This window comes from Myxocyprinus asiaticus, chromosome 22, assembly GCF_019703515.2.
Source record: "Myxocyprinus asiaticus isolate MX2 ecotype Aquarium Trade chromosome 22, UBuf_Myxa_2, whole genome shotgun sequence".
In the NCBI taxonomy this organism is placed as follows: domain Eukaryota; kingdom Metazoa; phylum Chordata; class Actinopteri; order Cypriniformes; family Catostomidae; genus Myxocyprinus; species Myxocyprinus asiaticus.
Window position 1 is genome coordinate 2,471,219 of NC_059365.1, and position 121,896 is coordinate 2,593,114.

At 38.6% G+C, this 121,896-nt stretch overlaps 4 protein-coding genes across 4 annotated transcripts in view; all 4 read left to right on the forward strand.

Annotated features, from left to right (window-relative positions):
• Positions 1–4,346, forward strand: part of LOC127413159 (protocadherin gamma-A11-like) — a 6,423-nt gene extending 2,077 nt beyond the window's left edge. The window contains exons 1-2 of the mRNA XM_051650041.1: positions 1–262; positions 4,307–4,346. The exon at positions 1–262 is cut by the window's left edge and continues 2,077 nt beyond it. Coding sequence (XP_051506001.1) covers positions 1–262; positions 4,307–4,346 — 302 coding nt within the window. The remainder of the gene's footprint in view (positions 263–4,306) is intronic.
• A 33,840-nt stretch (positions 4,347–38,186) lies between these two features.
• On the forward strand, positions 38,187–120,027 carry LOC127413161 (protein dachsous-like). The gene is made up of 10 exons (XM_051650042.1): positions 38,187–40,755; positions 41,714–44,112; positions 45,552–47,936; positions 48,673–48,685; positions 49,023–51,451; positions 52,189–52,201; positions 52,539–54,967; positions 94,148–94,206; positions 102,793–102,878; positions 116,496–120,027. Exons 1-10 carry the CDS (start codon positions 38,316–38,318, stop codon positions 116,789–116,791), a joined length of 12,549 nt encoding a protein of 4,182 aa, XP_051506002.1. The 5' UTR covers positions 38,187–38,315; the 3' UTR covers positions 116,792–120,027.
• Positions 62,474–64,937, forward strand: LOC127413204 (protocadherin alpha-8-like). The gene has a single exon (XM_051650130.1). The coding sequence runs from the start codon at positions 62,541–62,543 to the stop codon at positions 64,935–64,937; it is 2,397 nt and encodes a 798-aa protein (XP_051506090.1). The 5' UTR covers positions 62,474–62,540.
• LOC127413205 (protocadherin alpha-3-like) lies at positions 68,842–71,226 on the forward strand. Its single transcript, XM_051650132.1, has one exon. The coding sequence runs from the start codon at positions 68,842–68,844 to the stop codon at positions 71,224–71,226; it is 2,385 nt and encodes a 794-aa protein (XP_051506092.1).
• Positions 120,028–121,896: the final 1,869 nt, after the last annotated feature.

The following is a 121,896-nucleotide window of genomic DNA, read 5'->3' on the forward strand; positions in this document are numbered from 1 at the left end:
TTTATTTGATCATCACTTTGGGCTCGGTTTCAGTGCTTTTTGTCATCAGTATCATCGTGTTGATTGTAATGCAGTGCTCCAAATCTACAGACTATTCATCCAAGTATTTACAAGAGGCAAATTACGACGGGACTCTGTGTCACAGCATCCAGTACAGATCTGGAGACAAACGTTACATGTTAGTTGGACCCAGAATGAGTATTGGATCTACTATAGCACCAGGCAGTAATAGAAATACTCTAGTGATACCAGATCGCAGGAGGAGAGATTCTCAAGAGGTAGAATTCTGATTAACTCAAAAGTTGTCATCTGTTGTGTTCTGTGTATGGCCGTCATGCTATTTTCTCAGCACTCTCAGACACTATCTGATGTATGTAGATGCATTTCGTTCTAGAAAGAGATGCTAATCTCTAATATAGGTGTGTAACAGGCAGTAGGCCTTTGCTGAATGACCCCTGAGGTCGAATGATGACATTATGAGAGTGACTGAATGTGTGCATTAGCAGTGATTGTGTTAGCAGTGTGAAGTGTTTACATGTTTCCATTGATCATAGTACAAAAATGAGGGGGGGCTGTGCTTGCTTGCTTGGGTGTACATTCTATCCCCCCAGAATCTACTCCCCTGGCTGTTTCTTTACTAAGAGACCAGAGTTTTGATTTTTGCCTGGCAGACAATAAATAAGACAATAAACTAATTCCTTGGACTTACATTGATGGAGCAACCCGACTATCATAGAGAGTTCGGTGTGGCATCATAGCAGCACCTCTCACATTTTCTTTGGAAAATGTTCAAATCTAAAATATTTCTAGCACACTGAACACTCTGATAATCCCATTCATGTTCTGTCTGGTATCCATGGCAACATACTCCTCCTCATTTTTACTCATAGCAAAGAAGAATAAACTGAACTGGGAAATATGAAGAGATAGATTGTGTGAATGGGAAACCGACAGATAGAGATAAATGGAAGATATTGTTGAGGTTTAAGAGAAATGGGTTTGTGTTTATCAAACCAAATAGATTGAGATGGAGAAGTTGATGCTGTAGTTTAGTCAGCAGATGGTGTCAACAGATTCAATCCCCTGCGAACAGGACACAGAAAGGTGTGTATGCGTGAGATTGTGGGAGGCAGTCATAGTCTCTGTAGTGTGTTTTCTCTGTGTGCAGTGGGTTGTGTTGTGCATGTCTGTGATTTGTCTAATTGTCTGATCATTGTTTATTTCTGTGTAAATGAACATTGCATTAATGAGGTTGCTTTTATGAATGTAGATGACTTTCTGTGTGTGTATTTGTTAGGGATGCACCGATACCACTTTTTCTCTTCCGATTCCGATATCGGAAATCTCAGTATCGGCCGATACCGATCCCAAGCCGATACCAGTGTTGTTTGTTTTGCATAATCAGTTTAGAATATCTTTACATTATTGTGTGGCACTAATTGGGAGTACTCTTTAATATGTAAAGAAACACAAACCTCTAATGTATAGCTTATTAAGAAACACTTTATTATTAACTAGTATACTGGATAATGTAGTAGCAAAATTAACAGTAATTCCAGTCTTCAAGTCTTCAGTAGAGTTTTCTTTTTTTTTTTTTATGTTTCAAATTGTGGTGGCGGCATAGTGGACTAAAGCACATAACTGGTAATCAGAAGGTTGCCGGTTTGATCCCCACAGCCACCACCATTGTGTCCTTGAGCAAGGCACTTAACTCCAGGTTGCTCCAGGGGGATTGTCCCTGTAATAAGTACATTGTAAGTCACTTTGGATCAAAGCATCTGCCAAATGCATAAATGTAAATGTAAATTGCATCTGGACTTTAAAGGATTCAGATCTCTTTTTTTGTTGTAAGACATCAGTTCACTTTTCACACAGTTATTTTTTGGAACCCATTCAACTTAAATATTGTTATAAACTGTAAACTAATACTAATGATGATAATAATAATAAATTGTTATTAATATGATTATTATTGACTTAATTTTAATAATTTTAAATACAACAGTAATATATTTAAATTGTGCACTTTTTAAACCCTCAGGCTTTTATTTTGACATTCTGAACTCTCCAGGAATCCTGTATGTGTCTGTTTGTAGGCAGGTTCACAGTAGTTTAATTCGCTTCTTATTCAAATTCTGGTAAAATGCACCTCCGGTGCCGTTCTAAATGCATATTATAAGTGAACAGAACTATTGAGCATCTACATCTGAGATGCTGTTCTTGAGTAGTGCTCAAATATTGCGCACCACTGTGAAGGCTAAAAATAGCAATGAGTGCATCACCAGCCTGTGCTTGAGTTTGTGTCAACAGAGCAGCACCATTTACTAACACGCTGGCACTGCGCATACTATATATTTACTTATTAAACACAGCCTTTTGTGATTCACAGAGCTATCGCACGTCTTCATGTGTCTTTGAATAAAATGCACGAGTCATATGAACTGCTTTAATGGTGTTTTAATGGTTCTTTTATGTCATTTTTGGAGCTTGACAGTAACGAACATGACTAACACACAGTATTGGATTTGGATCGGGCTCGTCGGACGGATACCCAATCCGTCTAAAAGCTTCAGTATCGGAGCCGATACCTATCCAGGTATTGGATCGATGCCATCCCTAGTATTTATCTTGATATGCTGAGCACCTCGGGCAGTTACTCAGGCATATTTTAGTCCATCAGGCAGACAGGATTGGCCTTATTCTACATTACTGAACACTCACCTCCCCCAGCCCCAGTACTTTCATACATGTGTCTTTCGTTGCTCTTCTGTTTTCTGTTATTTAAAATTGGCATGCGACAAAATACATGTCTGTTTTGCTGCTTTTTTCTGTTCATCCCTTCTATCTAAACAATAATAATATGTAATGGAGGGTAGGGATAGCACTTTTTGTTTTTTACTCATTTATTTAGAAAATATTCAGCTTAAAGCTTTGAAATTGTACCTGAAACATCTTTGACATGTCAGCAGTCGATATCTGTGTTGATTTGATTTATAACACAATCAAATCAGAAGCTATTAAAATACAAGTGCATGATTGTTGATGTATAGTCTTTGAAAAAGCTCCGTAATGTACACACAAATATCCTCTAACAGTTTATTATTCAATCCCAAACCAATGTAAAACATGCTTTATTTTTGTACAGTTTATAGTCTTTGTTCTACACGAAACATGCTTTTTGTCAGTGTCAGTCTGTAAAGATCAACTGCATAAGTGCATTTGTGTGCTTCTTTGTTTACTCACAGTTCTGCACCAGTGGGCCACATTTAACTAATGGGTTTTCTCCAGAGCCTTTAAACAACCAAATCTTTGATCGTTATTATAGGCAAACACACACACACACACACACACACACACATGCATATTACATACATACATCCATAATGGTGTCTTTCCATTGCTAGTTTAGTAATTATCTGAAGCACCACTCAATATTAGCTGTCATGATAGAGGAGCTGATATCTCTGCGAATTCACTAGATCTATTTGGAGTTGACCTACAGAATTTAATATAATTTGTTGTTGCTGTTTTTTTCATTTTCTGATTCTAGGATGTAGACATGCAGAAATTGCTTGAAATGAATGGAAGATCATTAATCAAGCATGACTTAAATAATAATGTTAGCCTTTTTGATACTGCACCTGCTCATATTGCTGTGTCAGAATTTCCTCTTTTTGTTTTTTCTTTTTGTCTTGAAACTCTGTGAGACTCTGGTTTTTAATTGCTGTCTGTAAGGATGATGAAATCCACAGTCGTGCCAACCATATCTCACGAAAAGTCGTATATAATTTCCAAGTTGGCTATTTTGTATGGTCTCACATGATGCTGTTTGCATAAACTCGTGCGACTTCACGTGCAAATTCCTGGATGTCTTATGCAGAAGTGCGAGTTCCGCACACGAGGCGTTAAGGACATACTTATTAATATTATGCACTTACCCAAACCCCTTATCTAAACTTAACCAATCAGTAGAGTGTGTAAACATGATAGGAAGCTGTTGTGTGACGGAAGCAAGTAAACCATAAACCACATTTATAGCATAATACCCTTGAAATTACCAGTTTGTAACCTAAAAAAAAAGTCCTCGTAAACCACTTAAACCTGTAAAAAACAACTGTAGTTGAGGACACTATTTAAATCACTCTAATTTAAATCACTTTAAGTATTTGCCATGATTTATCAATGCTTTGGCACAGAGCTGTACAATATAACCATAGAATTAACATTTTTTATTAATTCTTTTACATTTCATAATAGAATCACTTTCAGCTATTCTGGCCTTTTTACCCATCCCAGTTGCTATAGTAACAGCAGATATAGAACACTGTTACCAGTTGCTTTGGTAACAGGATTCTTTGTGCAGACATTAGAAAGTGATTGATTTTCACACTTTAAGGTGAACAGTTGTATTTTGTATTGTTTGTTTATTTGTCGGTTTGCTTTGCATTGCATTTACAGTGGTTTAGTTGGATATAATGTGATTTGGATCTGGGGTTTTGAATCATGGACTCTGCTCCAGTTAATGTTCAAACTGGAGATCATTTTGAAAGATTATTGCTTTAAGAGAATATACTTAATGAGTGAGTGTTAATTTTGGAAGTCCATCGGCCCTCTGTTCTGCAGTGGTTGTCACTGATTTGATGTTGTTGTTGTTGTTGTTTTTTTTTTAACATGGCATTTCCTTAAATGTCTCTTCAATATATAGTTTAGAATTTCTTTTTGTTATTTTTTTTTTATTATTATTAAACAGAATGTTAGTTTTCCTTAGAAATATTTATGTACATAATATTTGGGCGTTTTGTTTCTTTGTAAACAAGACTTCAGAACCTTCATTGTACCTTCATTCATATATGACCATACAGTATATGAGCATATACGTGATGTATGCACATATATCCAGATCTATTTGTTTGAGACATATGCTAAGCCTATATAGGCTATGTTTTAAGCCTATATCCATGAGATGTTAAATGTTTATAAAATCGCAATATTTGTCAAAATAATCACAATATGTTTTTTGGACCAAATCTTGCACACATTCCATAATTCTGTATGTGAGTTGGTTGAATGAATAAAAGTGGTGTTGTTGAAATGAATCAATTTGATCAGAAATGTCCAGGGTTTTTTTGTTTTTGTTTTACTTATGACTTTTGTTAAGACATTTCTACCAAGACATTAACATGGTAGTTGCTCAGTACTTGCTTAGCTATCTCTGAAGCTCACTTGAATTTGTTTGAGATCATTGGAAGGCTGTCTGAAACCAGTGTCCTCAGGAAGTATCTTGAAACGTAACACTGCCTGTAAAATCATTGACTGGTCAGCAAAGCAGCAGGACTCTGCTGGCTTTTAGCAGTTCCCCAGCAGGTGACGTCAGTTGGCAGGTTATTCACTGCAGGTGAAGAACAGGCAATACAAATGATCATGCACAAGGCCTGCAGGAAAACAATAACAGTAGGCAACAAAGGTATTACAGTGTGTGTAGGCCAGCCAGACCTGCACGTGTGTGTGTGTGTGTGTGTGTGTGTGTGTGTGTGTATGTGTGTGTGTGTGTGTGAGCGGATTAGGTCCATTCTGCAGTGGTTCAGTACTTTAGTGGGTCACATTATTCTGCTTGTACTTCATGTGTTATAATAGCTCAATCCTCTATTTCTCAGTCTGCAGTCCGCAGATCTCTCTCTCTCTCTCTCTCTCTCTCTCTCTCTCTCTCTCTCTCTCTCTCTCTCTCTCTCTATCCTTTTATATAATCTTTTACTTTAATATGTCCATATTAATCTCTTGAACTCTCTCTTTAAGGTCATCTATAACGTTTCCACTTCAGAACCCAGGGTTTACAACACAACACTACCAACATTGTTTATCATTAAAGTAAATACAGAATTAAACAATATTGTCCTTAAAATCAAATATTGAAATTCATTAATATTACAATCAACTGTATAAGGCCAGAACTTGCATTCTTTATAGCACTAAATTACTACTAACGGCACTATAGCACTAAAAGTCAAAAGAGTGTTTATGATATTCTGGTCATTATATAGCTCAGGACTCTCTTTAAGTGTAACTATATAGAATTGTGTTCACCTGTTTTATGAAAATTGTAAGTCTGATCACTTGGAAACGTAGGGTACAACGGGACTAAAGGAACACATTAAGGAAAATTTGCTTGGGCACAAAATGTGATGTAGTGATGTTGTGTAGATATAGCGGCAAAAGTTATAGTGCAAAATTTGTCAGCTAATGCAAACAATTTTGTATAACTCATCTCAAGTATTCTTTAAACAAATTAATCTTCATTGTGATTGTTCTGAAAATGTTCTAAGTGGGCTCACATTGATAGGGGTTTAATAGGGGACTTTAGCCCCTGAAACAGGGGTCTTTTTACCCCAAATACTCTCCTTTCACTTGTTGGACAGTTATTAAAAAAACTTTTGATTTAATGACCTTGAACAATACTGAAAATGATATTTCTCAAAATAAATGCAATAATTTCAGGGATTTTCATTGGCTACATACATAAATTTGCAACATTTAAAAATGATGAAAAATTTGATCAGATTGCCTCAAAATCAACCTTTAGACACCACACACAAAGATCTCATGGATCAGGAAAATGTTGCAGTGCATAGAAACAAATAGGTGTTTAGGAATGTGCTGTGGTAGTTTTTGTTGCTTTTTAGTGTTTTGGAGAAAATCAAATCAAAGGAGCCTATTACTCTGCCGAGCCTTCAGCCCCATTGTACCCTGCGGTTAAATTGGGATTTCGGAGGTGGGGGAACCCTAAAATCCAAGTATGTATAGCTGCAGGCCGTAGACCTCCAAATGGGTGCAGAATCTCCAAAAGAGGGCAGGATTACTCCGAAAGTGGGCGGGGATACTCCAAAAGGGTTTTGCAGCAACTCCAAAAGGGGGCGTCACTTCCACTCATGGTTAAGTTTAGGAAACGTGTTGGGTAAGGGGCTTCCTATATCTTCAGTGGTGGTTTGGAACGACCACCCCTTTTTGGAGCAATGCCTGCAGCAATACCCTTCTCCTAAAATCAGGCAATGTCGCAACCCCCATGAAAAACATTTAAATAAGAAAGTTTTTAGTAAAATACATGGGTATCTAAATATGGATTTATTAATATGCCTGTATGGTATGTCATTCATAGTTGTTGTTTTTTTGTTTTTCCTTTCAGATAATTTTTTTTACTGGGATAAAGAGTTGTCTGTCAATATTTATGCATGTCATTATTCAACTTAATTGTGAAAATACATAATTACATGGAATATTTAGTTTTGTGTTTTACATTAGAGGGAAAAAAAAAAGAATGCCATCAAATGTATTTTATACATTTTATAAAAATCGGATGACAGCTGGGACAAGTTACCTTCAGGTTGCATATAACATGCTAAACTTAAATCTAATTATGTTACAGTTTAAAAGTAAATGCACATTGTTCTTAATGGGGGAAACGAACACCTTCTACACAATTACCTTTTACTCGTTGTAATGAAAACATTTGCATTAATTTATAAGCGTTTAAAATTCTTCACTGTGGTGTGAAGCATTTTCATTAGTGAATCCCACTGTACATTTGCTAAATGTTTTTCCAAAAAAAAAAAAAAAACACACAAAATCAATGGAGTACACACATAAAAATAACTTAAATACCAGTGAAACCGTTTACAGTGTTTTGGTCGAGTGGTCTTTTGATCTCAAGTTGTATGATATATTGATCAATGTTAATTTTGCTTTGGATGCGAGTGAATTCGGATTCAAAACCCTTTCGTGGATAATTTTTAACAACTAAGCAAAATCGTTACTGCATATCAGTGTATCTAAAAAACGGATGATCAGTTGATGCCATGCTTTGAAACAGAGATCGCATCTATATGCGGGGGTGCGCAGTCTTGTGCTGCTCTCGGATATGCTGCCTCTACAAGCCCACTACTGACTACAGCGAGGCATAATGAACTTGAAACATTTGTTAACAAGTACACTCGTTAAATAGAGATGGAATGTGTCAAATGAATCGAACAAAAACCACATCAGAGAATACAAAAAATGGGATGGATTGACAAACAAGCATTTCCACCGGTCCGGACAGTACGGGCCCAATTTAACCCCTGGTTGTACCCTAATAGCATCCCTCCTCAACAAGCTGCATTTGAGGAGTCATTGATGTCATTAGTATAAACTGTGTGGGTGTGTGAGTTGTGCACCAAAGTTTAATACTTGGGGTTCGGAGTTTGTTCAAATCCCTAACAATCCGTATGACTAATAGCAATAGTTATGTTTGCTTTAACAAGTACTCTTAAATTATTTTACACAATGTTTACCATGAAGATCATTAAAAAATGTAAAACATTTCTAATAATAAACGTTTAAATATTATGCTACATTGTTGTCACATGACCTCAATATGTGCATGTTTAATTCTGTAAGTGGCTTTCAGTTTTCAACACAGAAATGAAAAAAAAAAAGAAAAAGAAAATTGTAATTTATTGTATTTTTTTAGTATGCATTTTTACATTTTTGTTTAAATTTGCAGTCCAATCAAATAATGAGTTAAAAATCACAGATGATATCATGTCTGGTTCCAGTTCTGGCTCCTGCTCTGTTGTATACTGCACATTTTTGGCAAATGTAGTTGGTCATCTAAACATTCCATGCATACTATGCACAATATACATACTATATACTGTGGAAATTGAAGGAGTAGTATGGCCGCATGCTATTCTGAACATAACCTAAAGTGATTGTGTTCTGACACAGTTTTAGCGCTGTGGTCTGTGATTGCTGGAGCGCTATAAAGCCCATGAGGAATCTCGTTTAGGCTGAAGGCAAAGCTGTGTGCTGGATGTGGGCGGAGTTAGGGATATGAGCTCTATTATTAGAAGTCTGTGCTGCTGCAGCTTGACTTACATTCCAGACATTTAATGTCGGATTTTGATTTACTTATGATATAATGTTTAAATCCCAGCTTAAACACAATCAGAATGAGCTTTATTGCCAATTATGCTTCCACATACAAGGAATTTTTCTTGGTGACAGGAGCTTCCAGTGCACAAACAATAGAACAAGATAGAACAACAATTAAAAATAAATAAATAGAATAAAAATAAAGAGTGAATAGAAATATAAGCATATATAGAATTACACAATAAGACAAAAATATACATATATTATGTACAAATACAAATCTGTTATATACAGTGCAAAGGAATGTAATGCAGAAGAGTTAGGACATGTTAAATAATATAATTGACTAGGCTGTGTATTGCACGTAATTATAGTATAGTTTTAACTGTTCATGAGATGGATAGCCTGAGATGGATACCAGCCCTTTTCCTCACTCTGGAAGTGTATAGATCTTGAAGGGAGGGCAGGGGGCAACCAATAATCCGCTCAGCAGTCCGAACTGTCCTTTGAAATCTTCTGATGTCTGATTTCATAGTTGAACCAAACCAGACAGTTAATGAAGTGCAGAGGACAGACTCAATGACTGCTGGGTAGAACTATATCAGCAGCGCCTGTGGCAGGTTGAACTTCCTCAACTGGCGAAGGAAGTACAACCTCTGCTGGGCCTTTTTCACAGTGGAGTCAATGTGGGTCTCCCACTTCAGGTCCTGTGAGATGGTAGCGCCAAGGAACCTGAATGACTCCACTGCTGCTACAGTGCTGTTGAGAATGGTGAGCTGGGACAGTGTTGGGGTGTTCCTCCTAAAGTCCACAATCATCTCCACTGTTTTGAGCGTGTTCAGCTCCAGGTTGTTATGAGTGCACCAGTGAGCCAGCCGTTCAACCTCCCGTCTGTATGCAGACTCATCGTCATTTTGGATGAGGTTGATGACAGTAGAGTCATCTGCAACTTCAGGAGCTTGACAGAGGGGTCCTTGGCAGTGCAGTCGTTGGTATACAGGGATGAGAGTAGTGGGGAGAGCATACATCCCTGGGGGGCACCAGTGCTGAACGTACATGTGCTGGAAGTGAACTTCCCCAGTCTCACTAGCTGCTGCCTGTCCGTCAGAAAGCTGGTGATCCACTGACAGACAGACCTGGGAACAGAAAGCTGGGTTAATTTATTCCATAGGAGAACTGGGATGATGATGTTGAAAGCCGAACTGAAGTCCACAAAAAGGATCTTTGCATAACAATAGCAGAGGATGCGGCAAGGAGTGCTGTATATCTGATGGCATCGATGTTTCTAGGCATATTTATAGACTGCCTCTTGGGTCCTCAGCTGTTATGTCACATCTCCCCTGTGGCCCCTGCCCTGCTTGAAATTTTTGGTAATATTTTATCATGTAAGAAGTCAATTAATTTGCATGTCAGCAGTTTACGAGAGATCATGCTTCTACTGAAAACATGCATGTACACACAGAGGCTCATGTTCTAAAGTGAGGTGCCTACATTGGTAGTATTTTAAGGCATCATAGGGCTGAAGCACAGGCTATTCCAAATGATACCCCATTTTAGCCACGTTCTGTTACATATCTGTTGTTAATGTGATTCATCCAAGAGAAATGGGGATCAAACGTTTAATTTATTCAGTACTATTCAGTATTGATAACTTAAATCTGTTCTACTGTTATTTTTTAGGCTATTTTACTAATATTGCATTGCTAGTGTTACGTCCTGTCTAGGGGTAAGGACGCAACATAAACGTTACACCACAACCAGAATAATCATGAAGCTGAATTTATTTAAAATATATATTGAAAAAGGATGCGAAAGCTTCGGAGATGAGAATGGCCAAAACAATAAACAAAAGAGTTTCTAACTCCCCCAAATAAGATATACATTTCCTAATCAAGAAACAAAAACAAAACAAAATACAGACAACTTCCTTATCTCCTCAACTAAGTATAAACAAGAGAAAATCATAACAGGAATAAAGAAAAGAGCCCTACAGCTTCCTATTTAAGATTAACTAGACTCACACAATGAGTCTGGTAAAGAGCTATGGCTCACTAGCCATCACAATTGTCAATCAAATTTAACACACACTTTAACTCTAGAACACATTAGCTCACACCAGAACAACAATAAACTCAAAATGGGTTTTAAACTCTATCTACAGCACCACTACACACAGAGGGAAAATCAGGACAGATAGCTATGACGATCCGGGCTACACCCCGGCCTCGGGAGCAGTCTCCTTCTGAGCGGCACATTCCATTTAAATAGCCCAGTCTCTCCGACACACACCAATCCCAGGGAGTAGCTGATTCCAACATGGCCCAATCCTGCGAAAGGGGAGGAGAGTAATAGAGGGAGAGAGAAAACACAAAGAGGGAGAGACAACAACAACAAAGCAGCATATGCTGCACAACATGTTTGAGGACGTAACTCTAGCTTATGCCAAACACTTATCAGTTGTGAGTTGAGTCTCCCACATAGGATTTGCTGCCTATGTAGAGCATTCTAAATGAGGTTCCATTTCAGTTAGGATGCTGCCTTGGAAGACTGCTGCTTATAGGCAGTAGACAACAAAGTCGGCTTACTAGGTTTTGGGACAAAGTCGGAGAAACACAATTACAGATACATTGAAATGTTTGAAGACAAACCTGCACTTTGGCTGCATATCTTCAGTAGTATCAGTTTACTTTTCATGGTAAACAAGAAAGACAAAATACTTATGTTAATGATATATTTAGTTCAACTCAATTGAGGAGGATGGAGATCAAGAGAGAGATCGAGATTTGATGTAGGGCACGGAGGAGGAAGAACAATGACTCATCCCACTAGTGTACATATGCGTGTGTGCGTTTTAAGAGCAGGTTAATATGTGAGGCAGCAGCCTTTTTTTTTTTTGTCTTTTTTTTTTTTTTTTGTCGTCAAAGAACAATCACCTCCAAAATCAGATCTGATTCACCATATAATGTGATTTAGTGAGGATGATAATGTGAGGGTAATGTATTGCATGGCCATACATAATGCTTCTTACTGGCCATGTAACTGCATGAAATAAATTAAATAAATAAACAGCATTATTTCATTAAAATATACAGGATATATGTTGTTGTTCCTGTGATAAAGGAAACATTTGTCTGTTTTTCCTCCTCCTTAGCTGTTGACATAGCTTCTGTCACAGAAATGTTGAAGTCCTGCATGATTTTGTTCCTTTAAATGTTCATTTTGGTGGTTTAACAACAGAGATGTGTTGCTGCTTGGGCGAGGGTCAGACTATCCTTCTCATATTGCATTCCTAATAAAGTAACCAGAGAATTGGTTGATTGATGCGCTCAATTAAGCTACTTGCCGAAGCCAGTTTGTACTCTGATTTGATGCTTTTAGTGTTATTTTGGATGCTATGTGCAGTGTGGTCATCTAGCTGACTAGACTGGTCTCACAGTGAAATCGAAAAACAGTAGGTTGAATTTTCTTTACTTAAAATCGATCTGTGCTTACCAAAATGTGAAACACTGTCCCCAGTGGCCAAAGCAATAACTGTTGTTGGCCGTATGGGCATGTTTGAGCTCCATTTTCCAGGTGTAATGTCCATGGAGGGACGCCAAAAGTGATTTGTGTACTGTACCCCCCCCCGACCCAAACCCCAAACTTAATCCTAACCATCAGTGGGGTAAAAATTTTATGTTAGAGGGAAAAATGCAACATCCGAATTGCGCTCGTCACTGATTATGCGACCGTGCTTACTTCCTAGTTTCAATATATATCCGATACCCGGGTCTCCCACGCTGCTGACGCAACGCACTTCCAGTCACGCCACATGGGAGGATAAACATGCTAGAGCTGAGGCAAAAATTTAGCTAACATGCATGTTAGTGTATGTTTTGAAAGGCAAAGACAGTAGGACAGTGAGTCACCCTTGCATGCCAGACTCAGGCCTGTGTGTGTATACAGTTCGTGTGAGTGATTTGACACGTAGAGACATCAGGACAGTGTGTCATCCATGTGTCTGTGCACACATAGGTCATCGTATGCATCTCATGCATATGTGTGTGTTACAAACACATTCATTTCTTCCTACTGTGGAACACAAAAGGAGATCTTAGGCTGAATGTTAGCCTCAGTCACCATTCACTTTCATTTCAGGGGGAAAAAATGCAATGAAAGTGAATTTTTTTTTTTTTTTAGCTTTTATTCTGTAACAGTGCGAATCTTCCAGTGAGGTTTGTCCTTTTGGGACGGTCATAGTACAGACCAAGGACGCTTTTAATGTCGCTGTGAATTCAAGAGCGTGTTTGAGACCGAACAGCATCCACATATTCCTTACACATGAAAACACACACACACACATGTGTTTGCCTCGAAGATGTAGGGCAGCTTGATGTGAATAATTTAGTCTGTTCACTGACTGCACCTTAAATATGGCCGAATCTCCCCTCTCTCTCGCTCGCTCCTTTTTTTTAAAAGAGGTTTTGTGTGGGTAACTTTACAAGATGCAGGCATCTCTTTATTTATTTAGCAACCTTTATTTTGCATTGTTTTTGTTGCTGTTTTCATTAGTTATTTGTTCATACTTTATAACTCTTTTACTGCTCAGAAATAAAGGGCTTTAAGTACATATTCATGAGTCTCATTCTAATGTGATGATGATTTATTTTAGTTACTGTCTGATCTCATGAAAATTAAGGGATTGTGGCAACATTTATGCAAAATTACATTATGTGGTTCATTACGCGTATCACGGCATTTCTGATGTGAAATGTCCACTGTGTGGCACTAAAAGCGAGTTAAATGTTCTCCCAGACAGATGAAGTTTCTATATTTTTTCTCTATCAAGTTTGAAATCAACAACCTACCTCCCTACCCTAAAACTTAAACCTAAACCAATACTAATAGTGTCATAAAAAGCAAATGTGAGATGAAGAATGCAACCATGTCATTGTATGGCACTTCTACGACACTTTCGGCTCACGTGTTTTTTTGCATCGCAAGTGCAACGCTCTATCGGTTGATCTGCAACTGTCATAAGATAGCGCTGTGTGAGGAACAGGGCGACAGGTTAGTGTTTATGAACAGATAACCTGCCATATTACTCGTGATTTGTGCGAAAGTGAATAAAAGTCGTTGTTGTAGCACCCCTAGTCTTCATTTCACCAAGAAACTTCCGCAATATGAACAACGAGCCACATAAACTTAATTATGTATACATGATTCTATGAAACCAGGTTGTTTAAATAAGTTGCATTTATTTACTGTTTCTGCAGTTGGTCAAGTATAGATTATGGTTAAAAATATAAATGGTTTTAGTACTGAGTCAGTCTGCTTTTAATTGGGTTATATGCAGGTGCAAATACTTTTTTTCTTTTTTTGTTACATATGTTTAATGTGCATTTTTTTCTGGCGAGAAATCTGTGAAATCTGTGTTCATTCAGAGCTAAGATTACCACAGTCTTGGTAGCTGAAACTGTCATCAAATTAGCCATAATATTCAATAAATGGAAATGCTAGTGGTGGATGATGTGCACAATATAGTAAATGTCTGGCATTTGTATTCTGCATTGATTTTTCTGTTTAGCTCTGTTCATGTGGGCTTGGTTATACGTTATATTCCATCATTACGGCACAGTGATTTGCTGGTCATGTTTCTAGTTTGAGAATGATGTTGGTTGGCATGCAGGTGCAGATAATTAACATGGTTTTTGTGTGTGTCTGTTGCTCTCTAGACATTTTGTGTGTGTGTGTGTGTGTGTGTGTGTGTGTGTGTGTGCTCATTCATTAGACCTGAGTGATTCTAGCCACATCCTTCTGCAGCTGCTCCCTTTCAATGAGAGCTCTGTGTATTTATGTGTGTGTGTGTGTGTGTGTGTGTGTGTGTGTGTGTGTGTGTGTGTGTGTGTGTGTGTCAGCTGTATATTCAGATTAGTTCAGGTTCTGAATCATGTTGTCACATATAAAACATTTTTTTATCTCTCTTCTCATTTTCTTGCTCTATCACTTTCATCTCTGTGCAGTTCCTCTTTGTGTCTTCCCTGGGTCACTTCAAATCTCACTCGCATAGTCAGTATGTTGTTCTCAATGTATGTTTAATTTTATAATATTCAAAACTGTCTCTGCTGTGAGTATTTGTAAAATGTATAGTTGAAGGTACAAAATCTGACTAGATGAGGTAAGGAGTGTTCTTAAGCATTAAACAAAAGACACAAGTGTTTATTAAACAGTTAAATTCATTAATAATATGAATAATTCTTCCACAAAGTAGTACAATTAATTAGCTTATATGTAGGTTGTTTATGTTTGCCAAGCGATGTCTCAACTTGACGCATTTTATAATAGCCAATAAACTGAACTAGTTTTAATTAAGTTACCGTTACTCTCTAAACCCTAATGTTGTCATTAATAAAAACATTTAAGTGGTCCTAATTAAACAGTACTTGAAATGTCACATTTTGGAATCATAACTCGAATATACTGTATATGTTCTTTAAACTTTGGCTTCAAGTACTACGAACTCAAAATTATCAAGTACAAAATTGCGGCAGTGTGGAATACTCATAAGCCTTGTGCTTAAATTATGTTTTTTGTCAAAACAAGGTACTTATGTAGAAAAATAATAATTGTTATTTAAAAATGTATATTCTTTTGACTTGTTGTTGTTTTGTTGTAGCAAGTTGATGGTTGTGATTTGCGTGAGGTCACCACGAGGGTGATAATGTTACCTCTGGTGAACTAAGAGGCTGATCAATTTAAGCAATTCCTCTTTACTCAGTTGTACTTTACAAAAGTGCAAATTTATGTGCTCTAAGAAGTACTGAGGAGAATCCAATGTGCCATATGTCTAACTGAGATTCCAGTCATAATTTCCCTTATACTGTATAAGATGCAGTGCCATTAGAACCCAGCCTTTTCACCATGGTAAAGGGGTCTGATTTGCCTTTGTGAAAATAATTGACATCTCCTGGCTCGTTGTTTTATTTTTCATATTTATTTTGAATATTGCATGTGAGACCATGTCACATGAAATGTTGGGAGTGCACTGTGAATTGTTCCAAAACAACACAAAATCATGTGGTTTTCCAGTTTAAAGTTAAACAAAATTAAACTGTATTAAACTTTGTAACAATATTATCTTAGTCACTGGCAAGTACTGTAGATAGAAATGCGTTTAATTCATCCTGACACGTTAAATAATGTAAACTGCCATGACAAAACCGTTTTTAGAACTTGAGCTGTCATTAGGGGAAACGAAAGTTAGCCGTGACCATCCGTCCTTCAGAATCACTCTGTGTTTGTCAGTGCTGTGACTCTGGATATTTTCATAATCGTTTGAAGAGCGCCTCTCATTTTGGCTGTGTCTGATTCATGCATTGTGTAGCTCAGGTGTTTTGAAGTTAATCTGGTCCAACACGCTTGCCGTAGTCCCTGGGGTGTTGATGTGTGCTGTGGTGTTGGATTAGGACTGTCAGCATAATTTGGGAGATGGTAATCCAACTACAAGCTTTCTAATGGGATTATTGAGGAAAGTCATCAGCTTTACAGCAGTCTAGAGGGGAGTAGAACTTTACCGAGCATGCAATGGACCTGCAATACACACACACACACACGCACACACACACACACACTTTTGAGGATCACTTTGGGAACCAATAAAAACGTTATCAAATAATGCTGTTTTTTCTCTTCTTCCATCCACTTACTCTGTTCCCACACAATTATTATTATTATTTTTTTGTGTGCATAATTTGGTTCCTTTGTCTTGATTCATTCTCTCTCTTCTCGCTCTTTTAATCCATGTTTAATTTCCCTTTATCATTTGTTAACTCACCCCCTTACTAACCCCATTCTTTCATGCTGCTGTTCTCTATATTTTTCTCCTCCCTCTTGTGACTGTGGTCCCCTCACTGTATTTCTTTTCCAGTCTTTTCCACGCACCATTGTCCATCCTTTCTTCACTTTTCGTGCCAAACTTTTCAATTTTTCCTTACGTTGTTCTGTCACTCGCATCTCTCGGTCTTTATCTCCCTGCCTTCATCCTCCATGATGTTCTGGTACCTTTATATTCATAGTTTACCTCTGAGAGACACAATCATTGATATTGAGGATATATGATGGTACTGATGAAGCTGCTGGTTGTAAAGATCAGTGTGTATGCATATTTTGTTTTGGGGTGAATTTTGAATTTTTTTAGTACACAAACACATATGCTTGGACATTCTTGAGTAGCCTTCCCAGTGAGATATGAGGCTGAGTTTTGGATATATTCATTTCAGAGCAGCCCTCTCAAGTTTCATAATGCTGGAATATTCATACTCATCACATCCAAATGTTGCGTATTCCTCAAAATGAAAATTAAGAGGCCTGCAGTGCAGTGGCTCTAACCTTTATAAAGAGCCTTCAGTATTTTTATGGGCCCTATTTACAGACTGTGATGCATTTCCAACATAATGTAGCACCATACATCTAGCAATTATATTTTTTTAAGGCAGAGGCTATTTGTGTTGCTATAACTGTAAATAGCAACAAAAAGCATCTTCTTTGCACTAAGTGCAAATAGTGTTAGATGCTATTTGCACCCTGCTAATATTAGTGGCAGATACTATTTCCAATCCTAATTAAATGCTAACATTGCATTCAAATAATGACTTCAGCCAAAAACATAACTAAAACATGGTTACTACAATATCACTATAGTAAAACAATTATTAATTTCAGCTCCCTGACATTTACTGTGACCAAATCACTGCGAGGAAAACAATCTTTATATACATTTGTATTTATTATTATAGGTTGTATTAAAAAAAAATATATATATATATATTAATAGTGGAGACAGGACAAAAGGTGAAATTGAACCCGGGTTGTCAGCATGAGAAAAGCACATCCCCACACCGTTGTTTCACCCCATGCCACTGCAGCGACACTCTTAGGCACAGTTTGTCTTCAGTTTCTGTTGTTTTGATAGACTGTTATAGTGCAAGTAGCTGCGCTTGGCGGCAGGTGCTATTTACACCTAGTTTTTTTTTTTTAATTGGCATTAATTTGGCATCTTTCTCTTTTCTGGTCTGACTGTCGAACTCAATCTCTCTCTATTTTTTTCATTTTTTGAAAAGTTGTGGAAGATTTACTCCTTACAATTATATAGTACTTTTCTTGGTAACACCCGGTAATTCAAAAATAATATTTGAAGTGGTCTCCCATTTATCTCCATAAAAATGTACCCTGCTTCAGTTTACATCCACATTCCAAACCCGGAGATGTGAAAAGGCTCCATTTCAGTATGTTCATCAAGCTTATAAAGTTTAGATTAGGCTACGTAGAAAATCATTAGAATATTTATGATAATATCTATGATTTACTGAAATGATGTACTGTTATGTGAGTAATATTAAAAGTAGTTGACCATTAAGGACCAATGTTGCATTTGAACAACATTTAAAAAGCAGTCTAATATATATATATATATTTGGAAATGTTGTCATATTTCTGTCTACAAACATTTTGTGAATTGAAAGAAAATATTACAGGTCAACTTGAAAGATTTCTTTTGTTTATTCAAATTGTGGTAAATGGTCTGCACTTATATAGTGCCATTTTTTTAGCCTTAGTGGTTCCAAAGCACTTTACACTGTGACTTGTTCACCCATTCACACACCAATGACAGCAGAGCTGCCATGCAAGCTGCTAGCCTGCCACTGGGAGCAACTTGGGGTTCAGTGTTTTGCCCAAGGACACTTCAGCATGTGGAGTCATGTGGGCTGGGAATTGAACCGCTAACCCTGCAATTAGTGGCCAACCCACTCTACCACCTGAGCCACAGCCACCCCAATATTTTAACATTGACATGACGTCAATATATTGTGAAATCGGGTGGTGTGGTGCAGTAGTTTAAACTCAGGGTTGATAACTGGAAGGTTGCTGGTTCGATGTCAGCAATCCATGATCTATCAACATTGTTTCCATCCATGTTCAAATTTTGATATCTTATCTCTTATGTTACTCTCTCCATGTCATATATTTCCATAATTTATTTTCTCCATCTTTGAATTCATTGGGGCTCTCTTTTAAACCACGTCTTTGTAATCTGCTTCAAATCTGCTATTCTAATTACTCTAAAAATATATTGATTCATTTTATATTATTCTTTCTTTCTTTAATTGAGAACTCCCTCATTAGGCAGTAGCTTGCCTTGACTAGATGGCTGTGAGATGTTTGTTTTGTTCAGAGATTGGGGTTGTGTAAGTGATGTTCTCATTCAAATTCTTGTGCTTTGCATCTTGGAGTCTACTTGCTGAAGACACACCTCCTCTGGGAGCACTTAACTAACCTTATTTAAATGGGGGGGAAAGTCTTTTCTCCACTATTCTCCACTTAAACTTCTGTTCCAGCATTATACTTCAGTAGTGTAAGCACTGCTTATATTGTTTTCTCTGTTGTAGTCATTGTTTCTGCTTGTATTGTTCTTATTTGTGCTGGATAAAATCATCTGCTAAAGAAACAAAAAACAAAATGCTGTCCTTCAGTGAGCCACATACACACTGCAGTAAAATACGCTTGTCAGTTCATCTTTGAGTGCTTAATCCTGTTCTGTACACACACAGTTTGTAACTAAAAAAGTAACAGGAGTTGCAACCACATTCTACAACCAAATTAACTCCCAAAACTTTTTATCACTTGTCAATAATCACAATTGCGGGAGTAACTCCTGTATTCCCTACTCACATGGAATGAAAATTTAAGGGATTCACTGCCACATTTAATTGTGGTTGTCACTCCCAAAACTTTGTTGTGTGTACATGGCCTAAATATCCATCTGTGTGTCTGAGCTGTGTTGGGCCTCTGAACTACCTCACATTTGTTTGTGTGTGTTTTAAATTCAAGATGCAGAATTTGTGAAATGTAATACATTGCTTTATGGATTGAGAAACACTAACCACCTCTCTCTTTCTCTCTCTCTTTTTCTCCTTCCTCTTCCCGGTCTCACCCTGCATTTTCTGTGTCTCCAGAACACACTGAAGGTAAGACCATAACATTTTTTAAAAGTGGATATTAAGAAAGATATTAAAAGTTTTCACCCAAAACACCTTAGAGGATCAGAATGTGGAACTCTTGGTAATGCATGAGACCAAGTGAAATTAAGTTTTGATGATGAGAGTGAAAGATGATGTTCAGGAAGTGTGTGTGTGTGTGTGTGTGTGTGTGTGTGTGTGTGTAGAGAGAGAGAGAGAGAGAGAGAGAGAGAGAGAGAGAGAGATGAATATAGAAGAGAACTTTTGGAACATAAGCATTCTTGCTGATGTCATTCTGCAGTAACCCAACTCACACACACACACACACACACACACACTTGTGCCTGCGGCACTGCCCAATCTATCCGCACATACACACACACACATATGGATGAACATTTTACACACATTACCCCCTACAAACTTCCCAGCAATGTTCACAACAAAATCTCCACACAATCCATCTGTAGTCTCACACATTTGCACACATCTAAATGGAGATATACCATAGAATTTGTATTGTTATTAATATTATTTAAAGCTAACCCTTACTCACACCCTAACCCTACCCCAGAATAAAATTTTTTTTTTGCATTTTTTGAATAATATATATATATATATATATATATATATATATATATATATATATATATATATATATATATATATATATATATACATACGCTGGGGATAAAATCATGCCCAGAAGTGAGCAAAATCTGACTAAAAATGTGCAAAAATTTTCAATTTTACAATTATATATACAGCTAGGGTTTGAGATATATATCAAGAGTTAGCTAGTCTTCAGTGATTATCATTAACTTCATACAAAAACATTAGAAATCTATGGTATGTCTTCCTTAGCAAGGTAAACGTGTGTGTGCATGTGACTATAAATGGAGTGTGATATCTAAAGTCATTCTTAAATCCTGTACTGATTATGTTAGATACTGTACTAACACAATACTGTCGGCATTACTGTACAATACAATAGACATTAAAGCCTAGGTTTGTGTTGTGTGTTTTTTGTGTGAGTGTGTTATCAGATCTGTCTGCCGTTGTTGAATGGAGTTTCTCCTCACTTAACATTATGAGAGCTGCATTTTCATTTCCTCTGACATGACTTGTGAGAGAGTAGGTGTGTGTGTGTGTGTGTGTGTGTGTGTGTGTGTGTGTGTGTGTGACTGAGAGATCCTTGGTTTCTTTGTTTCACAACTGACTCGTGAAGAAAAATCTCCACCTGGTGGTTAATCAATGTATTTTGTTTTTGTCTTTTGGGTGTGTTTGTATGCATAAATGTGTGCACAAGCTGTTGTACACAAAACGTGGCCACCAGTTTTACACTTTGTCAATCAGTGTTTGTCAATAAGTGATTCATCGTTCTATCTTAATTTGTGTTAGTGTGTCAGAATTGATTTGGTTTAGTAAGTGATGACCCATTTAAAGCTGTGTGTGTGTAAGTGATTTATACGTCATCTGTCCTTGTGAAACACCCTCTGCTTATTGCTGGTTTCTCTAAAGGGTGTGGCGCATATATCTGTGAACAAAACTGCCTGAAATGTCTATCAATACACTTACCTCATCAGACGATTGTTCTCCTGAGAGTCTGATAGACATAAATCTGCTTAAATCATCACTCACACTGGCAGAGCTGCTCAGGGCAACACCCCAGCCAATCAGATCGCCATGAGCGTCTAACAGAGGTGTGCTTAACCAGTCAGATAATGAAATAGCTGTTGCCGTGTGTTTCAGGAGCCAATCAAATCACTTGGTCAGTGTAACAGGCCAGTGAACCGCTCTGCAGAGGCTTTTTCCTCACAAGCTGCTTTAGTCTTATTACTTAAAAAGCCTATTTATGAGATTGAAACGGATTTAATACTCTCATGCACGTAATACCTTCTCATTCTGCACAAACAAACACACACACACACTCCCCGTTTCATTTTTACCCGTGTTTTTTTTTTTTTTTTTTTTTATTGTTGTGGAGCTGGTTCGTTTTCTTCCGATTGAGGTTCAAAAGGCGGTTGCATACTGGACGAGAAGTGCACAGGTATCAAACACAGGGCATGTCGATGAGGTTCATGTGGCAGACAGTACACGCACAAGCTAACAAGGTTTTTCCCTTCTTAAAGAATGAACAAGGCTACAGTAAATAACATATGTCCATTGATAATGATTTGGGTAGAATTTAATGGAAAATATTCAAGTTGCGCTCCGTGGCACGGCAGATATTTGAGCAGCCTCCGGAGTTGTAGGTGGGCGCTGCCAACAGTTGCCGAGTTGTTGTGGCGGCGTGCGTACATTCGTAGATACAGTTGTTTCGAATTTTAGAACACACCATGTTGTCCACCAGACACGTCCGGTGTGCAACCCCCTAAATATGGCTGTATTTGAGGGGCTGCACGATGATATCCAGTCATATCAGTTGAAGTTTTAAGGAGGGGCTTAGGCCAAAACCAAGCGTTTCAGACAGAGTGCCAGAGACAGAGTGGAAAATGAGCATATATTACAAAGTTATGACTGTTTTGGTGCAAAAAAAAAAAAAAAAAAACTCTACTAACATTATAAATGGACCTCAGGGAAGATATATATATATACTGGCGGCCAATAATGTACAGATTTTGCTGTTTCGGAAGGAAATTGGTACTTTTTAATTCACCGAAGTGGCATTCAACTGATCACAAAGTATAGTCAGGACATTACTGATGTAAACAACAGCACCATCACTATTTGAAAAAAGTCATTTTTGATCAAATCTAGACAGCAGCCATCACTCCAACACCTTATCCTTGAGTATTCATGCTAAATTGATCATTCGGTACTAGAAAATCACTTGCCATTATATCAAACACAGCTGAAAGATATTTGGTTCATTAAATGAAGCTTAACATTGTCTTTGTGTTTGTTTTTGAGTTGCAACAGTATGCAATAGACTTAAGGTCTTAAGGTCAATATTAGGTCAAAAATGGCAAAAAAGAAACAGCTTTCTCTAGAAACTCGTCAGTCAATCATTGTTTTGAGGAATGAAGGCTATACAATGCTTGAAATTGACAAAAAACTGAAGATTTCATACAAAGGTGTACACTACAGTCTTCAAAGACAAAGGACAACTGGCTCTAACAAGGACAGAAAGAGATGTGGAAGGCCAGATGTACGACTAAACAAGAGGATAAGTACATCAGAGTCTCTAGTTTGAGAAATAGACACCTCACATGTCCTCAGCTGACAGCTTCATTGAATTCTACCCGCTCAACACCAGTTTCATGTACAACAGTAAAGAAGACTCAGGGGTGCAGGCCTTATGGGAAGAATTACAAAGAAAAAGCCACTTTTGAAACAGAAAAACTAAAATAAAAGGTTAGAGTGGGCAAAGAAACACAGACATTGGACAACAGATAATTGGAAAAGAGTGTTATGGATCTTAACCCCATTGAGCTTTTGTGGGATCAGCTAGACTGTAAGGTGCGTGAGAAGTGCCCGACAAGACAGACACATCTATGGCAAGTGCTACAGGAAGTGTGGGGTGAAATGTCACCTGAGTATCTGGACAAACTGACAGCTAGAATAACAAGGATCTGCAAAGCTGTCATTGCTGCACGTGGAGGATTTTTTTATAAGAACTCTTTGAAGTAGTTTAAGTGTCAAATTGTAATAGTAATTTTTCACATTATTAATGTCTTGACTATACATTGTGATCAGTTGAATGCCACTTTGCTGAATAAAAGTACCAATTTCTTTCCATAAGAGCAAAATCTTTACATTATTCCAAACTTGTGGCTGCCAGTGTGTCTGTGTGTGTGTGTGTGTGTGTGTGATATATATATATATATATATATATATATATATATATATATATATATATATATATATATATATATATATATAAAGCATTTCATAACCCCTTTAAGAATCAGTAATTGAAAAGCACATATTGGTTGACGACTAATGTCTGGTCTAATGATGGTTACAACCCTGGTCTGTTTAACACATTCCTGCCAGGATGCTTTGGGATTTTGAGGGGAAAGTGTATAAGAGATGATTGAATTCTGGTGCAGCTGCCTGACGTCACCTCCGATCCAAATCCAAATGAGAGTTTGAGAGACATTCAGACTTCAGCTCAGTGTCCTGGGACAGAATGCTGGAACGTCCATGTGGTTTTGCGGAGCAGTTTATATTTTCTGTGGTGTGCCACTCTTCATTTCAATGAGGATTAGTATTTTTACATGGATAAAAGTATTTGTAGGCCCTCATAAAATGTATCAGTTCGGGTAGTTTGTGTCTACCCTGGTTTCTATCGTTCTGATTAGTTGTTACACCCCTGTCCCATTTCTGCCTGAGCACATATTTGGAAATAAATGATTAAACTCTAGTTGGATTTGATGTTGTTTGATATTATCCACTCACTTAATATTAACACAGGGTGGAATTCATTTTCGTTTGATTAAAAATGCATTACAAAACATAGAATTTAATCTAAAACGCCTTGGTTTCTTTTCATTTGCAATAAGAATATGTGAAAGATGGACAGAACGAAGACTGACAAATGGATTGGCAGAATAAGTGTGTGGGTTTAGTGTAAGGGATGGATTTTTAGAAAACCGATATTAATTATTACTTTAAATACTTAATATTTGAATGGTTACTCTAAATGTTAGTCATAATTAGGCCCAGATGGAATCTGTGGACTTTTTTTGTGCATTTTCTGGACTGATTTTGGGGGGAAATCTGCAGAATTTTTCTGATGATGGATTTAAATATTGTATAATGTGTTAAATGGAGAGGAGAGTGGTACACTCGCATACAATTAGCTTAAATATTGAATAAGCAAACACTGAAGGAGAAGGAGATGTGTAAAAAAAAATGTAAGTGGGCCTGGTCATGATATTGTTCGGCATGTGTCCTTATAATTTTTTTCCAGATAGAAAATAAGATTAATTAGAGTAAGCCAGGGCTAGAGAAGATTTTTGGGATAGTTGAATATGATATTTAGATTAAGTTAGTTGTATCAGTCTGTTTTTAAGGCCCTGTAGTTTTAAAAGGCCTGCAATCATACTTGGTATTTTAGTGCCAGTGTTTTAAGAAAGATTAGATCCTCTTAGAGGAGAATGTAACATTGAAGTAGTTTTAGTTTATTAATTTCCAGTGGAGCAATTAGTTCATGCATGGTTCTGTGTGTGTGTGTGTGTGTGTGTGTGTGTTGTGTAGAAACAGAGCTATGCTATAATCAAAACAAGAACTAGTCTGTAGTTTTGGAAACTTATTAAAGTACCACAGACATTCATTTCTATTTGTCCCTGATGTACGAATGGGAAACACATTTACAGTTATATTGTTACAATGGAAGCCTTGCAGGTTGACCGCAGCATGAATAAACGCTTGATATGTGCTACTGTCACACATTTCATAACTAAGTATTAACATTAATGCACCATGAGGGACAAGTCGGAATAAATGTCTCTGGTAATTGATAGCATATCAAAGAAGTAGTCCATCGACAAGCTTATGTATTTGAGAGATTAATCAAAATGAAGGGAGAGGGTTATTTTATGTAGGGTCCATGGCAGAATCATGATGGTGATCAGTAAGACTCACATAGGATGTTTAAGATTAGTTTCAACACTTGTTTTGGTTTTCATGAATCTTGAAGACTGGGGCTAGTTGTCACATGGGGATATTACCACAAAGGTGACTTAGTTGTGAGACAAAAGTCCTTAAACAAATGCATATTTCAAAAATATCCTTAAGGAAAATTCTGGATTCATAACAGTTTAAGCAAGTTTTCTTAACAGAAAATGCAAAAATGGAAGTTACAGTGTGGCACTTACGATGGAAGTGAATGGGGCCTATATTTGGAGGGTTTACAGGCAGAAATGTGAAGCTTGTAATTTTACAAAAGCACTTGCATTAACTCTTCTGTCTGAACTTTTATTTTATTTGAGCTGTTTAAATTGTTGTTTATGGTCATTTTAGGGTTTATGGTGTTATGTTGTCATGGCAGAAAAGTTGTAAAATTTGATATAACTTTACACAAAAAAGGTTAGAAAGTGATTTTATCACACTAAAATCATTTTAACACACATTGTTTACGTCTTGTGGCTATAGGCTACTTTTAAAACAATGAGTATTTTAACGTTTACGGATTTGGCCCCATTCACTTCCACTGTAAGTGCCTCACTGTTGCTGGTAAGTCTATAATAAGCTATTTAGTGGCAGGTTCTAATTGTGACAACTTACCCCATATTATGAGACAACATGCCCCGCTGTATTAAGTCAACGTGTTAAATTAACTGTATCTTTATTATTGAGCAATAGCAGTGGAAATTTTCAATAGCTTTTTGGCGTCAAACTTCAAGTTATGTGTCTATACACCTATATCCCCTATTTCAGTCCTGTGTTTTTATATCACAAATGCATCGTCAAGGGTGTAATACTGTAAACTGTTGATTATTTAATGTGCTGTAGGGTGTGTTTGCAGCATTTGTTGGCTCACAGAAGTGTTTGTGGGGGAGGTGACAGATATCAGCAGGACTGTGTCTCAATGCTGCCACAGAACTGCGTCGCTACTGCATGAGCTGACCTGCTCTCCAGAATGTGTGTGTGTGTGTGTGTGTGTGTGTCTGTCTGTGAAAGAAAGAGAGAGAGAGAGAGAGAGAGAGAGAGAGAGAGAGAGAGACTTATTATAATGCTTAATTTTTCTGTCATGTTAATGGTTCCCTCTTAATGTTAATATTAATAATCTAGTGATGAAACATACACTATGATTTATAATTTGTGAGATGGATTATTCTTAGAATGGTCTCACTATCTCTTTAAGCAAAGTGGGGTCTTGGAAAAAGACCCCTCCTGCTGTAAAACGGTTACCGTGGCAACAGGCATCCTCTGTGGAGGGGGTTCTTCTGCTGCCTGACAACATCACCCCTCCCCCCACCGCTCTTTCTCACACATGTCTCTCTCTCTTTCTCAAGCACCTACATAGACTTGTGCTTCTACATGTCTTGTTTTTTCTCACAATCCTGTTAATGTTAAATAAATGTGCTGGTTTACACATCCATCAGATTACACTTCATCATATATAGACCCTCCCTCACACATACATCTCCACACAGCCCCACCCTTGATGATATCACACATGCCATCCAACCGCCCCCTCTGGTGTTCACAATACATTCATGCACCCTCAGGCACATTCTTAGATACATTTTGGTATCCTACATACACAAATATGCACAAAAAGGTCACAATTTTAAATCTTTTTGTATTAGATGCAGAACTGATCTTAGGCTCATTCTTGTAGCAAATGAAACACCCTGTTATTAACTTGACTATTAAACCTATTAACCCAGTAAACCTATCCGCTTCAGCGCTACCTGAACTGTGTATTTGTCGTATTTATAAAAGGACTATAAGCACTGAATAGTTTTTTATTTTCATAAAAAATAGACAGTATGTGGATATGTTGTTCATATTGAATTTTACATTATGATTTGTGATCAGCTGCCCAAACTGAGCATGAAATTCAACAGTTCTGATGTGAATGGAGGGCTCTGTGAATATATATCTAGTGTGAAAAAATGTATTTGTATATGTTACCACTGACTGCATATTTTTTGCAAGAGGTGTGTGGGTTTTTCTTCAACTTCGGGCACTTTTAGCACTGAATTTCTAGAAAGGAAAGTCTCGTTAAAATACTTTTCACACTCTCACTAGTTTATTTAATGTGTCTACTAACGATTTCCAACAGTGTATGTACATGCATCACAGGAGCTTTATGTCATTTTTGTCATGAAAATTCCCACCACAGTGTCCAGCATTTCCAGTCTCATGTTTCATCTCAAGCATGCTCTTCACTGACACTTTTGTCCACTTGGTTGTCAGGTAAACTAACGTTTGAAAAAAACTTTATTAGGGGCAGAATTGTTTGGTTTGGTCACAACTGATGACGCCACAACTGTGGGACAGTCGTAATTTTTTTAATCATTTTTTTACACAATAAATATTTAAATGGTTTTGTTTATAGTTTAAAATAATAATTAATTAGTATTTTTTATTTTTTTTATAGTTTAATATTGAAAGTCTAGGTCTGGGAACAGTAAGATCTGCACATAAAAGGCATGTGTTAAGTACCAACAATACTTGATAAAGGCCTAGTAAAACATTTCCAAGTCAGTTTTAATGTGACCTTCATAAACCAAATTGAAAAAGTGGAAATTTGTAAATGTAAAAAAAATCAACCCATGGCACATGAAGTTGAAAAAACACCCATATATAAATGTAACTGTATACTTTGTGTTACGGTGTCGTCTAAAAAGACACTTGCTATTTGTGGCCTAGTCTGAGGCACCCTCATGTTTCTGTTTTATATCTGAAGATTATGATTATTAATATTTGAAATCATTTTAAGGATATGGAAATAGGACAGAGGCGGCTGCGAGCAGAACCTAATCCCTGGATTACACAGACCCTGAACAACGTAAGATGCATTTCTATTTCTATCTCTCTCTCTCTCTCTCTCTCTCTCACACACACACACACACACACACACACACACACACACACACACACTCACATACACACACTCTGTATAGGCTGTATATTCAGGAAACATGCAGTGAAATATTTAGAAAGGATGCCTCCATGAATACCAAGATGACCAAAGATAAATGGACATGTCCCACTTCTATATTGTCTCTTTCACACACACACACACACACACACACACACACACACACACACACACACACATACATGCACGCACTCTCTGAGTTTTATTAGCTCACTCATGTAGAGTGAGAAAGACAGAAATGAGATGACATTATTTGCATGCAGAGACACGCATAATATAAGGTTGGATGGTGTCTGTGATCGTTTGCATGAGAAGAGGTAGAGAGAAAGAGCAAGAGAACAAGAGTGGAAAGAATAATCAATGTTACAGTGGATAGGCTGTGTGTAGCTTGAACTCTTGTAAAGTCGTGCAGTGCCAACACACATGCAGTAGTTTGATTCTTAATTAACACCTTAAAGCACAGTGGCCCACAAATAGTATTTGAATGTTCATTCCACACATAAAAATTAATTACATCCATTGCTTTAGAGAATTATTCGATTTTAAATAGGAAAACAATAGATATACTGTTCAAAACTGACTCTTTTATATGACACTAAAAATCACCAAGATGCTAGTTGATTCAAAGCAATTTAAACAAATAAAGCTTAGAAAAGTGAAGTTAGTTCTGAGAAAAGCTCTGGTATCATTCATTTGTTTGTTCTGTAAATGCCACCTGGTTTGATATTTTATAATGTGATACAATGACATTCATATGGTTTGTAATATTAGAATGAACTGATTGCTTAGTTGTCACTAAATATTACATTTGTTGATCTTTTAATGTCTTGAAAACTTAAACATTTGTTTTCTGTCATAAATTTTGTATTTATTTATTTATTTAAAAATGTTGCTGATTTAAATGTCACTAAGATAATATTATCTAGCTGGCGAACATACAGCGCTGTGTTTCAGAGGGAATTTTTTTCCTGTGTTTTCAAATTGTTTTACACACATTTAAAATCATTACAAATGGTTAATCTTAATTGATATTTTCTGGAGAATTTACATCTTGAACTTGTTAATTTAAGTTGATTTAACAAGTGGGTATTTTTAAATTTTACAATAATAATTCAAAAAAGCTTACGATCATAGCCTGTTTTAGAGGGGGGGAATAAGTGACCCACTTTGACATTACAAGTGTCCAACTTCACTGCTATTGCCTGAAAAAAAAAAATGTGGGATTTGATCAAAAGAGGGTCTTCATAGGTTCTTCCTCACAATATTAGGTATTTCTTAATTTGTGCTTTTCCCTAAGGTAGGAGACATCCTAAGCTTTCAATAAAGGCATAATGACAGGTCAAATGGCATTTAAATCATAACTTAAAAAAAAGAAGAAGAAATAAATCCAAAAGTGTCCCTCTTTACCCATATTCATCCTAAATGTTTTTCTCCCCTGTACACTATAATAACAATAAATAGCAATACACCAGTTCAAAAGAAGTTCCTGTGATGCACAAAAGAATAATATATGAAATCCTTGAACATACTAGTTTTTGTTTGAAAGAGCATTGTACCGATGAGGTTCAGTCCGACTCCATTCTCTGAGCTGCAGTGGTTTTAGTAGAATGACACTTTAATGGAGAGGAGGACTTTGCTCATGAGCACTTGCATGAGTTTAAGTCTTCAGATGATGATCTTTGACAGCTACCTCTGTGTTTGTGTAATGCAATTTCTCTAGTTCAAATCCATTTGGAAAATTTTGACTTCAGCCCTGAAAAGGGTTAAGTAATTTATTTACAATACTGATTTTAAAATTAATTTGTGCTAATGGCTTTAACTGTACAACGCATGTCTGAACAGAGAATATAACAGAAGGCACTGTCAGTGAATCTTGCACTGCAGTTCATATGGAGGCCGCTATGTGTCACTCTTGTTCCACTAGTTAAGTCAAATAAAGGGGCGTCTCCTCCTCTTTATGACCAGCCCCCTCTCTCTCTATCTCTTTACCCCCCCCCCCCCCCCCCCCACCCTCTCTCTCTCTCTCTCTCTCTGTGTGTGTGTGTTCTTCTCTCCCCCTCTCATTCATCTATCTCTTGTATTCAACATCTTCACTGGAATGGACGTCTGATTCAGTTATCAAAAAGTATTTTGTGGAATATCAAATTTTTGGTTTGTTTGTTTTTTTTGTTTTTTTGTCATGGACTCAAGGCATTGAGGCTTTTGAAAGCATGCATTAATTGGTTCCTAGTGTGAGGATTTACCGTCGCAATGGTTTTATCCTGATGACAGAGAAGGAATGTTGGGCTGTTTTCTTTTGTCTCTGATCACCGCCTGAAACGGACCCTGTGCTTAATTGGAATTATAAGATCTCTGATCCAATTTGATGATATTTTTCAGCCTTATCCTGTGGAATTAAAGAGTAACCATGTTTATATGCAAACCGGGGCATTTAATAGCGTGCTTTTCATTCGCTGTGGCCTGTCATATCTTGGGGACTGTGACGGGACAGATCTCATACAGTGTGTCGGAGGAGGTGAAACAGGGCACCACAGTCGGCAATATAGCTAAAGATGTTAACCTTTCTGTAAAAGACCTGCACTCACGGGGCTTCCGTATCGTGTCCGGCTCTAAAAAGCAGTATTTTAGTGTAAATACCGAGACGGGCGCTCTGCAGGTGAGCGAACGGATTGATCGAGAGGAGCTTTGCGCAGGCGCACCCTCATGCTCCGTTAATCTGGAAGCCGTGGTGAACAATCCACTGCAGCTATACCGGGTAAGAATAAATATCCTCGATATAAATGACAACTCTCCGGTGTTTCCAATGAGCTCTGTAGTCATTAATGTTAGTGAAAGCACAGCGCCTGGTGTGCGTTTTCCTCTGGAGAGCGCGCATGACGCAGATATTGGAGTGAATTCAGTCAAAACTTATAAGCTTACAACCAATGATTTCTTCACGTTAGATGTACAAACTCATAGTGATAAGACTGTCTCCGCTGAATTAGTACTTCAGAAGACTTTAGATAGAGAGAAAACCCCAAGGCTTGAATTAACAGTCACTGCTGTTGATGGCGGGACGTCCGCCAGGTCAGGAACCGTCATGATCGAGGTTAATGTTTTAGATACCAATGACAACGCACCAGTTTTTAGTAAATCATTGTATAAAGTCTCGATAGCCGAGCACGCGCCAGTTGGCACTACAATAATAAGATTGCAGGCTGGAGATCTAGATGAAGGGATGAATGGAGAGATCGTTTACTCTTTCATCAGTCGGACGCCTCAAAATATTCTGGAAAAGTTTGATATTGACGCGCAAAGTGGAGATGTAAAAATAAAAGGTGATATTGATTACGAGGAGAACAGCGCATTTGAGATCAGAGTTCAAGCCACCGATAAAGGTCAGGTGACTATGTCGGGCCATACTAAGCTTTTGATAGAAGTCCTAGATATTAACGACAACCCTCCAGATGTGACCGTAACGTCACTTCTTAGCCCAGTAGAGGAAAGCGCGGGGAAGGGCACGGTAATTGCGCTAATGACGGTATCAGATCCAGACTCGGGTAAAAACGGAGCAGTGCGCGTTCGTCTTGCGGGGTCCAGTCCATTTAAATTACAGTCGTCGTTTCAGAATTACTATTCATTGGTTTTAGATGGCGGACTGGACCGGGAAAACGTAACAGAGTACAACATCACAGTCATTGCTGAAGACGAAGGGTCACCTTCCATGTCCAAAGCTAAAGTAATACATGTGCAAGTCGCTGACGTGAATGATAACGCGCCTCGCTTCTCAAATTCTGTAGCGTATGCGTATCTGCGGGAAAACAGCCAAGTAGGGTCGATTATATCCACACTGACGGCTTCTGATGCAGATATCATGGACAACGCACACATAACATACTCATTACTGCAAAGCTCTGTTAACGGTACGCCCATTTCAGCGCTCCTAAAAGTAAACGCACTAACAGGAGAGCTCGAGAGCATGCAGTCTTTTAACTATGAGGAGATAAAAACGTTTCAGTTTAAAGTTCAGGCCACAGACTCTGGTGTTCCTCCTCTGAGCAGTAACGTGACTGTAAATGTGTTTATCCTGGATGAGAATGACAACAGTCCCGCGATTCTCGCGCCCTATTCCGAGCACGGTTCCGTGAACACCGAGAACATTCCCTATTCTGCTGAGGCGGGCTACTTTGTGGCCAAGATCAGGGCTGTAGATGCAGACTCTGGTTACAATGCACTGCTGTCTTACCACATCTCTGAACCCAAAGGAAACAATCTGTTCCGAATCGGAACCAGCAGCGGGGAGATCAGGACTAAGAGGAGAATGAGTGACAATGACCTGAAAACTCACCCGTTGGTCATTTCGGTTTGTGATAACGGAGAGCCCTCACTGTCAGCGACTGTGTCTATTGATGTTGTGGTTGTTGAAAGCACAGGTGACGTCAAGACTCAATTCAGACATGTGCCGATGAAGGAGGAGAGTTTCTCGGATTTAAATCTGTATTTGCTGATCGCCATTGTGTGTGTGTCCGTCATCTTTTTACTGAGTCTCATCAGTTTGATAGCTGTCAAATGTCACAGGACAGACGGCAGTTTGGGCAGGTACAGCGCCCCAATGATCACCACACACCCTGACGGGAGCTGGTCTTACTCCAAATCTGCTCAGCAGTATGACGTGTGTTTTAGCTCGGACACACTGAAGAGTGACGTAGTGGTTTTCCCTGCGTCATTTCCGCCTGCAGATGCAGAACTGATCAGTATTAATGGAGGAGACACTTTCAACAGAACACAAACACTTCCTAGTAAAGAGAAGGTAAGAAAAGACATTATATTGCACAAAAGTGCGATTCTTTGCATTAGCTCCTATGGGAAAATACTGTTTCTAGTGTGTCCTCTTATTGACTTTTTTCCCTTCACTGACAGAGTCTAGCGTGAAAAACTGCTATTTTCTGAGACTTTGTTTAATTTTGTTTTGCTGTTTAGATTTATGTTGATTGCTTACTATATTTTTTTGGCGCTACAGGGGAACTGTCCGTGGTGCTGAACCAAAACATTGCTTTGAAATGTTTTTCAAATACATCTTTTTCAAAATACTTATTGACTTGTTTGATTCTCATTGACATTAAATATATTTTTTATGCTGCAGAGTGCAAAACTACTATTTTTTGAGACCTAAAAGCTGGCTTTTTGGCATAGTATTCGGCTAAAGTACAGATCTATTTAGATCTCTCTGGCTAATTGTGTTTTTTATTTTTTTTATTTTGTTGGGTTGGGTTGGGTTGGGTTGGGTTGGGGGGGGGGGGGGGGGTCGCTGGATTGAAGCTGTCCGTGGGACTAAAACACACAGTTTAGCGGAAATATTTGAAATTTACATAAAACTACTTTTGTTCCGACTGTTAGCCTACTAGCATGCATTTTATGTTTCTCTTAGAAAATAAGCTGTTTGGTTTTTTGATACCTGCTTTAATGTTGTAATGACAGTGATTCTGTGCAAATGAACAATTGCAGTAAGTCTCAATTAATGAATTACTGTATTTATTTATAAGGACTAATTGAAGCATTGCAACTAACTGCAATTCAGTTTCATCATCCATTTGTGATGTTAGTGATTTTTGTAGATATTCAAACATAAATCCGCTTGATGTCACTGTAGCCCGTTGAATCCCGTATAGTCTCCTGCGTGCAGAAGCCCCTCCCGGTTTTTTTGGGGAGGAGATTTCACAGGGCTTTGTTTCAGAAGGACTGTACGCAAGAGAGTGTGCGGAGGCCTCATTTTGTGTCTTCTATACAAAGGAATATTGTTTGCAATTTATTGACTCGCTTTGATATTATTTGGAACACCATCTTTCTTTTCGCGGATCAATGCACGGGCTTCAGTTGATGGAATAATGCTCTCGCCGAATAGAAGGAAATCTATTGTCACATCTATTGTGTTCGTTCTTTTGGAGTGTTGTTGGGACGTCGTGTCAGGGCAGCTCTCATATTCTGTATCTGAGGAGGTAAATCCGGGAACGACAGTGGGAAATATCGCTAAGGATCTAAACCTAAATGTTCAGGAACTGGAGTCGCGCATGTTTCAGATTGTCACGGGATCCAAGAAAAAATATTTCGAGGTAAATCTGAAAACTGGATTTCTGTATGTGAATGAGAGAATAGACAGAGAGGAGCTTTGTGCCAAAGCGCCAAAATGTTCTCTCAGTGTAGAAGCTGTTATCAACAATCCTTTAAAGCTTTATCAAGTAGAGATTTATATTTTGGATGTTAATGATAATGCGCCATCTTTTAGTACTAAAACGCAATATATAGATATCGCAGAAAGCACTTCACCGGGGGTAAAATGTCCTCTTTCCTATGCTTCTGACGCGGACGTGGGCAAAAATGAGGTGAGCACATATAAATTAAGCCAAAACGAGTATTTTTCTTTAGCTGTTCACAAAGGTGGAGAGCAGAGTCTATCTGCCGAGTTAGTGCTGCAGAAAGCTTTAGACCGAGAAAAACAACCTGTCATACAGCTTACACTCACAGCTGCAGATGGAGGAAATCCACCGAGATCAAGCACGTCTCAGATAATTGTTAGAGTTTTAGATATAAACGACAATGCTCCAGAATTCAGTCGCCTCCTGTATAAAAGCAGTCTTGTTGAAAACGTGCTGGTTGGTACAACTGTAATACGTTTAAACGCAACAGACAAAGATGAAGGTGCAAATAGTGAGATCGTATACTCTCTTAGAGAAACCGATCAAGATCACATTTTAGACATTTTTCAGATTGATCCGAACACCGGGGCAATCACAGTTAAAGGCAATATAGATTTCGAAAAAAACAATGCATTTGAGATCCGCGCACAGGCCAGTGACAAAGGACAGCCTCCAATGTCGACCTACTGCAAAGTGCTTGTTGAGGTGCTTGATATTAACGACAATGAGCCCGAGATCACCGTGACATCACTTCTCAGTACAGTGAAAGAAAACGCCGACATTGGCACTGCTGTCGCTCTCGTGTCAGTGATTGACAAAGACGGCGGCAAAAACGGCATGGTAAATTGCATTGTGGCCAACAAAGTGCCCTTTAATCTTGAGACGAATTACAAAAATTATTATTCTTTAGTTGTTAATGGTCCTCTGGACAGAGAGAGCGCGTCTGAGTATAACGTGACTATCACAGCTACTGATGAAGGGACTCCTCCTCTCTCTAGTACCAGTGTCATTACTGTACACGTTTCTGATGTGAATGACAACGCGCCGCGCTTTCCAGAGCCCGTCATTAATGTTTATGTGAAAGAGAACAGTCAGGTTGGAGCTGTTATTCATACAGTATCTGCTTCTGATCCTGATGTAGGTGATAATGCCCGAATAACATATGCATTAGTCGAAAACTCTAAAAGCGGCCCGGTAACATCCATGATCAACATCAACTCTGACAATGGAGATATACACAGTTTACAGTCTTTTAACTATGAGGAGATAAAAACGTTTCAGTTTAAAGTTCAGGCCACAGACTCTGGTGTTCCTCCTCTGAGCAGTAACGTGACTGTAAATGTGTTTATCCTGGATGAGAATGACAACAGTCCCGCGATTCTCGCGCCCTATTCCGAGCACGGTTCCGTGAACACCGAGAACATTCCCTATTCTGCTGAGGCGGGCTACTTTGTGGCCAAGATCAGGGCTGTAGATGCAGACTCTGGTTACAATGCACTGCTGTCTTACCACATCTCTGAACCCAAAGGAAACAATCTGTTCCGAATCGGAACCAGCAGCGGGGAGATCAGGACTAAGAGGAGAATGAGTGACAATGACCTGAAAACTCACCCGTTGGTCATTTCGGTTTGTGATAACGGAGAGCCCTCACTGTCAGCGACTGTGTCTATTGATGTTGTGGTTGTTGAAAGCACAGGTGACGTCAAGACTCAATTCAGACATGTGCCGATGAAGGAGGAGAGTTTCTCGGATTTAAATCTGTATTTGCTGATCGCCATTGTGTGTGTGTCCGTCATCTTTTTACTGAGTCTCATCAGTTTGATAGCTGTCAAATGTCACAGGACAGACGGCAGTTTGGGCAGGTACAGCGCCCCAATGATCACCACACACCCTGACGGGAGCTGGTCTTACTCCAAATCTGCTCAGCAGTATGACGTGTGTTTTAGCTCGGACACACTGAAGAGTGACGTAGTGGTTTTCCCTGCGTCATTTCCGCCTGCAGATGCAGAACTGATCAGTATTAACGGAGGAGACACTTTCACCAGAACACAAACACTTCCTAGTAAAGACAAGGTAAGACATAAATGGATTTTCAATGCAATTCTTTGCAGTCGTTCCTATGGAAAAATACTGTGTTTTCTAGTGTTTCCTCTAGCTTTTTGTGCTCTTTTTGACATAACATATTATTTTATGGGCTACTAGTGCGTGTTAAACTACTAGCCTGTTTTCTGAAACTTGTTTAATTTTGTTTTGTTGCAGTGTATATATCTTTGTGAATCGCTTACAATATTAAGGTGGACTTTTGCGCTGGAGTTGAGCTGTCCTGTGCACTGAACCAGATCGCTGTCATCAAATGTTTGATATACTCACTGTTTTTTCCTAGTATAACTCATAGTGTAACTCATTACATAGTTCTGTATTTTCTAGCGTCCCCTTTTATTGATTTGTTTTGTCTATTGGCAAAAAATATTTTATGTCATTAAAAACCAAGCAAACCAATAAGTATAGAAGTAAATGTAATATACTTTTATACTTTAAAATGAGAACCCTCTGTTTTCTGGGGCAAAATGTTAAAGGAGATTTTTTGTCATCGTATTTGGCTGAATTTACGGGGGTTGCTTAGGTTAAGATCGGATTTTTGTGCTGGAGTGAAGCTCTCAATGGTACTGAACCACATAGTTGTCCTTAAATCTTTTAAATGCCCGTCGATTCAATAACTTTTCTTTCTCGTACTAATGTTAACAAAAATGTTATGTTTGCCTTGCAAAAAAGCTTTTTTAGTTCTTTAAACTTGCTTTAATATTGAAATGATCAACCTTTAAAAATATATATTTTTCCTGTTTTTTAAGATCTTTGCATTTAAATTTCAGAACAAATTTCTGTCCAATTGAATTGTGCAAAATTAATATATATATATATATTACATTTATAAAATTTAAAATATTTGGATTTTTATTTATTTTGTTTAAGATTATTTAATTAAATTCGATGGAAATTTGTTATGAAATTAACATGCTTAAATCTTAAAAGTAAAATAAAATTGGAGTGTAGCTGATGTTTTTTAAACGAACAATTAAATTATGCATCATTTTAAAATTTAAGTACATATTTATGTATTAATAAAAACTCACCCATATAGTAAACTACAGTAATAGAGCAGCATGCAGCTCATAACTAAATCTAATAGGCTGCTCTGAAAATGTAGCTGTTTTTCTAAATATGGTAGATGAATAAAGCTCATGAAAATGGAAAAAGTTTCCATATTGTAAGGTAATGCACCCAAATAGCCTATTCCTTAATAAATCTGACATGTCGAAAAATCTGAATCTTTTATTTGAGGAATAGTTAAAGCGTTACAACTAACTGCAATTCATTTTCATCATCCATTTGTGACGTTAGTGTTTTTTGTAGATATTCAAACATAAATCCGCTTGATGTCACTGTAGCCCGTTGAATCCCGTATAGTCTCCTGCGTGCAGAAGCCCCTCCCGGTTTTATTGGGGAGGAGATTTCACAGGGCTTTGTTTCAGAAGGACTGGACGCAAGAGAGTGTGCGGAGGCCTCATTTTGTGTCTTCTATACAAAGGAATATTGTTTGCAATTTATTGACTCGCTTTGATATTATTTGGAACACCATCTTTCTTTTCGCGGATCAATGCACGGGCTTCAGTTGATGGAATAATGCTCTCGCCGAATAGAAGGAAATCTATTGTCACATCTATTGTGTTCGTTCTTTTGGAGTGTTGTTGGGACGTCGTGTCAGGGGAGCTCTCATATTCTGTATCTGAGGAGGTGAATCCGGGAACGACAGTGGGAAATATCGCTAAGGATCTAAACCTAAATGTTCAGGAACTGGAGTCGCGCATGTTTCAGATTGTCACGGGATCCAAGAAAAAATATTTCGAGGTAAATCTAAAAACTGGATTTCTGTATGTGAATGAGAGAATAGACAGAGAGGAGCTTTGTGCCAAAGCGCCAAAATGTTCTCTCAGTGTAGAAGCTGTTATCAACAATCCTTTAAAGCTTTATCAAGTAGAGATTTATATTTTGGATGTTAATGATAATTCTCCGTCTTTCAGCGAGAAATCACAAACTCTAGATATTGCGGAGAACACCCTGCCTGGGACTAGATTTCCTCTGCATCACGCTACAGACGCAGATGTTGGGAAAAATTCGATAAATACTTATAAACTTAGCCCGAATGAATATTTTTCTTTAGCTGTTCACAAAGGAGGAGAACAAAGTGTTTCCGCTGAGTTAGTGCTGCAGAAAGCTTTAGACCGAGAAAAACAGCCTGTAATCCAGCTCACACTGACCGCTATAGATGGAGGAACCCCCTCTAAAACAGGCACATCTCTCATAATTATTAAAGTTTTAGATAATAATGATAATGCTCCCGTTTTTAGTAAGTCATTGTATAAAACAACAATTTTAGAAAATGTGGCTATTGGAACGACGATTGCTGTGTTAAATGCGACAGACTTTGATGAAGGCAGTAACGGCGATATTGTTTATTCTATGATTAAAAGAGATCAGAGTAAAATCTTGCAGGTTTTTGATATTGATCCGAATACCGGGGCCATCACTGTCAAAAGTAACATAGATTTTGAGGAGAACAATGCATTTGAGATCCGCGCACAGGCCAGTGACAAAGGACAGCCTCCAATGTCGACCTACTGCAAAGTGCTTGTTGAGGTGCTTGATATTAACGACAATGAGCCCGAGATCACCGTGACATCACTTCTCAGTACAGTGAAAGAAAACGCCGACAGTGGCACTGCTGTCGCTCTCGTGTCAGTGATTGACAAAGACGGCGGCAAAAACGGCATGGTAAAATGCATTGTGGCCAACAAAGTGCCCTTTAATCTTGAGACGAATTACAAAAATTATTATTCTTTAGTTGTTAATGGTCCTCTGGACAGAGAGAGCGCGTCTGAGTATAACGTGACTATCACAGCTACTGATGAAGGGACTCCTCCTCTCTCTAGTACCAGTGTCATTACTGTACACGTTTCTGATGTGAATGACAACGCGCCGCGCTTTCCAGAGCCCGTCATTAATGTTTATGTGAAAGAGAACAGTCAGGTTGGAGCTGTTATTCATACAGTATCTGCTTCTGATCCTGATGTAGGTGATAATGCCCGAATAACATATGCATTAGTCGAAAACTCTAAAAGCGGCCCGGTAACATCCATGATCAACATCAACTCTGACAATGGAGATATACACAGTTTACAGTCTTTTAACTATGAGGAGATAAAAACGTTTCAGTTTAAAGTTCAGGCCACAGACTCTGGTGTTCCTCCTCTGAGCAGTAACGTGACTGTAAATGTGTTTATCCTGGATGAGAATGACAACTGTCCCGCGATTCTCGCGCCCTATTCCGAGCACGGTTCCGTGAACACCGAGAACATTCCCTATTCTGCTGAGGCGGGCTACTTTGTGGCCAAGATCAGGGCTGTAGATGCAGACTCTGGTTACAATGCACTGCTGTCTTACCACATCTCTGAACCCAAAGGAAACAATCTGTTCCGAATCGGAACCAGCAGCGGGGAGATCAGGACTAAGAGGAGAATGAGTGACAATGACCTGAAAACTCACCCGTTGGTCATTTCGGTTTGTGATAACGGAGAGCCCTCACTGTCAGCGACTGTGTCTATTGATGTTGTGGTTGTTGAAAGCACAGGTGACGTCAAGACTCAATTCAGACATGTGCCGATGAAGGAGGAGAGTTTCTCGGATTTAAATCTGTATTTGCTGATCGCCATTGTGTGTGTGTCCGTCATCTTTTTACTGAGTCTCATCAGTTTGATAGCTGTCAAATGTCACAGGACAGACGGCAGTTTGGGCAGGTACAGCGCCCCAATGATCACCACACACCCTGACGGGAGCTGGTCTTACTCCAAATCTGCTCAGCAGTATGACGTGTGTTTTAGCTCGGACACACTGAAGAGTGACGTAGTGGTTTTCCCTGCGTCATTTCCGCCTGCAGATACAGAACTGATCAGTATTAATGGAGGAGACACTTTCAACAGAACACAAACACTTCCTAGTAAAGAAAAGGTAAGACATTTTAGACCCTCCCTTAATTGGTTGTCATTCACTGGGAGCTGCTTTGGCTGTATTTTCTATCATTTACATTCACTGTGTAGAATGAGGAGCAAGAGCTCTTAGCTTTTTTTTTTTTTAAACACAAGCAATTAAATGAAAAGCAAAGGCAATTACCATTTATTGATACAAATTTTGTCCATTTTTAAATGCTAATTTTCACCTGTGCGCGCATAGTTTGTCTATTGTTTTGCCGTCTTTTAACCCCGAAATACAAAAGGCGCTGTCCGTTTCCGTGGTGCTGAAATGTTACTTCAAGAGTTCTTTGATGGTGCATTAGCATGTACTAACAGCTGCAAAAAATAATAATAATGATAGTAATAATTTGCTCAAATAAAACAATGCATTATTTGTTTAAAGTTAAATGACTTTAAAATGCATTAAATATTTAAATTTTAAAACTGGAATGTAAAACTTTAAATAATTCTTCATTCATCTATTTTTTTTAACGTTTAATGACTTTTAAAACTTTAAATAAAATACTTTAAATATTGAAAACTTAAAACTGACATTAATCTATTTTTTTATTTATTTTTCAAATGCAGGATTGTTTCTTTTTGTGATTATGCAGATTTGATGATATAAATGGTAGACCATTCTTTCATATCCTCATAATATCTTTAATGAACTCTCCTATTTCTCCAATCATTAGCATTCTTAATGTCTGTCAATACCCTTCAGAGCATTTTGGATTTTAACCCTATCACTTGGTGTCCAGTTTCGAGATCAGAAATTATTAAAGATTTTTAGATATTAAACATTGTTATCCACACGGTGTCACTGGCGACCTGTGTTAGTTTTAGTTCAGTGTTTTGTGAAGCTCCTCCTCACAGTGGGCAGGGATCCTCCCCTCGTCAGAGGTCTTTGTTCGAGAGATCTGTCCGCCTTAGAGTTCCTTTTTTGGCGTCTTTGCTAAAACAGCAAGCGTGTTATGGAATATACGGGTGATATTTTACTTCTTTAGCCGACAGTTTTACTTACGCGAGAGAATATGGACAGAACTGAAGGCTTTGGGGGCATTCATTGGATCTTGATTGTGTTCTTTTTCAATAACTGGAATGACGCAAACGGGGAGATTGTGTATTCGGTGTCGGAGGAGGTGAACACGGGGACCACGGTAGGAAATTTAGCAAAGGATCTAAACTTGAATGTACAGGACCTTGAGATGCGACGATTTCAGATTGTCTCGGGACCTAACAAAAGGTATTTTGATCTAAACTTAAAGAATGGAGCTGTCTTTGTTAGAGAAAGAACAGACAGAGAGGAGCTGTGCGGACGCAGCACGAAATGCGCTTTAGAATTGGAAGCCATTGTCAATGCACCACTGAACATTTATAGATTTGAGGTAAATATTTTAGACGTTAACGACAATGCACCGACATTTCGCACCTCAAAACTGTTTCTTAATATTTCAGAACAGACATTTCCTGGGCAGAAATTTACATTACCAAGTGCATTCGATGCAGATGTTGGAGTTAACTCGGTAAAGAGCTACAAACTGAGTCCGAATGAGCACTTCTCTCTGGATGTACAAAGCGGAGGAGAACAGACTGTATCAGCTGAGTTAGTGCTGCAGAAAGCTTTAGACCGAGAGAAACAGCCTGTGATCCAGCTCACACTGACCGCTGTTGACGGAGGAAAACCTCCAAAGTCTGGTACGACACAGATAATAGTTAATGTGATAGATGTAAACGATAACATTCCTGTATTTGACAAACCACTTTATAAAGCACGAATACCAGAGAATGCACCTCCCGGTGCTTCGGTGATTACAGTGAACGCAAATGATGCAGACGAGGGTCTTAATGGTGAAGTCGTATACTCTTTTATAAATCACGATAACGACAATAGTGTAAATGCATTTTCCATTAATCCAGGTACTGGCGAAATAACTGTCAAAATCCCTTTAGATTATGAAGAAACTGCCGCGATTGAAATTCGTGTTCAGGCCGAGGATAAAGGGCCAAATCCGAGAGCATCACATTGCAAAATCTTAGTCGAAATAATTGATGTGAATGATAATGTACCTGAAATAAGCATAACATCTTTAGTGAATGAAGTGAGAGAGGATTCGTCCCCAGGTACAATGGTGGGATTAATCACAGTGAAAGACGGCGACGCTGGAAAAAATGGTGCCGTGCATCTTAAAATAAAAGACTCGGTGCAGTTTAAGTTAGAAAACACGTATAAAAACAGATACTCTTTAGTTGTTAATGGTCCTCTGGACAGAGAGAGCGCGTCTGAGTACAACGTGACTATCACAGCTACTGATGAAGGGACTCCTCCTCTCTCTAGTACCAGTGTCATTACTGTACACGTTTCTGATGTGAATGACAACGCGCCGCGCTTTCCAGAGCCCGTCATTAATGTTTATGTGAAAGAGAACAGTCAGGTTGGAGCTGTTATTCATACAGTATCTGCTTCTGATCCTGATGTAGGTGATAATGCCCGAATAACATATGCATTAGTCGAAAACTCTAAAAGCGGCCCGGTAACATCCATGATCAACATCAACTCTGACAATGGAGATATACACAGTTTACAGTCTGTTAACTATGAGGAGATAAAAACGTTTCAGTTTAAAGTTCAGGCCACAGACTCTGGTGTTCCTCCTCTGAGCAGTAACGTGACTGTAAATGTGTTTATCCTGGATGAGAATGACAACAGTCCCGCGATTCTCGCGCCCTATTCCGAGCACGGTTCCGTGAACACCGAGAACATTCCCTATTCTGCTGAGGCGGGCTACTTTGTGGCCAAGATCAGGGCTGTAGATGCAGACTCTGGTTACAATGCACTGCTGTCTTACCACATCTCTGAACCCAAAGGAAACAATCTGTTCCGAATCGGAACCAGCAGCGGGGAGATCAGGACTAAGAGGAGAATGAGTGACAATGACCTGAAAACTCACCCGTTGGTCATTTCGGTTTGTGATAACGGAGAGCCCTCACTGTCAGCGACTGTGTCTATTGATGTTGTGGTTGTTGAAAGCACAGGTGACGTCAAGACTCAATTCAGACATGTGCCGATGAAGGAGGAGAGTTTCTCGGATTTAAATCTGTATTTGCTGATCGCCATTGTGTGTGTGTCCGTCATCTTTTTACTGAGTCTCATCAGTTTGATAGCTGTCAAATGTCACAGGACAGACGGCAGTTTGGGCAGGTACAGCGCCCCAATGATCACCACACACCCTGACGGGAGCTGGTCTTACTCCAAATCTGCTCAACAGTATGACGTGTGTTTTAGCTCGGACACACTGAAGAGTGACGTAGTGGTTTTCCCTGCGTCATTTCCGCCTGCAGATGCAGAACTGATCAGTATTAACGGAGGAGACACTTTTACCAGAACACAAACACTTCCTAGTAAAGACAAGGTAAGGCGCGTGTGTTTTCTCCCACGTCTGCTTCATTATAAAATCACTATGAGCTCCTTTTGTGAGTGATCTTTGTGGAAATGTTTTGTCTATTGTGCTTAAATTATTCTGCTCTCTTGATCTATTGGTTTTCTTTAGGTTTCATAAGAGAATTTTAGCACATTGACCCCTGCCCTTGTAACGAGTGTTTTACCTTCCATACTTTTTTTTCTTTTCCTTTTTTATTGTTTGAAAACTACAAGCTTCCATCATCAGATTTATAGTGCTGATATTAGCTATTTGAGGTTCATTCGATGATTTGCCAAATGCTAAAACTTTTATTTGCAGTTCTTTTTTAAACTAATTATCGATTTGGAGCTGTCTTTGGTGCTGATCACGATGTCACTGTTCTTGCATTTAGAGATCTAGAAAACCATATCTTTAAACACCTGACGTTACTTTACGCTAACAGCACTTGTAAAGCACCTCTTTATTCTTAGTAGGTGGTTCCTTGCCAATACTTACAAATTAATTAGAACAGTAAATTCAACAACTTATTTTAATTACCTACTTGAAGTCACAAATGTAGTTTCACACAAGTTCCAGCAGTTACCATCTACCGAGGGAGTTGTGCACTTTCTTCGAGTCATTTATAGCAAGCCATTGAATTAAGTGAAATGATGACATTTTTGTTTTGTCTCACCTGTTTTGTGTTTTTGTATGTCACCTTGAATGGCGAATGTCTTAAAAATAACAACAGATGGTTACCAAAACGTGACGGAACAATAGACCCACTTGAAACAGAGATTTCTGGAAAAACAAAGTAATAATAATAATAATAATAATAATAATAACAATTTAGACAAAATAAATTCTATTAACAGACTTTTTTAATTAAAAATATAATTTGTATCAGTACATTTACATAGCGTCATATAGATGCTTTGTAAATATGTAAATGTAATTGTTGCATATTTGCATTCTTTCTCACCTTTTATTTCGAATGTTTTCAAAATAGTAGCAGATGTTTACTAAAACTATCAGTGCGGCAGAGGCACACGAAACTTATTTTTCTGGATGATAATAATAATAATTAGATTAATAATAATAATAGCAAATAAAAGCAAAATTATATGAATAGACATATTTCAACTTAAAATATAAAATGCCTCTGCATTCAGTCAGCCTCATTTAATGTTACTTACAGCGACACGTGGTGTCGCTGTAGACCGATGAAATAAGAAATTGCTTCCTTTTCTAAGACTCCTCCTATTGTCCCTTAAAAAGAGAAGAGCAACGGGGCTCGGGGTATTGTTCGATGGATCACGGAATGGTGGTGACGCAGACAGAGCTTTACAACGTACAGGATTCCTGCTTTTTTTCTTTTTTTTTTTTTTCTTTACTGTTTTGGTGGAATTAAAATAGTTTCCAGTATGTTCTAAAACGTCGACTTGCTTGTCTCTATCGCAATGGGATTCCGTGGAAGAGGAGAGACCGTGATTCAATGCGGCTTGTTTCTTTGTTTGTTTAAGTGCTGTGCTACGCAGCTCTCCTACTCAATTTCAGAAGAAGTGGATAAAGGGACTTTTGTGGGAAATATAGCGAAGGATTTGAGCGTAAATGTACAAGAACTCGAATCGAGAGGCCTTCGGATTGTATCCGGACATAATAAGAGGTATTTCGATGTGAATTTGAGATCGGGCGTGCTCTTTGTTAATGACCGGATCGACAGAGAAGAACTCTGTGATCAGTCTGCCAAATGCGTTTTGAACATAGAAGCCATACTGAACAACCCAATGCATTTACATAGAATAGAGGTGAACATTGTAGACATAAATGACAATGCACCGTCTTTCCTCGAAAATGTGTTTATAATTAATATAACGGAATCGGCATATACTGGGGAAAAATTCCCCTTACCAGTAGCAAATGATGATGATGTTGGGGTTAATGCCATAAAAAGCTACAAACTGAGTCCTAATAATGAACACTTCTCTCTGGATGTGCAGAGCGGAGGAGAACATAGTGTTTCAGCCGAGTTAGTGCTGCAGAAAGCTTTAGACCGAGAGAAACAGCCTATGATCCAGCTCACGCTGACCTCTTTAGACGGAGGGAAACCTCCTAAATCCGGCACTGTCAGGATTGTAGTAAATGTTATAGATGTCAACGATAACACGCCTGGATTTAGCAAACCACTTTACAAGGTTCGTGTTCCTGAAAATACCGCCTTCGGAACCTCAGTAATCACACTGACCGCAACAGATTTAGACGATGGCGTTAACGGAGAACTAGTGTATTCATTGCTCGGACAAGGGAGCGCAAGGTCCGTTGATGTATTTGCCATAGACTCAGTTACTGGTGAGATTACTGTAAAGGGGCATTTAGATCATGAGGAGAACGCAGCATATGAAATCCGTGCGCAGGCGAGTGATAAAGGCACACCGCCTCGTCGCACTCACTGTAAAATCCTAGTGGAAGTTATAGATGTAAATGATAATCCTCCTGAAATATTGGTGACGTCACAGATGAGTTCGGTAAGTGAGGGTTCAGCGTCAGGAACAGTGGTTGCCTTAGTGACGGTCACGGATAAAGACGGCGGCAAAAATGCACTTAATAAACTAGACATAACAGTCGATTTACCATTTAAGTTAAAATTATCGTACAAAAATTATTATTCTTTAGTAGTGGATGGACCTCTGGACAGAGAGAGCGCGTCTGAGTATAACGTGACTATCACAGCTACTGATGAAGGGACTCCTCCTCTCTCTAGTACCAGTGTCATTACTGTACACGTTTCTGATGTGAATGACAACGCGCCGCGCTTTCCAGAGCCCGTCATTAATGTTTATGTGAAAGAGAACAGTCAGGTTGGAGCTGTTATTCATACAGTATCTGCTTCTGATCCTGATGTAGGTGATAATGCCCGAATAACATATTCATTAGTCGAAAACTCTAAAAGCGGCCCGGTAACATCCATGATCAACATCAACTCTGACAATGGAGATATACACAGTTTACAGTCTTTTAACTATGAGGAGATAAAAACGTTTCAGTTTAAAGTTCAGGCCACAGACTCTGGTGTTCCTCCTCTGAGCAGTAACGTGACTGTAAATGTGTTTATCCTGGATGAGAATGACAACAGTCCCGCGATTCTCGCGCCCTATTCCGAGCACGGTTCCGTGAACACCGAGAACATTCCCTATTCTGCTGAGGCGGGCTACTTTGTGGCCAAGATCAGGGCTGTAGATGCAGACTCTGGTTACAATGCACTGCTGTCTTACCACATCTCTGAACCCAAAGGAAACAATCTGTTCCGAATCGGAACCAGCAGCGGGGAGATCAGGACTAAGAGGAGAATGAGTGACAATGACCTGAAAACTCACCCGTTGGTCATTTCGGTTTGTGATAACGGAGAGCCCTCACTGTCAGCGACTGTGTCTATTGATGTTGTGGTTGTTGAAAGCACAGGTGACGTCAAGACTCAATTCAGACATGTGCCGATGAAGGAGGAGAGTTTCTCGGATTTAAATCTGTATTTGCTGATCGCCATTGTGTGTGTGTCCGTCATCTTTTTACTGAGTCTCATCAGTTTGCTAGCTGTCAAATGTCACAGGACAGACGGCAGTTTGGGCAGGTACAGCGCCCCAATGATCACCACACACCCTGACGGGAGCTGGTCTTACTCCAAATCTGCTCAACAGTATGACGTGTGTTTTAGCTCGGACACACTGAAGAGTGACGTAGTGGTTTTCCCTGCGTCATTTCCGCCTGCAGATGCAGAACTGATCAGTATTAATGGAGGAGACACTTTCAACAGAACACAAACACTTCCTAGTAAAGACAAGGTAAGACATTTTAGACTATTTGTTAAATGATTTACATTCACTGGGAACTTTGTTGGCTGTATTGTTTGCATTTAAAGCACCGAACAAATGAGCAAGAGCTAGTAGTTTTTATTTGGCCTGTGTCGAGCGGTTTGTTTTAATTATTTGTGCTGTCCTTGGTGCTGAAATCGATGACAATCAAATGCATTAACTTGTGGGTCGTGCATTTCACATTTTCTTGCTTGGTATTCTTTTTTGTAGTAATAATGCTTTGTGTGTTTTTAATTGCAGTGTGTAATTCTGAATTAGCGATTGTGTTATGGGCTGTTTAAACTCACTCCTAACAATAGTCTTGTTCGTTTTTTGTAAATGATAGTGGAACGGTAGCCAGCTGGTATAGCTGCGGATCGAGCAGGACTGGTTACAATTGCAATTATAGAGTGTACAAATAACATACTGTATTTTAATTACGTCATTATTCCATGGCTCTATATGTCCATTACACCATAACGTCTTAAGAATCTATATCAGTCATCGGTTAATAAATTGCTTTTTACAATCACATTCTTGCCTAAAAATGTCAGAAACACTGATACCACAAGTTCTAATATTTCGTGCTGATCAGAACTGAACAGTTAAGGAGTTGGCTCCACATTATTGGCCAAATATACGTTTGGGCACTTTTAATGGACACTTTTTTTTCTTTTTTTTAATGTAATGAAACTTCAGTTCTCCTGTTTCTTTTTATTTGTTTTAGTTTATGAATCATGGCAAAACATACAACCATTAAGCAATATACTGTACATACAAATTTGTTTTGTAAGTGCGTTGTAACTCTCCATTTATTTGTATTTTCAACAATATGAGTAAAACATTACCTTTTAAACGTAAATAACTGGCAATTCTAAATGCATCGGGTCACTTTTCACAGCTAGCCTATTCTATCCTTGAATCGTCCGCACGGTGTCGTCAGAGACCGACCTCTCATTTTACCTCGGCTATGCAAAGCTCCTCGATTAAGGGAGGGTTCACTTTATCACGTGTGGCTTTTGTTCGCGAGAAGCCACATTACCGTCTCCATTTGTGCAAGAGCTGTGAGGAATTAAGACGTTGTGCCGTTGTATATCACCGAATGGATCAAACGGATTTATTGTGAAATGAGAAAAATGTCAGATCAAGGATTTAAGTCTTGGGTGTATTTTATCTTACCGTTCTGCATTTGGAATAATGCTGAAGGGCAGATTGTGTATTCTGTATCGGAGGAGGCTGATCCTGGTACCGCGGTGGGGAATATAGCGAAGGATTTGAACCTAAATGTTCAAGACTTAGAGCTTCGTGGATTTCAGATCGTTTCAGGACCATATAAGAGGTATTTCCATATTAATTTGAAAGGTGGTGTTCTTCTCGTCAGAGAAAGAATTGACAGGGAACAGCTATGCGGAAGGAGCAGCAAATGCTCTTTGGAATTAGAGGCTATTGTTAACTCCCCCTTAAACATGTATCGACTGGAAGTGAATGTTTTGGACATCAACGATAACATACCTGCTTTTAAGTCACCAAAGACTCAGCTAAATATTGTCGAGTCAGCTTTCCCGGGTGAAAGATTTACTTTACCAATCGCCTTTGATGCGGATGTGGGCAGTAATTCGGTAAAGAGCTACAAACTGAGTCCGAATGAGCACTTCTCTCTGGATGTACAAAGCGGAGGAGAACAGACTGTATCAGCTGAGTTAGTGCTGCAGAAAGCTTTAGACCGAGAGAAACAGTCTGTGATTGAGCTCACACTGACCGCTGTTGACGGAGGAAAACCTCCTAAATCCGGAACATCACAAATTATTATTAATGTTGAGGATGTGAATGATAATATCCCCGTGTTTAGTAAATCTCTTTACAAGGCACGAATTACGGAAAATGCGCCCCCTGGTACGTCTGTTATCACCATTAACGCAAGTGATGCCGACGAAGGCTTGAACGGAGAAATTATTTATTCTTTTATAAACCATTATGATGGCAATATAGAGAATACTTTTAGCATTGATTCTGTCAGTGGCTTAATCTCGGCAAAAGGGAACATTGATTACGAGACAAGCAATGCCATAGAAATCCGTGTCCAGGCAAAAGATAAAGGCCCGAAACCAAGGGCGGCTCATTGTAAAGTTTTAGTTGAAATTATTGATATTAACGACAACGTACCTGAAATATCAGTGACATCTCTCGCTGAAACAGTGCGAGAAGACGCTATTGCAGGTACAATGGTGGGATTAATAACTGTTAAAGACGGAGATGCAGGTAAAAATGGTGCTGTTGTTCTTAAAATACGCGATTTTGCACCATTTCGCATACAGAATACCTACAAAAATAAATATTCTCTCGTTGTAGACGGCCCGTTAGACAGAGAGAGCGCGTCTGAGTATAACGTGACTATCACAGCTACTGATGAAGGGACTCCTCCTCTCTCTAGTACCAGTGTCATTACTGTACACGTTTCTGATGTGAATGACAACGCTCCGCGCTTTCCAGAGCCCGTCATTAATGTTTATGTGAAAGAGAACAGTCAGGTTGGAGCTGTTATTCATACAGTATCTGCTTCTGATCCTGATGTAGGTGATAATGCCCGAATAACATATGCATTAGTCGAAAACTCTAAAAGCGGCCCGGTAACATCCATGATCAACATCAACTCTGACAATGGAGATATACACAGTTTACAGCCTTTTAACTATGAGGAGATAAAAACGTTTCAGTTTAAAGTTCAGGCCACAGACTCTGGTGTTCCTCCTCTGAGCAGTAACGTGACTGTAAATGTGTTTATCCTGGATGAGAATGACAACAGTCCCGCGATTCTCGCGCCCTATTCCGAGCACGGTTCCGTGAACACCGAGAACATTCCCTATTCTGCTGAGGCGGGCTACTTTGTGGCCAAGATCAGGGCTGTAGATGCAGACTCTGGTTACAATGCACTGCTGTCTTACCACATCTCTGAACCCAAAGGAAACAATCTGTTCCGAATCGGAACCAGCAGCGGGGAGATCAGGACTAAGAGGAGAATGAGTGACAATGACCTGAAAACTCACCCGTTGGTCATTTCGGTTTGTGATAACGGAGAGCCCTCACTGTCAGCGACTGTGTCTATTGATGTTGTGGTTGTTGAAAGCACAGGTGACGTCAAGACTCAATTCAGACATGTGCCGATGAAGGAGGAGAGTTTCTCGGATTTAAATCTGTATTTGCTGATCGCCATTGTGTGTGTGTCCGTCATCTTTTTACTGAGTCTCATCAGTTTGCTAGCTGTCAAATGTCACAGGACAGACGGCAGTTTGGGCAGGTACAGCGCCCCAATGATCACCACACACCCTGACGGGAGCTGGTCTTACTCCAAATCTGCTCAACAGTATGACGTGTGTTTTAGCTCGGACACACTGAAGAGTGACGTAGTGGTTTTCCCTGCGTCATTTCCGCCTGCAGATGCAGAACTGATCAGTATTAATGGAGGAGACACTTTCAACAGAACACAAACACTTCCTAGTAAAGACAAGGTAAGACATTTTAGACCATTTGTTAAATGATTTACATTCACTGGGAACTTTGTTGGCTGTATTGTTTGCATTTAAAGCACCGAACAAATGAGCAAGAGCTAGAAGTTTTTATTTGGCCTGTGTCGAGCGGTTTGTTTTAATTATTTGTGCTGTCCTTGGTGCTGAAATCGATGACAATCAAATGCATTAACTTGTGGGTCGTGCATTTCACATTTTCTTGCTTGGTATTCTTTTTTGTAGTAATAATGCTTTGTGTGTTTTTAATTGCAGTGTGTAATTCTGAATTAGCGATTGTGTTATGGGCTGTTTAAACTCACTCCTAACAATAGTCTTGTTCGTTTTTTGTAAATGATAGTGGAACGGTAGCCAGCTGGTATAGCTGCGGATCGAGCAGGACTGGTTACAATTGCAATTATAGAGTGTACAAATAACATACTGTATTTTAATTACGTCATTATTCCATGGCTCTATATGTCCATTACACCATAACGTCTTAAGAATCTATATCAGTCATCGGTTAATAAATTGCTTTTTACAATCACATTCTTGCCTAAAAATGTCAGAAACACTGATACCACAAGTTCTAATATTTCGTGCTGATCAGAACTGAACAGTTAAGGAGTTGGCTCCACATTATTGGCCAAATATACGTTTGGGCACTTTTAATGGACACTTTTTTTTCTTTTTTTTTAATGTAATGAAACTTCAGTTCTCCTGTTTCTTTTTATTTGTTTTAGTTTATGAATCATGGCAAAACATACAACCATTAAGCAATATGCTGTACATACAAATTTGTTTTGTAAGTGCGTTGTAACTCTCCATTTATTTGTATTTTCAACAATATGAGTAAAACATTACCTTTTAAACGTAAATAACTGGCAATTCTAAATGCATCGGGTCACTTTTCACAGCTAGCCTATTCTATCCTTGAATCGTCCGCACGGTGTCGTCAGAGACCGACCTCTCATTTTACCTCGGCTATGCAAAGCTCCTCGATTAAGGGAGGGTTCACTTTATCACGTGTGGCTTTTGTTCGCGAGAAGCCACATTACCGTCTCCGTTTGTGCAAGAGCTGTGAGGAATTAAGACGTTGTGCCGTTGTATATCACCGAATGGATCAAACGGATTTATTGTGAAATGAGAAGAATGTCAGATCAAGGATTTAAGTCTTGGGTGTATTTTATCTTACCGTTCTGCATTTGGAATAATGCTGAAGGGCAGATTGTGTATTCTGTATCGGAGGAGGCTGATCCTGGTACCGCGGTGGGGAATATAGCGAAGGATTTGAACCTAAATGTTCAAGACTTAGAGCTTCGTGGATTTCAGATCGTTTCAGGACCAAATAAGAGGTATTTCCATATTAATTTGAAAGGTGGTGTTCTTCTCGTCAGAGAAAGAATTGACAGGGAACAGCTATGCGGAAGGAGCAGCAAATGCTCTTTGGAATTAGAGGCTATTGTTAACTCCCCCTTAAACATGTATCGACTGGAAGTGAATGTTTTGGACATCAACGATAACATACCTGCTTTTAAGTCACCAAAGACTCAGCTAAATATTGTCGAGTCAGCTTTCCCGGGTGAAAGATTTACTTTACCAATCGCCTTTGATGCGGATGTGGGCAGTAATTCGGTAAAGAGCTACAAACTGAGTCCGAATGAGCACTTCTCTCTGGATGTACAAAGCGGAGGAGAACAGACTGTATCAGCTGAGTTAGTGCTGCAGAAAGCTTTAGACCGAGAGAAACAGCCTGTGATCCAGCTCACACTGACCGCTATTGACGGAGGAAAACCTCCAAAGTCTGGTACGACACAGATAATAGTTAATGTGATAGATGTAAACGATAATATTCCTGTATTTGACAAACCACTTTATAAAGCACGAATACCAGAGAATGCACCTCCCGGTGCTTCGGTGATTACAGTGAACGCAAATGATGCAGACGAGGGTCTTAATGGTGAAGTCGTATACTCTTTTATAAATCACGATAATGACAATAGTGTAAATGCGTTTTCCATTAATCCAGGTACTGGCGAAATAACTGTCAAAAGCCCTTTAGATTATGAAGAAACTGCTGCGATTGAAATTCGTGTTCAGGCCGAGGATAAAGGGCAAAACCCGAGAGCATCACATTGCAAAATCTTAGTCGAAATAATTGATGTGAATGATAATGTACCTGAAATAAGCATAACATCTTTAGTGAATGAAGTGAGAGAGGATTCGTCCCCAGGTACAATGGTGGGATTAATCACAGTGAAAGACGGCGACGCTGGAAAAAATGGTGCCGTGCATCTTAAAATAAAAGACTCGGTGCAGTTTAAGTTAGAAAACACGTATAAAAACAGATACTCTTTAGTTGTTAATGGTCCTCTGGACAGAGAGAGCGCGTCTGAGTATAACGTGACTATCACAGCTACTGATGAAGGGACTCCTCCTCTCTCTAGTACCAGTGTCATTACTGTACACGTTTCTGATGTGAATGACAACGCGCCGCGCTTTCCAGAGCCCGTCATTAATGTTTATGTGAAAGAGAACAGTCAGGTTGGAGCTGTTATTCATACAGTATCTGCTTCTGATCCTGATGTAGGTGATAATGCCCGAATAACATATTCATTAGTCGAAAACTCTAAAAGCGGCCCGGTAACATCCATGATCAACATCAACTCTGACAATGGAGATATACACAGCTTACAGTCTTTTAACTATGAGGAGATAAAAACGTTTCAGTTTAAAGTTCAGGCCACAGACTCTGGTGTTCCTCCTCTGAGCAGTAACGTGACTGTAAATGTGTTTATCCTGGATGAGAATGACAACAGTCCCGCGATTCTCGCGCCCTATTCCGAGCACGGTTCCGTGAACACCGAGAACATTCCCTATTCTGCTGAGGCGGGCTACTTTGTGGCCAAGATCAGGGCTGTAGATGCAGACTCTGGTTACAATGCACTGCTGTCTTACCACATCTCTGAACCCAAAGGAAACAATCTGTTCCGAATCGGAACCAGCAGCGGGGAGATCAGGACTAAGAGGAGAATGAGTGACAATGACCTGAAAACTCACCCGTTGGTCATTTCGGTTTGTGATAACGGAGAGCCCTCACTGTCAGCGACTGTGTCTATTGATGTTGTGGTTGTTGAAAGCACAGGTGACGTCAAGACTCAATTCAGACATGTGCCGATGAAGGAGGAGAGTTTCTCGGATTTAAATCTGTATTTGCTGATCGCCATTGTGTGTGTGTCCGTCATCTTTTTACTGAGTCTCATCAGTTTGATAGCTGTCAAATGTCACAGGACAGACGGCAGTTTGGGCAGGTACAGCGCCCCAATGATCACCACACACCCTGACGGGAGCTGGTCTTACTCCAAATCTGCTCAACAGTATGACGTGTGTTTTAGCTCGGACACACTGAAGAGTGACGTAGTGGTTTTCCCTGCGTCATTTCCGCCTGCAGATGCAGAACTGATCAGTATTAATGGAGGAGACACTTTTACTAGAACACAAACACTTCCTAGTAAAGACAAGGTAAGACATTACAGTCCATTTTTGAATAGATTGCATATGTTGCAGATAATATGTACTGTTTCTCTACTTTTTATGGAAAAATATTATTGTATTGGCAGATCTCTGTTGAAAGAGATTGTGTTTTCCATTCCTTTGTTAAGATTTAAGTTGGGTATTTCCCTTTTGTGTTAGTTTTCCACCATGGGCCGATTTGCTTTCCATGGTGCTGAAACCATAAGTTTTTTACGTACTGTGATAACGTTGACTATATATATATATATATATATATATATATATATATATATATATATATATATATATATATAAATCAGTAATAATAAATATACTCTGAATATCAACAATGTTCTTGTGTAAATAGAGATAAATAAATGTAATTATTTCCATCAGTTATTTAACAACAATCCATTTAGAACTGTAGAACAATTAATTTGTGTGTGTGTGTGTGTGTGTGTGTGTGTTCAACTACAATGGTATCTGATTAACAGAGCAACTGATATATTTTTCAAGGCTTTTTAAATTAATATTTTGAATATGGCACGGGGTTTAATGATGTATATTGAACACAATGAATTAATTCAGTTATAACATTTGTCAAGTGGACATTTCATGTCATTATTAATTTGAATATAGGCTGCTTAAAATTGTATAAAATATATCATAAACCATACCTGAGTGCACGTAGGGTGTTAGGCTACAGAACACGACCAGTGACCACAATTAATCTCTGGCTACTGTACTTCGATGCAAAAAGTGTAAGGATCAAACATGATGTCCAAGAATTTGCAGCAAAAGAAATTACATTAAACCTGCTTCAGAAATGTTCACTATAGTAGCCTAGTAGTTATAATGTTACATTTTATATAGCCTACAAATATAGCAAATACATAACTCTTACTAGATCATTTCCTCACTACTGTTCCATTAGATATTGTAAGTGCACTTATTCAAACTTTGAAAAGTAAAGAACCATTGTCAACCCTGAAAACGTAATTTCTAAATGAGTAATACACACGTTGCAAAATGAAGAACGTACTCACGCATCATAGGGCCTAAAACAAGACGTTTTAACTTTAAAATATCGGTGTGAACTTAACAAAAATGTCCTTTTTTGGGGGGGGGGGGGGGGGGGGCACATCAATAGTTTTCATCTGCAATGTCTACACAAATCCACAGGGTGTCACCAGCAATCCGAGCAGAAATCCTTCTTTTCTGGACTCCTCCCTGTAGGGGCAGGGTGATTGAGCTCGCGCAGGGCTTTGTTCTAGAGACGCCACAAAAGTGTCTCTGATTTGCAGCGGAGTGCACGGATTATTTGACTACAGCGATGCACGGTGATATTTAGTTTGTTTCGTGTGTCGGTTGCTAATGGATCATGGCAAATTCGCAAGGGAATCTTCTGTGGACATTTGTGACCATGTTTTATTGTCTTCCGAGGATATCCTTTGGGCAGATTGTGTTTTCCGTGTCTGAGGAGGCCAGTCCGGGGACTTCTGTTGGCAATTTAGCCAAAGACTTAAATATAAACGTCGCGGAAGTTGAGCACCGTGGATTTCAAATCGTCCCTGGTCAGAGCAAAAAATATTTCGACGTAAATTTGAAAACTGGAATGCTTGAAGTTAAAGAGAAAATAGACCGAGAGGAGCTGTGTGGACGGGGCTTGAAATGTGCCGTAGAGCTTGAGGCCATTGCTAATTCGCCATTTAACATGTATCGAATTGAGGTAAATGTCATAGATATTAACGACAATGCACCTGTATTTCGTGTCTCCAAAACCGATTTGAACATATCAGAGTCTTCTTATGCTGGAGATACATTTTCATTACCAAATGCGTTAGATGCGGATGTGGGCAGTAATTCGGTAAAGAGCTACAAGCTGAGCCCGAATGAACATTTTTCTTTGGATGTACAGAGCGGTGGAGAACAGACTGTATCAGCTGAGTTGGTCCTGCAGAAAGCTTTAGACAGAGAGAAACAGCCTGTGATCCAGCTCACACTGACCGCTATTGACGGAGGAAAACCTCCTAAATCAGGAACAATGGCGATTATAATAAATATCATAGATGCAAATGACAATGCGCCTGTATTTAGTAAACCTCTTTATAAGGCTCGTGTACAGGAGAATGCAAAGCTCGGAACCGCAGTTGTTACCGTGGAAGCAAAAGATTCTGACGAGGGTTTGAACGGTGAGGTTGTTTACTCTTTCGTAAAACATGACGGTAATAACATCGATGCATTCGCAATTAATTCAGTAACTGGTGAAATCACGGTGAACGGTGAGTTGGATCACGAGACAAATAGCGCAGTTGAAATACGAGTTCAAGCGAGAGACAAAGGTCCGAATCCAAGAGCGGCTTTTTGTAAAGTGCTTGTTGAAATACTTGACGTTAATGACAACGTACCTGAAATATTAGTAACTTCCCTTGTTAATGTTGTAAAAGAAGATTCTCCTGACGGCACCATGGTTGGGCTGATTAACGTTAAAGACAGTGATGCGGATAAGAATGGTGCTGCGAAGCTCAGGATATTGGGGGCTGTTCCCTTTGCGCTGCAAAACACGTATAAAAACAGATATTCGTTAACAGTGAAAGGTCCTCTGGACAGAGAGAGCGCGTCTGAGTATAACGTGACTATCACAGCTACTGATGAAGGGACTCCTCCTCTCTCTAGTACCAGTGTCATTACTGTACACGTTTCTGATGTGAATGACAACGCGCCGCGCTTTCCAGAGCCCGTCATTAATGTTTATGTGAAAGAGAACAGTCAGGTTGGAGCTGTTATTCATACAGTATCTGCTTCTGATCCTGATGTAGGTGATAATGCCCGAATAACATATTCATTAGTCGAAAACTCTAAAAGCGGCCCGGTAACATCCATGATCAACATCAACTCTGACAATGGAGATATACACAGTTTACAGTCTTTTAACTATGAGGAGATAAAAACGTTTCAGTTTAAAGTTCAGGCCACAGACTCTGGTGTTCCTCCTCTGAGCAGTAACGTGACTGTAAATGTGTTTATCCTGGATGAGAATGACAACAGTCCCGCGATTCTCGCGCCCTATTCCGAGCACGGTTCCGTGAACACCGAGAACATTCCCTATTCTGCTGAGGCGGGCTACTTTGTGGCCAAGATCAGGGCTGTAGATGCAGACTCTGGTTACAATGCACTGCTGTCTTACCACATCTCTGAACCCAAAGGAAACAATCTGTTCCGAATCGGAACCAGCAGCGGGGAGATCAGGACTAAGAGGAGAATGAGTGACAATGACCTGAAAACTCACCCGTTGGTCATTTCGGTTTGTGATAACGGAGAGCCCTCACTGTCAGCGACTGTGTCTATTGATGTTGTGGTTGTTGAAAGCACAGGTGACGTCAAGACTCAATTCAGACATGTGCCGATGAAGGAGGAGAGTTTCTCGGATTTAAATCTGTATTTGCTGATCGCCATTGTGTGTGTGTCCGTCATCTTTTTACTGAGTCTCATCAGTTTGCTAGCTGTCAAATGTCACAGGACAGACGGCAGTTTGGGCAGGTACAGCGCCCCAATGATCACCACACACCCTGACGGGAGCTGGTCTTACTCCAAATCTGCTCAACAGTATGACGTGTGTTTTAGCTCGGACACACTGAAGAGTGACGTAGTGGTTTTCCCTGCGTCATTTCCGCCTGCAGATGCAGAACTGATCAGTATTAATGGAGGAGACACTTTCAACAGAACACAAACACTTCCTAGTAAAGAGAAGGTAAGAACTTAGCTTTTAATTTAATATCGTACAATTGCAAAGCATAAATGCAATTATAGAATGAAAGACAGCGTGTTCTGTTCATTTAAAACAGAGTTACTCTTGCGACCTCGTATTCAATTAAAATATCCTTTATGTTCATGCTGTTTTGCTGCGAAAAATATCTATTTGTGTTATTATTACTTGTTTTACACTTTCCTAACTGTTTTATAAAAGGGGTGAGTGTGTATGCCCTGTAATGAAAGTTATTTTTTTTTTAAGTACTGTTGAATATTTCTATATGCATGACTGTGTTCGATGCATATTTTTGTTGTTTTTAAGGTAAGGTTTGCTTTATTGTGGTTTTTGTTCAGTCTTCATGTTTACATAACTATCATAACATTTTTATATTTTCTCTTTCAACCAGCTAAGATTCTAAATAATTCATAAGTTGGAATCCTAAATATAGGATAATAAGTAGCATCAATGTACCTTCTTTGGGAACTGTTAAACATCATAATCATGACGTTCACTTTCCATAAGACTCAAGTACTATAACATGTCTCAGAAAATCAACATTCGAAATCAACTTTATGGTAGATATAAAAACAGTATTCAGATGTATGAAAATCATAATTTGTTTGCGCTGTATCCGGAAGATGTCACTATCAATCTACACATTCCACTGTGTTGCTTGTCTTTGCAAAGCTCCTCCCTGTTTTGGGGAGGGGTTTGTTTCTCGCAGAGCGCTTTGTTCTCAATACGCCACAGTCTTCTGTATTCCTTTGCCAGAGATTTACAGTTTTCTGCATGTGTGTGAAAATAATCGTTTTTGTTTTCAAACGGCTATGGTGTCGGCATATAGATACAATGCTGCAGCAGCGGATTAAGACGTGGATCTTTATCATTGTATCATTTTGCATTTGGAATTTCTCGGATGGGCAGATTATGTATTCCGTGTCGGAGGAGGCAAAACCGGGAACAACTGTCGGGAATTTAGCAAAGGATTTCAGCCTGAATTTAGAGGACCTGGAGCTTCGGGGTTTTCAGATCGTTTCAGGTCAGAATAAGAGGTATTTCAACCTTAATCGAAAGACTGGAACACTCCATATTAAAGACAGAATAGACAGAGAAGAGCTATGCGGACGAAGCTCAAAATGTGTGCTGGAACTGGAGGCCATTGTAAATTCTCCGCTGAACATGTATCGTTTTGAGGTAAACATATTAGATATAAACGATAATGCACCTGCGTTTGCTTCTGACAAAAAATATATGAATATTTCAGAACTGGCTCTTCCAGGGGAGAGATTCCCGTTATCGAGTGCGTTCGATGCGGATGTGGGCAGTAATTCGGTAAAGAGCTACAAGCTGAGCCCAAATGAACACTTCTCTCTAGATATACAGAGCGGAGGAGAGCAAAGTGTATCTGCTGAACTAGTGCTGCAGAAAGCTTTAGACAGAGAGAAACAGCCTGTGATCCAGCTCACACTGACCGCTATTGACGGAGGAAAACCTCCTAAATCAGGAACAATTGCGATTATAATAAATATCATAGATGCAAATGACAATGCGCCTGTATTTAGTAAACCTCTTTATAAGGCTCGTGTACAGGAGAATGCAAAGCTCGGAACTGCAGTTGTTACCGTGGAAGCAAAAGATTCTGACGAGGGTTTGAACGGTGAGGTTGTTTACTCTTTCGTAAATAATGACGGTAATAATAACATGGACGCATTCGCAATGAATGCAGTTACTGGTGAAATCACGGTGAACGGTGAGATGGATCATGAGACAAATAGCGCAGTTGAAATACGAGTTCAAGCGAGAGACAAAGGTCAGAATCCAAGAGCGGCTTTTTGTAAAGTGCTTGTTGAAATACTTGACGTTAATGACAACGTACCTGAAATATTAGTAACTTCCCTTGTTAATGTTGTAAAAGAAGATTCTCCTGAAGGCACCATGGTTGGGCTGATTAACGTTAAAGACAGTGATGCGGATAAGAATGGTGCTGCGAAGCTCAGGATATTGGGGGCTGTTCCCTTTGCGCTACAAAACACGTATAAAAACAGATATTCGTTAACAGTGAATGGTCCTCTGGACAGAGAGAGCGCGTCTGAGTATAACGTGACTATCACAGCTACTGATGAAGGGACTCCTCCTCTCTCTAGTACCAGTGTCATTACTGTACACGTTTCTGATGTGAATGACAACGCGCCGCGCTTTCCAGAGCCCGTCATTAATGTTTATGTGAAAGAGAACAGTCAGGTTGGAGCTGTTATTCATACAGTATCTGCTTCTGATCCTGATGTAGGTGATAATGCCCGAATAACATATGCATTAGTCGAAAACTCTAAAAGCGGCCCGGTAACATCCATGATCAACATCAACTCTGACAATGGAGATATACACAGTTTACAGTCTTTTAACTATGAGGAGATAAAAACGTTTCAGTTTAAAGTTCAGGCCACAGACTCTGGTGTTCCTCCTCTGAGCAGTAACGTGACTGTAAATGTGTTTATCCTGGATGAGAATGACAACAGTCCCGCGATTCTCGCGCCCTATTCCGAGCACGGTTCCGTGAACACCGAGAACATTCCCTATTCTGCTGAGGCGGGCTACTTTGTGGCCAAGATCAGGGCTGTAGATGCAGACTCTGGTTACAATGCACTGCTGTCTTACCACATCTCTGAACCCAAAGGAAACAATCTGTTCCGAATCGGAACCAGCAGCGGGGAGATCAGGACTAAGAGGAGAATGAGTGACAATGACCTGAAAACTCACCCGTTGGTCATTTCGGTTTGTGATAACGGAGAGCCCTCACTGTCAGCGACTGTGTCTATTGATGTTGTGGTTGTTGAAAGCACAGGTGACGTCAAGACTCAATTCAGACATGTGCCGATGAAGGAGGAGAGTTTCTCGGATTTAAATCTGTATTTGCTGATCGCCATTGTGTGTGTGTCCGTCATCTTTTTACTGAGTCTCATCAGTTTGCTAGCTGTCAAATGTCACAGGACAGACGGCAGTTTGGGCAGGTACAGCGCCCCAATGATCACCACACACCCTGACGGGAGCTGGTCTTACTCCAAATCTGCTCAACAGTATGACGTGTGTTTTAGCTCGGACACACTGAAGAGTGACGTAGTGGTTTTCCCTGCGTCATTTCCGCCTGCAGATGCAGAACTGATCAGTATTAATGGAGGAGACACTTTCAACAGAACACAAACACTTCCTAGTAAAGAGAAGGTAAGAATTTCACAGTGGAAACTTTTTGTCATGCATTTTACAAACGTTTCAGCTTCTTAAAGCTTTTTGTCATCGCCGTTGATTTGACTCTACTCCCTGTCCATGGTTCTGAAAACCAGAAATTGCTCTCTCTCCGCCTATAAATAAATATGTCGTGTATCTTTATGAATATATTTATATTTTATTTGGTATGCAGTTGAAACAGTTTTCAGCACTTAATAATGTCTGACCATTTCATTCTGGGTGTTTAATAATAGTATTGCTGTCATTGGTTCTACTTTGGTCTCCTCAATTATTTTATTTTATTTTATTATTAGTAAAAACTTCTTCTTTAATGATGATTCAAAACAGAGAATTGTATATTTTTGCTTTTAAGGTGATAGGCCTACTCTAATTTGTCCGCGCGATGTCACTAGCTGACTGTTGTGTGCGCGTTAATGACAAAGCAAAGCTCCTCCTTTTTTGGTCCTGCGTTCGTGCTGCGTGAGGGCTTTGTTAGGGAGTCCGCCATTGTCCTCGGATACGGTGCTCTCGTAGTTCAGGAGAAGACATATTTTGCAGACATGCGTACGGTTTTCGGTCATTTTACTCGCACGTCAATTATTTGACGAAATGGCTTTAACAGATGGTCAAATGTTTAAGTCGTGGATATTTTTTAATGCATTTCTTTGCTTCTGGATTTTTACGGATGGGCAGATTGTGTATTCCGTACCGGAGGAGACAAACCCAGGCATGGCGGTTGGAAATTTAGCAAAGGATTTAAACTTAAATCTAGAAGACATTGAAAGACGTGGATTTCAAATTGTGTCGGAGACCAACAAGAGGTATTTCGATTTGAATTTAAAGACTGGAGTTCTTCACGTTAAGGAAAGTATCGACCGAGAGGGGCTTTGTGAACAGAATGTGAAATGTTCTTTACCTTTTGAAGCAATTGTTAACTCGCCTTTGCACATATATAGATTTGAGGTAAACGTACTAGATATTAATGATAATGCGCCAGTGTTTCTTGTCTCCACGACAAGATTGAATATTACGGAATTAGCTTTGCCCGGTGAGCAGTTCGCTCTACCCAGTGCGTTTGATGCGGATGTGGGCAGTAACTCAGTGAAGAGCTACAAACTGAGTCCGAATGAACATTTCTCTCTGGATGTACAAAGCGGAGGAGAGCAAAGTGTATCTGCTGAATTAGTGCTGCAGAAAGCTTTAGACCGAGAAAAACAGCCTGTAGTCCAGCTCACACTGACCGCTGTAGACGGAGGGAAACCTCCAAGATCAGGAACAATGCAAATAGTCGTAAATGTTGAGGATGTAAATGATAATATTCCAGTTTTTAGTAAATCATTGTATAAGGCTCGCGTTCATGAAAACGCACCAGCCGGTACCTCCGTTATTACAGTTCAGGCCAGCGACTCAGATGAGGGTGTAAATGGTCAAATTGTTTATGCCATGATTAACCATAATAATGATAAAACCGTCGATGCATTCTCAATACATCCAGAAACCGGCGAGATTACGGTGAAAGGTGATGTAGATTATGAAAGAAAAAATGCTGTAGAGCTCCGTGTGCAGGCAAAAGATAAAGGGCATAAACCAAGAGCCGCCCTTTGTAAAGTACTTTTGGAAATTGTTGACGTTAACGACAATGCTCCAAAAATCTCTGTAACGTCTTTAGTGAACACAGTTAAGGAAGATGCTCCGATTGACACCATGGTTGGAATGATAACTGTAACTGATAATGATGCTGGTAAAAACGGACAAGTCATGTTAAAAATCCAGGGCTCCGTCCCTTTTAAAGTTCAAAACTCTTACAAGAATTATTATACTTTAGTTGTTAATGGTCCTCTGGACAGAGAGAGCGCGTCTGAGTATAACGTGACTATCACAGCTACTGATGAAGGGACTCCTCCTCTCTCTAGTACCAGTGTCATTACTGTACACGTTTCTGATGTGAATGACAACGCGCCGCGCTTTCCAGAGCCCGTCATTAATGTTTATGTGAAAGAGAACAGTCAGGTTGGAGCTGTTATTCATACAGTATCTGCTTCTGATCCTGATGTAGGTGATAATGCCCGAATAACATATTCATTAGTCGAAAACTCTAAAAGCGGCCCGGTAACATCCATGATCAACATCAACTCTGACAATGGAGATATACACAGTTTACAGTCTTTTAACTATGAGGAGATAAAAACGTTTCAGTTTAAAGTTCAGGCCACAGACTCTGGTGTTCCTCCTCTGAGCAGTAACGTGACTGTAAATGTGTTTATCCTGGATGAGAATGACAACAGTCCCGCGATTCTCGCGCCCTATTCCGAGCACGGTTCCGTGAACACCGAGAACATTCCCTATTCTGCTGAGGCGGGCTACTTTGTGGCCAAGATCAGGGCTGTAGATGCAGACTCTGGTTACAATGCACTGCTGTCTTACCACATCTCTGAACCCAAAGGAAACAATCTGTTCCGAATCGGAACCAGCAGCGGGGAGATCAGGACTAAGAGGAGAATGAGTGACAATGACCTGAAAACTCACCCGTTGGTCATTTCGGTTTGTGATAACGGAGAGCCCTCACTGTCAGCGACTGTGTCTATTGATGTTGTGGTTGTTGAAAGCACAGGTGACGTCAAGACTCAATTCAGACATGTGCCGATGAAGGAGGAGAGTTTCTCGGATTTAAATCTGTATTTGCTGATCGCCATTGTGTGTGTGTCCGTCATCTTTTTACTGAGTCTCATCAGTTTGCTAGCTGTCAAATGTCACAGGACAGACGGCAGTTTGGGCAGGTACAGCGCCCCAATGATCACCACACACCCTGACGGGAGCTGGTCTTACTCCAAATCTGCTCAGCAGTATGACGTGTGTTTTAGCTCGGACACACTGAAGAGTGACGTAGTGGTTTTCCCTGCGTCATTTCCGCCTGCAGATGCAGAACTGATCAGTATTAATGGAGGAGACACTTTTACTAGAACACAAACACTTCCTAGTAAAGAGAAGGTAAGACATTTTTATTAAAAAAAAAGAAGAAAAAAGAGGCAAAACACTTTTTTTATTCACATTTGGTTCAGAGCTTGCTTCATGATTTCTTAAGTGTAGCTGCCTTTTTTATGAATGATTGAATGAAAGCATATTGAATGATAGTTTTGAGGAAATATATTCATTTTCAACCCTAAACTGTTTGATTAACTTTGTGTACAGTTTTATGTACACAGAAGTGGATTACCTGTCTTGATAAATTCCTTAGAATTTCTTAATTCATCTTTTCCCCACCAAAATACGAACATGTTTCCCTTATAAATTTGTGCATTATGTCTGAAAAGTTCAGTATGCCAGCTTTAGTTTGTGGTTTTTAATTAAATAATAACTTTGCTGGGCATTTGTATTATAAAGCCACTGTTATACAGCCTGGATAGTGTAAATACGTCTGCTGTCTCAGGCATGATCAAATGCAATTTGAGCTAATGCTTTTCTGATTAATGGAAAAAATATATATATATACCTATATATTTTTACATAATTTTATATTAGGTACACTCTCAGAAAAAAGGTTCCAAACTGTACCTTTTTTGTAGCTGGGGTGGTACCCTATAGGGAACAATGTTGTTCCTCTAGTTAGTTTTTACCTGGTATTGGGTACATACTGTAATTGTATCTATAAGGAACTATTGTGTACCTTAAAAATACTATTGTGCATTTTTAAGGTACATTTGTATATTGTGTTCCTCTGGGAACAAAATTGTGCCTTGAAGGTATACAGTTGTTCCTTATAGGTACAATTGTGTATTCAAAACGAGTTGAAAACTCTAAATAGAGGTACAAAAATGTCCCCTTATTGAGGGTACCACCCCAGCGACAGAAAATGTATAGTTTGGAACCTTTTTTTCTGAGAGTGTAGAAACAGGCTTTTTAGTTGCCCGCACGATGTCACTAGCCTTTCATTTTACATTAATGTTTCCATGACTCAGCTAAGCTCCTCCTCGTTTCGTAGCGGCTTCCCGAGCAGAGGTCTTTGTTCAGAATCCGCCATTGTGTCGGGAGGCTGCTGTTGCGTGATATCGTGTGAATGATTCCTCCGCGAGTATGCTATCGGATTTCTATGATTGTTTCATATACTGGAGATTTAGACACAATGGAATCCCATGGACGACACAAATTTAGGTTTTGGGGTTTTATGTTTCTACTCTGTCTGCTTTGGAATGGAGCGGATGGACAGTTTGTGTATTCCGTGTCGGAGGAAGCAAACCCAGGCACTACAGTTGGGAATTTTGCGAAGGATTTTAATCTAAATGTTCAGGACCTTGAAGTACGGGGGTTTCATATTGTTCCGGGACCCAACAAGAGGTATTTCGATGCTAATTTAAAAACTGGAATACTCCATGTCAGAGAGAGAATTGATCGAGAAGAGATATGCGAGCACAACATAAAATGTTCTCTGCCTTTAGAAGCCATGATTAGCTCTCCGTTGAACATATACAGATTTGAAGTAAATGTTCTAGACATTAATGATAATGCACCTGCATTTCGGACATCAGTAACAACTCTGAATGTAAGCGAATCAGCTATTCCAGGGGAGAGATTTCCATTGCCGACTGCGTTTGATGCGGATGTGGGCAGTAACTCGGTAAAGAGCTACAAACTGAGTCCGAATGAACATTTTTCTCTGGATGTACAAAGCGGAGGAGAGCAGAGTGTAACTGCAGAGTTAGTGCTGCAGAAAGCTTTAGACCGAGAAAAACAGTCTGTGGTCCAGCTCACACTGACTGCTATTGACGGAGGAAAACCTCCTAAATCTGGTACAACAGAGATCATAGTTAATGTTGTGGATATTAATGATAATATTCCTGTTTTCAGTAAATCTCTGTACAAAGCTCGCATTAGTGAGAATGCATCGCGTGGTACACACGTGATAACTGTTCAAGCTGTTGATTTAGACGAGGGCGTAAACAGTGAAATAATTTACGCAATTGTCAATCATGACAGTGACTATAATGCCGATTTATTCTCGATAAACCCAGAAACAGGTGAAATTACCGTGCAAAAGACTGTAGATTACGAGCAGAGGAATGCAGTAGAACTACGTATACAAGCAAAAGATAAAAGTAATAACCCGAGAGCCGCACTTTGTAAATTGCTGGTCGAAATCGTTGATGTTAATGACAATATACCGGAGATTTCTGTGACGTCATTACTGAACACAGTTAAGGAAGATGCTCCGATTGACACCATGGTTGGAATGATAACTGTAACTGATAATGATGCTGGTAAAAACGGGCAAGTTATTTTAAAAATCCAGGGCTCCGTCCCTTTTAAAGTTCAAAACTCTTACAAGAATTATTATACTTTAGTTGTTAATGGTCCTCTGGACAGAGAGAGCGCGTCTGAGTATAACGTGACTATCACAGCTACTGATGAAGGGACTCCTCCTCTCTCTAGTACCAGTGTCATTACTGTACACGTTTCTGATGTGAATGACAACGCGCCGCGCTTTCCAGAGCCCGTCATTAATGTTTATGTGAAAGAGAACAGTCAGGTTGGAGCTGTTATTCATACAGTATCTGCTTCTGATCCTGATGTAGGTGATAATGCCCGAATAACATATTCATTAGTCGAAAACTCTAAAAGCGGCCCGGTAACATCCATGATCAACATCAACTCTGACAATGGAGATATACACAGTTTACAGTCTTTTAACTATGAGGAGATAAAAACGTTTCAGTTTAAAGTTCAGGCCACAGACTCTGGTGTTCCTCCTCTGAGCAGTAACGTGACTGTAAATGTGTTTATCCTGGATGAGAATGACAACAGTCCCGCGATTCTCGCGCCCTATTCCGAGCACGGTTCCGTGAACACCGAGAACATTCCCTATTCTGCTGAGGCGGGCTACTTTGTGGCCAAGATCAGGGCTGTAGATGCAGACTCTGGTTACAATGCACTGCTGTCTTACCACATCTCTGAACCCAAAGGAAACAATCTGTTCCGAATCGGAACCAGCAGCGGGGAGATCAGGACTAAGAGGAGAATGAGTGACAATGACCTGAAAACTCACCCGTTGGTCATTTCGGTTTGTGATAACGGAGAGCCCTCACTGTCAGCGACTGTGTCTATTGATGTTGTGGTTGTTGAAAGCACAGGTGACGTCAAGACTCAATTCAGACATGTGCCGATGAAGGAGGAGAGTTTCTCGGATTTAAATCTGTATTTGCTGATCGCCATTGTGTGTGTGTCCGTCATCTTTTTACTGAGTCTCATCAGTTTGCTAGCTGTCAAATGTCACAGGACAGACGGCAGTTTGGGCAGGTACAGCGCCCCAATGATCACCACACACCCTGACGGGAGCTGGTCTTACTCCAAATCTGCTCAACAGTATGACGTGTGTTTTAGCTCGGACACACTGAAGAGTGACGTAGTGGTTTTCCCCGCGCAATTTCCGCCTGCAGATGCAGAACTGATCAGTATTAATGGAGGAGACACTTTTACCAGAACACAAACACTTCCTAGTAAAGACAAGGTAAGATATAACAGGAAAAATTCCAGCTCTTGTATCTTAATTTGTCGGGCACAGTAAAATGGGTAAAAGGAAACATAAGTAGACCTGCATGATTTCCAAGATTCCAAGATAACGAAAGAAAAACTAAATGCGAATACATATTTTCTGACCTATAGATAGCCTATAGTTTCTGTTGAAAGCCACTTGGTGTCAGTATAGAAGTGTTTGGCAACCTTTGTGCGTGCCCACTCTGGCTCCTCCTCATTCTCCCCTTGAGCGCGCGCTCATGCGCTTTGTTCTTTATGGTCTTGATGGCTGCATGAAAGGAAACAAAATGTCATACTTGGCAGTATAAGCAGAAATGTATCCTCTTTATTGTTGATATTATTATTTTTGTACAGTGGTCGGTGGAGTTTACATAATTAATGCGCAATGGCAAGGATTATTATCGGCTGGACTGTTATTTTTCACCTTTTTCTGCGCTTGTTGGATATAGCTTCAGCACAGGTCGCATATTCGATTTCAGAGGAGGTGAATACGGGGACCTTTGTTGGAAACATCGCAAAGGATCTTAACTTAAATATTCAAGAACTGGAGTCACGCGGATTTCATATCCCCTCAGTTTCGGGAAGAAAATATTTTGAGGTTAATTTGAAAACCGGTGTTCTGTTCGTCAGCGAAAGGATAGACCGGGAACAATTGTGTTCTGCCTCACTACAATGTTCGGTGAATTTGGAAGCCATTGTAAACAATCCATTGAACTTGTTTCGCATTGAAGTAAAAATTGTAGACATTAATGATAATGCTCCGTCGTTTCGTGTTAAGTCTAAGCATTTTAATGTTTCAGAATTAGCCGCCGTTGGCGACAGATTTCAGTTGCCGAGAGCGTCGGATCCTGATGTCGGAACGAACTCAATAAAAAGCTACAAGCTGAGCCCAAATGAACACTTCTCTCTGGATGTACAAAGCGGAGGAGAACAGATTGTATCAGCTGAGTTAGTGCTGCAGAAAGCTTTAGACAGAGAAAAACAGCATGTGATCCAGCTCACACTGACCGCTATTGACGGAGGAAAACCTCCTAAATCCGGGACAATGCAGATAGTCATAAATGTACAAGATGTGAATGATAACGCACCCGTGTTTGGCAAAGCTCTTTACAAAGTGCGTCTGATCGAGAATGCACCAAAAGGAACATTAGTCATCAATCTGAATGCGACCGATATAGATGAAGGCATGAATAGTGAAATTGCTTACTCGTTAGTTCATCAGGACAGTGACGATACAACAAACAACGTTTTTAAGATCGATTCTGCGAAGGGTGAAATTTCAGTCCAAGGCAGTGTCGATTTTGAGCAACACAATGCCTATGAGATTCATGCGCAGGCGAAAGACAAAGGCGCGAGCCCTCGTTCTGCGCACTGTAAAATCCTAGTCGAGATTTTAGACACGAACGACAATGAGCCAGAAATATCATTAACGTCACAGGTGACCACTGTGAGAGAGGATGCTAAACAAGAAACAACGGTTGCTTTAATAACTATATTCGACAAAGACTCGGGGAAGAATGGAAATGCACACGGGAAAGTGGTAGGCGATGTTCCTTTTAAATTACAGTCATCTTATAAGAATTATTATTCTCTTGTTGTGGATGGGCCATTGGATAGAGAACGTGTTGATCGATATAATGTTACGATCATGGCCTCAGATGAAGGGACTCCGCCTCTTTCTGCCACTCGTGTTTTTACAGTATTTGTGTCAGATGTTAATGACAATGCACCGCGTTTCCCAAGCCCTGTTATAAATGTATTTGTGAAAGAAAATGGTCCCAAGGGACAAATTATTTATAGTCTTTCGGCTAATGATCATGATTTAGATGAAAATTCCAAAATTACATATGGATTACTGGAACCACTTCACAAATCTGCAACTTCATATTCAGCTGTTAGTATAAACTCTGACAATGGAGATATACACAGTTTACAGTCTTTTAACTATGAGGAGATAAAAACGTTTCAGTTTAAAGTTCAGGCCACAGACTCTGGTGTTCCTCCTCTGAGCAGTAACGTGACTGTAAATGTGTTTATCCTGGATGAGAATGACAACAGTCCCGCGATTCTCGCGCCCTATTCCGAGCACGGTTCCGTGAACACCGAGAACATTCCCTATTCTGCTGAGGCGGGCTACATTGTGGCCAAGATCAGGGCTGTAGATGCAGACTCTGGTTACAATGCACTGCTGTCTTACCACATCTCTGAACCCAAAGGGAACAATCTGTTCCGAATCGGAACCAGCAGCGGGGAGATCAGGACTAAGAGGAGAATGAGTGACAATGACCTGAAAACTCACCCGTTGGTCATTTCGGTTTGTGATAACGGAGAGCCCTCACTGTCAGCGACTGTGTCTATTGATGTTGTGGTTGTTGAAAGCACAGGTGACGTCAAGACTCAATTCAGACATGTGCCGATGAAGGAGGAGAGTTTCTCGGATTTAAATCTGTATTTGCTGATCGCCATTGTGTGTGTGTCCGTCATCTTTTTACTGAGTCTCATCAGTTTGCTAGCTGTCAAATGTCACAGGACAGACGGCAGTTTGGGCAGGTACAGCGCCCCAATGATCACCACACACCCTGACGGGAGCTGGTCTTACTCCAAATCTGCTCAGCAGTATGACGTGTGTTTTAGCTCGGACACACTGAAGAGTGACGTAGTGGTTTTCCCTGCGTCATTTCCGCCTGCAGATGCAGAACTGATCAGTATTAATGGAGGAGACACTTTCACCAGAACACAAACACTTCCTAGTAAAGAGAAGGTAAGCTAGGCAGCCTTTGAAGTTTTCTGTATGTTGACCAAATAAATTATATACGCACTTTAATAAATCAAAGGCCACAACCTTGTATTGAGATCCAACCTCTAGTTCAATTGGATCTCCTTCTGTCACCTCTGTGCAGTCCAGGCCATGTTGTTTAGATTGTGGGAGCTGTCTGTGGTTCTGAAATACACTGAGACTGCGTGTTGTGTGTCTCTGTCCAGCGTGCTGTGTGCTGAATTGAGCAGTAATCTTCAAGAGGCCATATTTTGTACAACCATTTATGCCTGTGTTGACCTGTTGGAGTTTCATGGCTTCACATATTCACAAGTGTCATTTAAATTGTGAGATTTGCTTTTATTTATTTATTTTTTCTCCCCAATGCCTCATTTTGTTTTCTTTCACAATTTTATGTTCTGTCTAATGCAGAGATTACCACGCCTGTTTGTAGGTCTGAACATGAGTCAGACTGCTGTCACATGGGGCAGATTTGTTGCTCTCTCGTGTTGGCTAAAGAGGCCATGCCCGGCTTTTGTGTTCCCCCTGGAAAATCTCTGGCACATAAACAGAGAAAAAGATGCTGTTGCTTTGCTTGAATTTGCAAATGCTATCTTGCTGAACACATGTGCTTCCCCTTCTTTGTGTCTATTTTTTGTCTCATTCCTTCCTGCAGGCAGTATTACTTTCTGGTTGTGGAGCTTTTCATGATATTCAATCCATTAACAAGTGATTTCCCAATGGATGTTTCATCTGAATTCATTCTGTAAACATGTTTCAGTAGATTATCATTAGCACAGAATTTTAGCTGCTGTCCAGCCTCTCTCTCTCTCTCTCTCTCTCTCTCTCTCTCTGTCTGCAGCTGAGCCCCTCAGCAGGGTGTGAACAATACAGATACATTCTGCAGCCTGAAATTTTGAGCAAGGCTCTCCTATATCTCTAAATGGTGTTGTCTCCTTTGCAAAATAGGCCAGTATTGTATTTCTTCAATGGTTCAATATATTTGGCTGTTTTGACGTTTTCCTTCTGTTGTCTCTTTATTTGTACCATTAAGTGGATCTTTACATTTGTAAGAAGCTCTCTGTACAGTATATACAGTATAAAGCACATATTTGTTATCCTCGGTATTACTCTGTTATACTGTACTTTTATAGTTGAATAATACTGTATATGCAGTAGGGTCTAAAAGTTTGAGAGCACTAGTGAAAATGCATCCATGTTGCATTTTTCTGATTTATTAAAACTTTTTATTTATATATTATTATTACAAATGCACATAAATTTCATAATGCCTTAGTACTCTCTCCCTTTTCTTTTAATGATGGCATGCACTGGAGCTTGCATGCATATAACCTGATGATTCTCACCATGTTGTGAGAATGTTCCAAAGAAGAGCATCTTGAGAAATTTGACCTTTTGTGCAAGTACATTTATATGGTCAATGTAAAAAAATAAATAAAGATTTGTTAAACTTTAATTAGTGAACTCGAAATAGTGCAGAACCTGAAATATTTGTTCATTTTACCTCCTAACCTTCTTTGTTTTAAAAAAGTTTAAATCCTAAAAATGTTCAGGTTTAAATAAAACAAAACCCCAGATTTCCATTGTGATTTCATATTTTTGGACCCCACTTTAGATATATGTATTTAGTAAGTCAATGTGCTGACCCAACCAGAGGGATACAGACATGCAGAAGGACACATCTCCCCTGTAGGGTGTTTGCACTTGGAATTATACAATATATCACTTTAAAGGTCATTGTGTGTGTTTTCTGTAAATCATCTGTGTTTATTTATTGTCATTGATTGAGATTTACTGTAGAACTGCAGGTTTGTGCTTTACTTTGCTGTGTTTTGTTGTGTAAAACAGCCAGATTTACACACAAACACATGCTCCATTTTTTTTGTCTCGTTGCTGGCTGAGGTTTTCCTTTTAAGCTGATGCATGTGTGGGAGAAAGAGAGGGGGATGGGAGAGAGAAACAGAGGGAGAGAGAAAGGGAGGGGAATGGTGGTGTTGAGAAAGGAGAGATTGGATAAAATCTGGAGGGAGGAATACAGAGAGAATGAGAGCAAGAGGGAAAATGAGTGGGGGAGGGTGTGGTAATTTTCCTTCCTGTGCTGCAGTTTGCAGGCTAAGCTCATAGCTCTGACATCATCACTGTCAATCACAGCACAACCCCGCCCTCTGCTCCAATTCTGCTGAGGACAAGAGTCACTCTGAAAACAACCACAAACACAGGCATGCTGAATACAGATTGATTGTATATATGTGTGTGTTTGTGATGGTTTGCAAATATGAGAAGTAAAAGGTTGCACGGTTTAGTATGTGTTGACCAACAGTATGCATGTCAGTAGTGATGGTTTTATTGCAGAGTGCATTGGCCATGTGCTCTGGCTTGTACAGGATGGCTCAGTGTATTACATTATTGATTTCATAAGCACATTACTGAGAGTGAGATAAAATAGAAAGAGATCCAGCTCAGCTAAGTGCTTTGCATTTCAATAATCTGCCTTAGTGCCAGAAATGTCTGCTCAGAGTGAGTTTAACATCATCTGTTGATTGGGGTTGGGCGATATATCGAATATTCAAAATATTGGCATTGATTTAGCTGGTGATATAAAATTAAGATGCATTCTTGATGTCAAGATGATTAAATGCATGTTTTATTTGGCCATCAGTTTGTTTGCATCACTACTCCCCATGTGGCATTGCTCATGTATTAAAATGGTTTAAATATACACTGTGTGCACAATTATTAGGCAAATTGTATTCCTCAGGATTATTTTTATTGTTGAACAAACACAATGCTCTCAGTCAATCCAAAATGTTATTGAACCTCAAACCTCAATGTTTAACAAAGACAAAGTGAGTTTCGTCTTTCTCAGGGGAATATATAAGTGTGCACAATTATTAGGCAACTAAATTAAAAAAATAATTTCTCCCAACTCAATTGTTTATTTTCAATTTTAGAGTAAGTGCAACAAATAAGTAACACAAAATGACAATTAAATGACATTTTTAGCTCTTCAAAAATATTCAGTGACCAATATAGCCACCCTTCTTTTCAATAACTGCCATGAGCCTTCCATCCAGGGAGTTTGTCAGTTTCTTTATCTGTTCACGAACAACTTTCACTGAAGCAGCAACCACAGCCTCCCAAATGCTGTTCAAAGAGGTGTATTGTCTTCCCTCACTGTAAATCTCACATTTGAGAAGGGCCCACAAGTTCTCAGTAGGATTTAAGTCAGGTGAGGAAGGGGCCAAGTCATTATTTGGGCATATTTGAGGCCCTTGCTGGCTAGCCAAGCAGTGGAGTACTTGGATGCATGTGATGGAGCATTGTCCTGCATAAAGATCATGGCCTTCTTGAATGCTGAGGACTTCTTCCTGTACCACTGCTTGAAAAAAGTACTTTCCAGAAACTGGCAGTAGGTTTGAGAGTTGAGTTTCAGTCCATCTTCAACTCAAAAAGGTCCAACTACCTCAACCTTAATGATAGCAGCCCATACCAGTACCCCTCCTCCACCTTGCTGGCACCTGACTCGAAGTGGTGCCCTGTGTCCATTAGTGATCCAGCCACGGGCCCATCCATCTGGTCCATCAAGAGTCACTCTCATTTTATCTGTCCATAAAACCTTTGAAAAATCTGTCTTCAAGTATTTCTTTGCCCAATCTTGATGCTTCAACTTGTGAATATATTCAGTGGTGGTCGTGTTTCAGCCTTCTTGACCTTGGCCATGTCTCTGAGCACTTGACACCTTGTACTTCTGGACAATCCAGGTAGATTAAAGTTTTGGAATATGGTGGCATTGGAGGACAATGGGTTCCTGGTAGCTTCACATTTAATTCTTCTGAAGTCTTTTGCAGTTAATTTGTGCCTTTTCTTCTCCATGCGTTTTTTGCGCCCCCAGTTGACTATTCACAACAAAACGTTTGATTGTCTGGTGGTCACGCCTCAATAGTTTAGCTATTTCAAGAGTGTTGCATCCATCTGATATTTTACAATTTTTGACTTTTCAGTGTCAGTTAAATCTCTTTTTTGGCCCATTTTACCTGAGGTAATGAAGCTGCCTAATAATTATGCACACCTTGATATAAGGTGCCTCATCATTACACAAATACATATCACCTGAAAATTATTGAATCCAATAAGCATTAAAGTTTATATGGTTTGGAGTTGGAAAATGTGCATGGAAATAATGATAAGATCAGAATACGCACTTGCCTAATAATTGTGCACACAGTGTAAATAGGTTGTGAAAACAATGTGGGGAAACTTACCTTGATCATTTTAACTTGATTTTCACTGTGTTTTTCTTTGTGTATAATCAATTTTGAATCTAATTGGCTTCAGTGGCTGTTTGGTTGAAAGAAAGATTCTTATAATTGAAAAAAATAAATAAAATCACAATTTTAACCAAAGGGTTGTTGAGATAATATTTACTGAATTTTGAGAAATTGCATTGTGTCCTATATGATACATATTTGTGTCCTATATTCATGAACTAGAGTGCATGACCCACAGTTTATTGGCACAATCATCGACCAGTCTCTCTTTAAACAGGGTAGTGACATATTTTCTGTAATGTTCTTGCTTTGTTCCCTCGCGTCATCTCTGTGTCCCTCACTTCCTGTCCAAAAATACACCCTCGCACATGCCATAATGATGTTACATTGACATCTTAGCACTTAGTGTCTTTTCTTATCCTGTCATCCTCAGATTGTCATGACAACCAGGCTCTGTTCATTCACAGCTAACCAATGCTGCATTTTGCCACACCCACTCAGAGAGAAAGTGAGCAAGGGGGGAGAGAGAATGAGAGAGACAGAGCATGTGAGCAGATAGGTTGTGGTGATACAGGAAATGAAGAGAAAGACAGAGTCAGAGCGTGTTTATGAGAACGAGGGAATGAAATGGGAGGCAGGTGGCATCAGGGAAACAAATGAGGGTGAAAGGGAGACAATAAAAACATTCTTAGAATTAATTCACTCTCAGGAGGCTGTGTGGAGGAACAGTAGCCGCTGGTTGTTTAGCCACTGATTAAACATGACAGAATTTATCAAGGCCTCATTGAGAGACAGACGCAGAGAGAGGGAGAGACAAGGGCTGCATTTATGCTCTCCACCAATTCTGATGTTTACACCTATATCTGGCAGATATTAGACCTTGTTGCCTGCTTGTAAACAAGTGAAGAAAAACAAACTAACAATTTTTTTTTTTTTACATCCAAATTTGGCTACTTTCATATGTATTTTTCAACACCTAACACTCATATGATCCTTCTCATATTTTTTTTTTTATCATTAATATCCACTGTAACAGAATATTTATGTATATACTGTATACACTGTATACAGATTTTACTGTTTCAGGAGGAAATTGGTACTTTAATTCACCAAAGAGCCATTCAACTGATCACAAAATATAGTCAGGGCATTACTGATGTAAAAAACAGCACCATCACTATTTAAAAAAAGTCATTTTTGATAAATCTAGACAGCAGTCATCACTCCCAACACCTTATCCTTGAGTAATCATGCTAAATTGATCATTTGGTACTAGAAAATCACTTGCCATTATATCAAACACAGCTGAAAGCTATTTGGATCATTAAATGAAGCTTAACATTGTCTTTGTGTTTGTTTTTGAGTTGCCACAGTATGCAATAGACTGGCATGTCTTAAGGTCAATATTAGGTCAAAAATGGCAAAAGAAGAAACAGCTTTCTCTAGAAACTCATCAGTCAATCATTGTTTTGAGGAATGAAGGCTATACAATGCTTAAAATTGCCAAAAAACTGAAGATTTCATACAAAGGTGTACACTACAGTCTTCAAAGACAAAGGACAACTGGCTCTAACAAGGACAGAAAGAGATGTGGAAGACCAGATGTACAACTAAACAAGAGGATAAGTACATCAGAGTCTCTAGTTTGAGAAATAGATGCCTCACATGTCCTCAGCTGACAGCTTCATTGAATTCTACCCGCTCAACACCAGTTTCATGTACAACAGTAAAGAGAAGACTCAGGGGTGCAGGCCTTATGGGAAGAATTGCAAAGAAAAAGCCACTTTTGAAACAGAAAAACAAAAAGAAAAGGTTAGAGTGGGCAAAGAAACACAGACATTGGACAACAGATAATTGGAAAAGTGTGTTATGGATCTTAACCCCATTGAGCTTTTGTGGGATCAGCTAGACTGTAAGGTGCCCGACAAGACAGCCACATCTATGGCAAGTGCTACAGGAAATGTGGGGTGAAATGTCACCTGAGTATCTGGACAAACTGACAGCTAGAATAACAAGGATCTGCAAAGCTGTCATTGCTGCATGTGGATGATTTTTTGATGAGAACTCTTTGGAGTAGTTTAAGTATAGTAATTTTTCATGTTATTAATGTCCTGACTATACATTGTGATCAGTTGAATTCCACTTTGGTGAATAAAAGTACCAATTTCTTTCCATAAGAGCAAAATCTTTACATTATTCCAAACTTTTGGCTGCCAGTGTATATGTGTATGTACAAACAAAGTAATTCTGGCAGCTATGCAATTTTTGAAATGTTAAGCACACATTTGGAACAAGGACACTTTCCTTTGCAAACATGAAAAGAAATGAGCATAAATCAATACTCAAAAGATGTTCTTGCATATACTGACTTAAAAAGGCTGGTTTTGTGCACACACATATTTACAATGTAAAAGACATAAAAAGAATTAAGATTTTATTAAATTACTGTGAATATAATAGGTAAAATAATGTAATATTTGGTGGCATTCATGTTAAGCACTTTTAAGGACTAGGCTTCTGCATACATTGCTGTTCTCAAACTAGTGTGTCTTGGTGATGTAAACACAGTTATTTATGTCCTAACTGAAAGTGAACAGGCAGAGAAGTGTCGAAGTATTAGATCTGTGCATTAAGTCTTGCAGTGTAAATGCAGCCAGTGACTGTGAGAAGGAGAAAGAGGACAAGCAAGAAAAGGGAAAATCTTGGCTACTTGATTATTCTGGCTTTCATACATAAATGCAGTGTTTACGGGGAGCTCAGATTTGTGTGCACAGTGGGCTACTGAGGCGTGTCTGCTGTGCCTGATAGCTTTGTTTCACCTCCATAGGCGGCTGTTTTAGAATCGCGTTTCTGAAGGACACCCGGTGCTGATGCAGCTGGGGTTTAGGAGGACTCCAGAGGTTGACGGGGTTTTGTGTTTAGTAAAATCATGGCCTGTTCTCTGATGGAAGGATGTAATGGAGGAGAAATTACATAGGCTTTGGGATCACAGATCTGGGGCTCATGTTGGCTTACAGATGGAGAGAGCGTTCTGGGTGCATTTTAGCTGTGCCTGCAGAGAATAGAACAGAGAGTTTTAAATGTTTTATTTATTTTGGAATACCTACTCTCTTGGTTTGAAGATTTGCAGTGGGGAGTGTTTGAATGCTTGCCTGAAAATCTAGGCTGTGATAAGTAATGCCTGTCCTGGGAGTTTTTTTTATTTTTATTATTATTATTATTTCCTTACAATGGTTCAATTTGATTAAGATTGTTTACTAAATGGTGCGATGCATGATGACATTTTAAATTTGAGTTGGTTTCATTTGCCCCATCGAACACGTTTTGGGAATAGGGATTGAAAACCTTGATTGGTGAATTTTTGCAACTGTATTTGCAAGTGTATTATAGATGAGAAATGAATTTGTAATACATTGGCTATTATTGGAACAATGATCAATTACTACATTCCAAAATCTATAAATCGGTGCATTTTTACACTCCTAGTAAGTTTATATATAGTGAAAGAAAGAGTGTAGATATTTGGTCTTTAATTTCACTCTTTGTAAAATTCTCACCATTTTCATGGTTGGTTAAAATGTGTTTTATAGTCTGTTTTATAGTTATACAGTGACATATAGAGGACAGAAAAGGAAAAATAGCTGAGCTTTCCCATAGATTGTGTTAAAAATAGATCATACTATAAAGGAAACAGAGGAAAAGAGGCAAATGGGTATACAGTATATATGGACTGAGTATAAGAGAATAGCACTGATTGCAGACAATATCAGTGTTTTGAGATGAGACTTGTGGCTGGAACAAGGAAGCTGTCTTGTTTCTATTCCATTTTCTGTGTTGCTGGAATCATCTACAGTCTTAAAGAACAGGGAGAGAAAGAGAGCTGGTACATTCGTGTGGGTTTGTTCTGATATTTGTCATGTATCCTGCACTACTTCTTTGTACCCATAGAGGTCTGACTTTACCCATGTACTGTCTGACAGTAGCCAACACATGCTGGCAGACATACATACCTTTTTTTCCCTTTGTCTTTTAACCTACATCTAACTTATTTATTTCTAGGAGAACTGAAAAGTAAGTAATAAAGGCCAGTATCACAAAAACCTTTGCATATTACCACTATTAAAATAAAAGGTTGGTCAAAGTCTTTATGAAACATGATTTGTTTTATTCTATGTGTAGTTTACCCCATTTTAGTTCTGTGATGATTTCTGTTTTATATAGAACATTTAATCCATGTATTTATTGCATAGTATTAATCAGAACAGTCATCAATTTAGGTGCATTCAAACTTAGAATTTTATGTCACTTAATAAGGTACATTTGTTAACATTAGTTAATGCATTAGGTGTCATGAACAAACAATTAACAGTATGTTTACAGCATTTATTAAGCTTTGTTAATGTTAGGTAATAAAAATACAATTGTTCATTGTTAGTTCATGGTGCATTAACTAATGTTAACCAACACAACTTTTGATTTTTAAAATGTATTATTATATGTTGAAATTAACAAAGATTAATAAATGCTGTAAATGTATCGTTCGTTGTTAGTTCATGTTGTTAACTAATGTTATTGTAAAGTGTTACCAATAATTCTAAAGAGAAATGGGCACAAAATGGGAAACGATAAATAAAAAAAAAAGACTTGATACACTAAAATATGCAAAAAGAAAACGTTTCATTAAACACTTATTGAGGAGTTTGTGGCGGTTTTCTGATGATGTCATCTGTGTGAGCATTTATTGTTGTGACTGATGGATACAGTGAAGTCATCACTTGTGGCCCTGAGCAGTGTGACAATGAAGAGGGAAGCCCCTGTTGAACAGGTCACAGAACTGACTCAATACACACACACATTGCATAGACAGACAGCACTGACCCACACTCCCAAAAGGGCCATGACCCTCATTTCATAAACGTGCAGGAGGAGAATTCAATACCCTTATACATTTTTCTACTCAGACTAAGTCCAGAGTCCATGCTTTTCTCCTCAGGCTGATCTGTGATTCTCTCATAGATTGTTCTGTAACTCCACACGGCATATCAGCCATTATTGCAGTCTAATGAATATCTTTTTAAAGGGGCGATAACTGTGCTGGAATAAGCCATCGTTAATATTTCAGAGTCATTTATAATGAGTGACTAGAGATGGATATTAATGTCCAACTACAGCATTCTTGTGAAGCTGTAGAGAAGTAGACTCTGATACGGAGAAGTGATCAGATTCATTTGTATATATAATATAATATAATATAATAAATGGGTGTTTCTTCAACTTCAGTCACTCTGAGCACCGTGGACTATCAGAAAGTCTCATTTAAAAAAAAAAAAAACATTTCACACTTTTAACAACTTATTTAAATTTGTCTCCTGACAATGCCCAGCAGTGTATGTTCTAGCATCACAGGACATTTGTCATTTTATTTATTTATTTTTATTTTTTACATTTGTCATCTCAAATTCTGAATTGTGTTCAATATAATTCTGTTGTGGAAATTGCACTGATGGAAATACCTTTTTGTTTTACATTTTTAAAATTAACTGGCCAACTCCTTTGTTCTGTTAAGGCTAATTTCATAGCTTACATTTTATGTATACTAAATACACACAATTAAATAATATTTTTTCACATTTTGTTTTTATGTAATTTGGCAAAATTACAGCTTGTTTGGAAATAATGCCCAGTAAAAATATTTTGTTCACAAGTGATATTTACCTTTATTTATTTTTATTTTTTTTGTTTGTTTCTCATATTTCATCTGAAGCATGCTATTTACTTACACTTTTGTTGACTTGGTAAACAAGTACCTTAATGTTTGAGAACAAATTAGGGCAAAATTGTTTGTTGTGGTCAAAATCAAGCCACAGCTGTGGGACAGTCGTAACGTATTGAAGTAATTTTCACACAAGTAATATTTGGAATGGATTACTTCTACTATTATTTTACTCTTTGTTTAGATTATCATAGTTTTAAACATGTTATACTTTGTATTTTTACAATGAATTTCCATAGTTCAATATTGAACGTCTGGGTCTGGAACAAGGCTAAAATAGTTAAATCTATAAATAAATGGATTTAAAAAGTACCAAAAATAAATGTTGAAGGCCTGGTAAAATGTTTCTGAGTCAGTCTTAATGTGAAGAGAAAAAAGAAAAAGATGAAAGTTGTAATCGGTTTGTTTTAATACAAAAATCAACCCCGAGACATGAAAAGTGCCTGAAGTTGAAGAAACACACCCAAATATATATACACGGGTATTACGCTGAAGCTAAGGTGCTTCAAAGAACCATTTTAAGCAAGATGATTGTAGACGGATTATGTTTCGAAAGCAAAGTATTTGCCTGATTGTTTAGTCTGACAGGCATCAGTTTGAGTGGAGAGTAAGAGAGATAACTTAATCTAAAACCTCGAGAGATAGAAAGAAAAGCAAAACAATTAGCAGCAGACAGCAGATGGATGCGATTTTAACAGGTATGACAGGGAGATGTCCTTGTCTTACAAATGCATCACAGAACAATGAGACAAAGAAAAAGGCCGTGAGAGACTGTGTGTACATGCTAGACAGACCTCGAAAGAAAGGACAGATCTTTGCATCCTCTTGCGTGCATAATTGGCGATATTACAGCTGAGTTTTTTTCCCCCCAGTTCTTTATCTCAAATGTCCCGCGAGGAGCTTCTGTAAAATGTCACGGCAGCAGGGCTCGTGGTCTCAGACTGGCGAGAGCTCACCTCACGAGAGCTCAAAATACATTTGTTGAATCTGAGTTCAAATTTGAATGTGAAAGGTATATTTTAAAAAAGAAATCTCTCGATCACACCATTAAATGCTTTAGAAACGATGTTTTTTGAGGCAGTCAATATTTTTCAAATTCGGCTTATAAAATGGATAGTTCCAGTTTAAAATGGGAAGTCAAAAATTGCTTAGTTGCTCAATTAGACCCAATAAAAAAACTGATGAATTAATTCAATTCTTTTTAATTTTAAGTTGTTTCATTTACTGTAACTGTTAAAAATCTGGAATGTTATAATGGGACTCAATTAGTTATTCAATAATGAGGCTCTGTGTTTCCACTTATATGAGCAAGAGCTATCTTAAAAGACCTTTAAAACAATATATGTACCAAATATGTTAGTTCTTTGTGTTTTATGGCAGGTTTCACTTGTTACCTTTTTATGGAGCTTTAAAACAGACAACATCACTCAGAGGTATTGGCCTACATTGGAATTAAATGGCTCTGGTCATGTGACAATTTTACCTCACATTTAAGCATTTTCTGCACTTTCTTTTATGGGTGAGAACTCTGTGTAAAATATGTCAACAGCTCAATTACACTTCCAATTTCAAACAACAGTTTGGTCACAAATGTAACTGGGATTAAATTGTTAAACCCCACTTTTCTCCTTGTGCGTCCCTGCGAGAGCTTATCGTGCTTTCGGTCTCTCTCTCAGTTTCAGTTTTAAGGTGCTTTGTTGGCATAACAAACATTTTTACATTCTCTCTCTCTCTTTCTCTCTCTCTTGTCACATACACACAACACCAGAGGCACAGAGAGCTGTATTGTGAGGGCAAAGTGCGGAGGAGTATTTATTGGCCCGGTGGCCCGATGACTCAGTGCACCGGGTTATTCTAGGCAGCTCTGTCCAAACATCAACTGAAACATAGCACTGCTATCAGTACAGCAGAGCCTGCAACTTTACAGTCTCAATGAATGTCAATTAACACTCCAAACACAAAAACTTAAGAAGAGTAGCAATATCTTGCCTTGTTGAAATTGCCTATTTTTATTATTAATTGCTAATTAAGTGCCAGTTGTAGTGTCGGTGGGCAGGTGTTTAGGGCCACCTTTGGAATTAGGCGGTTGTACAGAAAAGCCCCCTCATGCTGATCACATTAGACGAAAGATGTGTTATAAATGAATCAAATTCCAATTTAAATTCGTTTTTTAATTGGATCGACATGGGCTCAGGTCCTCTTCGTTATTGTGGAAATAAGCATGTCATCATTAGCAAAGTTAACCATAGCCATACCACAAAACACCTGCAGAAAATCCACGCCTGCTCACTTCTGCCTAGAGACTGCTCGAGCTGGCTACTCGGATATGTGATGTGTGTGCTGATGTTTGGCTGGAAAGAGAGCCAAAGACAGAGTTTATAGCTTCCAATGGATGTCTAATAGTCCCGGAGGACATTAATGTGTATAGTGTCACGTCTATTGCCAGGCTTATGTACTATCTCACTTGAACCTTGATTAATTAAAGGCCAGAGCGAGAGTTTTATTGGTACTTGTGAAGTATGTATTATTTCACTTGAAGCTCATGCAATAAAGTAGGCCTACTGCAACTAAGTCAAGCCATTTTAATTTGTATAGCGCTTTTCACAGCACACATAGTTTCAAAGCAGCTTTACAGAAAATCATGCATTAACAGACAATGTACCTGTAATATGTCTTAGAATCATCATTGTGCGGTTTGATAAAAATGTGATTGTAAATTAACCATGTGTAAAACATAGGCTATTTATATATTTTATATGTTCACGCCTGTATTTATTCTCTCAGGGCAAATTATCACTCATGTTAAAATGGCTATGTCAGTAACGATAAGGTTTTGAGTGAAAAGTCAAATTACACAAAAGCTTTTGTGCTTCACGCATCTAGCTCATAGCTGTCTTAAGGTCTCAATTCGATTCGATATAGATTCATATGGATATATTTAAGTTATAATGTCCATTTAGCTTACATATGAAGAAATGATCTCTCTTGCTGTTAATTATACAAGGGACCTTTTAACTAGGTACATTAAGAAAATCATTAGTTTTTCATCATATTGATATTTTTGCTTTTTAAAAGTACATTTATATATATATATATATATATATATATATATATATATATATATATATATATATATATATATATATAAATAGTTACAAGCTTGTTGTTTACATGCATAATTTGTTCTTTTTACAAGTATTTACACTGAGATGTAGAAGAAGTGCTAAATCATTACTGTCTCTTTATCATTGGCATCAGCGTCTCACGGAGTGTTAGTTTTGGTTGAGTGAACAGAGTGCACGGCTTCTTTAGCACATCCGTGCTATGTGTGATTAGAATTAAATGTTTTATTGTTTGCTTTATTTCAACAACACATCTAAATGTAAAGAACAGACATTATTCAATGATAAATGAATTACGTGAATGTCGTCTTTGGACACACATTACATGGAACAGGTCAAACCAAACTTTTACTCTCAACAGATAAAGGATCTCGGTGACAAACTTCTTCTACTAAATCAATGCTGAGTGAAATCTGAACATTTACCAGTCAGTAGCTTATCGCAGACATTTTTAGTAGCATAGCGTGACATTTGGTCGCATATGCAAGTGATTTACTTGCATTTTAGAGGGTTGCCGCATATATAGATAAAAGCTCAATCTTGAGATTTAAGAATCGATATTGCTTTAATGAACATTGCATCAGAAAATTGATATTTTAACCCAGTCCTGAATTCTGTGGAAGTGAAATTCCAGTATAATCATATAGGATAAACAAGTGAACATGCATTAAAACCACACTGTCATGCATTCAGACATGGGTAACCTATATTATTAAAGTCAGGTTTTTATATATATATATATATATATAAATCAGATTGGGACAAACATGTTTTAGCTATTTGTTGTGAAATTGTTCATTACAATTTCTGATGGCCAAAACAATGGTTTGAAATTTGTCAATTTGAATGTTACCATTGTTTCATAAATTGCCTTGTGCTTTATAATTGTTTTATTGTTTATTTAATGACTTTTTTTCTGTTGCTAAGACTTTAACCCACCCTGAGAAATATTCACGGGAGTAAAATGTGTGACAACTAGCCCCGGTCTCATAACAGAGTGCATTTCAGGTACTGCTTTTTGTGCTGTCGGACCATAACAGGAAAGATGACTCAGTTGCACGTAGTACATGTATACCAATACATTGTAGTGCAAAACCTTTTTTCGATGGATATAGTGAAGGGCAGGTAAATATTGCCTTTACTCTTAACCATTTTTAGGTTTAAAAATTTAACTAGCGGATGAGCCTCATGATAAAAGAGAAAAAGCAGAGAAAGAAGAGGAGAGATGGAGAGAGGGAAATTAAGTGTGGGGGGAGGCACAGCAGTCAGAGATGCTCCATTTTTAATCTATGACCACTGAAACTGTCAGTCTTGGGGACAGGATAGGATGAGCGAGTGAGTGGCCAGTGAGTTTATGCTGAAGGCTAACTAGAAAAACTGTCAACAGTATTGAATGCATGAACAGAGTGAGAGGTGAGATAGCCTTCTGAGATGGATTGCTGAAAAAAAAAATAAAAAAAAAAATAAGATAATGTAAATCAGTGTTTTATGTGCAATAAAATATCAAATATACGTTTATTAAGGTGTGAATTGTTACTTAAAGCAAAGAGATTTTTTTTTTATTGCATTAAGAGTTCCATCTGGTCACCATAGCTGTACGAGAAGAGGAGACAATGAAAAAGGGCGGTGGCACTGTCTTTGTGATTGAATGCAGCCGTGTTTCCAATCGATATATATTTTTGGGCAAAAAAAACAAATTATGTAAAAAGGCATGAAAAATCTGTTTTTCCCTATGAGCCTTAGTTTTTTAAATATTTTGTGTGCATCTTTGTTGTTAATATGGGTTTGTCACTGTTTTTGTTCGGAGGTGCTGAAATGCAGTGAGCTGCGCTGGTTAGAGCTGCTCCCATCCCCCACTTGTACAGCACAGGGTGAGGGAGGGGGACAGGAGAGAGAAAGAGAGAGAGAGGGAGCAATAGGCAGCACCCGTGTGAAGGGAAACAAGAGCCAGCCTCGCGAAAAGGAGAGTAGGAGAAAAGAGCTGGGGCACGGACAAAAGAAAGAACATGGATGAAGCAGGAAAATGTCTGTTTACAAAGGCAGCCGAGCGGAGACTTTGGTCATCCTGCACATAGTCTGCCTGATTTCTTGGATGCAGTGGTTTAGAGCTGTTGCGCGGGAAGCTCTGAAGGCAGAAAGCTCTTTTTAATCCGTGTGTGGATGTTGCCAACTTGCGATGGCTGTTGCAGGGCAATGTAGCTGCATAAAAGAGAACGTGCCTCTTTGTTTTTGTTTCCTCATTGTTTTACTAAGTGGCCTTACAAATGCACAGATTCGCTACAACATTCAGGAGGAGATGGAGAGTGGCACTGTCGTTGGGGATCTTGCGCAAGATCTTGGGCTGGAACTGAAAAAGCTCTCGGAGCGTAGGATCAGAATCAGCTCCGACAGCACGAGGCGGTACTTCAGCATCAACCACAAAACTGGTAAGCTTGTTATAAGTGACCGGCTTGACCGTGAAACGCTCTGTGAGTTCAGCGGCACATGCACTCTAAACCTCAACGTGGTGTTAGAAAACCCGTTTGAGCAGCACAGCGTGGATGTTGAGATTTTGGACACGAATGACAACTCGCCACTGTTCCCCCGAGACGAGTACCAGTTGGAGATCACCGAGGGTGCACAGCCAGGCGCGCGGTTTTCCATTGAGGGTGCGCAGGATTTAGACGACGCGTCAAATTCCGTGCGCCATTATCGCCTCACCTCAAACGAACACCTGGCGCTCGACTCAACCAAACCACCTGCAGACGGAAAGCACATAGAGCTCGTGTTGAAAAAACCTTTTGACCGCGAGCTTTTGCAATCGCACCAGTTTCTTCTCACCGCCACTGATGGTGGCTCGCCTCCGCGCTCAGGCACAGCCAAAATCAACGTGCGCGTTTTGGACACCAATGACAACGTGCCAGTCTTTGATAGCTCCGTATACAAAGTTAAACTGCGGGAAAACTCACCTGTTGGCATGCTGGTGATTAAATTAAATGCCACAGACAGAGATGAGGGATCCAATGGGGAAGTGTTTTACTCATTTAGCTCTTACACGCCAGATAGGGTGAGGCAGATGTTTTCTGTGGACACTGAAAGTGGGGAAATTCGAGTTAAGGGCAATGTGGACTATGAAGAAACCAACAGCTATGAGATGTACATCCAAGCTGCAGACCGAGGCCAAGGGGCTGTCGCAGTGCACTGTAAAGTGGTGGTGGAGGTGCTGGATGTGAACGATAACCCTCCTGAGGTTGTGCTATCCTCTCTATCCAGTCCGGTTCGAGAGGACGCTCGGGCAGACACTGTGGTGGCTTTAATTAGCATAAATGACAAAGACTCTGGCCAAAACAAACAGGTCAGTTTAGACATCATTCCCCCTGACCTCCCCTTTAAAATAAAATCATTCCGAAACCATTATACCATAGTTACCTCTGCCTTTCTGGACCGAGAAACCATATCATCGTACAACATCACTGTTACAGCCACAGATGGCGGAACTCCACCTCTTTCATCGTCAATGACAGTGCGAGTGGAAGTGGCAGACGTAAATGACAATCCGCCACGTTTCGAACAGACTTCTTACACCGTTTATGTCTCAGAAAACAATGCACCCAGCACCCCTCTGTGCATTGTCAAGGCAACAGATCCTGATGCTGGTGAGAATGCACGCATCACGTACACCGTCCTGAATGACAACAACCATGGTATTTCTGTGACCTCATATGTTTCTGTGAAACCTGCCACAGGTGAGGTCTATGCATTGCGATCGTTTGATTTTGAAAAGTTGCGAGAGTTTCACTTCCAGGTCAAAGCTCAAGACAATGGTGTGCCGCCTTTGAGCAGGGTGGCGACTGTCTATATTTACATCATGGACTCGAACGACCATAGTCCACATTTCGTACACCCGGCAGCAAACAGCTCACACTCCACAGAGACTATTCTCCGAAGTGCAGAGGCAGGAGTACTTGTGATGCGTGTGCTAGCTTGGGACTTAGATGCTGGAGAAAATGCCTGGCTGCTATACAGCCTACATCATGCCCCTGAACTTGACTTATTTAAGGTACATGAGCACACGGGTGAGATTCGCACTACACGACGAGTCATCGAGGACAATTCTACCGTCTTTGGTCTCACAGTGCATGTACGAGACCATGGCCTGCCTCCGCGCTCCGCATCAACAACTATCAATGTTGCTGTCATGGAGCTCCCACCAAAAGTGGCTCCGGACCCCAAACGCATCATCAGGCCACACAGCACAATGATCTTCTCCAATGTCACACTGTATCTTATTATCGCCCTTAGTGCCACCACCTTCGTCTTCTTGCTCACCGTTTTCGTCCTTGCCATCGTTCGCTGCCATGCCTACTGCAGCCAGCCTGATGCTTGTTCATGTTGTAGTTCCAAGAAGAAGAAGACGATGAAGGCACCCAAAGATGGTGGAGGAGGAGGGGCTGCAGGTGGAGGAGGGGGTGGAGCCACAGGTGGAGGAGGCGGAGGTGCAGGCGGGGTCACAGTCCAGCAACAATCGGTGGTGCGGAGAGACCTGAAAGTGGAGCCACACTACATTGAAGTCCGAGGAAATGGCTCAATGACCAAAACGTACTGCTACAAGACCTGCCTGACCGCTACCTCAGGAAGTGACACTTTCATGTTCTACAATACAGGACGGCCGCTGAGTGGTACCTGGGGTTCAGGGGCAGACCGTTTCTTCACAGGGCAGAGCGGACAGTTTGTGCGCAGACTGAGCATGCCCGACGCCACGGCCATACAGGTGTGTGTGCGGTGCTCACGCTTTCCTAAGAAATCCATCAAGTTACTCATCCATCTATGCATGGAAACGGGAGAAAATCTGCTCACTTTTGTTGTTGTGGTTGCTGATGATTTATATCAAAGGGATAGTTTACCCAAAAATGACAATTCTGTCATCATTTACTCACCCTCATTTTGTTGTGAAACCCTCCATGTGTTCGATGGTCAAAAAAAAGAGATGTTAGGGAGAATGTTAGCATCAGCCACCATTCACTGTCATTGGATGGAAAAACAAAATATGCAATAAAAGTGAAAGGTGACTGAGGCTAACAGTACATAAAATCTCCTTTCCAGCATAGTCTCAGGATAGCTTGTAATAATTTGGACATCGTATGACTTGGCTCGTACAAAAAGGTATGACGTTTAGAACCAACCAATCAACAAATGGTCATTCAATTGATACAATACAGGCATCAAATTTTAGCTAGCCTCCTATCGAACACTTTATTTTAGGAAAGGAAACATCTGTGAACAAATTTAGTTATTCATTTCATATTCATTTATGCATATTATAATACGCTTCCCTAGTCTCGTTCCAAACCTGATGTTTACTTTTTTCCGTGGTACACAAAAGTTACTTTCCTATAAAAACCATGGTTAGGCTCAAAGGTAAGGTAATGGGTTAGACTTTATGGTTAAGTGTAGGTTTGTGTTAGGGGTTAAACTTTGGAAAAATCATTATTACCTCATTTGTTGGTTTTTTTTTCCCCCTCTGTGGTAGTAAATGTTGCACGTTTTTGTACAAGCCAGTTTGTGGGATTTCTTTGGATTTCTCCATCTTGTACTATTATTATGACTTGTCAAGAGACCAGGTTGCTCCTTTTGTGTTTCACAGAATATATTGAGGGTTTGGAACTACATGAGTGTGAGTAAATTATGACAACATTTTCATTTTTGGGCGAACTATCCCTTTAAAAGTAGCCTTGGCATCTAGTTTGTTTCTAAATGCTGGATTTGTTTAGTTGTGTTACTTACTGTTTGTAGTACGGATAAAGGCCTGTTTCAGCAGTGGAACACTTAGGTGTCTTGTCTGTTGTTTAGCAGGGTTCAGGAACGAATGCCTCCTGTAGTTTTGGAGCATTTTTACTTTTTTTCTTCTTCTTGTGCCTCATTAATTCACAGCAGAGTCTTCAGTGTGCACTGCAGAGCGCATATGTTCGTGTGTGTATATTTTTTGATGATATAGGAGTATCAGAGGTTTATGCTCCTCTCTCTAAGCATGTTTACAGCTGTCATCAAAATGCATTTCATCACTTTTGAATTCAGAGAGAATTAGAGAGAAAATTCTCTTTTCCTCCTCGATCACTCTCACTTGTTCCCTCATCCCTCTCTCTCTCTCTCTCTCTCTCTCTCTCTCTCCCCCTTCCAGCCTGTTCTGCAATGCGTTGTTTCAGGACAGCTGGGTGTGCTTATATTTAGAGGTGTGAAACTCAAACACTCCAGTTTCTCTGTACCCACACTTAAAACTCTCTAGAGAGACTCTACATCATAGGCTCTGTTTAGTTGCACAACTTCTCATTGGACATCATCAGCCAAAGCAAATAGATTAGCCCTTAATCTCTCAACATATATTATAATGATTGGTCCTCTTTGTTTACAGCTTTCAGGTTTGGAACAACCTAACAGTATTTTCATTTTTAGGTTGTTTCCACTGAAAGTTTTAATGAAAAGGAACTATTTTTCTGTGCTAAAAAAACAAACAAAAAACTTTCCAATCACGCACAGCAGCTGGTACAGATCACGGTGACCAAAGATAATCATTTCATGTTGTGTTGTTGATCTAGTTTTGAGCATTTTGGGGATTACTGGATGTGAAAAGAGTCTCTCTGTGTGAGCGCCTCTTATTTGTGAAGTAAATACTGTTCTCATTAAATGTCAGTCATGTTTGTTCTCCCTGTGTGTGATTAAGTGGCAATGGAACTCAGCTCCACGTTACCGTCGGCTGATTGGGTGATTTGGTTTAGAAGGGGAAGGAGGCTGCATTGTGATTGGTTGGTGCAAGGGTGCGAATGCTGTATCTAGGCAAGGTGTGTCCACTCAGAGCCATCCTGAGAGAGAGAAAATGAGAAAGGAACTGCTGGTGAGACGAGATCGGACTGAACTCATTATCTGCCTCTCCTCACACCACACTCACACACACAGTGAGAAAACAAAGACCTGTGAGATGAATAATAATCAGCTCTCCAGTTTATTTGCTCAGTAACTCTTTTTCTGTCTTCATATTCACCATTTGTGAGTGTGTGTGTGTGTGTGTGTGTGTGTGTGTGTGTGTGTGTGTGTGTGCGTGTGCGTGTGCGTGTGTCTGTTTTACTCAGTCATATTTTTGCAAACAAATACATAACTCCATCTGTTGCACTACTAAGGCAACTTTTTCAGGTGTGCTTCTGAAACTAATTGTGTTAATTATGCTGCCTTATAAGATACCTTCTTTTGGCCAAATTTTATCTTTCGCAGAAAAGGCAATCCCAAAATGCACTGTGATGATAATTTTACTTAAAACCCATTCAATTCCAGTAGTGTGAAAAATAGTTCAGTCTAATTGAGAATGGACTATTTTACCCAATATTTGTTTGCTTATTAGATTCTCACAACGTTAATTCAACGACATGGTAATGGAAAACACTATAAAGTCACGCTCCGGAAGTAAAAATCCCATTAATTTTCTCCATGGACGAATTGGTTGTTAACAATAATCATCAGCCATCAGTTCACGTTATTTCAACTTCATTTAAAAAAATCTTGTTTAATATTAGAATTTCTGGTGAAGAACTACACTGCCCATGATGCTGAGGGGAAAAATCCACCAATCAGATAAGAGCTATTATAAGAGATTATTTTGATTACATCATTTGCAGTTCTTCATGGGATTGTAGTTCATACCTTTAATAAAAACGTAAAGTACACTTTGTCATTTGGAAAAAAAATTAATGGGAAAAATACTTCTGGAATAAAGATGGCTGAAAAGTGGTCAGAGCTCTATTGAAATCAATTGTGACTCAAGTGTCTCGTGTGGTCTCATGAGGAGTGCTGTTGTATAATACATGTTAGTGAGTTGTATCCTATGTATGGTTTTTCAAATCAGTCACTCAGCTGTCTATGTAGGCAGTAGACAGCAAGGCAGCTCACTAGGTTTTAAACAAAGCCAGTAGAGGTTGACTGATAGTGGATTTTGCTGATACCGATAACTAAGGTGGTGGAAAAGGCTGATAACCGATTAACCAGCCGATATATGTATATATATATATATTGATTTATAGAATAAACAAATAGTTCTCAGCCTTTCCTTACTATGACAGATACAGACATCGAGGCTAAATTGAATCAAAGTCCAAAATTAATCAAATCCCAAAGCAGTTTATTGTGGAACCAAAATTCCAATAATAACCAGAAAATTAAGATTTGGTGCATAACGTCAGGCTTTTAAATATAAACAAGCCTGAAATACACCGGTGACTTTTATTTAAAAATGACAGAGACTTGGCTCCGTTACAATGCTCTATATGTAAGTATTTAACAAATTACGTTTTTATAGCCTATAATTTCACCAGATGAAGTTTATATATGAGGAATAAAAAAACGAGGAATAAAAAAACGATTGGCATAGATTTTGCCGATGACCAATAGTTCCAAAAAGTAACTTTTGGCACCGGTTAATCGGTAAAACTAATATATTCGTTCTACCGATTAATCAGTGCCTGTGGTTGCTTTTTACGAACTATCTGTGAAAATCAAAAATCTTGTGCCAATATATTGGTCTGTCTCTAAAAGCCACACTCTTCATTTCTTCACTGTTTGGCAACCCTTAAGCAGCAACAGGAAGTACAACCAAACAAGTTTATTCAACCCATGTCCTATTCATCCAAAATCTTCTCTCAGCCTCTTATTCACTGGCACAGAATGAGTTATTGTACATTACCACAGGCTTGTTTGGGGAGCGCTGTAAACACGATGGGTGATCAGACGGTTACATAAACTCTGAGCCCACTGGGTGTGTTATTTTGTAGTTTTGTTTTGCTCATTTTTTAGATAAAAAAAAAATCTTTTTTTTTTTCTGTTAACTACAGTAGCATAAATATTTTATATAATATATTATACTGTAAGCAGAATATTGTGCTGCTCTTGAATGTCGTCTTCTTTATAAATATGGTCTTGTTATTTCAAATATTATATATCATGCCACATTTCAATGGAACAGGATATTTATTTTTATTAATTTTTTACAGTGGTGCAAACCTTTCATGGGATTTGTATGGAGTCCTTATTTTTGACTGTTTGTACACAATTTATAAAAGGTTTATGCTGTTTTTGTATGACCAGTAGGAGTGTGTTTGTGAGTTGTAGATGTTTTATAGGTTTGTTTGATGGATTTGTGTGTTTGTGTGTTTATGTGAGCGGAGGGAAAGCAGGCCCTGCTTATTACAGCGTGAATTGGATTTCACATTGATAAATGTCTTACACCAGGAGATGGGAGAGAGAAAGAGAAGGGCACAGACACCATGCCTGCAGCCTTTTACTTTCTGAAAGTGTCATTCACTGCAAATATGTACAAAGACATTAAGCAAAATGTACAGTAATTGATTATTTACTTATTTTGATTTTGGGTTGAAATATGACCTGGACTTATACCTGACAGGTTTTATGAGATTCATCCACCTGTTTATTTTTTTATTTTATTTTATTTTTTATTTTATTTTTTTGGACTGCAGATGTGTCTCTGTGCTTTCTCTCCACTCTCTTGCTACTCTTCAAGGGTTTTATAAATTTGATTTCTTTCTGTATCTCTTTGTTTGAATGTTTTGTCTGGCTGCTTCAGATTTTTGAGTGATGTACACAGTCCTGCTGCCATCATGACCATATGACTGCACCTCAGCATGATTAATGAGATGATATTGGTTTTTTGATATGCCCCAGTGCTTAACGTAATCTCTTTCTCTCTCTCTCTCTCTGTCTTTGTCTTTTCTTAGCCTAAAGCTCCCAATACAGACTGGAGATATTCAGCATCGCTCAGAGCAGGAATGCAAAGGTGAGACTTGATTGTATTGTTTTCCTTTGAGTATATATTGGATATCTCACTCTAAGGACTTTAAAGTCAACATGAAATGACATTCACAACCCATCTGAATTCCTTAAAGTTACATATATCCGAGTGAAACAGGATGTTCAACAAAAACAGTGTTCCCATGCGTCCTGGAAAACCTGGAATTTTGCAGTGCAGTTTAGAAAAAGTCAAGGAAAATTAGAAAAATACTTAAATGTCCTGGAAAATATTTAAGTGTAATAAAACACTGTGGCTAACATAGTTTTTGTTAAAGACATGGTAATGATCAAGACTCAGGATTGGTGTCAAATACACAAATTTGTATAGTTGCTAACATTGCTGTTGTTTTAACTACAGAAACATTCGAGTTTTAAACCTTAGACAACGATTGACTCTCAGACAATTTTTTAAAAACAATTTTTAATGAGTTCACAACCTGACGTGGTAGCGTGGTTATATGGCCCTTACACCTCATGATGTGAATTTATTTTCAATAATAAATGAACAATCTGAGTCCACTAAAACTGTGGTTGCCACATGTAAGGCCCAATGATTTCTGCAGTGTGAAAAAAAAAAAAAAAAAAAACTACAGAATCACTGAATTCAGTCATAAAAATGCCATTAGCTATAAAACACGGAATGTCTCAGAGTTTGACATATTTTGAATGTTAAATTTTTTTTTAATGCACAAATCAAATTAAAAGTGTCCTAAAAATGTCCTAGTGTGATTATTAAACTGCAAAAGGCTGTGATTAAAAAAAAAAATAAATAAATAAATATATATATATATATATATATATATATATATATATTTAATTTGCATATGCTGTGCACTTCAAATTGAATCTGTGTAATTATTTCAGAAAAAAATAACCATTCGATATCCACAATATTCATCATGACCTCTCCTGTATTTTTGCTAAAAATATTACACCCATTGGGCACATAAAATGTTCTGGAAGCATTGAAAAGAATGGGAACCCTGAAAAAGTAAAAAATGTAGGGAAGGACTTGATTTTATCCATCAACAATTGATTGGTGAAACGTTGTCTATGCGACCAGTGGTTGGAGGGAAGAAGTTGAAAAATAAAAAGTGGTTGTTTTAGAGGCACATCAAGTTGTTATATTTTGATTAAAGGTTACAGAGCAAACACGTCTCTTCTTTCGAATACTGTGCACAGAGCAATAGTGCACAATAAGTCCAGGGTCACTTTTTCATTTGAACTCTACATGTCTTCTCAGAATACATTCTGGTAAAAGGAGAGTATGAAAGAGAAACAATTTTAAGACAGTAATTCCTAGACACTACAGACAGATGTAGTTAGCTAAAAAAAAAAAAAAAAAAAAAAAAAAAAACTTTACTGTTATCGCCATGGAAACTCGGCAATGCACAGACATTAGATTACCCTTAAACCAATGGACCGCAAGCTGCCGTACCTGACCTGTTTTAATGAGCGTTGGGCAGCGTACGGTTATCCACCATTCATACTGAATCGACCAGTGATCTGAATCTTGTACAACGGCTGTTGGATGACTAGTATACAGCTTCTGTTAACGTGAAAGCTGAAGTAGGTCACAGGCGGCGATTTAAGTATTGCCTACAGCCATGTCTACAAAACGATGGCAGCGAAGGACATATCAGACGCATTCACATATGCCAGCCTGTGTGTGTGTGTATGTGTGAATGACCTCAGATCTTCATTAGTGGTACACTGATTTCCTCCTAATTACAGCAGGGTTTAATACGAGCTAATGCAGCCATGCAAATAATCCTCATGCATTAAATCAGATTCCTGTCTCATAATTTATGTACATGGAGAAATCATAGCGAAATTAATTTCACATTTATGGTGCGTTTGCTTTCAGCTTGTTGAGTTTAAGGCAGATTTGTAAGGATTTCATTCAGTAGGTTTGTGTTGAATTAGTGGTGTTTGTTAAGGCAAGCATTACTATTACTATTGCTCATATTTATAAGTATTAAACTTCAGTGTGTAACCCGTCCTGCACCATTTGTGCAACAGACATCAATGATCGATGTCACAATTTGCCTCAATTCATGTGGCTTGTTGAGAAGACATGTATAAGCGATTAGACCTGTGATTTTTGCCAGCTGGACAATAAAACAGGCAAAAAAATCCCTTAGACTTACATTGAAGGAGGGACCTGAGCCATATCTAGGAACCAGAATTGCACAGACTCTTAGAAACCACCTAGAAATGCCATAGCAACCACCTAGAGCACCCTAGTAACCACAAAACAATGTGCTAAAAGCATAAATCGACCAAACTGTAGTAAAGTTAATGCTCAAACCAAGAAAAAACAAAACAAAAACAAAAATAAACTGAATTTAAGATTTGTTCTCTGAAATCAAGTCTTATTAACCTACACGATTTTGCTTTTCAAGTAAATTTGCCTTTTTTTTATGAGCTATAGATATTTTTACTAGACATGAAGACAGAAATACTGATTAAGAAAATGCAGTGATTCATCAGTTATGCTGAAAATATCACACTATAGGTGGACAGATTTTAGACAAAAAAGGTTGATTTTAGGAGGTGATTTTTAGCTTTTCGGCTATAAAGCTTAGAAATAGAAATGCTATGACTGATATGCAGGCAGAGAGGACAGAGGGAAGGAGATTCAGACATGGAGAATGGGGGTGCGAAGGGGGAGGGCGGATGTTTGAACATTAGATGAGGATCATGTATTTGGTCCAGTGTTTCTCATTAATAATGTATTAGTCCTACTGACTTCTGCTTCACAGCTCTTTAAAATGGCTTCCACACACACACACACACACACACACACACACACACAAACACACAAACAGCAGTATCCACCTGACCTTAGACAGCAGACATTCATCAGAGAGAGAGCGATAAACGGTGGCAACTAAAATGGTGGTTATCCACCTCCTCCCTTCTGTTCTGCAGTCATTCTGTCTGCATCTTGATCTCAAAGATGAATATTCTTTATATAAATATGAATACACTTTATGGCATGTTTCATTAATAGCATTAACAAAATGATTAGTGATGTTTGTTGAGTCAAGCATCACTATTACAGTTACTCATGCTCAGTATAGAACACAACAGTGACCGCCCAGTTTTTCAGCCGTCTGGGTTCTGGAAGTATTTTTTCCCATTCATTTCTTCAATAGACTTTTTATAAAATCCTTCATAACAGAGTAGTAAGCCATGAACCAACCACTACAAACCCATGAAGCATTGCGAATGATGTCATTGAATAAAAAAGGAAGTGAATATATAAAACTATTGATTTTAGGTTGCTGATTATAAGTATAGAAACTAATATTCAGATATATACAAATATATAAGTAGTTTAAGGGTGAAGAAGACTGACTCGATTACGTAATTCACAATGCATCATGGGAGCGCGCGGACACTTCGTGGCACGTTTCAAGGGTTTCGTTGGCCGTGGTTCTCTGATTGGTGGATCTTTCTCTGATGTACCATGGGTAATGCAGTTGTGTACCATGAATTCCACTACCAAACACTATTTGTAAACGATGCAGTTGAGATAACCCAGATAGATGGCTCCAACAGAAGCATATACCATCAATGAACAACCACATAGCTCATGGTAGGTCAGTCAGTAAAGGTTTATAAGTTAGCGTTGAAACTCAATTTGTCTGTGGGATAAATGAATGAGATTTTTCCTTCCGGAACCAGACTGTTGCGCTCTATTGAGGAGTAACTAACTAAAAGTAGCAATGCTACTATTATAACTTTATTGTAACTTTTTTTCATATGCGGCAAAGTAGCTGAGGGTGTAATCAAACGTGCTCACCTAAACCATCCTCTCTGGGAAGTCTAAATTATTTAAAATAATTTTAGACAGTTCATGTAAATGAACAAGTTAAAATAAACGTTTCACTTATATTTCGTGTTGGGAACTTCAATTTATTGTGGTGAGTCAGTTCGTTCTAATGTCTTCTTTTTTTGAAGTGAAATATTTAGTTAATTGCTGCTGTTTATCACTATATACTTAAATAAAATAGGCTGTTTGTAGTTTTATTAGTTTATATTCCATAGGTCAATTTAAAGTCACCCTAATTAAACATACCAGGTGATTTGTTTTTAATTCTGCAAGATTGCAGTATTAAATAATATCATCGGATTTTTATATGTATAAACCAGTGGCGGGCCGTGCATTTAAAGTCTAGGCCTTCAGTGTGATTCGTGCCATTAAGAAAACACAGTTTCACAATGAATAAGACACCCTATGCTTTTGGGCATCATACATTATGTTGCAGCTAACTAGTAATACCAATTTACATTTTAAAAACACATCCACGCACGAAAGCCAGAACTTGAAACAACACTTAATGCTCAAGCAAGCCTAATTTTAACTGCAGCATGACTGTTCTGTGAAATGAACGTCAAAAATCATAATTTGTCATATGAATCTACCAAGGAGGTCTATAATACCTGGAAAAATCTATCTAATAATATTTGCGATTTAAATATTGCTTGCAATAAATTTCGTTTCATCAGGGGACACGGTTATGCTGCATTCCATTCAAGTCGGATGTGGGATATTCCTACTTGATATCTCCGACCATAAATGCATTCCATTCCCCGATATTCGGAACTGCAACGCTCCCGTTAGCTTAGCAGGGGTTTGACTCTCATTAGAGATGTCTCCTAGCAACCCAACTGATAAACAATGTTGCAGCGCTAGCATTTGTGCTTCAGGTGTACGATTATCAAAAGAGATTATAATGTTTTATACACCTGTTTCTGCAGGCGTCTGTTTAACAAGCTTTAATATCATGTAATGTGGAAACGAACTCATTTATCGATATTACTTAATAAAGTGAATGTTTATCACTTACTTTGTATATCTCCCTGAGTGTGGACATGTTTGTGTGACATCATGCCCCTGCATCTCGGTGAAATCGGAGTTGAGAATTTCTGCAAGAGCCTACAAGTTGTAATTCAGACTTCAAGATGCATTCCACTGCACTTTTCCTAGTAGGAAGTTGGAAAATCTGACTGTCCGAGTTGAATGGAACGCAGCACTACTTTTCAAAACTTGATCCGACACTGAATTCTCAAGCAGACTAATTTACACTTAGAAAACTCCTGATGTTGCTATAACAATGCAAAAAGCACTTACCTATTTACTTGAAGTGAAAATCAGTCCTCCTCTCCTGTTTAATTAATCAATCACATGGTCATGCAGAACATCTTGTGTTTTTAAATCCATAAGGATCTGTTTCTCAACGGCAATAGCAGCAGTGATGACAGCCGACTCGTCAGCAAGATCTCGCGCTCTTCGCTTTTTAAATTACATCACTTAAAGTGTAATTGCGTCACTCAAGGCCAGCTAGAAGGCCTCGACCGGGACATATCCTAAAGACCACACCCACCAAGAACAAATAAATCAATCTGATTGGCTGATGAATCTGACAATCTGACTTTAGTTGCTCATTCATTTGCACTGTTGAGGGATTCTGTGGAAATTCTGAAGGCCTGATGGGGTGGAGCTCAGACTCATGTGTTGCTTCGGGCATGTGATTTGTGAAACAGTTGTCACACTTTGCTTATAAGCATCAAGGAATAAATTCTGACTTGATAAACTTTTCATTTTTCTCTTTGTTTGTAGATTAATTAAGAATGGAAAGCGATTAAAAATACATAGGCAAAAAGGTGATTGAGAATGAAAGGGTGAAAAATATTTATATATTTGGCATGTTACGCCAGCAGAGAAGGCTTTGCCGGCCCTGTGAATTCGCCCTGGTATAAACACTTTTTCTTATTTAAATAATTTAAATGTAGTTAGCATCTTTTTGTTTGTAGCTTGTTGTGTAGCTAACTACTTTTTAAAAGTAGTTTGACTGTAGTTTAACTACTTTAAGTTATGAGTAGCTTGTAGCTTGGGAAGCTAGAGTTTCAAAGTAGCTTACCCAATACAGATATGCTTAGAATGATTAACCCGAAAGTATTTGCAACTCATCTCACACCATTTGGGCTACAGACATAACTGATACCTCATATAGTGCTGCTTGTTGAGGAAAGGTGTGCTATTACTTTTCTAAGTAATCAGACTTACAATTTTTGCCAGATGATAAAACAAGCAAAAAATCCCATAGATTTACATTGAAGGAGGGACTTGAGCCATATCTAGAGATTATGATATCGAGAGATACTTCAACAAGTCCAAAACATTTATCAACAGAAGCATTTAACAGCCACCCTCTGGAAATGTTTTTTCCCCTCACCTCTCTTTGTTTTGGTGGCTGATAGTGTGATGTTCAGGAGCGACCAGGCACACCTCGTGTTTTCATCCGCTCTGAGCTCAGTGAGCTAATCCTGCTTTAGCACACTTTCAGCTGAACTGCACAGCTTCAGAGAGAACATAAACAGCGATAACAAACTCTATTCTGAGAACCAAAACAGCCTGGTTTGATTTTCAGCCTCTGTAGCTGTGACGTATTTAGAATATTTTAGACCTTTTTTACTGTTGATGCAGAAATGTGGGTGTGTTTCAGAGGCAGAGCAAGTTATTGCATTTTGTTGAAAGATTACAAAGAAATGTTTTTTTTTATTTGGAATAATGTGCACCAATATATCTTGCACAGTCAGACCAAGAACATGTATTTAGAAAGTAAATGGGGTCCATTTCTATTTCATGCCACCTTTAAATGTCTGTCTAAAGTCAATAAACTCTGAACATGCACCTTTTCCCTGTGTGTGTGTGTGTGTGTGTGTGTGTGTGTGTGTGTGTGTGTGTGTGTAGGCAGGTTTGGGTGGTTTACGAGGAAAAAAATGTAGGTTACAAACTGGTAATTACAAGGGTTTTATGCTATAAATGTGGTTTATGAGGACATTTCTAGTATCCCCATAATTCTAATCGCTTAAACATACTAAACGGGGGCCTGGGAAGCTCAGCGAGTAAAGATGCTGACTACCACCCCTAGAGTCACGAGTTCGAATCCAGGGCGTGCTGAGTGACTCCAGCCAGGTCTCCTAAGCAACCAAATTGGCCCGGTTGCTAGGGAGGGTAGAGTCACATGGGGTAACCTGCTTGTGGTCGCTATAATGTGGTTCTCGCTCTCGGTGGGGCACGTGGTGAGTTGTGCGTGGATGCCGTGGAGAATAGCATGAATCCTCCACACACGCTACGTCTCCGTGGTAACGCGCTCAACAAGCCACGTGATAAGATGCGCAAATTGACTGTCTCAGACGCGGAGGCAACTGAGATTCGTCCTCCGCCACCCGGATTGAGGCGAGTTACTACGCCACCACGAGGACTTAGAGCACATTGGGAATTGGGCATTCCAAATTGGGGAGAAAAGGGGAAAAAAAAAACACACATTAAACTATGTTTTTTGGAAAATTTAAAAATGCAGAACGTTTTTTTGGGAGGGTTAGGTTTAGGGGATAGAAGCTATAGTTCCTACAGTATAAAAATCATTATGTCTATAGAGAGTCCTCATGAGGATAGCCGCACCAGTGTGTGTGTGTGTGTGTGTGAACTCTTGGGTGTGAAATTTCGAGTTCAAGAATGTAAGCTTTAATCTTTTAGGTGTGTGAGTGTGCAGGGTAGAGTACGGTCTAATCCTTAATCTCTAATCCAGGCTTCTGGATTCCAATTGTCGCGACAGACCTACATAAACCCCGGCTCAGTCATTCACCCCAGTTCACAGTCGCACACCAACACATACACAACTACCAAACATATTCTGATTTAGGTCCACACTTTTTCCTCTTATAATTTAAGACATAATTTACAGGCAAATACAGTATATGCTTTGAGTCATACAGTGAGGTCCCAACATTTTGAGACCACTTTTAAAATTGCTTCTATTATGCATGTTTTTTTTTTCTTATTTAATACAAGTGCAAAAATTATGTAATCAGCATAACAATTTGAGTAAAAAGTAAAATGTGTTTTAAACTGTGCATGAATTTAAGACTGTCTTTGTATGTAGGTGCGTTTACTATAATAAGAGCATGCAATTAAGATGACATGAACAAAATCTGGTGGTTTGAGAATGTTCCAAAGAGCACCTTGTTTGCTTCAGTGAAAGCATGAAAATCTGAGTTACAAAGAGTCAACATGATCAATATCACTTATTGCTTACATTTGATTTGTGACCTAGAAATGCTGCAGAATCTTAAATATGTCTTCCTTGTTTTATCTAAATCATTTTAATCCTAAAACATTCTGTTAAAGTTTTAGAAATCTGAAATTTTCAATGTGGTCTCAGACTTTTGGACCCCATATTTTAAGTTTTATGGTGAAATGCACGAGACAATCTGCAGCAATCTGAAATGTTTACTGCGATTTGCTTAAGTGAGGTGGGGAGTTTTTTGAGCACACTAAAATGTATGACTCAAGATTTGTGAACTGATACTGAAAAATCTAACTATGTATACTTTAATTATTATAAATCAAATTATCTTTATATTGGGGGCTTTTCTCAACAATATTGATATATGCAATTAATTTTGATTAATTTAAGTAAATAATAATTCATTGTAATCGATTGATGAATATCCCATTTTAACTATTTTCTCTTCTATGTGTTTGTATGTGTAGCTCGGTCCATATGGAGGAGTCATCCGTGATGCAGGGAGCTCAGGGAGTTCTCGTCCAGAACTGGCCTACCGTGTCCAGCGCAGCCGGTAAGATGTGGGAACTCAAATCTTGAAGAGCGAGTCTGCCAACCCGATCTCATGAAAAGTCGTACACAATTTACGAGTTGGGTATTTCATAGGGTCTCGCACGATGTTGTTCACATAAACTCGTAGGACTTCATCACGTGCAAATGGCCGGATGTCTAATGCGGAAGTAAGCGCGAGTTCTGCGCACGAGGCGTTAAGGACATACTTATTAATATTATGCCCTTACCCAAACTCCTTATCTAAACTTAACCAATCAGTAGAGTGTGTAAACATGATAGGAAGCTGTTGTGTGACAGAAGCAAGTAATTGTCCCGTATTAGATGGAAACAATGTCCAGCGACGTCATCGGCTGTAGTGGAAGTCGTTGGAATTCAAACGAGTGCAGTCGCACAATATCATACGAATTAGCCAAATTTAGACAAGCCGTACGAATCCTGACGATTTCGCCATGAGAGTGTGCTGAGTCTGCCCATATAGGAAGGAAAAATCACAATTGAGATCTTGTTTAAAATCAGCTGTTTCTCCTTGACACCAATTAGATTAAATAGAGAACAAAGGGAGACTTTTGCTGAACCTAGGGTCAGAGATCTTAACAATATCTTAAACTGTGCTTAGATTTACCAAGCTGCCAAAGTCTTAATCCAAAGTCACAGATCACAAAATAAATGTACATTTATGCATTCGGCAGACACTTTTATCTAAAATTATTTGCAGTACATTCAGAGTATACAGTACATATTATCAGAATGTGTATTTCCTGGGAACCAAACCAATGACCTTGACGTTGCTAGTGCCATGCTCTACCAGTTAAACTGAACAATTGTCTCATTTCTCATTCCATTTGTATTTCTCATAGGAATTTTTTTGAGACACATCTGATACTTGAATGACATATACATCAAGTTGATACTTGAATGACACATAACTAAGATCACAGTTGAATCTTCTGAGCTATGACAGAGCAATAAAACCTTCCTCTAGGAGGTCTAGCAGGACTATCACACTTTCTCTCTCAGTCTCACTGGTATTGCCCCCCCAGAACCATCACCACATCACTTTATTTCTCCCATCCTGATTCTCGAGGCTCTTTGTTTCTGTCTTGCATTCTCTCTAGCATTATTTCACTCACTCGCTTGCTTTCCCTACAGTCTCTCCTGTGTTGGCCTCTTTTGCTGAGTTGCTCTGCTGCAGTCATTCAGGAATGGATGAATATGACCTATATGAAGCTTCTTTAGGAAACCCAGCTGAGCAATTCAGAGTGCAAATCTATATAGCACAAAGAACCTACTGCATTACATTAATGATACCACAGTCTGTCTATCGTGCCACATAAAACAATAATGCAAATACGTATTGATGACATTGCCACTCAAAAATGCCAGTGTTAAAGAAAAAGTTCACTTCTAAATTTTTCACTGCCATGTCATTTTGATCCTGTATTATAAGGAAAACAAAAGGAGAGATATTAGGTAAAATGTCCAAGCTTCAGGTTTCCCCATACAATAAAAGTGGAAAGTGATTTTTTTACTGCCAAGCTCCAAAAAAGACATAAAAACACCATTAAATATCCTATCAGTATGACACATTCCCTATATTCCAAATCTTCTGAAGCCAAACGAGAATTTTATATGAGGAACAGACCACAGTTTAAGTTGTTATTCACTGATAATCTTCCACACATTTGTGGTCACGTTTTCAAACTTGCCACGTTGCGATCGCTCACGTGACACGCGAGAACCAATGGTGTTTGCTGCTGACGTCAAACCTAGTATAACACTTCTAAAGGCACCATTTTTTTATTTAACACATGCAAATTAATGTGTTTGAGATCTGACACTTCAAATTTGTATCTTTTCTTCACACAAAGCTGTTAAATGGCTTTAGAAGTCTTGGAATATAGTGTATAGTGGGATATCTTCGTGATATTTTAATGGTGCTTTTTGGAACTTGACAGTATAAATCACCATTCACTTCCGTTGCATGATAACAAGCTATGTTGTATTGTGTGTGTCACTGAAGATGGAAAATAAAATGGGGTCCTAATGGCATGAGGGTAAGTAAATGATAACAAAATGAGTGAACTATTTCTTTAAAACTGGCATTATAAATATGATTTAATTTTCAAATATTGTATTTCTATACATGTTTCCACATAGTCAGATCACAATGCTTTTAGTGCTGATTTTTTACGTTGGATTAGCTTGCTCAGGTGGCCTATCATAGCTATGTGATGAAGAAGAGAGTGACACCAATTTCCACAGCTCTGACCAGATCAAGCACAAATCCAGTTTATCAGCTGAAAGAAGAAATGACACAGTCAGAGGGGATGCAAAGGTTATCTGTGAAAGCAAGAGAGACAAGCTCGGCGACTGAGAGCACGGCTAAAGCACGGAGAGATGACTCGATTAGCAGATGAATGTTTATAATGGTCAGCTCAGACTATTTCAACACGCACACTTTCTTCCTCACAGTGGAGACAGTTATTCATGTTGATTAATCCACAATATTAGATTCTATCTCCAATCTCTCCATTTACTCTCTCTCTCTCTTTTGAACTTCAAATAATTGATGAATCGCCCCATAGAGGACAAAGTCTAGGTTATTAATCGCCGATGACCACACACTCAAAGACAATGCTAACAATATAAACAGATCACCATGGCATTACCACATGCATCTGGCCAAAAGAAATTAAGATAAAGTAAAAAACAAATTAGGGTAGAAGCAACAAGCACAGGCTTACAATAACAAATTGCATTATAATTGAGTCAGCTGGAGGCTAGCATGTAGAGCTATATAATATTAATGTGGCCTACTGTAGAATTTTCTGTCGAACAAATAAAGAATCAGTTACGCGAATGTGATGAATTTTGGCATTAAGTGGTTGACATACAATTTTAAGCAGAGTCATGCTGTAATTCATTTAAAACAATATTTTATTTTATATATATATATATATATATATATATATATATATATATATATATATATAATTATTATACATGTAGTTTTTTACAATCTCGTGTTAATTTGAGAAACTACACTATAATCTGTATGCTTTGCCTTATATATATATGTATACATTTTAACCTAAAATCTTGATGTTGAATTTATAAAATAATTAATGGACAAAATAAATATAGTTATACAGAGTTGCTCTCTGATTGGATGTTTCGAATCATAAACCTCTCAACCCTTTTGTCTAGTTTCACTTCCCAGGTCACAAAGGTCATAAGTAGGGACCTGGCATAATTAATGAATATTCAGTTTCCTCATTAGCACACGTTGAGCACACGGATGTCCATGTTGAGGCCACACCCTCTCAGATGGATTGATGATGTGATTTCTGGAGGTGTTCAGAGTAATGGAAGTCATTTAGATTCAGTAAGATGAAAGTGAGAGAAAGGACAAAACGGGTGAAAATATGGGGGTGATTAATGAGCAATTTGTTCTAATTAAGTCTGTGTTGATGACCCCAAAAGCCAAGAAATAAGCCTCTTTAGATGTTCGCTCTCTTTCTCTCTATTTCTTCCTTTTCACCTTTTGTCTGTCTCGATTACAAACTCATTTACAAGCTGCCTAATTTGAGGTGCTGCTCAGCATTTTACACTAAGACGTTGTCATCATTGTCATCATTTACTCACCCTTATGTCATTCCAAACCGTTATGACTTTTGCATACAGTGACAACAGGTTGTTAAACTTAAAAAAGGACAAAAAAGCAAGTAAATGTACTCTATATGACTCGTATGAACTGATGCCAGCACCAACCGTCAGACAGTGGATACTTCGATGGACACTGCCTGAAACATGGACTTAAAATGGACTCCACCAGAAATTAATCTGCAACAAGCTTACAGTCGAACTGCAGTGCACCTTACTGACCTCTGCCTGCATCACCTTGGTTAAAGGATGGACTGAACTCTTAAAATGGAATATGTAAATAATAAATTAATTGCAGCCTTTATCAGCCAAATAACAATAGACAATGCATCTGATTGCACTTCCGCAGTTAATTAAGAATGTAAATCCTAAGACTTTAGTCATTAATCTTACAGTTAATACAATATATTTTTGTTTAGACATTTGCCCCAACACTAACTTAGTTTACTAATTTTAACCCTTGTGCGTCAATTTAAAAAAGTTACTCAGAGGTCCTTGGAGGACAAAAATGTCTGCATCAAAAAACTGCCATAATAATATTATATATATATATATATATATATATATATATATATATATATATATATATATATATATATATATATATTATTTTCCACTTTCAATGAGTAATTTTTTTTTTTTACCAACATCAGTCCTGATCATAACTACCAAATATTGATTCATTTTCAGGATTTTAACCCTTTAAATGCCAGTTTGTTTATATAATGCCACTGTTGTTTTTTTACACACACACACACACACACACACACACACATTTCTCAATACACACATACAAAACACATGCTGACATCCATTCCAACACACCCACACAATTTTAGCTGCATCATTTATTCAACCGGCCTGCAGTGCTCTATAATACAGCAAACAGGAAATAGGAAAAAAAGCATGTATTTGCTCCATAGGCCAAACATGAGAAAAATTGCGCCGTCTAGTGGAAAATATTAAAAATGTAATAAGCCAGGGCTCTGGAATGAAAGCATAATATCACAGAATTCATGATTTTTTGTTTCAGTGGGGACATTTTTGTCCTGAAGGTCCTGAGTGTAACTATTTTGTGTACACAGTGTATTATAGATATATTATAGAAACTGAGGTTGAAATATCAAAATTCCCCCAAAAATACACACCTTTGGCAAAATGTATGCCGTTGGCATTAACACAGCCAAAATGATCGAAAAAGCAAAAATGAAAAAGACAAAAATGTCCCGAAGGTCACACAAGGGTTAAATCTTGACTTGTGCTACACATAAATAACTAATCTTGGAATTATATTCATGTTGTTAGCCAGAGGGGAGCTGGCCCCCACAGTGAGTCTGGTTTCTCCCAAGGTTATTTTTCTCCATTAACCAACATCTTATGGAGTTTTGCGTTCCTTGCCACAGTCGCCTTCAGCTTGCTCACTGGGGGTCTAAATATGAATATGATTATTTTCTATTATTTATTTTAAGGCAAAATTTACAATCATGTCTTTTTTTTTAAACCACACTTTTATGACTTGAAGACATTACTATAGTACAGGTTGTTCTGTTAAATCATAATTTTCTGTAAAGCTGCTTTTAAATAATGTGTGTTGTGAAAAGCGCTATACAAATCAAAATGACTTGACTTAACTCATGCGCTATATTACAAGTCTTCTGAAGTCATACTATAGCTTTGTGCTAGGATCAGACTGAAATTTTAGTTGTTATTGTCTGAAAAACTCCACTATAATTCTCAAATCTCATTCACACTTCTGTATGTTTAAGCGTTACATCATGCGATCGTTTATGTGACATGTGAAAACCAATGCCATTTGGCATCACTGATATCAAACCTGGCATAAAGCATTGTCACGGGGCAGGTTGCACAGCATTTGACGATAAGATTTGAGAGCTGCGGTAGAGTGAATGATTTTTAGTGAATAATGACTTAAATTTCCTCACACAAAGCTGTCATATGTATTCAGAAGACTTGGAGTGTAGGGCATGAGTTGTATAGTTTAAAAAAAAATAATCTTGTATGATACTTCAATGTTTCTTTTTAGAGCCAGGTAGCCCTGGTCAGAATGTACTTTCTTTTATGGAAAAAAACATAGTGGAAATTGTTTAAAACCTCTCCTTTTGTGTTCCATGGAAAGAAAGACACATGTTTAGAACAACATTTCTTTTTGGATGATCTAGCTCTTTAAAACAAAAAGGCATTGGAACTGAGCTACATCAATGGGGTGAAGTCAGATAATGCTTTAGAGGTAAATGGCAGTTTAAGCGATTCGTTTAAACAGTCTGTGGTGGTGCAAAGTAATACCGATTTGAATTATGGTGTGGTGGTGGTTTGTGTTGTATTAAACTGTGGCTCTGCATTTTAATGAGCTTCATTTTAGCTCTGGCGTACAAAACACTGTCAAAGCCAACTCCCCTGTCTCTCTCTCTCTCTCTGTGTGTTTGCGTGAGGCAGATGGGCAAAACCACCAATGCGTAGATCAACAGAATTATATTAATGCAATGAGAAAAGAGCATGTTACCACTCTTCCTCTGTCTGCCTCTCATCTTCTGTATCTCTCTATTTCTTGTTGTTTTCTCTCAAATGGGAGTGTGTGAACGAGAACCCGTGGTATAGAGGCAGAGGGCAGGTAGACAGCCGCCCAAAGGTACAAAAGATAGAAAGTGACAATGAGAATGAAAAGAGTGACTGAGGGAGAGAGTGAAAGGGGAAACAGAGAGATGGAGACAAATGGGAGCTGTGACTGCCTCTGTTGCTAGGGGAGGTAAGTATATGACCATTAGAGAGAAAGAGAGAGAGCGTTCTGTATTAGTTTCCATCATAGTCTCTGCCACAGCCCGAGTTCACCAGAGGAGGCAGTTTCCATGGCAACCATTCATAGCACGAACAGGGTGCTAAAAGTAGAGGGAGGGTGAGAGAGAAACGAGTGGAGGAAAGATGCAAAATGGAGAGAAAAAGAGGAGAGGTGTGGCCCAACAAAAAGAGAGTTAACAGACTGGTGCGTAAAATAAAATAGATGAATAAAACTGTGTGTGTCAGAGAGGATGAAGGATGGGTGAAAAAAAGACAAATATAAGAAGCATGTTTGTTGTTCTACTACAGAGGCAGATAGCAGGTCCTACCCGGTCGCATAACATGTCGTAATAAAAGAATGAAATGGCGAAATCGTAAGAAATGCGTACAAAACTTTTACTCCAAAAGAGAAAAATAAACAAACCAACTATTAATGTTTTTATGATTTTTCCTTAAGATTAACCCATAACCCAAACCTAAACCTAACCATGATTTTTATACAGATTAAAGAAAATATCAGGGTTTGGAATGATACAGAGGAAGTGTATTACAGATTATTGATATACATCAATCATTTGTTCATCAGTTATTTCATAAATAAATTTGGGCTGCGTTCACAAGTTTGTTGACAGACATTTCCTTTCTCAACATAAAGTGCTAGAACGATAGCTAACATTTTATTTGCTGTATTGTATTGATTTAAATACTGTTTGTTGATTGCTTGGTCTCTTTGTGAATAAACGTGCTACACAAAGGCAGCGGTTATTTACATTAAGTGTAAAAAATATATTAACAGATCAGTCATTTAGTTGGCACTTCTATCCAAAGCGACTTACAAATGAGGAATACAGTGGCAAAGCGAATGTGGATAAGTGTTGCAAATGTTGCACTAAGTACTAAGTAATGGTAGATACTTTTTACACCAATTGTAAATGGCAACAAGCAGCATATTGGATGTACAAAGAGCAAATAGAAAATCAGTTTGCATAAAAGGTAAATTGTCTGATCAATATTGGGCAATTTTAATGAAAATAAAAATAGCTGATCTTGCCAACAAGATCAGCTATTTGCGCATAGTGTAAACAGGCATTGACGCACACAAATGCTGCAGAGAGAGGGATGGATGGATAGATAGATAAATGGATGGGTGGATGAGTGTGACCTATCCTGAGCTGCCTGTTTAAAGATCATCTCTGCAGGTGAGCCAACTTGCACAGCCCACAAGCTCGCATTTCAGCAACATTGCCATATGGTGCACAGAAACACATGTCCACAATCCAGCACACAAACACTTATTTGTGATGCAATACTAAAACACTTATGCACAATCCAACACTATGCTATACTTGATGCAATAGACGCACTTACTCCAGTTTCCCCAAATCAAACATATTAGATACAAAAGACTTCCTGTATCTTAACTGGTAGTGCATGGCACAAGCAATGCCACGGTCATTGTTTTAATTCCCAGGAAACACATATTTTGATCAAATGTATACCTTGAATGCACAGTAAAATGCTTTGGATGTCAAATGCATAAGTCAATGAACGTATAATTTACAGAATGTAAAATACACAAAATACATTGCCCATTATAAACAATACATGGTATAATATCTTAGATAGTCACCACTATGATAAACATTTAGGAGATAAGTGTTTTAGCTCTCACATCAATCAGTCACAGAGGAACGGCTGTGTAGAAGTATGTGTGTGTGTGTGTGTGTGTGTGTGTGTGTGTGTGTGTGTTGTAGGTCTAGTGGAATTTTCCAGAACATGCCAGGGGCTTTAGTGAGCTCAAGAGGGTAAACTCAAGACAATCTCTGTCTCTTATTTTTCTATATATTTATATCTAATATCTATGTCTAAATATGTTGTTTGGGAAATGTGTGTTTTTCAGGCTTGTAACCTACAGTATACTGTAGATGCGGAGATGCTGAGATGGAGAATGTATATTTTGTATATTGTATAGTATCTCAACATCTCATCTCTACAGCCCTTAAAGACAATTTCCCATCCCCTCTTAATGGTTTATTAACGACTTTGAAAATTACAGCATTAATCTCATATTAGCCAGTATTCTCATTTGACAGAGCAGAACTCTCTTTCACATCCATGCATACACACACACTGCTGTCTTGGCACGCTCTTGAGAAAGCTGCGTGTACCATCTGGCACAAATTTGATCAGGATTACTAGAGCTTGACTTATCAAGGTGTGCCACTCACACACACCAACTGGATTTATAATGTGCAGACAATCAGTAATGCATGCATATATCTAATTATCATCAAAAAACACAAATTATTTGTTATTATTATACACAACTGTAAGTTGCATTCATTTAATTTAAAAGCAAACAGTAAATAGCAAACTACTGTTGTGAAACTTCACAGACAGATAGATAGATGCAAGAGGTTAAACACAAATCTTCTGTCATCTGCTGTTACATGCACATACTATGCTACAAAAGCACTGAGTGTTGTGGTTTCATCTAAACAAACCCATAATTCCTCGCCTCTGCAGTGCTGCTCAGAAATCTGCTCCTTCAGGAGTTTAGCGTCAAAGTTTGCCTCGTATTTCATCCTCAAACTCCCTCTGCTTCTCTTCCTATTCTGCATAATGTAAGCTAGTTCTGCAATCTACTGCCCTAACAAATAGAAAGACAGAGAAATATACAGAGAGAAAATAGGAGAGAGTCGGTGGATGGTTGTTTTCCTGATGATTAGACAATTCGATTTTCTCCACATAACCTTTTTATGAGCTGAGTCTTTCACTGGCCATAATAATCAGACCATCATTTCCGTTGTGCAGCTTATTAAGCCTGTGCCATTATCTGCCAGTCAGACGTGCGCGTGTCTTTAAGACTGCATTACACAAAAGGTCAAGGGGACAGAGAGATACGAAGGGGAGGTGGCGGGGAGGTGTTTTTATTACAACAGGATGTGACATGCAGTGTTGGGGAAGCTAACAGCACCAAACGGAAATGCAAAAATAATCATTGTTTACAAACAGCTTTCCCAAAATATTCCCAGAGTCTACCACTGGTTGTCAAACAGATTGTTCCACCCCAAACTCCATTGGTTGAGCCAATGTCACTGTGTTGCACTGGTCAGGATCCTCAAACAACCAGAGCAATGTTTTGAAAGCACCAGAGACACAATATTTAACGATTTGGGGGATTTTACCTACTTATAGTTGTCTGTGCACATTAAAATGGGATTGAAGAAGGTAATTTAAAATTTAAATATTTAGACATCAGTTTTAAACCGCAGTCAAGCTAACCTTTTAAAACGGGCTATTTAAAGCTGAAGTATGTAACTTTTTCTGTGTTAAACTTCCTCCTATCTCAACTAAAGACATTTATTAGTAAGCCATTTATAGGCTAATTATAAAACTGTAAACACTGTGTTTCTGCTGCCCTATGCTCTGTTTGACCCACTTAGACCTGCCCCAACAAAATACTCAACCAATGGCGTGAGTTGGGGGCGGGACTATCTCTTTGTTTGACCAATGTCAGATGGGAGGCCTATTCAGAAAGCTGTTTTGAAAACAACGTTTATTTTTGCAACTCCATTTGGTGGAGCTAGTGGCGTAGAAATCGCATACTTCAGCTTTAATTGTGGCTTTTATGTATATATATATATATATATATATATATATATATATATATATATATATATATATATATATACACATATACATGGACTCTCAGATTATATGGTTTATTTTTGCAGTCAAAGTAATATATATCTGTTAAAAAAACAAGAGTGAGGATCTCAGTTAGGGTGATGGTTTTAAACTACAACTTAAATGAACATTAAATTAAACTAGGGTAACACTTTACAATAAGGTTCCATAGATTAACATTAGTTAACATGAACTAACAATGAACAATATTTAGTAACACGCTATTTTTCAGTGTCCTTGTTACACGTTACATGTATCAACAATAGTAATAACAGTTAATTATGCATGATTACAAGCAACTAACCCTAAACCAAACACTTACCCTAGCCCTAAACCTACATGTTATTAATTAGTAATAATCAGTAATTACTTGTGTAATTACACTGTAACAAGGACTCTGTAAAATAAAGTGTAACCCATTAGCATTTGCTAATCTTGGTTAATATTAGTTACAACATATAGTAATCATTTTTTTAATCAAAAGTTGTATCAGTTGAATAAATGCACTATGAACTAACATGAACAAAGAACAATTGCATTTTATTAACTAACATTAACTAATAATAAATGCTTTAAAAAAATTATTTTATTGTTTGCTCATGATACCAAATGCATTAACTAATGTTAACGAATGGAACCTTATTTTAAAGTGTTTTAAAGTAAGTTATTTGTATGACTGAATAAAACATCAGTATTTAGTATACAAATATTTTGCTACAAAATGTTATGCACATGGATATCTTTGCAAGGACCCACAAGAAATAGCCATTTGAACCAGTTCATTTATGAATCATCTGAATGAACTGACTCACTAAAATGAATCGGGCTTCCCAACACAAGATGAGGACATTTTAGGAGAGCACGAGTATTGGCTTGACTGCAGAGCTGCATGCAAAATACAGTTTGACATAAAAACCAGCATTATTACATTTTGTCACGCTACACAGCTACTTATTTGGAGAAAAAAAAATAGCTTTGAAAACAGCTGAGCTACTGTGACACAGAGAAAAGTAGTTACGTTTTAGTTAGTTATTCCAAAAACTCGTGACTGGTGTCTTTGTTATCATTCTGGCAGGGAGTGGAGAGAAGGGCAGAAATTAAATAGAAGGGGATGGAGAGGGAGAAATTAGGCAGAGTGTGAGATAAAAGAGTGCACAAGAGAGGGAGATGAGAGAAAACAAAAGATTTTGGGCATGTAATTGTTGTGTTACTGAGGGATTTGGAAGGGTAGCCAGTTCCCTGAGGACTTGTAATGGATGCTGCCTAATGAATGTCCCTGTTTCTCTGTATCTCTCTCTCTCTCTCTCTCTCTCTCTCTCTCTCTCTCTGTCTATCCTCATTTCACACACACACACACACACACACACACACACAAGCCTGCATGCACACCCTTTTTTTACTAACAAATGTCTTAGTCACAATGTTCCTGAGGTTTTAATCCATCTTAATCTTCACCACAACATAAGAGATAGACAATAGGCAAGATTTAAACACGCACAGATACACTGCCAAAGATGTATGTATTTAACTGAGTGATGTTATGGGAATCCAGTGTCATTAGAAATTAGATTACTTGCTCAGAGAGAAGGAGATTTTCAGTAGTGTGGTGTACATTATACCATCACATTTAGATTTGACCAGCTACCACAGTCTTGTATCATGAGGAATTACATTTTCATTGATTTTTTTTTTTTTTAAATAAGTATTTGATATATTATGAATACATACAAACTTTCAGAACTGTAAACATCTTCCCAAATCTAGAAAGATCATTTATTGAAACTAAGCTGCAGAAATGAAAGGTTCTGAACTCTCAGACGTCAGTCAAATGAATGCAGTAACACACGATCATCCACATTTACACATCAACGAGGCATATTTGGTGTTGGCCAGCTTGGCATGGCCAGTCACAGTGAGGTCATTCAGAGACAGCAAGACTCTGCAGATCCTCCTGAACTTCATTTTTAATAATAGCCCTGATCATTTCAGTCTGATCTTAACAGTTCAAGTGTGCTCATTTCAGAACAGACTGTTTAATGCATCTGTCACAATGCAATGCAGCTTTACAAAGAGACTGTTATTGAAGGATGAGGCAGTTTTAAAGTATATAGAATGTATTCAGATGACGTCACAACACAGCACCATCGCCATATACTCTGCAGATGCAGATCTAAACAGTTCGTCTGCCGATGCAGTGGGAGAAAGAGTATTAATATAACACTTTCATAAATATAACCTATTTTTTCTATATTCAGTTAAATATTTTTCGTGGTCACAATGTTTCGAATTTCTTTTATTTCGATTTTCGATCTCAGTGGTACCCGAAAAATGCGCATTGCTGTGTTTACCTGTACATCATGGTGGCGTGGACGTATCTGATGGCATAATTGAATATGTAACGGGGTAAGGTGGGCAAGGAGGAGGCGGGAACCGGCTGAACAGTAAATGTAAGTTTTAATGTCATACATGAACTTAAATCAGTTTAAACACAAACACTTGGACACACACAGTGGCCGCATGTGTGTCTCTCTCTCGAACTGGCGCCTCTGGCTCATCTTTATCCCCCTCCATTCTGATTAGCCCGATTCAGGGCCGGGCGTGTGTCCTCATGGCCCTGCCCCATCCTCCACCTCGTCACAGATTACAACACTGAGAAAAAATTACGAGTAAGATTTACTTCATTTATATTTCACAGGTTATTGCGCACAGTTTTTCTAAGCTGCATGCATGCTATTTAATCATGAGACAATCACCTTGCATTACTGGCAGTTAGATCACAACATGGAGCTGCGCTCGCAGACCTCAACATTTGGTGCACAAAACACGAGGATGGTAACAATTACTGCGATAGATCTTTTTTTTTATAATGAACGTGTAATTTTGAGTAGAGACAACTCAATATTTACTTAATATTTTCAAGTTCCCGCTTAAACTAACATATTCAATGTAGAAAGTGCTTAATCTTTTCTGCTATACAAACTTCACCACAAAATCATTTTTTTCAGTGTATCTATTTGACTTGAGAGTTAGTGCAGCAAAGCACTTATTCCACATATGAAGAGAGCATTTACATGAAGTCTGTTAATTTGATTGTTAATACATTTTCCTGGGATAAAATGGGAAGGCTGGGTTGATTCCCCAGGTCATGTAAAATAATCCAGTACAGCACTACTGCAAAGTTTGTTCTTCTCTCAGGCTAAATATTGCTGATTCACTGTGGGCCCTCTGGGGCTCTTTAGTACCTCTTGGCTCAGAAGGGACAGCAGAAATGTATGTCCAGAGAGGAGGAAGTGTCATTAATTCATGGGTCCAGTGGGACAAAACACGTCAAGGTCCCTCCGAAACCCCTCAGTACACAAAAAAGTGTGCAAATCTAGTTTTCATATTTCTGTTTTGCTCATATAAAATTATTATTATTATTTTTTTTTTTTTTAAGATTGTAATAGCTGTTCTCTCTTTGTCTTTCTCACAGATAATGAGGGTGGAGAGGTCTCTCCCCCTGTCGGAGCCGGAGTGGACAGTAACAGTTGGCATTTCCGGTACGGGCCAGGTCCAGGCGGACCTCCTCCACATCTGAAACCCGGTGAGGTCCCTCCCGAAGCCTTCATCATCCCTGGTTCTCCAGCCATAATCTCCTTTAGACAAGGTCAAGATGGAGATGACAAGAGCGACTTTATTACCTTCGGAAAAAAGGAGGAGAAGAAGAAGAAGAAAAAGAAGAAGGAGAAAAAAGACAAACGAGAGAAAGGCAAAGATGATGATGATTAGAGAGACAGATGGAGTTACACAAATACAAGCTGATTTTATTTTAAGACAGAAGTCTCAACAGAAGTCTGTAGAACAAAACATGCATTTATTAATCCTAAAATCCTTATTTTGGGCTCAAACAATTATATTTTGTTAAGTCACTTTGTGAAAAGCCTTTAACCAGAAGCTGTAAGTGTTTTTCAATTCAAGTCCAATCCAATTTGGCTTCACACAGATAGTTGACATTCCCCTTTCCCGTTAATAAAAGAATTGATTAATCTTGCCTTAATGAGCTGATATGTGTTTGATTAATGTTGTCTAATGCCTCGGGTGACCTGACAACCCACTATTCCACATAAAAGATTTTCAGACTGATGTTGGTACTTCTGTCTTATTCGTCTCTTGGTTTTTGTTTTTCAATCTTTTGGATAGGGAGACAAAATCTGATTTGAAATGTTAATAAGCTGTGTGCCGCATCAGATGGGTTGACATATAGAAAAATTAAGAAAAACATTAAGAATGGATTAAAAATTTAGTAAAGTTTGTGGTTATCAAACAGGGCACACAGTGTTGTAAATATGCAGGCTGAGCACAGCTGTACGTAACACAGTGAAGACACTATAATTAATGCTTTTTGCTCATTCATTTCTCCTGGTCTGGGATGGAAGTAACATCCCTTGAAAAAAGGAAACATTGAAACATGTTTTCACTTCTTTAAAAAAAAGTCTCACATCCTGGACATATGAAAAAACAGTGTTTTATCAAAAAAAAAAAAAAAGAAAGACAAAAAATGTACACTTAACTGAATGATGGAATGCACTTTTGTTTTGCTGCTTTAATTTTGTTACCAGCAAATATTCTCCAGGCCTAGTATATATGTGAGCAAGTAGTCCCATATATACACCCATACACATAGTATATAGACATACACACCTAGTAAACAGGGTCAAAAATCGATGCATCCCTTGCGGCACCCAGTATATCTCCTGCTCTAAAATGTTTCTAAATCGGTAAAGCTTGAGATAAGTTCACAAAGCAATCAGGCTTTGGTTGGTTGGTTTAAGAGGTCAGTGATGGAGCTATATGCTATCCATAATGGGTTTTTGAAAGATTAACCAACTTTACGTTTCTCCATTTGGAGTGAAAATGCAGAGATCCAAACCTCATGAGATACAGTAAACGAAAAGCTGATGAGCCTGTTGTTTAAAGGGATGGCTGAGAATGTTTATGCATTGTGAACAGTATTACTGTTAATTCACCAAACCTTAAATACCTTCGAACCCATAAACTATCCTTAAATATCCTCTGTAGATATGGCATGAGGGTTATGCTGTGAGTTTGCGTGGCGCTGCTCCATGTCTGTAGTTTCCCTTATGACCTTCACCCTAATTTTGTGCCTGCTTTCTCAGCTTGTTTCTGGGCAGTGTCCAGTGTAATACTATACAGAGTCCTCTCCCTTCTGCTTGATGTCTAGAAGACCAACACAACTAACACAACATAGATAGGTTTTCAAATTTGGGGAAAGAAGAGCAGGGCGCCAGTTTTATAAGCTTTAAGTTAACTTTATTGCTTCTGTACAGAGCTTCTGTCTCTCTCTCTCTCTCTCTCTTTTGCTCTTTGCTGGGTAGGCTAGCTCTAGACATTGTGGTGTACTCATAGTATGGAGTAATGCAGACAATGCCTGTCGAATCCCCCCACAGAGGACAGAAGCTGCTCCCAAAGCACTGTTACCTGTAAATGACCCAGTGTTGACATCCAGTCAACTTCAGCACTGTCACATGTTAACGTAAATGTATATTCTGCTGGTCTCACTTTGGTTTTTTTTAACAAAATGGGGAGGGAACTGAGAAGATGGAGGCAGGGCTAGGCAAGGGGTGGAGCTTCAGGAAGAGAATAACTTTGGGGCTTGCCAAATGTTTTGATTTGAATCGTTGTTAAAGGTGAAGTGTGTAATTTCTGTACCACTAGCATCACAAAACAGAATTGTAAAACATTTCAAACAGTTTTCCCCATCTGCTATTGGTCGAACAAACAGATTGGTCCCACCCCAAACATATACCATTGGTTTTGAGACGATGTTGCTATGTTTGGCTGGTCAGGATGCTCAAACAAACAGAGTAAAGCTTTGAAAGTGCCACAGAGTAACAGTGTTAACACCAACAAATTGCTAACTTTAACATTGCAAAAATAATACACTTCCCCTTTAAATTGTTAATTAAAGCAATTGAAAGTGTTATTGATGTACATTCAGCCTTTTTAATAGACTTCACTCATTGTAAAGACAACTTTACAATGCTAACACACCACAACGAATAGACTGGTGTCTCCACCATAGACTGTTGTCTTCACCCCATGCCTTTAAACCCGCTCTAGTTGCTGATTAAAGCGGCTGTGACATGCCTTTGCTTTTTCTGTTGGTTCCCTCACTTGCCTGCCTTCCCTGTTGCCACACCTCCAAAAAACATGTCTCAAACTGATGTCAGTTTCTCAAATGTGACTGCTGCATGACCTTACCAGAAAGAAACACTTACTACATAGAGATATATATGAATATAGATATAGATAACTATGATTTTACTATTTTTCTTTATCATTTTTATTCATTCTTCACACAAGAGATTTGTGTATGTACCGTCTCTGAGCCTTTTGTATACTGACACCTCTTGCACCGACTTACAGTGGACAGTTATGACATTACTAAACTTTGGTATTTGCAAATGCTCTATAGTGTGATGCCCTGAAGCTCTTATTTTTATCCTTTTCATTTTTTGTTACGAGAACAAAGATAAAAGACCAAAAAAAAAAAAAAAAAAAAAATGTTTTGTGTTTGGCTTTGACATACTGATCAAACTAGCACTGTATATTGTAGCTAAATTATTATGTATGATGACTCTATCCCTTCTCTTTCACTTCTTTGACAAAGAAACAAAAAACAGGGAAAAGTCCCGATGTAAAATACAATATATGTAGTGTATGCTTGTATCTAGTGAGCGTTCATACTGTCATACTTTCTTAGTGTCTGGTGGTGATCAGTAGGTGGCGCTGTGCTGTCCAACCAAATGGCGATCATCTGTTGTACAACCCTTCTTTTGTACACCTTCTCATCAATATGTGGTGGTAAATTAGTGACGTCCATTACTCTCTTGTTTTCTCTTCTTGCTCATTTTATTTCATTACAATGGAAAAGTGGTAATGTGTTTTGTTTATAAATCACAAAAAATGAATAAACTTTTCTTTCTTAATAATGTGACACATAATGTTCCTGTTTCTTGTGTCTGTAATTTGACTGTTAAAATTATTTTGGGTGATATGCTTTAATGCAGAGACATTTATTTGCTTCGTTTATTCATCATCAGCCCAAATAAATGACTTTGGTGTTAATATATATATATACACATACTGGTGGCCAAAAGTTTGGAATAATGTACACATTTTGCTGTTTTGGAAGGAAATTGGTTCTTTAATTCACCAAAGTGGCATTCAACTGATCTCAAAGTATAGTCAGGACATTACTGATGTAAAAAACAGCACCATCACTATTTGAAAAAAGTCATTTTTGATCAAATCTAGACAGCAGCCATCACTCCAACACTTTATCCTTGAGTAATCATGCTAAATTGATCATTTGATACTAGAAAATCACTTGCCATTATATCAAACACAGTTGAAAGATATTTGGTTTGTTAAATGAAGCTTAACATTGTCTTTGTGTTTGTTTTTGAGTTGCCACAGTATGCAGCAGACTGGCATGTCTTAAGGTCAATATTAGGTCAAAAATGGCAAAAAGTCAGTCAATCATTGTTTTGAGGGATGAAGACTATACAAAAAAAAAAAAATAAATAAATAAATAAATAAAAATAAACTGCAGATTTCATCCAAAGGTGTACACTACAGTCTTCAAAGACAAAGGACAACTGGCTCTAACAAGGACAGAAAGAGATGTGGAAGACCAGATGTACAAATAAACAAGAGGATAAGTACATCAGAGTCTCTAGTTTGAGAAATAGACACCTCACATGTCCTCAGCTGACAGCTTCATTGAATTCTACCCGCTCAACACCAGTTTCATGTACAACAGTAAAGAGAAGACTCAGGGGTGCAGGCCTTATGGGAAGAATTGCAAAGAAAAAGCCACTTTTGAAACAGAAAAACTAAAATAAAAGGTTAGAGTGGGCAAAGAAACACAGACATTGGACAACAGATAATTGGAAAAGAGTGTTATGGATCTTAACCCCATTGAGCTTTTGTGGGATCAGCTAGACTGTAAGGTGCGTGAGAAGTGCTCTACAAGACAGCCACATCTATGGCAAGTGCTACAGGAAGTGTGGGGTGAAATGTCACCTGAGTATCTGAACAAACTGACAGCTAGAATAACAAGGATCTGCAAAGCTGTCATTGCTGCACATGGAGGATTTTTTTGATGAGAACTCTTTGAAGTAGTTTTAGTAATTTTTCATGTTATTAATGTCCTGACTATACATTGTGATCAGATGAATGCCACTTTGGTGAATAAAAGTACCAATTTCTTTCCATAAGAGCAAAATCTGTACATTATTCCAAACTTTTGGCCGCCAGTTTATATATATATATATATATATATATATATATATATATATATATATATATATATATATATATATATATATTATAGTGTTAATAATAATATAGATTATAAGGGGGAAATTTTTGGTTGAAACATCCAAAGAGTGAAAAGTTTGTAATCATTTTCACACAATAAATATGTTATTTTACTCTTTGTTTAGATAATATTTTTTAGTTTTAAACATGTAATAATTTGAAGTGTATAATAGACTTTCATAGTTTAATATTGAAAGTCTGGATCTGGGACAAGGCTAAAATGGTAACATATGTAAATGATGAAGGCCAGGTTAAAACAATCATATTTAGTTCAATGAGGTCTTCACATACTTAAAAAAAAAAAAAAAAAAAAAAAAAATCTGAAATAAGAAACTCACCGAAGATGAAGAAGCTCCCAAATTACAAATAAAATCCTAAAACCTTGATGTTGGATTAAAGAAAAGTTCATGAGATATTACTGTATTTGTTAGTTTAATTTATTTTCTGCTAAATGACTTTCATAATTCTGCAGCATTCCAAAATTCATC

What these genes read in the sequence shown, in the direction of transcription:
- LOC127413161 (XM_051650042.1), top strand. Translation starts at nt 38,316, where the DNA reads ATGCTCTCGCCGAATAGAAGGAAATCTATTGTCACATCTATTGTGTTC. An exon ending in CACTTCCTAGTAAAGACAAG is followed by an intron (nt 44,113 to 45,551) that starts GTAAGGCGCGTG and finishes GACTTGCTTGTC; the next exon opens with TCTATCGCAATGGGATTCCG. An exon ending in CACTTCCTAGTAAAGACAAG is followed by an intron (nt 54,968 to 94,147) that starts GTAAGACATTAC and finishes GTCTTTTCTTAG; the next exon opens with CCTAAAGCTCCCAATACAGA.
- LOC127413204 (XM_051650130.1), top strand. Translation starts at nt 62,541, where the DNA reads ATGGCTTTAACAGATGGTCAAATGTTTAAGTCGTGGATATTTTTTAAT.
- LOC127413205 (XM_051650132.1), top strand. Translation starts at nt 68,842, where the DNA reads ATGGCAAGGATTATTATCGGCTGGACTGTTATTTTTCACCTTTTTCTG.